Genomic DNA, 144,179 nt, shown 5'->3' with positions numbered 1-144,179 from the left:
ATTTGTATCTCCTTTAGGTCTCAACGTCGTGAGATCAATGCATTACACAATAGTCGATATATCTGACTATTATCCAACACAGAGCATTAAATTCTGACAGTTATAAAGCATTAAGTCTCCACACCGATCCATACTACAGATGTATAAATATTGAACCTAATCATATCTCTAGACGCTAATATCCAATAGATGATTATCTTAGATCTAGTAATGACAGATAACTTTTGATGTGAGGTCACACCATGAAAACGAGTTTTATGTAACAAAAGCTAAAACAAACATTAAGATTAAACAGTCACAAATATTAAAACATGAATAGAATTACATAGAACGTCGTGACCTATTTATTACATGAATATAATGACTACATCTAACCCCCAACAAAGATATTTTAGCTACGCTTACTCATTATAGTGTAACTGCCAGTAATTCTGCAAAGCTGGTCTTGGAAGTTTAGTTGCCCTGTCACTTGAGTAGCACTTCCTCCTTCAAGCTTGCAGACCAAAGTGAGCCTACTCTAATTATGTACTACCTCCCTCCACCAAAATTCTCTTTGCAATAAACTCGATGCCTTTGTTTATATACAACATTTTGGACCTTTTGTTAGACGCACCGTCCTTGTGCCTAGCACACCTACTGGACTCCGTCCCGCCTATTATTTTCCTTAGTAAAAAGTGCTTGCATGTCTGCCACGCGGTCCTAGCCATCTAGCGCACCTACCATTTGACTAACGAGTTAACCCTTACTTCACCATGGATTACTTACATCTAATTGTGCCACATGACATTCTTCCTACACTTAGCGCGTCTATGATGGGCATGGCTAGTCTAGTATTACATGGTTTTATTTGCCTTGACTTGATTTTTGCATGCTGAGTCGTAGTTTTTCAGTCATTTTCACATGTTCTCTTAATTAATTCATATTAGAAAAGTCCAAACATACATTTTCTTTTTCCAGTCCATACCTCTGTATTTCACGTACTCTTATATTATAGTCACCCAACCGATAAGACTTCCATATTTATATTCGAGAAACGTTACCATAGAGGCTCTTCTTCATCAATAAATTTTCATTTCCACCCGCTAATTAGAGATAAGTTAAAAAGCTCCATACCCTTAATGCCTAACCCTATATTATTTTTATAGTGAAAATGTACTTCCACCTAGCCAGAAAAACTTTTTATTTATCACTTAAACTTCCCTAATTTTTTTATTGCTTTCAACATCCTTACAACCTTCTTTAGGTCTTTGTAAAAAAAATAATAAAGGTAGGCTTGACAAAAAAAATTAACATAACTCTACAACATAGAAATGAGTATTTGTATTTTCAAATTGTCAATCCATTGTGCATTGAGTCAATAACATGATTTTAAGTAGAGATCGTTCTCACATTGTCACTTACAAGGATATCAAGAAATTTAAATGGTATATAAGTGACACTGCAAGAGAGAATAACAAGTGTGAATTGGAAACTTTGTGAAACAAAGTGTGAGGAAGTCTCACATTGATACGAAAAGTGGAGACTTAAGAATTTATAAGTGAGAGAACCACACAACTATCACCTTATGATTTGGGTGAGTATGTGAGCAATTGATTTGAGTGAAGGACCGACTCGCTTGTATTGAAAATACTCCCCACATGTTGGTGGATAGAAGGGGTCCGATTGAAGAATGTCAACAATGATACAATGGGGAGCATTGTTGATAGACTCACACTTAGGGAGGAGTGTTGAGAATAACAAGTGTGAGTTGAAAACTTTGAGAAACAAAGTGTGGGGAAGTCCCACATTGATTAAAAAAATGGGGCTTGAGAATCCACACATCTACCACCTTAAGGTTTTGAGTGAGTAGTGTGTCTCTCACAAAGGTGTGTTGCTCATAAAGAAATGTCCCAATGCTCGCTCATGTTGACCCCAAAATCGTTGACCCAACAAAATAAACACCAAAACATTAATTTTTATTCCAACCAACTATTTTAAATAGCCTTTACAAATTAAGATGGCATTGTGCGCAAATTGGAACATCAAGAAAACAACATCATTTCTACTTTTCAAGCCACACTTCAAGAAAAAATTATTTTAGCGTCGGTCAAAAGCCATCGTTAAAAGGGAAAAAAATGACGCTAAAGGGTGTTAGCATCAGCCTAGTTGAGGCGAAGATTACAAAGCCGAACGCAAAGCGTAGCATTCAGTCGACGATATCGTTAGTGTCAATTTAATGAAACGCTAACTAAACGTTAATACACAAAAGTCGACGCTAGAGTACAAACATGCACTACTAAAAAATTGTAATTTAGAGAGGGAAATTAGTGAAGGATGTAAATCCCTCCCCAATTGCGATGAATTTTGTGAGGGAAAATTGCGTACAAGATAAAATGGGAATAAGAAAAATTAGCGAAGAAAGTTGTGAGGTAATTAATACGTCACAAAAATTCCCTCACAGATTTGATAAAAGTAAATTTAGTGAAGGAATTTGAGAAGAATTTTTTTTCTCACAAATTCCCTCATAAACATGTTAAATGTTTTTGTGAGGGAAATATTCCCTCTCTAATATTTTTTTATATAACTAAATTGAACTTAAATTTTTTATTAATGACATTGCAATTTAAATTTTAAATATAAAATAATTTTTATTATATATATATATATATATATATATATATATATATATATATATATATATATATATATATATATATAATTTTTTAAGTTTCCCACTCTTTCTTTTGTGAAAATAAAAGTTTCTCACTCTTTCATAAGCCATTTTCAGTTTCCCTCTTTCATAATAAAATTTTATTTTAATAATCAGTTTTCTTTTTCCCCAATTAAACTTCACGTTTAGCCTTCTCACTTTAGTTTTCTCTTGCAACCCAACCCTAATCATTTACCCTTGTTTCCAACAAGCTACCATGAACACTCTAACAACGTAATTCTTTCTTTTTGATTTCTTTTTCTCTCTCGCTCACTCAAAAATCTACCACCACCCGTGCAATAATTTTGGAGGGGTAAATGTTAGATTACCCAATTTCTTTTGGATATAATCACTCTTTAGAAATTTCCCCTCTTTCTTCTAACTTCTTTCAAGGTAGCAATTTGTAATCTAATTTCTTCTCAATTTCAATTTCATGATTTCTTTAACTTGATGGTTTTAATGTGCTTTGTCAGATTGAATATACAAAAAGAACTAGAAGAAAAAACAAGAAGAGCCAATTTTTAGGAGTAATAACATTAGAGGTATGAATTTCTCGGTTTCATTTTTTTAGGTTGTGTTTAGGTGAAAATATATTTTAAGTTTGTATATCCCTTGAATATATTTTTTTTCTCCTTTCTGTCTCATCCATGTGTTGTTGTAGTGCATGTTTTTCTTTGTGCAAATTGAAATTGATTTCCTTTTATACTCTAGATTTCTAGATTTAATGTGTTAGATTTTAAATGTGAGTTTTGATTTGTTTGGATAAGTATTCCACCTCTTTTACACTGTGTGCATCTGAATGAGAATGAATAGTTTGCAATTTTGCATCTTAATTATTTTCCAGGCCATTCTGCCATATAATAACCTGCTCATGTTAATGGATTGTTTATATTGTGTTTTTTGTGTTTATTTATTCATAGCTAACTAGTAATGAGCATCTTATGATATCAAATAACAAGTTAAAGCAACACAGTAGTCATCTGATTTTTATTTTTCAATGCCTTTAGTCCATTTATGTCAGCTGAATTCAATTGAAATAAAGCTTAGCTGAAAATTTTGTAGTCAGTAGCGTTTGACTATCTATGTATCGTAATGCAGAATTGTATGTTTAACCTTACTCTTCATGGAATATGGGAGGAATTTCATTGTGTAATAGGCCACTTAGCAGGATCTTGTGTATTTTGAATAAATAAATATTTACCAAAATGCAGGGATCATATTTATTTACTATTGGACTTTTGTTTCTCTTTATAATAATTATTTGTTGTTGTTAAGTTATATGTTGTGTTGTTCCAATAGTTTATCGGTTATATCGCGTTTAAGAAGTAATTCCATTTGTTTAAGTTGAAATATTTATATAGATAGCAGTTTCCACATGATGATGGTGATAACAGAGCTCCTAAAGCTATAATTAAAGGAATCTCTACCTGTTCCAACTATTCATCAGATATTTATGTACTTCGACCAATATCATCAGTTTTCTTAAAAGCCATTTCAACTTTATTGAAAATTACATCTCAACTGGTGATACTCCTACTGTGACATGGCTTTAGGCACCATAATCTATAAGCTTTGACTCCTTCAGGGTATCCCATGAACATGCATTTCAGAGCTTTAGGTTCAACCTTGTCTTGCCTAATGTGAGCATAGGCTACGCAGCCAAATACTCTTAATTTATCGAGATCTGGTGGCTGTCCCGACCAAACTTATTAAGGTGTTTTCATATCTAACGCAATCGAAGGACATATGTTTATTAGATATGTTGCTGTCGAAACAGCCTCAGTCCAAAACACCTTCTTTAATCAAGCACTAGTCAACATGCATCTAACTCTCTCCAAAAAAGTTTGATTAAACCCTTCAGTCAAACCATTTTGTTGTAGAGTACCTGCAGTAGTTATATTCCTTGCAATACAGGGGCTGCACAAAAGCTGTCGAACGCCTGTTGAAAGTATTTTGGGTAAATATTTTCTAATATATCGTATCCACGGAGACTGAGTAATATTGCTGCCGTTCTATAGTTGAATTATAATGAGTTAGGGAAAAGTATTGGTTTTGATTGTTTGTTCTTAAATTTCATATAACCGAATAATAATTGAAGGATAAAAAGCTTAAAACGAATAACAATGGTGATCGAATATGTTGAGTTCTAGGGTTCATCAACCTATTCACATACAATAATCAATTAATCCACGAGTGAACATTATTTAAGTTATTATCTTCATTCATCCTCAAAACTGATATTATGTCTAATGATCAATCTAGAACCACCTCTACCGGTATGATATTCGATCTTTCAGAATAACTATAAAGATAAAAGGAATTAACCACGATGATTTATGAAAATATCTTCAAAATCTCATCGCTGAGTATTAATCAACAAGTCAATGTAAAAACCTAGGGCAAAAGTATAAACCCTATCTCTCGATTGATAGTTCAACAATGATATAAAATAAAAGCAAGGTTTTTCATTGATAATAAAGCTTAAACAATTGTTCATAGGAATTAATCAAAGTAATTGCATCTTCATAGGTTAACTACTACCTTAAACTCAACACAATGGGGTTTAGCTCTCCATAGCCATGAATAACACACAAGATTTCATGGAAGGATTCATCTTCATCAAGGGAATGTCTTCAATTGATGTTGAATTCTCCGTCGGAAGTTGTTTTCTGTTCTAGAATAGGATTGCTCTCTGAAATTCGTTCACCAAGGACCTCTCTCTTATGAGGATTAGGGCTTCTATTTATAACACTTTATCCTTGTAACGCAGCCATCGCGCCTCGGCATGTATTGGCGCGGCGCGAACCCAAGTCAGAAGGGATGGCGCGTCTCGCTCCTTATTGGAGCGGCTCGGCCTTTGTTTCACCTTCCTTATTTGTGATTCTTCCTCTCTATAAGCTCTACACGTGTGTGTTTCTTCGTCTTTACTTCTAAACTTCAATATCTGCACAAATAACATCCAAAGTGACGCAAGTTGTTCTACAATTAGCATCGAACCTCTAAAATTCAATTCTAACCATAAAATCCTTAAAAGGCACAAGATATGTTCACTTTCAGCTCAAAAGGTAGTTAATTTGACAAATGAAAACACTACTAATTCACTCCTAACAAACTCTCCCCAACTTAGAGTTTTGTTTGTCCCAAAACAAAATTACTTACCTCAGTAAGTACCACCAAACATACCAACAATCATGCAACATGTTTTTCAAAATGTTTTTCAAATGGTTCAATTCAGTGACCAACTCAGACACTCTTTATCTTCCTGCAAACTCAGAATATACACATGAAACAAATTTTGAAAGGAAATTACCTCCAGAAGTTCAAAACACTACACAACCACAGTTGAATCAGCACTAATCACTCTCATAAAAAATTATGATGAATAACAAAGGGGTTAAACACTCATCCAAACCATTAAATCAACAAATATCCATATCATACGTTCACCATATTGTTAGCATCAAGTCCTGTGGAATCAGAGAATCGAAAGGTCTTCATAGGGTTGTAATGTGGTTTAGATTCAAAGAAAAGAAGATGTTCGAGGGTTGTTCCTATTCTAGGGAAGCATCTGAATCACATAACTCATTCCTTTTTCTCTATACCATTCGCTCTTTCACCCGTTCATCTTTTCATTCGTAGCTCGATGTTTTTTTCCAACAACTTTCTAGGTTCAGACGTTGTCTTTCTTTTGGTTTTTCTTTATTCTCAAGCTACGAATTTCTTTTATTCTTTGCAAAACACACCTGTACTTACTCTTCCTTTGAGTATGAATCTCCCCAACTTGGAGATCAACCTGTATTCGGATTCTATGAATGCTCCCCTACTTTCTAAACAGGTAAAAGAGAAAACACATCACCAAAGTTTATGGTTGATGGTTCAAAACAAAACTTTTCATTGAGATCAAAACTCACCAGGTGTTTTTCTTGGTGCATATTATGAAATTTATCTTGACCTCAGGCTCAAAGAATGGTTAGCAAAGGATCACACTCTCACAGAAAAAATTAAGTTTTAAGATGGAGTAGGCTCAAAGAAACTCTCAGATTCAAACAAATGCCTAAGTCCTTTTCACAGATTTCCACAAAACGACGCGACAAACGGTTTAGCATAATACAAACAAGTCAAAGTAATCGATGGTCTCCTGCATATAGTAAACAATGGAATGCTTTCCTCACAATGGTAAAGGCTAAGCCGATCCAACAAAAATAATTGTGTACCACAAAGAACTTCTGCCAGTATTTACTAACAACCTACGTTTCATGCACATACTAAGAGTTTGAGTTCAAAAATTCATACCTGCCTTGTCACTTTTATTGAAAAAAAAAAGAAAGGGAAAAATTAATTTTTCGAAAATTTCCACTCACTACCACTTTCATGCATGTTGCTCCATTGTTGGTATTCTCATTGTCTTGCCTGAGCTTTTCATTATGCTGTGGAACTACTCATTCTAAACTGGGGACAAATAACAAAAATAAAAGCATAAAATTTGAAAAATGCAAAAGAATAAATCCACCCCCAAACTTGAACTAAACATTGACCTTAATGTTTCAGAACAAGCCCGAGAGGGTTGACTCACAAGGGGTATTGCCATATCAATTGATTCTTCCTAGCTTTCACCAGAAAGATCCCCTTATTATTTCCTGAAATAAAAATAAACAAAACAAAATAATAAAAAAATAAAACATTAGAAGTGTGGGTTACCTCCCACGAGGCGCCTCGTTTAACGTCACATGGTTTGACGGTTCATGGTTGAATCATCAACCATTGTCTCTTTTTCTAGGTACTTTTTTTACCAATGTGAAGCCCCAAAAGTATTTAAAGTTTGCTCGTTTGGTTTCTTCATCCTTAATTCTTACCACTTCAACTCGCGATCTCTCTTCCTTCATTTGTTTTGTCCTCTCCTCAAGACAGATAGCCTCCTTATCCGTTAATTTCTTCTTCTGTGAGAAACTATCCTTGGTGAATTTGACACATTTTGGCTTTAACTCTAAACCTTCTAAAAATGGGATGGTGATTTGCAAACGGCCAAACGTTTCCATTGGCCGAAAGTAATGACTCTCATTCCCTTTGTTATTAGGAACTTGTAGAGGAAGTAATTCCAATGAGAGTTTATGCTCCTTTACATTACTACTCTTCTTCAACTCTAAGTCCACCATATTCTCTTTTGAAAAAGTTTCAACTTTTGAAGTTTCTAACTCATTCACGACTTCTTTGATTATATCCTCCTTTTTTGTTCCTTCGACGAACACATCATCTACTTTTTTAGGAGGTCTTGGATAAGGTAGCTTCATTGAAAGCTCATACTCAACTTCTATATTTTTCTTGATGTTTACATACTCTATATTATCCTTTTCAACAACATCTTCCTTGTCATCAACTTCCTCCTCCACTCTCTTCTTTCCAACATCCTCACCAATCACTTTTACACTCCTTATAGAAATAGTATTGCAAGTTTCTACACAAGTCGTAGGATTTTGAAAAGTTGAGATTTGACTTACGTTTTGCTCGGTTAAGAATTTGGTAAGTTGAACATCTTGAGTTTCCCGGTTTTGTTGAATGGCTAAAGAGAATTGCAGGAATTGGTTCATGGTTTCCTCTAACTCAGAGGGTCCTCTTTGATAACCTTGATTATAGTATGAAAGCCTTTGTTGTTGATATTCATGGTTATCCATATGATACTCCATCGCATCTTCCGGTGTGCACCATCTGAGATCATGAAACTTGTAACACCCGTATAATTTTAATTTTTAATTTAATTTGAATATTAGATTAATAATTATTATTATTATGGATTTTATGAAAATAAGAGGAAAATGATGGTTAATGGCATTTGGGCCATGTGTGAAATTAGTAAGAAGAGGGGGGTGTGGTGCAGTAAAGCCCTTACTAATTTAATATTATTTTTCATAAAATAATCAGAATTGGGAATTGGGAAAGAAAGAACGTGAAAGAACAGAATTGGGAACAAGGAACGTGAAGGAGAACTGTAGAGGGAGAGACCAAGAACCAAGAATTTTATCTGAGGTAAGGGGAGACTCTCCGTTTAATCTCTTTTATCGTATTATAGGTGATAGTATGGATTAGGAGTATGATTGGATCCATTGATTCTATATTCTGAATTTTCATCTGTGTTCATCATTGAAATTGAACTGTTAATCCCTAATAACTGATAGATTTAGGGTATGATGAATGAAATTGATTATGGGATCATATACTATGGTTATGGACGAATTCGTATACTGTTTAGATGCAATTTTTCTGGTTTTTAGACTCAAAATCGTGGACTAGTATGAGTAAAAACGAATGGGTTTTGGACTGTTACGAATTCTGCAGGTTCTGGGCATTTTCTGGTGTTTCGCGTATGAAACAGTGCCATACGCGTATGGGATGAGGTCATACGCGTATGGGGGACACTCCCAATGGGCTATACGCGTATGATACGCAGTTGCCCTGTCCCAAATACCACGTACTGGTGTTTTGTGTATGAGGAGCGTATGAGGATGCTCATACGTGTATGGAAATTTTGAAAGAGGAAAATTATTCTGGTGATACGCGTATGACAAGACTGATACGCGTATGAGGTTGCTTTTGGGCAAAACCTGGTTTGTTGAAATGCGTATGATACGCGTATGAGCCAAGGGGATACGCGTATGGGCGCGTATGGACCCTATGATACGCGTATGGTTTCCTGCATGTGAAATTTCTGTTTTGTGATTTTTCTGGAAAGTTCGATGATGTGTAACTTTCGATTTGTAGGCCTGTTTGTATGCTGTTTTAGACTGTGTAAACCTTGTGATGTGATTCTGCGGTTTACTGTTGATTGATTGTATTGAATGATGTAATGTATATATGAACATGCTTAGTATTGTTGATGATGATGATGATGATGAAATGAGTATAGATGATGCTACTCATAGAATGGTAATGATGAAAGTATGTTATATATATGTTGCATGCATTCATAAACATGGGCTGAATCCTAGATGATGAGAGGATTCAGTGAGGGGCAGAATTCCCATTGTGTGGAATTGGTGCTGGCAGGGCCGTATCTGGATGATGATAGATCGGTCGGTGGATGATTTCCACTGGTGATGATTGGTACCACATGCATAGTGTCAGTTTCATACATGTGCATGATTTGTTTATGGCATGATGATATATGTTACATGTTGACTGTTTGTTTATCTGTGGATGTATAAATGATTGATTTGTCTGAATATGAAACAATTGGGTGAATGATATAACTATGATATGTTATTATTTATGATGCAATAACATTGGTTAACTGTGATGAGACTCACCCTTACTTGTTGTCATTTTCAGATTAAGGATAGCGGCGCGACTTGGTGAGGATTAGCTCATAAGTCGGTTTCTAGTTATAGTGTCGGTGTCATGCTCTGGTAGATGTAACACGGGGAACACGTTTGTTTTGAGTTGATTATAACTCTAATTGGTTTTGTTGATTAAGTCGGATACATTAATGATGAATGTTGACTCTATATTTTTGATTCCGCTGTGTAAAACATGATTTTATTTAATGAGTTATAATTTTAGTTGTTTCAGTGAATGCATGATATGTACCGACGTGTGTTTTCTTCATTTTATGAATTGTGATGCCTCTCTACATGTTTACTCTGATTAATAATTATTTAATTGCCGCGGATTATTAGAGGGGTGTTACAATAGTGGTATCAGAGCATAGTTGATCGTTGTGATCAGAGTCTTAGTGTCAGTCTTTCCGTGTATGCGACTAATACGAGTTATTTGTCGATACTTTTATTCTGACTGGATTGTTTGTGTTAAGCAGAACGATGGCTGGAAGAGGAGGAAGAAACGACGATGCTATCGCTGAGGCTCTGGGCATGATTGCTGGTGTGCTGGGAGGGAATGCCAATGGAGCTGCGATTGGTGCCGACAGACAACTGAACAGTTTCCAGAGGAACAATCCTCCATTGTTCAAGGGCACGCATGATCCTGAGGGTGCTCAGAAATGGCTTAAGGAGATCGAGAGGATTTTCAGAGTCATTGACTGTGCTGAGGATCTCAAAGTGAGATATGGCGCTCACATGTTATCAGAGGAAGCTGATGACTGGTGGATGTCAACCAGAACTGAGCTGGATGCTAGCGGTACAACAATCACCTGGACTGTATTCAGGAGGGAATTTCTGAGGAGGTATTTTCCTGAAGATGTCAGGGGAAGAAAGGAAGTTGAATTTCTGGCGCTGGTTCAAGGTAATATGTCAGTACCGGAGTATGCTGCCAAGTTTGTGGAACTTGCAAGGTACTATGTGCATTACAATGATGACGAAGCCAGTGAGTTCTCGAAATGTGTCAAATTTGAGAATGGTCTTCGTGATGAGATCAAGCAGGGTATCAGGTACCAGAGAATCCGGAGGTTTGTTGATCTGGTAGATTGTAGTAGGATTTTTGAGGAAGATAACATCAAGCTGAGGTCATCTCACTCTCGCGAGTTGGTTGACAGAAAAGGAAAGAAACATATGGATCGAGGTAAGCCATATGGTAGAGGTAAAGCTGTTGATTGGAAGAAACCCAGTGGGGGAGATTCCAGTGCTCGTATCAGATGTTACAATTGTGGTGAGATGGGACATCGTAGGAGTGAATGCAAGGTTGATCAGAAGAAGTGTTACAAGTGTGACCAAGTGGGTCATATTGCTGCTGACTGCAAGAAGAGGGTTATGACTTGCTACAACTGTGGCGAAGAGGGTCACATCAGTCCTAACTGTCCTAAGCCGAAGAAGAACCAATCGGGAGGAAAGGTTTTTGCTTTGACTGGATCTGAGACTACTCCGGAAGACAGGTTGATTAAAGGTACGTGTTTCATTCATGGCACACCTTTAGTTGCAATTATTGATACTGGAGCAACTCACTCTTTTATTTCTTTGGATTGTGCTGAGAGGTTAAATCTTGAGATATCTGATATAAATGGAAGTATGGTTATTGACACTCCTGCGTCGGGTTCAGTAACTACTTCGTCTGCATGCTTGAATTGTCCGGTTGACATTTTTGGTAGAGAATTCGGGATGGACTTAGTGTGCCTTCCGTTGAAACAACTTGATGTAATCCTAGGAATGAAATGGTTGGAATTCAACCGTGTTCATATCAACTGTTTTGCGAAGGCGGTGATTTTTCCTGAAGAGGTTAGTTCTGATAGTCTGGAAATGACGGCTAGACAGGTGAATGAAGCTATCGGAGATGGTGCAACAGTGTTTATGTTGTTCGCATTGATGAATATAAAAGAGAAAGTGGCGAGTGGCGAATTGCCTGTGGTGTGTGAATTTCCAGAAGTTTTTCCAGAAGATGTGAATGAATTACCACCGGAAAGAGAAGTAGAGTTTTCTATTGATTTGGTTCCAGAAACTAGTCCAGTGTCAATGACGCCGTATCGTATGTCGCCGTCTGAATTGGCTGAACTGAAGAAGCAGTTAGAGGAATTGCTTGAGAAGAAGTTTATTCGTCCTAGTGTTTCGCCGTGGGGTGCGCCTGTGTTGCTGGTAAAGAAGAAAGAGGGTTCAATGAGGCTGTGTGTAGATTACAGACAATTGAACAAGGTCACTATCAAGAATCGGTATCCATTGCCGAGGATTGATGATTTGATGGACCAGTTGGTTGGAGCACGTGTGTTTAGTAAGATTGATCTGAGGTCTGGGTATCATCAGATACGTGTGAAAGATGACGATATTCAGAAGACTGCTTTTAGAACGAGGTATGGACATTACGAGTATTCTGTGATGTCGTTTGGAGTTACTAATGCACCTGGTGTTTTTATGGAATATATGAACAGGATCTTTCATCCTTATCTCGATAAGTTCGTGGTGGTGTTTATAGATGATATCCTGATATATTCTAAGAATGAGGAGGAACATGCAGAGCATCTCAGAACTGTGTTAGAATTGTTGAAAGAGAAGCGACTTTTTGCCAAACTGTCGAAGTGTGAATTTTGGTTAGAAGAAGTCAGTTTTCTTGGACATGTGATTTCTAAGGATGGTATTGCTGTTGATCCTACAAAGATAGAAGCTGTGTCTCAGTGGGAAGCTCCGAAGTCAGTATCTGAGATTCGTAGTTTTCTTGGCCTTGCAGGTTACTACAGAAAGTTCATTGAGGGATTTTCGAAGTTAGCATTGCCGTTAACTAAACTAACCAGGAAGGGACAAGCCTTTATTTGGGATGCAAAGTGTGAAGAAGGATTCCAAGAGCTAAGAGGAGATTGACTAGTGCTCCTATTTTGATTTTGCCGAATCCGACAGAATCATTTGTGGTTTATTGTGACGCATCACTGATGGGTTTAGGTGGTGTATTGATGCAGAATCAACAGGTGGTCGCTTATGCGTCGAGACAACTCAAAGTGCATGAGAGGAATTATCCGACTCATGATTTGGAGTTGGCAGCTGTGGTTTTTGTTTTGAAGTTGTGGCGACACTATTTGTATGGTTCGAGATTTGAGGTGTTCAGTGATCACAAAAGCCTGAAGTATCTCTTTGATCAGAAAGAGCTGAATATGAGGCAGAGAAGGTGGTTAGAATTCCTGAAGGATTATGATTTTGGTCTGAATTACCATCCGGGTAAGGCAAACGTCGTGGCTGATGCATTGAGTAGGAAGACTTTGCATATGTCTATGTTAATGGTGAAGGAATTGGATTTGATTGAACAATTCAGAGACTTGAGTTTAGTGTGTGAAGGTACTCCTACTAGTGTTAAATTGGGTATGCTGAAACTGACTAGTGGTATTCTCGAAGAAATAACAGAAGGTCAGAAAGCCGATGTTGAATTGATTGATAAGTTGACTTTGATTAATCAAGGCAAGAGTAGTGAGTTCAGAGTCGACGAGAATGGTATACTGAGGTTTGGTGACCGAGTTTGTGTTCCTGATGTTGATGAACTTCGAAAGTGTATTTTGGAGGAAGGACACCGTAGTGGATTGAGTATTCATCCTGGTGCTACCAAGATGTATCATGATTTGAAAAAGTTGTTTTGGTGGCCTGGAATGAAGAAGGAAATTGCTGAGTTTGTGTATTCTTGTTTGACTTGCCAGAAGTCAAAGATCGAGCATCAGAAACCGTCTGGGTTGATGCAACCGATGTTTATTCCTGAGTGGAAGTGGGACAGCATCTCAATGGATTTTGTATCGGGTTTGCCGAGAACTATCAGAAATTGTGAAGCTATCTGGGTCGTGGTAGACAGGTTGACGAAGTCTGCACATTTTATACCGGTGAGAATGGATTATCCGATGGAGAAGCTGGCTCAACTGTATATTGAGAAGATAGTGAGTCTGCATGGTATTCCTTCAAGTATCGTGTCAGACAGAGATCCGAGGTTTACGTCTAAGTTCTAGGAAGGTTTGTAGAAAGCTTTAGGTACTAAGCTAAGATTGAGTTCTGCTTATCATCCGCAGACTGATGGACAGACTGAGAGGACGATTCAGTCATTAGAGGATTTGTTGCGGGCTTGTGTGTTGGAAAAAGGAGGTACTTGGGATAGTTATCTGCCTTTGATTGAGTTTACCTACAACAACAGTTATCATTCGAGTATCGGTATGGCTCCGTTTGAGGCTTTGTATGGTAGGAGATGTAGGACGCCGTTGTGTTGGTACGAATCTGGTGAGAGTGCTGTGATTGGTCCAGAAATTGTACAACAGACTACAGAGAAGATTAAAATGATTCAGGAGAAGATGAAGGCTTCTCAGAGTCGTCAGAAGAGTTATCACGACAAGAGGAGGAAAACACTTGAGTTTCAAGAGGGAGATCATGTGTTTATGAGAGTTACTCCTATGACAGGGATTGGTCGGGCATTGAAGTCGAAGAAGTTGACTCCGCGTTTTATCGGACCATTCCAAATTTCTGAAAGGGTGGGAGAAGTGGCTTATCGTATCGCTTTACCGCCGATGCTTGCAAATTTGCATGATGTATTTCATGTGTCTCAGTTGAGGAAATACATTTCAGATCCGTCCCATGTGATCCAAGTAGATGATATACAGGTGAAAGATAACTTGACGGTTGAGACTTTACCTGTGAGGATTGAGGATCGAAGGCTGAAGCAATTGCGTGGCAAGGAAATAGCTTTGGTCAGAGTAGCTTGGGGAGGACCTGCTGAGGGGAATGTTACCTGGGAGCTAGAGAGTCAGATGAAGGATTCTTATCTAGAACTTTTTACCTGAGGTATGTTTTCGAGGACGAAAACTCTTTTAGTGGGGGAGAGTTGTAACACCCGTATAATTTTAATTTTTAATTTAATTTGAATATTAGATTAATAATTATTATTATTATGGATTTTATGAAAATAAGAGGAAAATGATGGTTAATGGCATTTGGGCCATGTGTGAAATTAGTAAGAAGAGGGGGGTGTGGTGCAGTAAAGCCCTTACTAATTTAATATTATTTTTCATAAAATAATCAGAATTGGGAATTGGGAAAGAAAGAACGTGAAAGAACAGAATTGGGAACAAGGAACGTGAAGGAGAACTGTAGAGGGAGAGACCAAGAACCAAGACTTTTATCTGAGGTAAGGGGAGACTCTCCGTTTAATCTCTTTTATCGTATTATAGGTGATAGTATGGATTAGGAGTATGATTGGATCCATTGATTCTATATTCTGAATTTTCATCTGTGTTCATCATTGAAATTGAACTGTTAATCCCTAATAACTGATAGATTTAGGGTATGATGAATGAAATTGATTATGGGATCATATACTATGGTTATGTACAAATTCGTATACTGTTTAGATGCAATTTTTCTGGTTTTTAGACTCAAAATCGTGGACTGGTATGAGTAAAAACGAATGGGTTTTGGACTGTTACGAATTCTGCAGGTTCTGGGCATTTTCTGGTGTTTCGCGTATGAAACAGTGCCATACGCGTATGGGATGAGGTCATACGCGTATGGGGGACACTCCCAATGGGCTATACGCGTATGATACGTAGTTGCCCTGTCCCAAATACCACGTACTGGTGTTTTGCGTATGAGGAGCGTATGAGGATGCTCATACGCGTATGGAAATTTTGAAAGAGGAAAATTATTCTGGTGATACGCGTATGACAAGACTGATACGCGTATGAGGTTGCTTTTGGGCAAAACCTGGTCTGTTGAAATGCGTATGATACGCGTATGAGGCAAGGGGATACGCGTATGGGCGCGTATGGACCCTATGATACGCGTATGGTTTCCTGCATGTGAAATTTCTGTTTTGTGATTTTTCTGGAAAGTTCGATGATGTGTAACTTTCGATTTGTAGGCCTATTTGTATGCTGTTTTAGACTGTGTAAACCTTGTGATGTGATTCTGCGGTTTACTGTTGATTGATTGTATTGAATGATGTAATGTATATATGAACATGCTTAGTATTGTTGATGATGATGATGATGATGAAATGAGTATAGATGATGCTACTCATAGAATGGTAACGATGAAAGTATGTTATATATATGTTGCATGCATTCATAAACATGGGCTGAATCCTAGATGATGTGAGGATTCAGTGAGGGGCAGAATTCCCATTGTGTGGAATTGGTGCTGGCAGGGCCGTATCTGGATGATGATAGATCGGTCGGTGGATGATTTCCACTGGTGATGATTGGTACCACATGCATAGTGTCAGTTTCATACATGTGCATGATTTGTTTATGGCATGATGATATATGTTACATGTTGACTGTCTGTTTATCTGTGAATGTATAAATGATTGATTTGTCTGAATATGAAACAATTGGGTGAATGATATAACTATGATATGTTATTATTTATGATGCAATAACATTGGTTAACTGTGATGAGATTCACCCTTACTTGTTTTCATTTTCAGATTGAGGATAGCGGCGCGACTTGGTGAGGATTAGCTCATAAGTCGGTTTCTAGTTATAGTGTCGGTGTCATGCTCTGGTAGATGTAACACGGGGAACACGTTTGTTTTGAGTTGATTATAACTCTAATTGGTTTTGTTGATTGAGTCGGATACATTAATGATGAATGTTGACTCTATATTTTTGATTCCGCTGTGTAAAACATGATTTTATTTAATGAGTTATAATTTCAGTTGTTTCAGTGAATGCATGATATGTACCGACGTGTGTTTTCTTCATTTTATGAATTGTGATGCCTCTCTACATGTTTACTCTGATTAATAATTATTTAATTGCCGCGGGTTATTAGAGGGGTGTTACAAAACTCATTAACTTGAGGTGTGAACTGTGACACACTTTGAAGGAGATACTCCATTTGTTGAAATAGGATCTCGTTTTGAGCATGAATCGTAGCATTTATATTTGGGTTAAACATTCCGACAAACAAAAATCTACAAAACTAGCAAACAAGTGAAATAGCAAGAAAAAAAATAATAGTAATAAAAAAAATTCAAAATTAAAAGACTATTGCAATGCGTGCAATATTGACACAGTCCCCGGCAACGGCGCCAATTTGATGAAAGTATTTTGGGTAAATATTTTCTAATATATCATATCCACAGAGACTGAGTAATATTGCTGCCGTTCTATAGTCAAATTATAATGAGTTAGGGAAAAGTATTGGTTTTGATTGTTTGTTCTTAAATTTCATATAACCGAATAATAATTGAATGATAAAAAGCTTAAAACGAATAACAATGGTGATCGAATATGTTGAGTTCTAGGGTTCATCAACCTATTCACATACAATAATCAATTAATCCACGAGTGAACATTATTTAAGTTATTATCTTCATTCATCCTCAAAACTGATATTATGTCTAATGATCAATCTAGAACCACCTCTACCGGTATGATATTCGATCTCTCAGAATAACTATAAAGATAAAGGGAATTAACCACGATGATTTATGAAAACTTCTTCAAAATCTCATCTCTGAGTATTAATCAACAAGTCAATGTAAAAACCTAGGGCAAAAGTATAAACCCTATCTCTCGATTGATAGTTCAACAATGATATAAAATAAAAGCAAGTTTTTTCATTCATAATAAAGCTTAAACAATTGTTCACAGGAATTAATCAAAGTAATTGCATCTTCATAGGTTAACTACTACCTTAAACTCAACACAATGGGGTTTAGCTCTCCATAGACATGAAGAACACACAAGATTTCATGGAAGGATTCATCTTCATCAAGGGAATGTCTTCAATTGATGTTGAATTCTCCGTCGGAAGTTGTTTTCTTCTCTAGAATAGGATTGCTCTCTGAAATTCGTTCACCAAGGACCTCTCTCTTATGAGGATTAGGGCTTCTATTTATAACACTTTATCCTTGTAACGCAGCCATCGCGCCTCGACACGTATTGGCGCGGCGCGAACCCAAGTCAGAAGGGATGGCGCGTCTCGCTCCTTATTGGCGTGGCTCGGCCTTTGTTTCACCTTCCTTCTTTGTGATTCTTCCTCTCTAAAAGCTCTACACCTATGTGTTTCTTCGTCTTTACTTCTAAACTTCAATATCTGCACAAATAACACCCGAAGTGACGCAAGTTGTTCTACGATTAGCATCGAACCTCTAAAATTCAATTCTAACCATAAAATCCTTAAAAAGCACAAGATATGTTCACTTTCAGCTCAAAAGGTAGTTAATTTGACAAATGAAAACACTACTAATTCACTCCTAACAACGCCTTATTGCAAAATTCAAGTCCATTATCAGTTCCCAACCTCTTGACCTTTCTACCAGTCTAATTTTCGACCAAAGTAATTATACTTTTGAAATTCTCAAAAGTTTCATCCTTAGTCTTCTGGATGAATACCCATAATTTTCTGTAATAATCATCTACTATGGATAGAAAAATACCTTGCTCCTGAATGTGATGGACACCTTGCAGGCCCCCAAAGATAATCATTTATGTAATCAATGGATCCATGTGTTCTTTGTTTGCCTTTGTTGAACTTCACTCTACAAGATTTTCCAAGTACACATGGTTCAAAAAACTTCAGCTTTTCCGACTTTTCTCCACCCAGCAAATTTTGTTTCCCTAATTCGACCATACCCCTTTCATTGACATGGCCCAATCTCATGTGTCAAATCTCTATCTTCGACAAAGGTTTCGTGGATGCAACATTTGTCGACCACTTACAACTCCAGCCTCAAGGGTATACAAGTCTTGTTTCTTCATGTCTCTTAAGAATTCTTCGACCCCTTCATGACTTTTAGGATACTTTTCTCTCCTTGAAAAACATATCGTTTCTTGTCGAATTCACCAAGAGAAATCAAATTCTCTTCAAATCAGGTACATGCCTAACTTCAGTGAACAACTTTATTGACTCATCACGGAGCTTGAATCTCATAGATGCAACACCTGCAATCTTTCAAGCTATGTTGTTTCCCAGCAATACATACCCACCATCTTGATAACATAATTCCTCGAACAAGTCTTTGTTTGGAGTCATGTGCCAAGATACAACCTGAATCCATAATCCGCTCCTTACAAGAGTCACTTCTCGAAACCACAAGAACATGAGATGAGCTGAAATCATCTTGAACATTGGTTGCATTGCCATTATCCTTACCTCCATGATCTTTCATGCGTTCAGGGCACAAATTTCTTGTGTGACCCTCCTACTTACAATGATAACATCGAATACCAAATGCTTCGCCACTGTAAGACTTCTACTGACTTTTACCTTTCTTCTTGTCGAACTTACCATCCTTTCCCCAAGAATTTTCCATTAACGGCCTAACCTTCACCAACCGTCACGGGTTTATGCTCCTTTCGCTCGTTCAAGTACTTATAATACAAGGATGATTGAACTTCTTGGAAGGTCAGGGACTCCCTTACATACTATAGAGTTTCTTTGAAGTGAGCATGTGTTCTAGGGAAAACGCACAATAGCAACAACACTTGATCTTCATCATCGATCTTTACATCAATATTTTCAAGATCAAGAATCAGCTTTTTGAACATATCCAACTGCTCAGCCAACACTTTATCTTCAATCATCTTGAATGAATACAAAGCTTGCTTCAGGTAGAGTCGATTTACCAGTGATTTGATCATGCACAAACTTTTAAGTTTCACCCACTACCCTGATGTCGTCGTCTTCTTTGATACCTATCAAAGAACCTTATCACCAAGGCTCAACAAGATTGCGCTGTGGGCTTTCTCTATCATGGTGCCTTTTCTTTTTCCGTTAATGTAACATCCATAGTTGCCTCTCCTTTCAACGCTTCCAAACAACTCTGTCGGACTAGTAGGGTTTTCATCTTCAAGTGCCATAGATCGAAATCGTTCACTCCGATGAACTTTTCAATCTCATACTTTGTTGAAGGCATCTTCTCTGCACTTACTGCACCAATTTGTTGTGGAAACGTCGCCTTGATAAATAAAGTATAAATTGTTTCTTTGTGATCAGGTAACACAAGGGTAGAAAAGATGATAAAATAAGAAGAACAACAATGATTGGTTATAACTGCTATTCTTTACTTTCTCTTTGAAACAAGATTACAAGTGTTACAAGAATAACAAATAACCCTCTCACCCTAAATTAGGATTTACAGTATGCAATGATGAGATACTAATATGCTATTTATAATAAACCTAACATACTAAACTAATGGGCTTTTTCACAAATACCCATAACAAGCTAACTTAGGGTACAAACTAACTTAAACAATTGGACATAACAAACAGACTCAGTTCGAAATACTAACAACCCTAACATTTCGACACCCACATACTAGAATACACTTCGACTACAGTATGTAGGGCTTTGACATCATCATGTGAACATACTTCGACAACATACATAAATCCTGTCGAACAAAAAATTACTCTTCAACTCGATAGAGTTCGATCCAATATCTCACATACACTTTCTCAAATTCTACTTTCAATTAGAAGCATTTACCTTCTTATATCCTATCCCATTCCACACTTTCATTTACCACTAATACAAAATGAACAATATAATTTTAACATTTACACCTAATATACTAAAAACGGGTGTAATTAAGAAATGCAATGGCAATTTTGTAAATAAAATATCATTTTAAGTATTAGTACGAGATAATTTACACCTTTTTTTTAAAAATGGGTGTAAACTAAAAATATTATTATAATCAGATCTCAATTACTCCTGTTAAATTTAAAACGGGTGTAAATTTAAATGGACTAAAACACTATTTAATTTTATAACTCAAAAAATTAATCTATTTCATTGAAACCTTATTGGATAACATGTATTATGATATATAAAATATACTATGAAATATATGGAAAAGAAACTGAGAATAATAAGTTTACACCAATGCGCAGTTACAACGAACGTGAAAACGGAAAAGTGATTCTTGCTCCTCTTAAAAGTGCTTATCTAACATGTTTTTCAATCTCTTCCTCGACCAAATCCAATTCGTGGCAGAGCATGGTGATTAATGGAACAAGCGAATGAGAACGAAATTAAGAGAAACGAAAGATACATGAAGATGATGCCGACGCAGATTCATGATGTAAGTTTAAAAGTGCGCCTAAGAGGGGGGGTGAATTAGGTTTTCAAAGATTTATCCTGTTTTTAGGATACTTGTACTTATTTTTCTGGTTAAGTGTTTGAAGGTTTTTGAATGGTTCTTTTCTTTTCTTGATAATGGTGATAAAGCGGTAAATTGCGGAAAAGTAAAGAACACAACGATATATACTGGTTCCCCTCACAATCCGAGAGTACTCCAGTCCCCTTTCAAACACGAAAGAGATTTTACTATTGTTAGATCTTTGTACAAGCCTATACCAAGACTCCTCCTACAATCTTCTAACAAAACCACCAAGAACAACCCTCTTGGATTTCAATAAGTCCTTAAGAGAACACCCTCCCTAAGGATACCTCTTGTTTTCAAAACTATGGACAACAAGGTTACACCTACCAAGAACAATCCTCTTGGATTTATAAACTTGATTATGAGAACAATCCTCTCACTAATCAACAACCCTTACTTCCAACAATCTTGGATAGCAAGTCAATAATAACAAAGAATATTTGAATAATAAATTTGATGAACATATATCAATCTATAAGATTGATCTTCTCTTTCAAGCAAAACAATTTACAATGATCTAATAGTGCTCAAGTGTTTATATATGAATGAGAAACTTTTCTAACAATGTGTAGAAAAAGTTTCAATGAAAGTTTATGAATGATGAACACTTTGTTTGAAAATATTTGTGAGAATAAGGTTTGTAAATTGTAATGAAAGAGGTGTATTGTAAATCTGAAATGTATAGTATTTATATGTGACTATATGCCTTTTAGAATGGTTGCATATTGATAGAACAATGCAATGGTTCAAGGTTTGAAAGATGAATTCGTTTGGGACAGATTTAACATGAAAAGTTGTGATCCTTCAGCAGTAATCGGTTACCAGAAGTAGGGTAATCGGTTACCCAAATGCAACGTTCATATTTTTCAAATTTTCAACACAGTAACCGGTTACTGAAACCTGGGTAACCGGTTACCCATACAAAAACCAGTGGGAATATTCTCAGTAACCGGTTACTGAAACCAGGGTAACCGGTTACCTCAGCATAATATGTGAAAATGCATGTTTTTCAAGGTTGGAAACTTATGCCATGCATATATAAGATTGGACATGCATATGTATGAAATTTTATATGATTTTTGAGCACTAAGGAACATCAATGTAAAAGGAATTAGCTTGTACCATTATGATATGAAGATCAATCAAACAAAGCTAATCTCCATGAAAGTTGCAATCTTGATCCATTTGTAATTTGATCTTTTTGCTCATCCTTTATTGATGTATACTCATGAAAGTTGTCTTCATCAAAACATAGTATTGTAGAAGCTTGCCTTCACATTCTCCCCCTTTTTGATGATGACAACCTTTGAAATATGAAGTGTAATGCTCTTATGTGAATGCTCCCCCTAAATTTGATAACTCCCCCTTGATCAAAGCTCTCCCTTGATTTTTAGAGAATTTTACTTCTTTGTGGCTGCAAATATTAGAGACAAGCAAGCATACACATACACACAAATATCTTCTCCCCCTTTGTCATTATCAAAAAGGATGGGAAAAAGATTATTGAAAATAAAATATGAACATAATTAATTCTTTACCTATGAGTTTTAACTCATGAGTGACTTCATCAAACATTCATCTTTGGTGAATATTATTTTGAAGCTTTTGTTACAAAGTTGACTTTTGCTTAGAAGATTTTGCTTTAGTCTTTCAACATAAATTACATCTTCAATTGGTTGTGAAATTTAGTGCTCCAACTTTGCCAATGCCAAGAATTATTCCTTTAAGGTATTTTCCATATGTGAAATCACCCTTGGACTTTTAGAACTAGATTTGAAAGTTAGTTTATGTCTCCCATCAAATGCTTAGAACCACCACTTGACAAAAACACCATAGATTTTAAGTGGTCCTCAAGCAAACCTACAAAACAAATTAAGTTTGATTTGGTACCCAATGTGCTTTGGGTCCATCATAGTTAGTTCCTTTCTTCACCCATACATAATGTCCACTAGGAACACTAAAGTTCCTTACATAACAAGCATTGGGTGTGTGACCAATAATACCACAATAAAAACAAGTAGGTTCAAAGTTGCTTTTATATCTAGGAACATATGGTTTCTTTTTAGGAAACCTTTTAGGATGATGATAAACCTTTTGTGCTTTACCCAATTTGTTGAATTGTTCACCTGCCTTCACAAAGATAGTTTTACTAGTACTTGGTTTAGACTTTGCATATCCAAGACCACTTTTATCATTAGGGAATCTTTGTTGCCTAAGGACACCTTCCAACCCATTTTGTCCTTTTTCATACCTTTCAAGGACTCTCTTTATTTGAATAATTTGAAAAGAAAGTGATTCACAATTCTTGCATGCAACACTATCTTCTTGAACACTAATCATTTTTTCTTTGTCATCTTTTTCTTCTATTATCTTAACCTTTTCTTCTAAAGATGATATTATTTTCTTTTGAGATGAGATAGTTTTATAGAGAATTTTGCACTCATTTAACAATTCATTTATAGCCTCTTGAACATCATTATCAAAAAGAGAAAATTCATTACTAACCTCATTGTCTTCATCATCAGAATGGTGTGTTGCTACCAATGCAAGATTCGCATGTTCTTCATCTGAAGATGAACTTATTTCATTGTCATCCCATGCTACATATGCTTTCTTTGATTTTTTATCCTTATTTTTCTTGAAGTATTTGTTCTTCTTTTCAAGTTTAGGGCATTCACTTTTGACATGTCCTCTTTCTCCACATTCAAAGCATTTAATCTTCCTTGTTGGTACTTCATCTTTAATGATCTCCTTTTTCTTTTCTTTTCTTAGAAATTTTTCAAACTTTTTGATAAACTCATTATCTTCTTCACTAGTGGATTCATCCTCTTGATTGCTATCATGATGCTTGACTCTTGTCTTCAAGGCAATATCTTTTGAATCTTTCATTTGAATTTCATGCGTTTCAAGTCTTCCGAGTTCTGTTTCATATTCTTGAAGTTTACCGAACAAGGTTGCGGAAGTCATCTTTGATAGATTCTTTTTCTCGGATATCGCCGTTACTTTCGGTTGCCATTCTCTTGTTAAAGATCTGAGCACCTTTAAATTTAGTTCTTCGGTAGGGAGAGTCTTACCGAGTGCCTTCAAGTGATTTGTCAAATGAACGAATCGTTTTTGCAATTCGAGAATAGTTTCTCTGGGCTTCATTCTAAATAGTTCGTATTCTTGGCTTAAGGTATTCAATCTTGATCTTTTAACTTCAGCGGTACCTTCATGAGTTTCTACAAGAGTATCCCAAATTTCCTTTGATGTTGTACATGTTGATATTCGGAAGAATTCATCCATACTAAGAGCACCATGAAGAAGACTGATCGCCTTTTTGTCAGCAAGAACTTTCCTTCTATCATCATCGTTCCATGAAACTTTAAGCTTTGTTGATTCAACACCATCGACGATAGTTGTAGGAACAAAGGGACCATTTTGGACTGCTTCCCATACTTCTTCTCCTTTTGCTTCTAAATGAGCCTTCATTTGGATTTTCCAAAAGTCAAAGTATTCACCACAAAATAATGGAGGCTTGTTGTTACTACCACCATCTCTAAAAACTGGATTCTGATTTGCGGAAGCCATTCTGGATCTTTAGGAACAAGTTACCTATAACTTGCTCTGATGCCAATTGTAAGTTTAAAAGTGCGCCTAAGAGGGGGGGTGAATTAGGTTTTCAAAGATTTATCCTGTTTTTAGGATACTTGTACTTATTTTTCTGGTTAAGTGTTTGAAGGTTTTTGAATGGTTCTTTTCTTTTCTTGATAATGGTGATAAAGCGGTAAATTGCGGAAAAGTAAAGAACACAACGATATATACTGGTTCCCCTCACAATCCGAGAGTACTCCAGTCCCCTTTCAAACACGAAAGAGATTTTACTATTGTTAGATCTTTGTACAAGCCTATACCAAGACTCCTCCTACAATCTTCTAACAAAACCACCAAGAACAACCCTCTTGGATTTCAATAAGTCCTTAAGAGAACACCCTCCCTAAGGATACCTCTTGTTTTCAAAACTATGGACAACAAGGTTACACCTACCAAGAACAATCCTCTTGGATTTATAAACTTGATTATGAGAACAATCCTCTCACTAATCAACAACCCTTACTTCCAACAATCTTGGATAGCAAGTCAATAATAACAAAGAATATTTGAATAATAAATTTGATGAACATATATCAATCTATAAGATTGATCTTCTCTTTCAAGCAAAACAATTTACAATGATCTAATAGTGCTCAAGTGTTTATATATGAATGAGAAACTTTTCTAACAATGTGTAGAAAAAGTTTCAATGAAAGTTTATGAATGATGAACACTTTGTTTGAAAATATTTGTGAGAATAAGGTTTGTAAATTGTAATGAAAGAGGTGTATTGTAAATCTGAAATGTATAGTATTTATATGTGACTATATGCCTTTTAGAATGGTTGCATATTGATAGAACAATGCAATGGTTCAAGGTTTGAAAGATGAATTCGTTTGGGACAGATTTAACATGAAAAGTTGTGATCCTTCAGCAGTAATCGGTTACCAGAAGTAGGGTAATCGGTTACCCAAATGCAACGTTCATATTTTTCAAATTTTCAACACAGTAACCGGTTACTGAAACCTGGGTAACCGGTTACCCATACAAAAACCAGTGGGAATATTCTCAGTAACCGGTTACTGAAACCAGGGTAACCGGTTACCTCAGCATAATATGTGAAAATGCATGTTTTTCAAGGTTGGAAACTTATGCCATGCATATATAAGATTGGACATGCATATGTATGAAATTTTATATGATTTTTGAGCACTAAGGAACATCAATGTAAAAGGAATTAGCTTGTACCATTATGATATGAAGATCAATCAAACAAAGCTAATCTCCATGAAAGTTGCAATCTTGATCCATTTGTAATTTGATCTTTTTGCTCATCCTTTATTGATGTATACTCATGATAGTTGTCTTCATCAAAACATAGTATTGTAGAAGCTTGCCTTCACACATGATGGAATTCGGTACGTGCGTTTTTTTCAAGTGAACTTCAGTTTCAATCTTCTTCATCTCTCTTCTTCTATTGTGTTGTGTGATTGTTGTTCAATTATGATTTATTAAGGAATTCGTCATTTCGTAACATGCACACCAAATGTTCGGTGAAATGCCTGAACTGAGTTCTTTCTCTTTTTTGTTTGATTACTGCGGAATTGTTGTTGTGTTGATATTCATTGTTGTAACAGGTTGTGGTTGGCGAATTGATGGAGAATTGTTGTCCTGATATTCATTGTTGTATACATGATTTTTTATTTAACAGGACTTCAGTATCATCGGAGGATTCGCTTCCCGACACTTCGTGTTTGACCCAACATTCTATGGCCTCGTAGTTAACTATTTAACTATTGTGGGAGCTACTCGAGCATAATTTTCTTAATTCCTCATACTAGCTTGTGATATTAAGATTCACATGATTATTTGTTTCTACAGAACAATGAAATTTGTGAATATATTTTATCCGGAGTTTATCTGAATTCCACGAACATTTCCATTTTCCATAATTCATCATTATAGGAAAAAAATAAAAGTTTGATTTTTTTCCATGTTCAACTTTTAAAATCAATTTTGTAAAATAAAAAATAATTATATTCTATATTTTCGAATTCATTCATTTTCATTTTCATTCATCTGCGAGATTCGTCCTCAGTATAAAATGTGACTGTTGATACTCTCATTTCTCAACCAAAAGGTACCTTCTCTTTCAACCTCAACCTGAACCGGTGTATTGTATATTATTTAAGTTTTTCAGTTTTTTCTATAAAGTCATTATTCTAACTACATTCATTCATCTCTTTCTTTTGAGTACAAATTCTAAGCACATTCATCATAATACATTAAATTCCAATCTACATTAAATTTACTAATCAATTTCATTTGACAGTTTCTACATGTGTGTTTTGTATATGCATTAATATATATACTTGTCGTAGATTAGAGCTCTTCACCACCCAACACAATATACTAAATTACAATGTATATGTTTGTTCCATTTTCACAATCTTCGGTTGGTTGGAATTTTTAACTTTTCTGCATTTATTTGCAGTTTTTTCTGTTTGAATTAATGCTTTTGAGAAAAGGGTACCTTTCAAAACTTATTATACTTGTTTGTTTCTCATTGCAGTTATTGTCTTTGGGTGCATGAATTTCTGAACCCATTTGACACAGTTACTGATTCAACATTGCTAACGTAAGCATACTTTAACTCTTTTGGAGTTACTTGTGTAGAAGTAATGTATTCAGTTTGATATTTTATTCCGTAATTGCAATTTTCTGGAAGGAATTACTGTAACTGTTGTAATTATTTTGGTTATGTTGTTGTGCAAATTTTACTTTTACAATTGTTGTTATGTGTAATTGTTTTATGCATTGGTTTGAAATTGTTGAATGTTTCCAAGATCCTTCAGTTTATGTTTATTGTCTTTTTGTGCTATAAATCTGACAAGTTTCAAGAGACATGTTTAGGTGTGTGCCATGTTGATTGATATTCAGTTGCCAAATGTTCGAAACTTAATGTATATGTTTTTCTCTTTCATGGCTTGAATGGAATTTTCACTTGCATTCATAGTTCTTGTTTTTTTTATGTAAATAGATAGTTTAGGGCTCCCTATATCTGAATCGTATCAGTGAGGATAGATTAGATTAGGTTCATTAATTGGCAATTGGGATTTTGCTTCTGATTGAAAAAGAAAATTCACTTCTTTGTTTCTGTATAGGTGTGGACTGGATTGATTCCCCCTTGGATCCCGGGCATTGGTGTGTGCTGACTTCATTAAGCTTATTTGATTTTTTTTCATAGATGGGGCATTCTACAGCTGTGTGGGACTTTAGAGCAGCAACTGAAGTTACAAAGGACTAGAATGGAATTGATCAAGTGGTACTTCGAACGCCATAAGGGGCTTCAGCACGGGTGAGAACTTGTAGATTGATTTAAATGTTAAAATTATATTGTTCATTTTGTACTAGTGGAAAGATCATTTTCCACTCCTGTTTATTGATTAGATGTTAGAGTGTTTGGCAAAGCATTCACAGGCGAATTGATGGAGAATTGTTGTCTTGATATTCATTGTTGTATACATGATTTGTTATTTAACAGGACTTCTGTATCATCGGACGATTCGCTTCCCGACACTTCGTGTTTGACCCAACATTCTATGGCCTCGTAGTTAACTATTGTGGGAGCTACTCGAGCATAATTTTCTTAATTCCTCATACTAGCTTGTGATATTAAGATTCACATGATTATTTGTTTCTACAGAACAATGAAATTTGTGAATATATGGTAAGAAACTTTATTTTCTTAATTCCTCATACTAGCTTGTGATATTAAGATTCACATGATTATTTTTTTCCCAAACCACAGGAGAGTCCAGTTCCACCACAAACTCTGGATAAAATATATGGTAAGAATTTCTTTCCTCTTATCTTACTTTTTCATAATTGCTTTAATGGAAACATAGAGTTTAAAACATGGACTTAAGCCATCTAATAGCACTTACTAAAGAATTTCTCATTGAGGTTTTATATCTCATTATTTAAGTTTATTGTTACTGTCAACTAATATGAAAAACTCAAGTGAGGATTTATCCAAGCAAAAATAGCTTCTTCTTAGTTGCCTTTTTGAAATTTGTAACTCTTAGTGGATTTCAAATAGTTGAAGAGAGCTATAACCCTTTAGTGCATATATATATATATATATATATATATATATATATATATATATATATATATATATATATATATATATATATATATATATATATATATATATATAAAGATTCGATAATATATGTAGTGGAGGATTTGCAAATGACATTTAGAAGCATATGAGCAATGATTCAGTGATTCACTTGCCAAGTTGCCTAGTAAACATCTCATTTCTCACACTATCAAAATTATGGTTCCATTTCACACGTAAGCAAAATGTTTCATTTTCCATCATTAAATAAAAGGTTTAATCTCATCGTTAGATGTTGAACTTGAGCGTCTGGGTTGAGCTTCAAGTTGCGCGGCTGATATTGAACCTCTAGGTTGAGCAGTTGAAGTTGAGCATTCAGGCTGAGCATCAGGTTATGCAGTTGCTTTTAAGCATCCAGGCTGAGCATAGTGTCGTGTTGTTGATGTTGAGCATTCAGGCTGAGCTTCAGATTGTGCTGCTGATGTAGACCATCCAGGTTGAGCAGTTGAAGTTGAGCATCCAGGCTGAGCATAGTGTCGTGCTGTTGATGTTGAGCATTCAGACTGAGCTTCAGATTGTGCTGCTGATGTAGACCATCCAGGTTGAGCAGTTGAAGTAGAGCATTCAGGTTGAGCAGCAGGTTGTGCGGTTGAAGTTGAGCATTCAGGATGCGCGGTTGAACTCGAGGCTCCATAATTCTTTTGTTAGCTACAAAAAACTACTCTTCACTTTTCTTCTCTTGCTGCTGGCTAGTTTTTAGTTAGCTACGTACGTGTTCTCAACTACTTAATAATATATTTGACTCTTCATCTTCTGTCACCTTCTAATATATAGTATATATATGACATGATATCTTCTCTAATACTTGATCACTCATATATATGTATGTATAATAATTATTACAGGATCTGAGAAAGAAGCTAGCTAGGATGGAATACGGTGGTGGGATAGTGGATGACGGCGGTCGGTGTATTTGGGACTATGGTTGGAGGAGATCAAGGAGATAAAAATTGAGGAGCTCTTAGGAGAAGGTTGTTGGATTGAAGCTAGTGAGAATAATATGTGATTGATGGATCTATCTATCTTTGGTGCAGGCTGTTGATTTTAGAAGTAGCCACAACATGAATATTCCACCAGCAGTGAAGGTAAGGATGCATTCATCAAATCAATACTAGATTCAATTCTTGACTTAATTGTTTTAATATGATAATGAATAATTAGATTTTTGAGGAGTTGTACAAAGCAGCGGTGAATGAGATCGTAGAGGTGTTGGCGTCTGTATGCAAGACTCACAATTTGCCACTAGCGTTAACATGGAGGAGGAAAAGGTACTAACGGTGGTGGTGGATGCGCAGTGTTTCGGTTACAGTTCCAACGGATCAGATGAACAATAATAATCATATGATGATGAGTTGCATATCGACTGTTGATTCAGATTGTTATGTTGGTGACATGGAGATGTTAGGATTTCAAGAAGCCTGCAGTGAGAAGAAGATATGTATTGTTTATGGTAACATTCTTCTTGCATTGTGCATCTTTATATATGTGAAAAATTAAATTAAATTAACCAAATTTTAAATTTGTATATCATTTACTTCGAAATAACCTATGCATAACAAATTATTTGTTTTGTTAACAGATTTCAGAGAACTTGAAACATAAATAAAATAAATGATATCTATTGTTGTGTAGATACTCATACTGTAGCTCACTCAAGGAATAGGTCTTCTAAGACAACTAGTGATTTTGATAGTCCTCGTTATGTGTTTCTTGAACGGGCATTTTCGTCATATTCTCGGAGGGGCACTATCAACGGCTCGGTATGGTTACCATTGATACATGTGGCTCTTTCTTGTAATAACTTCTTGTGTCTGTTTTTTTTGCATACAGAAAACAATTGCTTCTCCAGGACGTGGTATTTTGGCCATGGATGAATCCAATGCTACATGTGGAAAGCGGTTGGATTCAATTGGACTAGAGAACACCGAAGCTAACCGTCAAGCATGGCGTAAAATTATATGAAGAAAGTGTTATGACTTAGTTAAAATATAATTTTTATGTGTATGATTTTATAATACTTGAAATATTATGACTGTACATGATTTTGTATACTTTTTGGTTGATATTAAAAATATTTTGACTTAGTTAAAATATGATTTTTATGTGTATGATTTTATAGTATTTACAATATTATGACTGAAAATAAAATATAACTAAATGGTGTTTATGAAATAGGGTGTAAATAGATATAATTGTCCATTCATAAATGGCGTATTTACACCCGATTTTTACTAAAATAGGGGGTAATTAAGAGCATATTTACACCCAATTTTTATTAAAATAGGGTGTAATTAAAACATAATTAAGCCCAATTACACCCGATTTTTATTAAAATACGGTGTAATTAAAACGTAATTAAGCCCATTTACACCTGATTTTTATTAAAACAGAGTGTAATTAAAACGTAATTACGCTCAATTACACCCGATTTTTATTAAAACAGGGTGTAATTAAAAACGTAATTACGTCCAATTACACCCGATTTTTATTAAAATAGGGTGTAATTAAAAACGTAATTACGCCCAATTACACCCGATTTTTGTTAAAACAAGGTGTAATTAAAAACGTAATTACGCCCAATTACCCCCGATTTTTGTTAAAAATAACGGGTGTAAATTTGTTAGACATTTCTCACCCTGTGGATATACACCCGATTTTTATTAAAAATAATGGGTGTAAATTTAATAAAAAACGGGTGTAAATTAACATTTTTGTACTAGTGTACAATGAGCATGTCATCTATCATTTGGCTAACTTGAATAAAAGTGATTTGTTTTTTTGATATGAATGCAAGGCTCTTTTCAACCGACTGGCCAACAACTTTGACAGAATTTTGTACAAGCTTCCCAGAAGAGAATCAAGTCTATAATTTGTAAGTGCATGTAAACATATAATTTGTAAGTACATGTAAACATATTCTCTTTGGAACAATAAATGCAATAATAACAGGCTTAGGTAATTTAACATTATGATGAAACTCATTTAAAAATGCCAAGACATCATCTCTTACCACATCCCAACAAGCCTTATAGAATTTAAGACTAAACACGTTTAGACCCCAATAAGCTCATGTATTATGAAGGATTCTATCAATATATACTTCATCCAAAGTTGGCCGAGAAAAATCTCTTTCTTTAAAAGTCTCATAAAATGACTTTTAGCCTTGTCTTCTATCTTATTTACATTCATCCACTCATTTCTTATGACTAAAGCATCAATTTAAGACCTTTTCCTATTGGATTTAATGCAATCAAGGTAAGATCTAATGTTGGAGTCCCCTCTGCCAACCCATTTTGCTCTCAACTTTTGGCCAAAAAAGACTTTATTTAATTCAAATTTGATCCCAAAAGTGTTAGTGCACCACTTTTTTCGTATTGCCATATGATCACATAATATTGACATCTCATCCAGTTGTTAAAGACCTATATTTATATCCATAATTCCAAAGACTTCATTGTTCCATGCTTGAAGCTTATACTTTAACAATTTGAGTTTTACTTTCGGCATACGCGTTTTGCATTCATTAATCACGACCAATTTTCCTTAACTAAACTTTAAGAGTATTTAGTTTCAGTCCAAAAATTGTTAAAGCAAAACAAATTAGGCCATGAGGGTTGTCTAAGTGACTTCAAACACAAGCGGGGATGAATTTTGATATAAAGGTTTTTCATAACTTCAAAGAAAATAATTGATTTTACTTGGTCAATTTTAAGAAAAGAGATGAAGCAGAGATTTAAGAAAGGAATATTAAATAACAGAAAAATAAAGAAATAAGGGAAAGAAAAGTGCACAATAGATTTTAGGGTTAATTAACTTTTTCGTCCCTTTAAATATTTCAAATTTCGTTTTTAGTCCCTCCAAAATTTTCCTTCAAGAAATCGTCCCTTCAAAAATTTTCTTCCGAACTATTGGTCCCTAACGTCAAATTTCGTAGCTAATCGGTGGCTAAAGTTGTAGCTAATCTCTAGCAAATTTGACGTTAGGGACCAATAGTTTAGACGAAAAATTTTGAAGGGACGATTTCTTAAAGGAAAATTTTTGAAGGACTAAAAACGAAATCAGCAATATTTAGAGGGACTAAAAAGTTCATTAACCCTAGATTTTATACAGGTTCTACCTTAAATTGGAGATCCATATCTTTATCATTTTCACTTTGACAGTTTTCATCTTCTAATTTCATGTCATTGACATTTGTGGCTTTCAATGCAGAACTATCTCTTTTCTTATCGCCTTCTCCACTTACAACAGGATGTTTTAGCTCAATTTCATGTTCCTAAAATTTACCAAACAATGTAGTCAAATTCATAGAAGACAAGTCTTTAGATTCATTAATCGTAGTGACTTTAAGTTGCCAGCTACAACTTAAGCAACTAAGTACTTTTTAATTAAACTAACATTTTGAAAAAAAATTACCCAGAGTTTTTAAATGATTAACAATAATAATATACTATTTTTCCATGTCCTGAATATTTTCTTCATGCTTCATTCAAAACATTTCATACTCATGGATTGATGTGTTTATTATAAGTACAGGGTGCAACCTAAGAGGAGGATGAATTGAGTTTTAAGAAAATGTCTCATTATTTTGCAGATGTTTTGATTATATTATTTTTATGAAAGAATTATGATGAACGAATTAGTAAACGTGCAGAAAAATAAAAGTGCAGAAACAATAAAAAAAACACAAAGATATATCCTGGCCCCCCTTTCTAAACTAGGGTAGTCCAGTTCCTCTGTACTCAGTGAAGTATTTCACGGTATTATATCTTTGTACAGTCTCACACTAAGACTCTCCTACAATCTTCTACGACAGACACACCAAACCTACGGTGAACTTTGAATCTCCCCAATGCAAAAAACCTTTTTACAAACAATAGAAAGAACATCTCTTCCTATTTGCAAACACCTGTAGAAGTACACACACTTTCCTTACAGACAATATCACCCATATACTTGGTGAATAATTTACAATAGATAGATAAATTAAATATAAACAGTTTGTATGCTTTCCAATATCTTTAAAATTTAATCTTCTCTTTCAATGAATAATTTAAGAATATATAAACATTAAATACTCAATGGTTTATGAATCTTTTTCTTAATGAATGAAATTTAAGTAGTAAAAGTATCTATGACATTGTGTATGAACACTTGAAAAAATAGTAAGAGTTGTTTGAGAAATATGAGTGAAAGAGGTGATTTGAATTATGAAATCACTAGATGCCTCTTAAAGAGGTATGCAATGTTTCAGAATTTTCAAAAAGTTTTAGGATGTTCATCGATTGACATATAATGTCAATCGATTGACTCAATTCCAACATTTAAAAAATATCAAAAAAAAATCACTATGTTAACTGATTGACATAATGAGTCAATCGATTGACTCTTCAACATTTTTGAAATTTCCCAAACAGAAATATAATCAATTGATTGAGTGTTAGGAGAAATCGATTGACTCTTAATCAAACATGAAATCCTGGAAATCATAGGAATAAAAAGTCAATTTCCATGGGTGGCGCCTCTACTCTATTACGAAACCACAAATGACGATGATTGCGGAAACTAATGTGGAATGGAGCTTCTATTACACTTCACAGATACAACACAGTGGATTCAAGGTTAGAATCACAGTGCTTCTTGAACCAGAGGTATCAGTGTTGATATGACGCTAATAACCAATGTTGATATCTCCAATACAGTGGACTTAAATGGGGAGAGGGGTACTTGCATGGTTATCACTCCAACACCTAAGTTAGTTTAGGGTTCAAGATAGACGATAGTCAATGTGGAGATTAGATATTTTGTACCTTAGAACCCTTTACGAAGGTATTTGTATCTTGGGTCTTGTGGAGTAGGCTAGATAATCGGCCTCATATTATTGGGCATTTGGCTGGCGCATAGCAATGGAGCAGTGGGTCTCGGGTCTCTAGACGGCACATAACACATATGAATTTCCATTCTAACTTAATTTTCATGATTAAACCTTTTGATTTTCAAAACTTATCCAATCTTGATACTTTATTTCAATCTTTTTCTTTTTTGATCTTACTTCTATGAGCTTTCGTCTTTAGAAAAACTAAGCTAAGATAGATGAAAAACATCTTCTTCAAAGTCTCACCATTTTGATGATGACAAAATATATTGATGGGAAGTTTTTTCTTGACACTTGATTGCTCCCCAATCTTGTATATCTCCTCCTATCCTGCATATCTCCCCCTTTATATTGCAAGTTAGGCCTTTATCTTTGGTATCCTGAAAAAAAAAAAACCATCTATCTCCCCCCCCCCCCCCCTTTTGACATTATAAAAAAAAAAAAGAGTAAAATCCAAAGAAACATAATATGTAAGGGAAAATATACATTAGATATAAAAATACTTATCTTCTTCACACTAATTTGATGTTCTTCAAATCATCTTTAATCAAAAGAAAGTTTAATTCTACCATATCATGTGGTCTTGTATCTTGAGAAATCAATTTTTATTTGACAATATTAGCATATGGTCTTCAAGTACATACACAAACAGTTAATAGTAATTTCTAGGTACCCAATATTCTTTGGGTCTTATTGGGTTAGTTCTCTTCCTTACCCTTAAATACTCAATATAAGGAACACCATAATTTCTTTTGTAGCAAGCACTAGAAGTATATCCTTTTGTATTACAATAAAAGCATGTAGGTCTAAAAACATGATTCCTTTTATAGACATAAGAATTATTTCTATTATAAGACATTTTAGGATGAATTACACCATGCAATTTCTTTGGTTCTACATTGTTGAATTTTATGCTAGTTTTAACAAAGATTGTTTTACTTGGGCTTGATTTATCAAGTTTAGAAAAGCCTAACCCACATTTATCTCTTGAATATCTTTGTCTAGCACATCTTCCAAACCAATTTGACCTTTTTCATATTTCTTTGTAACTTAGTTTAGTACAACAATTTAGGATTCTTGCTATTAACATTTATTACATGCAAATTTTTTGAGCTTATTCAATTTCACATTAGTGTCATTAGCCTTGCTTTCTAGAGATAAAATTAATTTCTTTTGTTTTGCAACAGTTCTAGAAAGTGTCAAACATTTCTCATGTAATTCATGAAATGCATTTTATAATTCCTCATATGAAGGTTTATCATTTAATCCATAATCACAAACCTCGTGTTCATCATCAGAATGGTGTGACATCATTAATACAAAGTTTGCACATTCTTCATTTTTTTAGTATGAAGATAAGTACAAAGTGCAACCTAAGAGGAAGTGAATTAGGTTTTAAGAATATTTCTTGTTATTTTGCAGATGTTTTGATTCTTTTATTTTTCTAGAAGAATTATGATGAGCAAATGAATAAACGTGCAGAAAAATAAAAGTGCAGAAACAATAAAGAACATAAATATATATATATATCTTAGTTTACCTTTCTAATCAAGGTTAGTCTAGTCCCTCCACACCCCGTGAAAGATTTCACTATGTTAGATCTTTGTACAACCTCACACCAAGACTCTCCTACGACCTTCTAACACAGACACGCACAAACTATGGTGGACTTTGAGTCTTCCTGATTCAAAGGACCTTTTTACAACAAACAAAATGAACACCACTTCCTATATACAAACACCTGTAGAAAGTATACACACTTTCTTTACGGATAATATCACCACATACTTGGAACATCAAACTTATGGCTAATGTCCCACAAATAACTAGGGGCGCTTTTGTGTTATTTACAAATTGTTCAGGTTGGTAGGAGTCCCGATGCACCCAGAGGATATGATGATCAACCCTATGCTTCCAATCAAAGCAAGTTCCATCTGCAAGACCCTCCACCATCAACATCCAATCAGAGGCCAAGAGGACCAAGGAGAAGAAGATGTCTACCATCATGAAATGCAACAACCATTTAAAGGAGTCCATCATCAACAACAACAACCTGAACAAATTCAACTGTGGGAAGAATTTGCCTCAGTCATAACCACTTAGGCACATGAAGCGTTGCCAAATCTATACATAAACAACACCAAGATGATCTTAACCGGTTTCACGACTTCTATCACCCAAATGATAGTTTCTAATTCAACAGTTCTACTTTTAGTTCCTTTTGTTTTGTTTTATTTCCATTATGCACCAATCAAAGGAAGATGGGGAGCTACTAAAATTGTTCTACTCCAAATTTTGTAATGCTTAGTTTTCTTTAATTAATGAATTTTGTAATGCTTAACTCTTTTCCATTGAATAGAAAAGCAGTCACAATGAAAAATAAATAAAGTGATCTAAATTGAAGTGTCCAAGCCAAGTGATGGCTGATGAAGAGAAGAGACACAATTGCTGGTATTCAACTGTTAGATATTTAAACATGAGCCAAAATATTTCCAAAGTTTACTTATTTCTTTTTTGAGTGTATCCATGCGATTGCAATATCTAGAATTTGCATTTCGTCTATTTAATTAGTTGATTTGATAAAAACACATATAGGCAGTTGTTTGTGAAAATTTTATGGCCTTGTAAACAACTCGTGCATTATGATTAGATCCCTTGTTAACCATTTTGAGTCTTTCCCATTCTTTTGGTGACTTAGCCTATTATATTATAAGCCTTTGGCTTGAAATATAAAAACATTTGCACCCTCCTTACAGTTAGATGGATAAATTTTATTTTTAGTATAAGCTAATCACTAAGTTTGTGGATGCTCTTTGACGTTAGCAACCTTTAAGTTTGAGGTTGAGGGTACTAGACAAGGGGTCAAATAAAAAGATAGAAAAAAATATGTCAAAATCATGGCATTTTCAAAAAAAATAATGAGAAAAAGAAAAGAAAAGGACCACATATTTGAAAAATATCTAGTACCCAAATTGAAAGAAAGAGTGATATGACCGGAATAAAATAACGAAAGGACAAAGAGGTACCTAACTCCAAGATTTAAGGTGATTATCCAAAAATTTATCCTACTCTAGCATAAGCCAAGATACAACCTCAAATTTCCACAAATGTGTGTTTAAATATGATATGATTGAGTTTGCATATAGCTTACAAATTCATTGATTTTTACTCTTGTATGTGATTGAGTGAACACCCTTGCAATTGAGTGCATCATGGTGAGTAGATAGACATGTTGAGTATTGATGCTGGAAGAACTAATCTGAATTAGTTAAAGCAAAGCAGGGAAGAAACGTCTCAATCAGCAAAAGCAAGTGACATTCATGTGGTAAGGTTTGTAATTTATTTTTGACAAAGTTTGAGTGTGCAGATAGGTTACTTGAAGACAAGAAACAGTTCAAGTTTGGGGTTATGATGACGGGCTATCAGTGCACGTCATTTAGCAAGAAAAATTGACGAATTTTGACAAGAATTGAGCAAGTTAGAAGCATTTAAGTGAAAAAAGACGGAAAAAATATTTTTGGGTGAAAAAGGACTTAGTGAGAAAGTTGGTGAAAAAAGGAACAAAAACACTTAGTGCAGTGAGCTACACGCCAAGGGATTGAGTGTAGTCTTAGTGTTAATTCGTTGTGTTACTCTATATTCAGTGCATGTCTGTTAATGCACGTTTCATCAATCAAGTAGAAATAGGGAATTCTGACAATAAAACCTGACCGCTTTTTTCATCATCGTTATACAACTCTTTTCTTGTGTTTTTGACCAAAACAATATGAAAAAACCATGTTATTGTTTTTAAATTGTATCGCACAATGTATCTTATTTTAAGTTCGCAATTCTTGTGGAGACAAATTTATTTTTATCACTTCGATAACAACACCAAGTACACTTGCTATTAAATTGTCCATCACCATGTCAATAAGAGAGTGAAAAGTGAAATTTGAATGAAAAAATTTAAATACCTCTAAAGTGGCATATTTTCCTCGCTAAATAGGAAAGATAGTTGATAATTGCATGCATGTGGAACGACATGACTTGTAAATAAATATTGAATTAGTTTATGCGATTGGCATAATATTTTTGTAAGAAATTATCTACGACATGGAGAAAAAGTGGTCTACCTGCTCCGCATTTAGTAATTTGGTGCATCGTAGATTGGTTTTTGTATTTTGAATCTTCTAAACATATTTTATTTTGTTATTTTTGCTAAAATATAATCAATGCCAACATTCAAATTGTTTGGTGTCTTAATTATATAATATATTGTATTTTAGATAAATGTCAAATAAATAATAAAAAAATGTAACAACAATAAATTAATAAAAATATTATGTAAAAAATATAAAACAAAATTTTAAATATAAAAGACTAGTTGCAAAAGAAAATTGTGAACACTTGAATTATATTTATGTGATATAGTGGTGAAAGAAGAAACGTAAATAAATAGACAAGACTCACAATTAATTATTTTAAAAAATTTGTAATGAAAAAAAAAAAAGTAAGCAAAGCCTGAGATAATCAAATATTTAAAATCGCCGTTCACATGAGAGGAAAAGAGTATTTGGTCACATTTAACATCGTCAGCCGCTTAAAGGCTGCAATTGAATTCAACTTTATTCTTACCGACGAAACTACTTTGGTTGGTTCGACGTTGATTCCGTCCAAATTCCAAAATAATTACTACTAATAATTAATCCAATTTCAAACTTGTTTTTTTCTTCTTCTACCAAACCAAAGAAACCCCGTCATCTTCGGAGATTTTATATAAAAACCAAACCCATCTTTTTCTCTGATTCTCATTCTAATTATACACTTTTCCTAAATTCACCCTTCGCTTTTCATCAAACATTTCTTCTACAATATCCGCAAACCATATTTCCAATGATGCAAAAGCATCGTATGGCGCTATATGATGATAAATTGAGTCAAACTAAGGAGCGTATGAGAGAATTGGAAGAAGAGAAAGGTAGAGCGATTAAAGAGCTTAGAGAGATTAAAATGGTGGCTGAGAAAACCAATGCAATGGTTGAAGAAGTAGTGGCAACAAAGAGGACGGTTTCCGAGACGCGAAATGATAATACTGGAATGTTGGTTAAAGAACATGAAAGGAAATTGTCTGATAAAGATGATTTGTTGGCTGAGTATAGAAGGAAGATTCAGGAAGCGGAGGCGGAGGCGGAGAAACGGAGAGAGGCGGAGACGAATTTGTTTGATACGTTGGTGATGCAGACGAAGCAGCTTGAGCAGAATAAAGGTCTGCTCGAAGAGGCGAGGCATGAGATTTCTTCACTTGAAGAGAAACTGAAGACCTTTCAATTAGGTGCGAACAAAAACAATGATTCCGAGGGAAAAAAGGCGAACGAACAAGAGTTGGCGAAGAGGAAGTTGAATGAAAGTCGCGAGGACGAGAGCGTGGAAGAGGAGGGACTATTCGCGTTGGAGGCGAGTAGTTTGGTTGAAGAATTGAATTTGCTTAAGAGCGAGCTGAAAGCAGCGACGAAAGCGGAGGAGAATAGCAAGAAAGCTATGGATGATTTGGCGTTCGCGTTGAAAGAGGTAGCGACGGAAGCTAACCAAGTGAAAGCGAAACTGACGTTGAGTCAAGTTGAACTTGAGCACACGAAAAGTGAGGCGGAGCGTTGGAAAGCGATGTTGGAAACCACGGAAGAGAAGTACAAAGAGCTTCTGGATGTGACGAGGAAAGAAGCGGATAGGTTTAAGAACACCGCGGAGAGGTTGAGATTAGAGGCTGAAGAATCGCTTTTGGCGTGGAATGGGAAAGAAACTGAGTTTGTGACTTGTATTAAAAGAGCGGAAGAGGAAAGGTTGCTTACACAGGAAGAAACATCAAGAGTGGTTGAATTGCTTAAAGAGGCTGAGGGTAAAACAAAAATTTCGAAAGAAGAGAATCAAAAACTGCGCGATATATTAAAACAGGCATTGAATGAAGCTAATGTTGCAAAAGAAGCTGCTGAAATCGCAAAAGCTGAGAATGCTAGACTAAAAGATAGTCTCAATTTGCTTGTTCATGAGAATGAGATGTTGAAGATTCATGAAGCTGCGTCGTTCGAGAATATCAAAGAGTTGAAAAGATTGCTATCGGAAACATCATCAAAAGAGTTCCGAAACGAAGATATCGAGAAATATTCTGCGGCAAAGGAAGGTGTAAAAGCAAAGGAGCATCATAAGGAGCATAAAGAATCAAAAAGTTTAAGCAAAACTTTTAGTCTTAATTTGAAAGACATGATAACAATTAAGCAACCACCTAAAGTGGTGAATAATGAAGAGGTTACTAATAACAAAGAAAGTAAAGAAGATGATACATTAAAGGGTTCAATATTTGATGAAGTGGATGATACATCTGATGAATCACCAAATCATGATGTTGATATGGGAGTTCCAGAAGATTTTGATAATTTAGATGAGTCTCATTTTGATGATTATGAAGGTGATAAGAACAATAGAAAAAGAAGAGCATTGCTGAGAAGATTTGGTGATCTTATAAGGAGAAAAAGTACAATAGAAAAAGTACAAACGTAATGCAGATTCTACAAGGATTAAAAGTAAAATTAGATTGTAATAATAATGTTGATATTGTTTTAGTTTGTGCATTTGTTTAATGTGTATATTATTTCAAAGATTGTACAGTTTGTAGTAGTACACCTATTTTGAGACCTAGTGTTTTCCCTATTCAGTTTCTTTGTTTTTGTTTCTCTTTATTCTTTTGGCTTGAAGACTGGTGTATTTTTTATTTATCAATAGTTGATAAAGTTTTTTTTGTTTTGTGTTTGTTTGAAGGGCGGCGTATAACTTCTCTCAAATTTACCTAATTTGATGAATGGACACCATTCTAATATTGTTGAGTTGAAATACAGTTTGTATTTTTTTAATAAATATTCTTTTCCTAGATTTACACATATTAAGTCTACTTGTATTTTAACTAAAACATCCAACTCTCTTTAAATATATGAGGATTAATTGTCTATGTTGGGTGAAAGAGAGAGAGAAAAACTGGAGTATCAATTTTAATAGGAGTTAATTTGAGTTTTTTTTCATCATAACAACTATAGTCTTGAAGTATTGTTGAAATTTCTATCTTCATTGTGGTCCGTTCTTTGTCACCCAAATTGTGACATTTGTCTTGTCTTCATCGTAATCTCATCTAAATTACTTTTTCTATGTTGGATTTGAAGAGGTGGATTTAGTTTCACATTGATTAAAAATATGACTTGTGTTGTGTTCATAAATGAGGACAATCCTAGCCTTATAAGTCAGTTTTGTAAGGATAAGTTTGATCAAATTATAATATGGAATCAGAGTCTATTAATACGACCATGGGCCACCCATCGTTTATATCCACGCGTTAAACTCAAAAGAGTGTAGGCATAAGGAAGTGTATTGGGAAAATCTCAAGTCTCACATTGGTTAGACATATATGAAAATAGTTTATATATAGTTACGTCTGTCACCTTAAAAGCCAGTTATGTAGGAATGATTTTAAGGGTGGCAAAGAGGCATGTCCACACCGTTTAGGCCCGCCTCGCAAAAATCCATTAAAAAAATAGGGCGGGTGAGGCATGCATAGTGGAGAGTGCGGGCCTAAAACCTTGTCCCGTCCCACCAAAGATGAGGGTTGGGTGGCCCGTGGGCACTACACATTTTAAACCTAAAAATATTAAAATTTTATGTTAATACCCGTGGGCGCAAAAACCCGCCAAAAAACTGAGTGGGGAGGAGTAAACACATTAAAGTGTGCGAGCCTAAAATCTTGATCCATCCTACAAAAAAGTGTGGGAAAACGGACATGCGCTAATCTTCTAAATTGAAGAATTTTTTGTTACTCACAGGATCAACTAGATTGACCATAGGACATGTGCTTTAAATTTCAAATCTCATTCTTGATTATGAAGAACTTCGACTACATTCATGTTCTTATTGAAAAGTTTGTTTGATCTATGTGATTCTTTAAAGTAATGTTATAAACTTGTAAGGAAAAATAAAGTAAAAGCAATTGAATATAAATTGCAAAAATGTAAATTTTGGAAATGACAAGTTGCATAAAACTGTAAAAAGAATATAAAATGGTGTTTACACGTACATTCTCAAATGACTTGTTTCTCAACACGCATATACTTTGAGTTTTTTGGTGAGATTATGTACACAAATGAACACACGAATCTGCAATATTAAGTAGGTCTCATACAATATTTGTTGCATACAATGTATTTTTAATATTTCGGCTAAACAATGTAATCATTTTTATAAAAAAAATTATTTTATACTAACCCCTCGGTTTTAAAAAAACAAGGGGTTATTGTTTACTCTGAATATCAAAGATACGTTGTATGCAACAAGTCTTCGCAGAATATCAAGATTGTTTACCTAAAATATTAAAAATATAACATTTTCAGGTCTCATACAAGATGCTAGAGGTCTGCACTTGAATGTCAGACCTGCCTTTGAATGCATCCAACTTCTAATTAAGTGTTTGTTTCAAAAATTGAAAAATAATTTTTCTGCACTTGCAATCCATTAGTAAAGACTGTTAGGAATAAATCATAGTTGTTTAAAACCTTCAACAACATCAACACCATTGTTTGAGATGAATTGCAAAATCTGAAGAAAAAAAATATTTTTCAAGGTAGAAGAACTTTTTATTCCAATTTTGCAATTCATCCTAAAAAAAATGATGCATTCGACGGTGGGGAGGCTACAAATAAGATAGCATTAGGGTGAATTTTTTCCGCGAGTATCTTATAGTAAAATTTGATTATTTTATTCCTCGGGTTATCAAAGAAACCGAAGGGTTAAATAATTTCTTTTACAGTTGTTAACAAATAAAAACATAAAGTCCATTAGTTGAGACTCAAAGCATATCCTAAATGGGTATGTCACATCGGTTTTTAAAACAACCGAGGCATATATATATATATATATATATATATATATATATATATATATATATATATATATAGGAGTGGAATGAAGGGTATGAAAACACTTAGAAATGGGGGGGTTGAATAAGGGGTTTTCTTTGGGAAATAAAATTCACACGATATTTATATCCTGGTTCGTTTGAACTCAAACTACTCTAGTCCACCCGTCAAGGTGATTTTGCCTCTCTCCATCGAGGACTTAATCCATTAATCAAAACTTGATTACAATTGATTCACGAAGGCAACTGCCAACGTCTTCTTGAGAATCTTAACCACAACTTGGTTACTCAAGGAACAATATACAACGTCTTCTTGAGAATCTCAACCACAACTTGGTTACTCAAGAAACAATATACAATGTATTCTTGAGAATCTTAACCACAACTTGGTTACTCAAGGAACAATATACAACGTCTTCTTGAGAATCTTAACCACAACTTGGTTACTCAAGAAACAATATACAATGTCTTCTTGAGAATCTTAACCACAACTTGGTTACTCAAGAAACAATACAACAATAACTTCTAAAAATTGAACTTAATGCTTCTTAATCTAAGCTATATCACAACTATGATTTTTCACTATGTTTAAGTACAATGGATATGACTTTAGTATGATAACATAAACAAAGTATTTGTTAGAACAAGATTGGGATCTTTGTTCAGAATCTGGTTTTGATGATAACAAGCATATATTTTGTGAGTAACAATTTTATTACTAATGATTTCATTGAGTGTGTAGATGTTATGCTCAAGGCCTTATACGACATTCATCTCTTCTACAAGCTTAATAACTGTATCAGAAACTGGCTTAAAGACTAAGGAATGAAACAGATCAATAATAGTATCAGACAAGCTCAAAGGAATAAACCAGAAATATCATATGCATGAAGTCTCAAAACAACAAGAAGATCACAGAAATGAAACATTGTTAAATGATCAGATGTTCTGACTGAAAGCAAGTTCAACAATCAGAGTCAGAAGATCAGAAGTCATCAAAGAAATAAAATCTCGATATTACAAAGAAAAATAAGCTTCATCAGAAGAACAAGCAACATCAATGTTCACAAGCAATGTTCTGACCTAGTGATCAGAAACTTCTAAGAACATCGTAAGTTGCTCCAATTAAAGTCACATGCAAAACAATCACGGCAATCAAAGTAAAGACAAAATTATGACATCTATTTTGGTCTACATATTGGAAGAGTGAAAGAAGATACACCACCAATAGTAACCATCTTGGAAGAAGAAAATTGAAGAATACACGCCGCCAACACCAAAGATAAGATTCGCCTCGGAAATAGGTTTTTCCTGATTCAGTCTATACCAAGCATTAAATGCTATGTTCAAATATTGTTCAACGGTTATGCTCCAACGGTAATATACCAGAATTCTATATAAATAGCAGAACCTTGAAAGTGAAAAATATAGTGCAAGCATAAGATTGTAAGAAAAATAAGCTGCACCATTACAGGCAACATGCACGAAGTGTGTGATGAGAAAACAAGAATGTTGAAATACACAACATAAGGCTATGAAAAGAAAATCTTAGGAGAGAAATAGAAAAGTATGCATGTTATGCAGTATGCTCCAATGAAGTAATGAGAGATCTACAAATACCTGATCGGTCCAAATAATCTTCATATTGAATGACTAAAAAAATTGAATACACTGAGTTGTTTCTCTATAGCGTTTCATGTTTACTTAAGATCATTAATGTGTCACTAGTTGTCACAAGCTCCGTGATCAATATTGAAGAAGAAGAAGATGAAGATCAATGCACAAGAAGCAATCAACATAAGAGCTGTTACTCCACATTTGCTTATGAAGAAGGAAAGAAGATGGTCTTACAAGAAGGAATTACATTCAAGAGTTGAAGCTCTAATCTCCTTACTCGAGAAAGAGAAGAACAAGTTAAAGAAGCAATTTGAAACAAGAGTTGTTGCTCTTAATTTGCTTTTTGAAGAAGATCTCATCCAGAAGTTGAAGACAAGAAAACTACAAGATATTTTAATCTTGTAATAACATGTAAAACACAAGAGTTGTTGCTCGTATTGTGTTATTTCTTAAGAAACTTCTGGTAGATTGTTTAGGCACCAGAAGTGACTTCTAGTCAGTGTGTCATAAACAATATGCACTTAGAATAGGAGAAAATCTGCTTGATTAGAAGCACATTTGTAATCTCCAGAAGAACAATTCTAGTTTGAATTGGTGTTCCTTGAGTATCTTTCTGATTTGGATACTTGAGATGTCCAAGAGGTCTTCAGATCATTGGAGGTTTCTAGGTCAATGAACGTTATATCTTGCTAAGATCACTGAACGGTTCATTGTCTAGGGTTAGTCACTTGCGGGTAGCTTGTGCGGGAGTTTCTAAGTTGATGAACGTTATATCTTGCTGATATCACTGAACGATTCATCATCTAGGGTTAGTCACTTGCGGGTAGCTTGTACAGGAGTTTCTAGGTTGATGAACGTTATATCTTGCTGAGATCACTGAACGATTCATCATCTAGGGTTAGTCACTTGTGAGTAGCTTGTGCGGATGGTTAGTCACAAGTAGGTTGCTTGTGCAGTTATAATCAAGACTGATTATAGTGGATTAAGTCCTCGATGAGAGAGGAAAATCACCTGAGGAGGGTGGACTGGAGGTAGCCTTATTGAGAAGGTGAACCAGGATAAAAATGAATGTGTCTTTTACTCTCTAAACCGTTCATTTAACTCAGAACTTCCACGCAGTCTTTCTTCAGAATTGTACGTAACAAAGTCAGAAGTTCTGACGAAGAAAATAAGCTAAATGAATGTATATCTCATTGGTTATGCATTATTATTTCAAACATGCTTCCGCAATATTATCCAAAGCATATCCAAGAAAATGAGATACTAGAAGAAAAGAAAAGACAAAGAGAAAGGAAAATAAATATTGAAGAACACAATTCAAACCCCCCTTTCTTGTGTTTTTCTCCAACTTCAATTGGTATCAGAGCATGGCTCTGTTATTGATTCCAGAATAAAATACTTAACCGTGTAGAGAGATCCAGAAGGAAAAAAACCACACTGAGCAGAAAGTAAATCAATACTCCTACTCTCAGTGTCATCAGAAACTACAAAGAACAAAGACATTTCATGATCCAAAAATACAGCTGAAGAATTCTTGCTCAAAACTCTAAGGACAATATCAAATTATCTCAAGACAAGCACGTGAATCAGAAGGAAAGCTTAAGGATGCTCAAGGCATCAGAAAGAAGAACACATGGGCTGAAAGAAACATTCAAAATCAAACAAGTGTAGCTGACTCAAGCCAGTCGGTCCAGCTCAACTCATGAGATCAGATTAAAAGGAAAAGGCACGATAGAACAAATATTCTCAAGCAGTAAGGAAAGAACAGAAAGCATTACAACATACAAAGATGTTCCCTCACAGAAAATACTAGAAGAAAGATGCATCTTCAAGACGGTCAGATCTTTCTAAACCCTTTTCTTTTACGATTCTGCTAATTAAAGTAATTTTTGTCATAAAGGTATTAAGAATATATATATAGATCACTCTTGCATGCCTAGATAAACAGTTTGCATTGCCGCCCACTCTACTATTTCACCCATGCATAGCTCATTCTCTCTTACTCTTAAAAATTGGTCTAAATCATCTCATTAACTCTCTTATCTTTTTTTAGGTTCAATAGTTTGTGTCTGTGTGTCATTACTTCTCACTAACTCCTGTTTCACCATGCCTTCACTAACCTTTCTAGGAAATGAATACGTTATTAAACTAAGGGTAATATGTTTAGAGTTTAAAAGTGTAACAAACTAATGTGTATCAATCCCGCATGCATGTGTTGTGATAAGTGTCAAATTGTAGTTATTTATGTATATAGTTTTACCGCACTTATCGTCTCTTTTTCCACAACTTTTGCGAGAACGCGTGCATTTTCGTTATATTTGTAGATATTAAATATTATTTGTGTTTTTTATTCATTTATGTATCGTTTGATAGTTTTCTATTCATTTTGTAGGTATTGATGCGTATTTGGAGCATGATCAATAAAGTGTCGAAGACACCACTTCAAACGCGCGATTTTGAGCAATTCATCGGCGGATAAATCTCAAAATAAGGATGATAAAAATCATCAATTTGGTTTCCATTTATTCGTTTTTAGATATATCATGGAATAAGCTTTCCAAAACTTCGAACCGGGCGCAAATCGGAGTTACGGTTCTCAAGTTATGCCCAAAACAAGATTTCATCTTTCTGTTGAGGGTGCTAAGCGGGATTAGCGTGCTAAGCGCGGTCTAGGCGTTTTGGAATGTCATTAAATAGAGAAAAATCACATTTTTAGGTTATGTTTTAGGGGTTTTTTTGTTCCCAATCTATCAACCATCATTTTTTGGATAGATTAGCTTAGAAAACAACTATGGAGCTTGCATTTGGTTGATCGGAGGTGGATTGATCATCGATCGGAGCTGACAAACCTGGAGATATTTGGTTCATTTCTCTTCTTCTTTGTGTATTCTCTATTTGTTGGGTTTTGTATATGTATTTACTTTGAAGTCATGTATATTTGTCCCCCATGGCATTATATAAAGCTTGCTTTACAAATCTTGGTTGATTGTTGTCTTAGATTTTTGCTATGTGCTAGGGATTTGGGTTGTTGTAGAGATAAACTTGTTGAATCCTTATCTAGGATGATTATCTGTTAGTTTATGAACTCTAGACATAGATTTAGAGCTAACAATCTATATGAGTGTCGAGGCTTAATGCTTTCGTGTTGGTTGTGTCGGTTGAGAGATCGTCGATACGATTGATATGGATGTCTGCTGTGTTGTTGAGGTTGGATGAGAGATCGTCGCCGAGATGATATAGTAGTTCTCTCTACTTTGGGTTAGAAATTTCTTAGGGTGTGAGCGATGCTGAGTGACATTGACGAGTATTGTAGGTTGAGTATAACTGGTCGATGAGTTTAAGTTTGTGAGAAGTAGATTGTATGTAATACTTGATAAATCTTTTCTTTCCGAAGAATGAATTCCTTTTGTGTTAATATTTACTTTTCCGTTTTCATATTTCAACCCATTCTAACCAAATCTCGAAACCGTAGAAACCGTTGAACAACATTCTAACGACCATCTCTGTGGACACGATAATTCTCTGATATATACTTCCAAAACTTTTGTTGCTTGCCCTCTACCGCTTCAACATGTTGTAACTCTGAGTTAGCTTTAACTTCTGTTTTCATTTTTAGTTGTCTATTTTTGTTTAAACAACCATATCTTGAATAAATCTAATTCAAACAAAAATATGACTCTAACACTTAAACGTATGTCAGTGTCTTTTGCCTGCTCCTGTATGCTCACTAAAGTTAATAAGAAAAGACTAGACTCTTAGGCGTGTGTCAGTATCCTTTCATATCTTAACTAACATCTCTTTGTCATCTACTACATATACTATCATAAGATCTAAAACAACTATTCATCAAAACACTTTCATTTGCCAAACAACACCAAAATACTTCTCATCCTCCATCCAAATCTTCTTCATCTTTATCAAAAGCATGTCTGCCATGACCTTCCGTGGAGATGTGAACCATCTGAGAATCATCTCTGAGAAGTTTCCAAACCGTGCATTTCTTAAGGATGATGTAGGGGAATTAATATGGAGCTCTCAAATCCAGTACTGGTCAAACTACTTCACAATGCTTTGAGGTCCGATTCTTCCTGAGTTGGTAAAAGAATTCTGGAAATTTTCCAGAATCAGTGATGATGGAAACACCATCCTCTCCGAAATCTTCAAACTCCCCATTGTTATTACCATCTCGTCAATTGTCAAAGCTACAGGCTGTGTCTCATTTGGAGTCACCATTGATGATTTTCAATCTGACTTAAGGTTAGTAAAATCTTTCAAAAAATCCTGTTTGATGACTTTGTTCCTTATGAACCAAACAATCTTGATCACCTCCTCCCATATCCTAAAATTTGGTTCAAATTCTCCCTAACAAGTCTTTGTCCTAGGATGCCAATAAGGAATGTCATGACCCACAATGACAAAGTGTTTGTGTTTCTTCTAACACACCACTATAGGATCGACCTTCCTAAAACTATTTTCAACCATCTGAAGGACACCATTAAGATATCCAGAAATCAGACACATTTTCACATTCCATATGGAAGAGCACTGTCTGAACTAATCATGAACGATGGTATCTGGAGATTAGTTGGACAAGTAGGGCCTGAGCGTGCACTTACTACAGAAAAGTGTAATCGGGTAAACAAGATTGAAGAACTCGGGGACTAATTTCTCTTACGGAGGAACTCCTTCAGAAGTTATGATCAAGGCAATCAGTGCAAGTCATTTGAAAAACTGGTGGGAGAAGTGTTATTGATAATCTGTCATACTATATGTCTGTCTAAGTCTAGGATTGTAGTGATGTGATGATCAATGATGTTTGTACCCTATGCCTAAACTCAGTAAAATTACTAGCTGAATAATGTTTTTTGTATTTTCTTAATCTTTTTTAGAATGATTAACTCACTCACAAAAACATAATGTTCATCTTCATCCTCCTTGATATAACAATGATCAAGTCCACGTAAAATACAACCAAGTGATAATAACTGTCCCAATTGCGTAAAAGTCTTCAGAATCAAGTTCCAGAGAACATGCTATCCAAAATTCGAACCTGTCTAGGTTCTAACAATGAAGAGAGCCATTAGTAACTCAGTAGCCTTAAGTGCTTTTCCCATTAGTGCATCACGCATGGGGACTGTGTACATCCTGGGAAGGTTATCTAGGGTATCGGCGACCAACAATTCAATGGTCTTAAGTGTTTCGCTACTTAGAGCCTCGCGCTTGATGGATTGTGTACATCTTATCGTCTCAGTGAATAGACTGGATAAGATGAAAGTAGAAGACTGACCATGTAAAAACCGACTTCCATATCCCGATTATTTGACAAGATATGATAAGAGTGAAGTACTAGGGTTAAACAGAAGACCAAGAAGAGTCATACACATTGACCCAAGTCGGAATATCACAAACAACTTGTATGAGTATTTATCGTTGTGAAGTCATTATGTCTAAAAATATCTACTCAATCCCATAATGAACAATTATATGTTTTTATGACAATTCATTGGCATTGAAGTACCGTTGTCTTCCTTACCTCCTATTTAGATATGTGAATCAATATATAAGGGAGGGACTTAAAACAAGAAAGGACACGAACAATTCTAAGACTAAAATTAAAACTCACAATCCTAACAAACTCACCACTTAAATCTCTCTCTTGTTATATCTGTCATGAGAGGGAGAGTGAGAGAGTGTGACGGATGGACCTACGTTTGTCCAAGAAGGAAGAGATCTCATAGACCGGATCGTGTGCGTAAAGACAAAACCGAAGAGAACATGGACGACATAGTAACCTGTTACGTCAATAATCTTCCTGACGACATATCTGAAAGAGAAATGAAGAGAACTTTTGAACGATGGGGCAAAGTTAATGATGTCTACATAGCAAGGAAAAGGAACAAGATGGGAAGGGTGTTTGGCTTCATTAGATACTCTGACATAAAGGATTCAAGATGGTTGGAGGATCAATTGAAGGACATATGGTTCGGTTCCTACAAGATATGGGCTAACATTTCCAGGTTTTCTAGGCCAGGAAGGACTCCGAAATGCGATAATCTTAGCAGGAAGAATGAACAGAGGAATACAAACGAACAACACCACCGTAGAAAGATCAACTCATCGAGGAACGTTTTTAGAGAAGGCCAGAACTTTAGGAGAGAAGGCAAATCCTATGCAGAAGCAACAATGAACAAAAAAGAGGACCAAAGTAAAACTAAGTCAAGGACCTGGAGGCCAAAGCTAAAAGAAGACAATCTAACTGGAGAAGTAAAGCATGGCGGTGGGATAATGATTACAGTGAACGAAGAAGAGATGAAATGGGCACAAAATGGATATACTGGCTTCATGCGCAATGCTAATCAGACTTACATGCTGCAGAATCTTATGGTCAATGAAGGAATCACATCAATTCAGGTGATACCTTTGGGTGGAGACAAAGTGTTTTTAAAGGTTGACGATGAAGAAGATATGAATATGCTGGTGAAGGAAGCTGAAAGTGCATTTCAACAATGGTTCAGAGTCTTGAGGAAATGGGAACCAAGAGACTCAGGGGGATGGCGGTGTGTATGGATTAGAGCTAGTGGGGTCCCGGTGCATGCATGGAGAAGGAAGGTGTTCTCAACATTGGTAACATCATTTGGAACCCTATTAGAGTTAGATCCAGCGACAGAGAATATGCAAAGATTGGACGTGGCGCGATTATTTGTAAGAACATCCATGATGGAATTCATTAACATGATAATAAGAGTAAAGGTTAACAATCAAGAGTTTCTCATAAGATTGACAGAGGAGATATGTGATTGCTCACATCACGTAGAGGTTCCAGAAAGCGATGGAGACGATGGAACAACTAGCTCCGACGAGTCTTTCATCCCGCCGTCAATGGCGTCGCTGGAAGAAGAAGAGAATCTGGAGAAGTTAGAAGATAATTATGAGAAATTAATGACTGCTTTGGAAATGCCTAAGACACTTAATGCAGAAAGACAACATCATATTGGTAATGAGGAAGAGGTTAATAATACGGTGCTCGAGAAGTTGAGAGAAGGAATAAACTTAGAAAGGACAAAGTCAACAGGGAATGAAGGTGATAAGGCGGCGGAACCTGCGTGTGAAGGCAATGAGGCTTTAATAGGTAGTGGGGCCCAACAGAGTAGTGACAAAAACCTCATAAAGTACTCTGAGAAGGTGAGTGGGTCGGTTGACCAAAAGAAAATGGGCCAGGAAGATATAACCCATTTTGTTTCGCAAAGCCCAATAACAGATGGCCATACACAAGTGCTGAATGTCGAGGAAAGTAATTCTATAACGACGCAAACCGAAATAAACACTGAAGTACCCAGGCAAAAGGAAAAACACACTTCTGTAGGAGAGAAGGTAGTGCATACCATATCTTATAAAGAAAGAAGAAGACGCAGGAAGGAAATATTGAAGGAAAAAAGAAAAGTGTGGAGGAAAGGAAAGAAAGCGACTGACAAATGCACATGCATACTACGAAATCGACCTAATTCCCAGGTAAATGACTTCCCTAGCCTTTTGCTACCTGACAATGGTCTTGAAAAAAGTAGCTGGACCTTTCTTCATGGAGATGCAAAATAAATAGCAAAGGGTGTGTGGGATCTAGGGAAAGAATATGGAATCATACATAAGGGTGAAGAAGCAGAAATCTTACAGGAATTAGCAATAGGAGTAGGCAACGAAAGAGGAATTTCAGGAGATGGGAGAGGCAGTGACTGCTAATAATAATGGCGGTCCATGATTAGGCGCTACTAATAGCATTTTCACCATGAAATTGATTAGTTACAACATAAGAGGTTTAGGGGGTTTAGCAAAGAAAAAAGAGGCTAAGAGATTAATTCAGAAGCAGAAGCCAGATTTAATTTGCATTCAAGAAACAAAAATGGAAGTGGTGGACACGAACCATAGTGTAATGATGTGGGGGTCATCTGATTGCGATTTCGCTTTCTCGGCATCCGTCGGAAGGTCAGGGGGTCTGCTGACAATTTGGGATAACAGCGTTTTCTCGCTTCAAAGAAAATATATGAAGGATCATTATCTTATATTGGAGGGAGAATGGGGAGAAGGAAAGCATCCAGTTATCATAGTGAATGTGTATGCTCCCTGTGAGGCTAGAAGAAAACAAGCATTATGGGCAGAACTCTCGACACTGATATCAGCAAAGAGTGATGCTAGATGGTGCCTGATGGGAGATTTCAATGCAATTCGAGATGAATTAGAAAGGAAAGGATCGACAAACTATATTAGGAGAGAAGAAATGGAGGCTTTTGATGACTTTATCACAGAGGCGGAATTAATAGATTTACCGCTCCATGGAAGTAGGTTTACGTGGTCCAGAGCGAATGGAACAGCAATGAGCCGGCTCGATAGATTCCTTATCTCGGAATCTTGGTACCGTACATGGTCTGAGTGTAGCCAGTGGAGTTTAGACAAAGAATTATCAGATCACCGTCCAATAATTCTGCGTGAAAAGCATTTGAACTGGGGACCTAAACCATTTCGTATGCTAAATTGCTGGAGAGAAATAAAGGGTTACCATAAGCATGTGAAAGAACAATGGAGAAACATAAAGGTGGAAGGCTGGTTGATGTTTGTACTAAAAGAAAAACTAAAACTGATAAGAGAAAGTCTTAAAGCTTGGCACAAAAACAGTACTCAGAATTTGGAAGAACAAATCAATAAGACAAAGGCGGAAATTAACGAGCTCGAAGCAAGAGGAGAGGAACGGGGTTTGTCAGAAGAGGAGACCGTAGCTAAGAGAGAGCTAATTGCACAAATGTTTAAATTATCAAGACTTAATTGCAGTATCCAATGGCAAAAGTCGAGAACAAAGTGGCTGAAGGAAGGGGATGCAAATACCAAATATTTTCATGGGTGTATCAACAAAAGAAGAAGGGGAAATGAAATTCTAAGTCTCGATGTGGAGGGAAGACAATTGACAGAGCCAGAAGACATCAAAAACGCAATAGTAGAACACTTTCGCAGTAGCTTCTCGGCTAACGGAGTGAGGCCTGTTCCAGCAAATATGACCTTTAAAAACCTTGAAGAAGGAGATAAACGCACTTTGATTCAAGAGTTTTCAGAAGAAGAAATCCGCACTGCAGTGTGGGATTGCGACAGCGACAAAAGCCCGGGCCCGGATGGGGTAAATTTCAAATTTGTGAAGGAATTTTGGAATGAAATGAAGGCTGATTTTTTTAGAGTCATGGCAGAATTCCATCAAAATGGCAAGATAGTCAAAGGGGCCAATAGCTCCTTTGTGGTTCTGATCCCAAAGAAGACGAGTCCGATGAAAATCTCAGAGTTCAGGCCCATTTCGTTAATTGGTTGTATATACAAGGTACTATCGAAGGTGCTGGCGAACAGAATAAAAAAGTGATTGGTTCAGTTATCTCAGAAACTCAATCTGCATTCATCTCTGGAAGACAAATCGTAGATGGAATCCTTATCGCAAATGAGATAGTAGATGAAGCGAGGAAGAAGAGAAAGGAAGTTATGATGTTTAAGGTAGATTTCCAAAAGGCCTACGATTCAGTAAACTGGAGCTTTCTAGACTTTGTGATGGATAAAATGGGGTTTCCCGAAAGATGGAGAAAGTGGATAGCAGAGTGTTTATCTTCAGCATCAGCCTCGGTTTTGGTTAACGGAAGTCCTACGATGGAATTTAAGATGGGACGTGGACTTAGACAAGGCGACCCTATCGCGCCGTTCCTTTTTCTTATAGTTGCTGAAGGCTTTAACGCTTTGATGAATAAGGCGATGGAGTTAGAGAGGTTTTATGGATACAAATTCGCAGAAGGGGCAGAACCGTTCTCATTATTACAATACGCCGATGATACGCTAATTATTGGAGAAAAAAGGTGGTCTAATGTCAGCACTATCAAGAGCAACCTCAAGCTGTTTGAAATTATGACGGGTCTCAAGGTGAATTTCCACAAGAGTCTTTTATTTGGAATTAACATTCCTCAGTACTGGCTGGAAGAAGCGGCAAAAGTACTAAATTGCAAATTAGGATCCTCAACATTCGATTATCTTGGCTTACCGATCGGCGCTAAGGCATGTAGAAAAGCAACGTGGCAGCCTATCATAGATACAGTGAGGTCCAGATTATCGAGGTGGAAGAATAGACAATTGTCTATAGGCGGTCGTGTGGTAATTTTAAAATCGGTTTTGTCGGCACTTCCGGTGTATTATTTCTCTTTCTTCAAGGCTCCGTCAGGTATTATCCTTAAACTCGAATCATTATTTAAACAGTTTTTGTGGGGAGGGAGTGAGGAAGAGCGAAAAATCTGTTGGGTGAAATGGGAACAAGTGTGCAAACCTTTAAATGAGGGGGGTTTGGGGATAAAAAATTTGAGGGCTTTTAACCTTGCACTGCTAGGTAAATGGAGTTGGAAAGTAAAAAACTTAAGAAGTGGATTGTGGTATAGATCACTAGTAAATAGATATGGTTTAAGTAATGGTGAGATTAGAAGGAGCGGAAACGATTCCTCTGAATGGTGGAAGGATATCTGCCAAATTGATATGGACAGATTAAGTACACCAAACGAGTATTCAGTGAAAGAGGTTTATAGAAACTTATCTTCGATCGGTCGGATTGTGCCTATTCACTCTTGGGCGAAGGTGTGGAATAAGGCTATTCCATCTAATGTGTCGTGTATGGTGTGGAGGATGCTACAAAATAGAATCCCCACAAAAGACAACTTAGTTAGGAGGGGAGTTCTATCTCAGGACCAGAATGGGTGCATCGGTGGGTGTGGATGCGAGGAGTCCGTCTTTCATGTATTCTTTGAGTGTCCTTTATTTGCAGGTACCTGGAATTCCATTTGCAGATGGCTGGGAGTGCAATCTGCTCTGTTAAATGAAGGCTGGCAGCATTGGGATCAGTTTGCAAACCTGTTGGATAACGGTAATTCGCGGACTGTGAAGATGTCGGTCATTTGGTGCGCTTGCATATGGAACATTTGGAAACACAGAAACGGAAAAGTATTCCAAAATAAGGAAATACAGACCGAAAACATCGCTGAAGCGACAAAGATCTCGGCGTGGAAGTGGCTTAGACTTAAAGCTAATTTGATCTCGGACGACATATCTGCATGGTGGTCGAACCCTACAGCCTGCCTAGGTTTTAAGGGCGCAATTTGACAGTTTCTAAGGCGCTGTCAGTTACCTCTGAGTGCGGCTATTTTGGTTCTATTCAAAGGCCCCTGGCTGATGCCGGATTGCCGTTTCAGACGTCCATCATCGAGCTTCAAAGGTTTTGGTGCGGAAACGCTTTGCATCCTGTTTTAGGTGTTTGGTAGGTCAAGGCAAACATGTATGGGATACGCTAGTTGCTTACGTGCAATTTGGATTTGCATGTCTTTTGTTGTTTAGGTGTCCAGACTTTTATGTTTGTTTTAAGGCCTACTGCATTGTCATAGCAGTATGTAACATGCTCTGGTTTTCTGCATATTTTATGTAGCTTATATGTACCAGTATCATGCACATCTTGTGCTATTAATATATTTTGGCTTTTTCAAAAAAAAAAAAACAATTCTAAGACTAAACCTTAAGTTAAGAGACAGAAAAAGTCACCAACTTATGTTATCCTATCTAACTAGAGCCTGTTTGGTTTGGCTTTTCAGCCACCAAACGTACGTCCATGAGCCTCTCCAACGTGAATTTTAAAAGCTACAAAAGGTAGCTTCATAGCAAACGTGAAAATGTACCGTGATTTTGAAAGAAGCCACCGCTAAACCAAACACATTACTAGTAATTAATGTGTTTTTTATCGGAACAATTGCCTTATCTCCTTTCTTAAGCACGTTTATCTCCTTTCAACCAACAACAATAAAATAATCATACAATTATTGCCTTATCTCCTTTCTTAAGCACGTTTATATTAACAATCAATTCAAATTGTTTACCATCAACAACAATAAACATAAAAATATTCTCTTAACTCCTTTTTAAGCAATTGGAATTTAAATCATATATTTTTATGACTGAAAATTTCCCATGAATGAAACAAGTCCCACACATTAAATTAAAGAGAAAAGGGATGATGCACTGACAGTGTAAAAATATTTTACACTGTCAACCAATCACCACCCATGTATCCAATTAAACCATTTTTTTATTAAAAAAAAACTTAATGACATGGCACATTTATGATTTTCTATTGGATGACAGTGTAAAATTAATTTACACTTTCAGTGCACTACCTTTTAGCTCTAAATTAAATACCATAGTCTTTCACACGAAAAATCAAACAAATCCTTCCATATTTTCCTTTGGTTTACCTTAACAATTGAACTGAAATAGCTAAACAATTCTCATAACAGCGACCACATGTATATCTGATCATGTACACTCCAACAACCGAATTTTGAGGCAAAATATCTTACCCTTATAACACACGTGATTCGCGTGATACTGAGTTTGTTACCAATATTGCTTACGTGGCACGCAAGCGTATTATCTTACCATACACCGCCACTACACACAACCACAGCTCAACACGTTGCTTCTTCTCTCACAGTCCTATAAAGTTCTAAATCAAGTAACCGAATATATTCACTTGGATTGGCTCAGTCCCTTATCGATCATTCTCTTTCTTCTGCTTCCAGTTTTTTCTAACCATAGAGACAATGACATCTTCAGTAATTGAAAATGGACACGATGAGGCCAAACACGAACCATCCGATTTGATCGCGGAGAAAATGAATCCTACGGTTGTGAATCTTTTGCTTCCGAATGAAACGTTCTTGAAAGCTGCGATTTCTCTGAAAGACGAGGTATGTGTTGATGGATTGTACTAGTAGTTCATAATGGAATTGATTTTGAAGAGTGTTGGTTAACTTGTGGTGGAATTGTTGTGGATGCAGGTGGTGGAGGTGAATTGGAATCGGCGGGAAGTGGTTGATCCGACGGTGTATACCGGTTTGCTTGGTACGGCTTTTACTTGCCTGAGGTCGTTTGAGGTTACCGGTTGCCGTGAAGATTTATTGCTATGCTCGGAGATTATTGACACGTGTGTCACTGTCGCACGTGCCTCCCTCAGGTACTTTTTTAGTTGTAGTATCATTGTCACTTTAATGCTTGTGTTAATTGTGTGTGAATTGATTAATTATATTTTAATAATTCATTACAAAATTGATTGTTCATACTTAGCTTTTTGCTTAAACTATGAATTTCTTTAATATAATAAATTTCTATTTCTTTTCATTTTCCTTTTTATCATTAATTAATCTTTATAAATGGTAATAGTGTGAATGAAGTAGACACTATTATTGTCTTTTACTCTTAAACCTGTAATCTAATGAAAAGATATTAAAATTGGTGTGATTGTTGCAGACACGTGACATTTTTGTGTGGTAGAGGAGGAGTATATGCCCTTGGAGCTGTCGTTGCTAATTACATGGGGGACCTTCCAAAACGTGACCTGTTTGTGGGTCTATTCATTGAGGTAAAATCAATATTCATTAATAGAAAACCCGGCCAGTTGGTAGGCTCTGGTTCGAATTTTGCTAGATGCTAACAATTTTTCTGTTGGATGAATTCATACCGAGCAAAGTTCTGGTGGTTAATGGCCCGTTTTTCTGTTGGATGAATTCATACTTCTGGTGGTTAATGGCCCTCTCCTAGTGGACGGTGGAATTCATCATTTTAAATTAGTTGGTTTTGGGCTCATGACCATGGTACTAAATTTTCAAAATAAAAAATAAAAAATAAAAAAATCCAGTTAACTAAGAGCTGTAATGATAGCAACATTCATTCATTATGAGTTTAATTTTAATTATGAGAGTTTAATTAAGAGTTTAATTTTGATACACTATGGTAAATATTTAATCATTTTTAATGATCTGCAGGTGGCAAAAGAAAGAGCTCTGCCTGTTGGACCAGAGGAAGGCGGATTTGGAATGTCATATGATCTTCTCTACGGACGAGCTGGATTCTTATGGGCTGCATTATTTGTAAACAAGCATCTAGGAGAAGATGTGGTGCCCAAAGATATTCTAACGGCTATTATTGATGCAGTATTGGCTGGCGGTAGAGCCGGAGCGTCTGATATCAAAGACTGTCCATTAATGTATAGGTGGCATGGGACTAGATACTTAGGTGCAGCAAATGGTCTTGCTGGTATTCTTCATGTGCTCCTTCATTTTCCACTTCCAAGTGAAGATGCTGAGGATGTTAAGGGAACTTTGAGATACTTGATAAGTAAACGTTTTCCTCATAGTGGAAATTATCCATCAAGTGAAGGGAATCCAAGAGATAAGTTAGTGCAGTGGAGTCATGGTGCAACTGGGATGGCCATTACACTGTCTAAAGCAGCACAGGTAATAATAAACCCTATATGTTTCGGTCCTGGCCAGCCCATAACAGTTGTCCTAGTTGATGCGATGGAGTAGGGTGCGACGTGATCCTTTCCGCTAGCACCAATGTTCTGGTCGATCTCAAATCCGTGCCTCTCTGGCTACTACGCCAAGAAATGTAGAACTAGTTTGGCCGGTCCGGACCAATATGACAATGATAATGACTTTTGAAAATGTGTGTTGCAGGTTTTTCCAAATGATAGAGAACTACGAGATGCAGCAATAGAAGCAGGAGAAGTTGTGTGGAAAAGTGGATTAGTGAAGAAATTGGGACTGGCTGATGGCGTATCTGGAAATGCCTATGCCTTTCTTTCACTCTACAAACTAACTAAAGATAGTATATATGAAGAGAGGGCAAAATCATTCTCTTGTTTTTTGTATGATAATGCTAGAGCTTTAGCAGCTGAGGGGCAAGCTCTTACTGGTGGCAATGACTACTCTCTCTTCCATGGACTTGCTGGGACAGCATGTCTTTGGTTTGATTTGATTGCACCTGATAACTCTAGGTTTCCTGGATATGAATTATAGATGGTTTCATGGAAGTAATTGTTATGTTGTAATAATATTGTGTGAAACTTGCAGGCATGATAATATGTACTAAAAGCCTGGATTGTAACACTTGTTTACATACAAAAATGCCTTTAACCCTAGTTTGAAAAAAAATTCTTAATTTGAACATGTCATTACATTCTATTTCTGTCACTGTCTCTTGACACTAATCGATTAGTGCATAATACTAATCTACCAAATTTTGGTATCTGCCAAACTAATTGATTAAGTATTTAGACCTTGTTATCTGGCAAATTAATAGGTTAGGTAAGGCAGTCAGTGTTTTAAAAACCGGACCGAACATCAAACCGGTGAGGGTACTAAGTCACTGGTTTATTGGTCGAACAACTGGGTCATTAGTCGAACTACATGACTAAACCGGATTAAACTGGATAACTCGGTTGAACAGACCGGTCGTTATAACAAAATTATATAGGTATAAAACATGTCGAACATGATGATTCAGTCTCTACAAAATATAATCGGCACTTAAATTTTTTAAAAATATCATATCCTAAATAAATAATTCACAAGTTCATAATTTAAATTCAAATTTTAAACATAAATATCACACATAATAAAATTGTACAAAATTACAAAATATATATTTGCAAAGAAAATTTAATCGCAAAATAATCTAATTGAATAAATTATAATAAATTAAATTTAATTTCAAAGAAGAAAAGGTTATTTTAATGTTAGTATATCCTTCTTCAATATCAAAATCACCTGTAACAAAATTAACCGCATCCGAAAATCTTTATTTTTATTTTTTTTTATTTTCTATTTTTTATTTTTTATTTTAATTTTAATTTTAATTTTAATTTTTCATTAAAATAATTAAAATGATGTTGTTTTAAGTTTTTAAAATAAAAAAAAATAAAAATGCATTTAAATCACCGATTCTAGAAAATCGTCGATTTTTCCGATTTTACCGGTTTTGACCGGTTCATACCAATTCAATGACATATCTGATCCAACAATCGAACCAGACCGATTACCTGGTCGGTTCCCGATTCAACCGATCTACTAGCCGGTCTGGTCCGGTTTTTAAAACATTGGGTAAGACTTGCTTTTCTGATTTACTAATCGCCTAATAAACTCTTAGCTATGAGATTAACAAAGCACACAGCCACCTAATCTAATCCTGAAAAAAGACATCATCAAAATCTAAGACAAGACAAGACTACAACATTTAGAAAAACAAATACTCGAACTCATAAAGTGTAAGTGTGATATTTGAGCAATTTAAAATATAATAATTTGATCTGATGATTTTAATAATAAAATTAATATTATTTATTAGAAGAGATAAATCGATATGTATGATAAGTGTAAAAAACTTTATAAAGTTTTATACGGTATACATCATAACTATTCATAATTATTATTTTAAATATAATGAAAATAAAAGTTAAATATAATTTAAAATCTGACAGCTACCATTTTTTTTACACTATTAATGTATTTTAATTAAATTTTTATTAAAATATTTTTATTAATTAATTATAAAATCTGACAACTACCATTGACAGTTACGATTAATTGACAGGATAAAATTTCTTTACATTATTAATATATTTTAATTAAATTTTTATTAAAATATCTTTATTAATTATAGTTAATAAAATAGTTGAATATAATAGAGAAAAATAATAATAAATTGCAATGGTATGGTAAATAATAATTTATGAAAAGGAGGGAGAAGACCCATGCATTCATAATTTCTACGACATTTAGAAAACATATGCACTCATAATTTCTTTTGGAGAATAACAAAATTTCTTAACACTACATTTTGTCGCCAAGTGAAGATATGAGATATCTAGGGATGTCAAAGGGGCGGGGCGGGGACGGGGAATACATTCCCATCACAATCCCCGCCCTCGAATGTATTCCCCATCCCCGCTTCGGGTCCCTGCTACGGGGGAATTTTCTCCCCCATCCCCGTCCCCGCGGATCCCCGCGGGTCCCCACGGATCCCCGCTGTTCATGCGGAGATCCATAAATATGATTTTTTATTTATTATTTTAAATCAAATTAATAGTAAAAGCTTCAAAAACTAACCACAAAAAATTTAGAAATTATTCCTTTATGATAAATATATTGTTTTAACAATATTTAATCTATAATATTGAGTGTCATGGCCACCAAAATTTCAAACAAAAAAAATTGAAATATTCTTTTAGATCCCACTCTTTTACAAACAATACATATATATTTTTAATTTTTGTATAAGATTAATCATATGAAATGAAAAATAAACTTACATAATAATTTAAAATTATACATAAATTCGGGACTTTATGCTATTTTAGGCGGGGCGGGGACTCCACGGGGCGGGGGATATTTACGCCACCCCCATCCCCGAAGTGTCTTCGGGGAGACTTTGTTCCCCATCCCCGTCCCCGTGGGAAGAAAATTCCCCGTCTTTGGGGCCCCAAACGGGGAATCCCCACGGGGATCCCCGCTAACGGAGGCAAGTTGATATCCATGAATTTTGTAAATTTTTAAAACCTTATCCTTCTTTTTATATGCTCAGGCTGAATCTTTTACTATCTTATAATGTAATAAAATATATATATAAATGGTCAGAACCTCCTAATCAACTATACTAGAAGATGAACAAAGAAAGGAATGATTAAATACAATAATATTTTAATAGATGCTAATGATAAAAGTAATATTCCAACTCTCCCCTTCAAAGTGGTGTATATATATCATGTGTTGTTTTTGTTGCATATTTAAGTAAATTGAGGTTTTAAATATTCATTCTGACAACATTCATATATGACCCACAAATAAACCACCGTAAAAATGGAGGTTCAAAAGTCAAAGCCAACTCGCTGTTAGGCAAAGGGGGAAAATTGGAGAGGATGAAAGTCAAAGCAAATTTATATTTGTCCTCTATATTATGGAGAATCTTCAAAAAGTTTTGCTAATAATTTTTCCCTTAAAACAGCTGCTGCCTCACGAATAGTTCGACTAAGATCATTTGGATCATACACAGTTTTAAAGTAGCGTTGAAAAGCCTATATCTCTTTTACATGTTTGTCTCTACCTTTTTAAAACTTCGTCTTCAAGAGAGTGAAAATATCTGTTAGATATTGCGACAATTTTGCGACTTTAATAAATTCTGTGGCATGGTAGACTCTCCACCAAGCATCAAATTCTATGATACAATAAAAGGATGGTCGAAAGGACAGTGGCGTGAGTTGAACACCGTCAGTAGCATGTCGATCCAGGCGCTCAGTATATTGGGCCTCAGAGAAATTGACAATGCAGATGTAGAGTTCATTATTTTGATTAATAAAGGACTGACAAAATTTTGTTCATCCTAAATTATCGAGACACCAAGTTAGACTGATAGCACAATATTTTCACACTATTCTTAGATGGCCTAAGCCTAGTCGAAAGGAGTTTGGGATTGAGAAAAGCTTTCCATATCTCAATGGATTAAGCTTCATGGTCAGCATTAGGAGCAGAAAATTCACGGGTGAACCACTCAGGTCCATGACTCCATTTTACGAAAGGAGTCATTGCAAGAGTAAAGTTGTGGCGTTTCACAAACATCAGGAAGTACCTTGTAAAAGCTTCTTGCAAAGTATGACCACTATCAGTATGAGTTATTTGGCTAGTCGAGCACCTTTGACCCTATGATGTTTGATCTCCTCGTCATAATCATTTGGTGTGTCAATTTGCAAAGATGGTTCAAACATGAAATTTAGCCATAATTGGAGTTGCCACTAAGGGTCATCTAATAGAATTTTGGTTCCAGATTTGAGAGTTTTTAGGGTCTCGAGAGCTAGTCCTAAGGTCTCATACAAAGAACCTAGTATCATTTGACTCAGACAAATTTTTTCGACTGTCAGGTAATTGGTTAGCTAAAGTCAAAAATCTTTTCGCCACCTTCAAAGACTTATAAAAGAAGATACAACGTGACAGCCACGACGCTAAGAAAGTAATATGTTCCTAGTCAGATACTTCGACAATGGTGGTGTCATGTGGTCACTGGTCAGCAATGTATTTTCCAAAACTAGCATTGTCAGTGTCGAAATTAATGGTATCCTTATCTTTGGTGTTTGGGTCAAAAAAATTCCCAATTGGACGAAGGCTAGTAATGGTTTCTATGTCGAAAAGGGTAGGTGTAACCATACCACAAGAAAGATGTAATGTATTGGTGGTGCTCTCCTAAAAATACAAGGAGGTAACAAACATATTTTGGCAGTAAGGGGGTCATGCTTTTGACAACTAGATTAAATCTTAAATACCCTTATCTTTCCAGGTTTATGCTTTCTTGATTTTGACTTTGTCGAACCAAGAAATATAGCCCTCAACTTTCTTTACTGAAGGGGCGGAACAAAAATTTCGAAAAGTATGACTCATGTAGTCTAACGTTATGGGATTCTTTGAATCAGCAGTGGGTTTATCATTGGGATTCTTTGTATCAACAGTGGGTTACTCATTGAGATTCTTTACATCAACAATGGGTTTGTCACTAGGGTTCGTTGTACTGACAGTAGATTTTTTCATGCTAACGATGGGTTTAGTATGGTGGTAAAAAGGGAAAAATCCCTTCAGTTCATCAACATTAGCTTTAGGCTAAGGTAGTGAACCCATAAACGCGTGAATCTCACCAAAAATAGAAAAGCAATTAATATGTGAGACTTGTAGATAAAATATTTCTCATCCTGGATTGGTGGTTCAGGGACATACTCGTGGTTGCCGACGATGATTGGAGCTTTGAGTCTGGTGGAAAGAGGTAGAGAATCTTTAGTCCTTTGAACTCTTTGATTTTGAAGGAGCAGCCATTATTGCAGATGATGAACGATTGAAGAAGAAGAGTATAAGGTTTTTTGTGTTTGAGAAGAATAGAGAGTCAAAAGGAATTTGCTGGATGAAGTATCAGTAGATGAAAGGAAAAAGAAGAAATGAGGAGAAATGATATTTATAGGAAGAAAGAGAGAAACTTATTCAGTTTTGTTTTTGACAAATGGCACCAAACGTGGGACACATGTTCTTTGCCTATAAGTGGAATCAAACCGTTGATCTGCATGGCCTATGTTCTCCTTGAAAATTAGAAACATGATAAGCTTTTTGTGTCAGCACGTCTCGAAGTGACGTTTTGGTAAAGTGGTCATGATGACCATGATGTCAGCACATTACTGGGCATAGTATGGGAAGATTAAAAAACAACATTATCTCCAGTTAGTCGAAAGTAGTGTTTTAGGGGGACAATTTTCTACCCTGGATGTTCGTCCACAGTGACCTCGGTGTTTGAAAGAGAGGTTCAGGAAAAAACTAAGCAACACTTGGAGAGTCAAATGAGCATTTTTACACAATCTCTTCAGCTCAAAAAGTCAAAGCTTCAAGCAGAAGGTAGAAGTTGGGACTTAACGTATTTCTTTGGAATAATTGTCCAAAGATTTCGACGATAAATGATGCAGTCAAGAAATCGACGGAAAGGTTAGCATAAGTCTTCGAGTGCAATGGATTGGTGCGGAGAAGAGCAATATAACAGTTTTTTGGACTTATTCAAAAGTACACGTTGAGACAAAATCCAAGGGCAAAATGCATGCGGCTAAAACGTGTCAACTTCTAAGGAACAAGTTGTTGGAGGTGTCAAAATCATTACGAAAATTCACAAACTCAAAATATCCAAGTGTCAAGCGAGAAACGAATCCGTTGAGCGAAATGTATGATCCTGAACACCATGTTATTTACACTTTAAGAAAAATTCATTTACTTTAACTTGCTTTTCTGCATTTTATCTTTACCTTTTCACCCTACTTTTTACAAAGATATCGACCAAGTCGAAATCCTTCATTTTCTGCAAAACTTTACATTTCAAACTTAGTAGAAATCAAAATATATTTCACTTCACACCATACACTCAAACAAAGTCACAATAATTCATGAACATATGTCCTAGGATCAACTTGTCGATCTTGCAAGTAACCATTTTTGGAAGACTGACGCTTGTTTACTAAATTTCACGGTAAACAAACCGTCACTTTATTTCTGATTCCAACCTCCCTAATCCAATTTGTTGTCACTTCTCGTGTAGCAAATTTTTGTGTAGTTGAAAATATATCAGTGGTATCTACACATGTCTGGTTTTTATCGCATATTATCAAAGGAATATCCATACATGTTAAATATAATTAAAAAAATCAATAAAACATAAAAAATCAAAATAATATGTACCCGAATAACTTATAATAAAGAAGTCCAGTTGGTAAAAAAATATCACCAGAAGACTTGGATGGATGTTATCTGGATAATAAATAAAGTGAATTGGTAAACATAGAGAAAAGTTATTTGGTTTGGCTTTTGTGAACCGGGTGACTACATAGCATGTTATTCGGAGTGTGCGAAAATTGAACTGAATTTCATTTAGCAAGGTTATCCGATTTAGAAACATAACATATCGGATGTCTTCAATGCAAGTTATTCGGTTCGCATGAGTGGAGTACACAATTGCCAATTTCTGATGAATGGTAAAAATTTAAAGATTAAAGTGAAATTTAAAAAAGGGTAAATTTGAAATATTTACGAAATTGTTGGGGTGGGGGGGACAAGTGTAGGGGTATAGGGTAAAATTTCTCTTCAAAGAAAAACAATTTTAAAATTAGAGGGAGAAGTCTTAAAACTCAAAGGCACTCCAGAGATTGTGACAGAGGACCACGCATCTCTTATCTCTTGTGAACGACCAATTTAGTATTCCTTATACTTTAGAAGAAAAGTTGGAATCAATTTAGTATGATACTTGTCCAAATTTAAAAATTGAAATTAGAAACTTAAAGGGGCAAATAACACAGCTCTCCAAAACTCCAATTATTGTTTCACCGAATCTAAATGATGAAAGATAAAATTTTAGAAAATAATATAAGAGAAATGTTTATATCATTATGAAAAATAGAAAGTATCTCATCTAAAGTAATTTGTCATATCATTCTAACGACATGGTTACTTAAAAATCTTGGATCTAACCCCAAGGGCCTAACACAAGGTAGGCACCTAAATTAGCTTGTTGATCTTTAATGCAAGAGTGTCTTACAACCCCCAGTATGATTTGGTTCTAAGATAATAATTGTTCAAGACACATGAAGAAAAATGAGTCTAGGTTTATTGACTTTATCAAAAAACAGGGTCGGCCATTTACCGACGCAGTAGGCTATAGCGCCGGGCCTCATAATTTAACGGGGCCCATTTTATTCTTTTAATTCCTAAGCGGTGTTCTCTTCATGTGTGTTTTATTACCATGTGTGTGGTTTATTGTGTTATAATAATAGTGGTATCCGCGTTGCACCATTTGACATTATTAATTCATTTTACGTATAAAAATAATTAAGTCAATTTCATTCCATATTATTACTGTTATTAATACATTTCATTCCATATAGTTAAGTCTATCCCTTTTTTTTATAAGAGTTCTATCCCATATAATATTGTTACTACGTTAGTAGTTAGTAAATAGATATAATATAATTATAGGATATTGTTACTACAATTTTTATATTAAAAAATATATGAAATTTTAATTATCAGATACTAATTTTTCTTTTATTAATTTAATAATTTATTTTAAATATATATATATATATATATATATATATATATATATATATATATATATATATATATATAATTGTATTTTTATGCCTCATTTAGTTAATATATTAGTTAAAAAGTAATGCACTGACTCATCCAATAGAAAATCATCAATCTATCATGTCATTAAATTTTTTTAAAAATAAAAGAATGGTTTAATTGAATACATGGTAGTGATTGATTGACAGTGTAAACATATTTTACATTGTCGGTGCATCACCTCTTTTCTCAATATATAATAATATTTTTGGTATATAATTTTTAACCATTAAGATTATACATTTTTAATTTAGGCCTATTTTTTAAATTTTGAACCGGGTCTCGGGATTCATTGGGTCGGCCTTGTCAAAAAAGAGCGCGACTATGTAATTTATGGAGATAATAATCTAGATAAAATACTAGGTGAATGTATTATAAGAAATCCTTCCAAAACTACCATAAGTGGTTTGTTATTTGTAAAAGGGATTAAATATAATGTCCTTAGCATTAGTCAATTATGCGACAAAGGATATACTATTATTTTTCGATACCCTAGATTGGCTATTAGAACATGAAGTTGATAGGGAGAAAATGTTTAAGGCTTGGAAAGTTTAGAATGTATGTACATTTAATCTAGATGATGTATCAACCAATGGTACCAGTGGCGGTTCTATAGCACGGTGAGCCTGGGCACGCGCCCGGGCTCAACCCCTATTTTCTTTGTATTTTCCTTAATTTAATAGTCGAAATTTAGACGAAATTAGGGGCAAAATTAATAAAAATAAGGGTGTAAAAATTAAAATAAATGAGTACCCAAAAGTCCAGACAGGCCCAACCCCATTAATTATATATGAATTATAACAAAAAAATTTAAAAAATTAATTATGCTACAACGTTATAGACCGGCCGGTGTTTCATCTTTCCCCTCTTTGTCTTTAACGGTTGGTGTTTCATCTTTCTCCTATTTGTCTTTGACGGTTGGTGCTTCAAGATATACATATTTAATCATTATTATTAAATATTATAATAATAAGAGTTTTATATTGTTGATAAAACTCCAATCAGCTAATTATCTTCTTGGTCTTTTTTTTTTTGAATGATACCATTTTCATTTTTTTAGTCTTCTTGCAATTTATGCTTTCAAAAATTTATAATTGATTCAACCTTCCCTAATTTTATAATTTTTTTTTACTACTTTTTGATTATAATTTTATAGCGACATTATAATTTTCCATATATTATAAAATCAAACAAGAAATCACGGGCGTTTAAATTTAATTGAAAGGTAAGAGTAATACAAATTGAAATGTATGAAAATGTTGAGTTTTACTATGTGGTCAAATTAGAGAGTTCAAGCAAAATTAATTTGTCAATAGGAAAAATTATCTAAGTTTTCCACATAATAAATAACATTAAAATTTTTGAGGTTTCTTTTAAGAAATAAGTTGAAAATGTCCAACTATTATTTTGTTAGCTTTTGAGGGATTATATTTTATGTCCCTCATTTTTTATTGAATAAATTATCTTTAATAAAAATAATATTAAAATTAATGTATAAGTAAATTTATAGTTATAAAATAAAATTATAATAATTTGAAATTTCAACTCAATTATAGATATTATAATAAACCAATATAAAAACTAAAGTGAAAAAAAAAACTACTTGAATTTTTAGAGTTTTTTAGTTTCCTCAAGGGCACACACGTTTACAATTGAACATTTACTATTGCTCACTATAAATTGATCTAACAAAAACTAAAGACAATTGGAATACTCTTTATTTCCTTATCATCTTTTTTTAGAGTACAAGTTAGAAAAGGCAAGGTACTCGAAATCATGGGCGGGGCTATAGGCCAGGAACCCGGACACGCATCCGCGCTCAACCCCTCCTTTCGTTGTGTACTTCCCACTTAATAGTTGATTTTTTAGACAATACCAGAGGCAAAATTAGTAATTTTTAGACAAAATTAAGGACAAAATCAGTAAAAGTATGGTGTGAAATTTTTTCAAGGAGTTTCGGATATTTAATATAAATAATTTGTTCTATCGAACCGAATCTTTGTTAGATCATCCAATCTTTCTCTATGCTTTTCATTTTTCTTTCCTCTTTTTTAATAGATAAATTTTCTATTGGTTGGAAAAAAAGACGAAATCCAGCCTAAGTGTAAGTTGAGGAAGTAGTGTACACACAAGAAAAATGAAGGACAAAAAATATGTCGGAGTTCCTAACCTCTCAATAAATAAGAGAAGGTTGCAACAAGTTGCAAGTTCTTTTGATGTAATCAAGTTCACAACCTTTTGTGCGCACGCGTCTATTTCATTTCATTTTCACTCTCTTCATGGAATGGAATCAACAACAAACTAAGCTTGCTTAACGTAAATCAACTTGCATAACGGCCCCACACCCGGCTAGCTTGCTTCTCAGTCTATTCAATTCCCTGTCTTCATGTCATTCTCTTATTACTAGTACTATCTATTCAAAATAAAAAATCACAGAAAAAAAGTAGTATCTATTCATATATATTAAAATTCAAATTATAAGCCAATAAAAAAAATTTCATAAAATTTAGGTGTACCTATTTTATATACTTAACAAAATTAGTATTTCTATTTTAGTCTTTTAATCTACCTATTTTATATACTTAACAAAATTAGTATTTCTATTTTAGTCTATCAAAATGAAATAGGAAGATTAAAATTATTTGAATATAAAATAAAATGACTTGTTTCGTGAATTAGTTAAATTTTTCTGACCAAAACAATTATTAAACTTAAAGTTTAACACTATTGGATGTGTTTGTATTTTTTCATGCATTTACATTAATATAATATAATACATTAATCTTGTTTGAGTTGACCCAAGATGAAAGTTTCAGTCGTAAAGCGAAGGTAGTAAGTGTAGAGAACATGTAGTCATTTATCATCTATGAAGTAGTTAATTTTGTCTTCAAGAATACTGCCAGCCGTTTAGATTAATCAGGCGGCAGATCGCGATCCATGATGTATTATTTGATAGGAAATTAAGATACAATAACAGACCAATACGCAGCAGATATAAAATTCTCCAAACTTGTAAGAACCTATTAGGATCAACAACAAATATATGACAGCAAATCGAACAAATAAAATCACAAAAGAACACTGATATTTTAACGTGAAAAGCCCTTCGATATGAGAGTAAAAACCACAAGTCGTCCAGACCATAGAAATAGCTTCACTATAATCAAATAAAGGTAAAAGAGAGTCTTAAAGTGTTTCACAAACTATTGCTAACAACTGCAAATCATAAAACAAACTAACTTACAAATAAGAATCAAGAAAGCTGAAAAATTGTCCAAATCTGCCACTTCAATGCGAAGCAAATATCTCTCAGCTCAGACATTGTTTTGAAATTCTGAACGGTCAAAAGTTAGATATAGGTGCTGCAAATCTGCCCTCTAAATTTGAGCTTGATCCAATGCTTAATGAATCCAGGATCGTCGACTTAGTGAAATTGGTTGCAGAGATACGAGAATAGGTTTCTCTTCTCTTTTCTCTCTTTTGAATCCTTATTTTCTCTCTACCTTTCTCAACCCTAAATTAACCCTCTCCGCTTAAATAAGTGAGACAAATGAGTTATTCATATTTTGGTCTTTCTCCACATAGGAAGAGAGCCCAAACCCAACAAATCTCCCCCCCCCCCCCCACAACTATGTGGAGGAAATCGCCAAACCGACGATATCACAACAATATTTAAATTTCCCTCTTGGTAATGCTTTATTCATTATACCATAATCATTATCATTTGTATGAACTTTACCTAACTCCAACAACTTAGCATCCAAAATATCATGTATCCAATGATATCTCACATTAATGTGCTTGGACCTATTATGAAAAGTTGAATTCTTATTAAGATGAATAGTGCTTTGACTAGCAACAAATAACACATATTTGTCTTGACAAAATCAAGCTCCTGTAAAAATTTCTTCAACCATAGTAACTCGTTGCATGCTTCGGTAATGGCAATGAACTCAGTCTCTCTAGTAGACAATGCTACACACTTTTGCAATTTTGACAGCCAAGTCACAGCTCCCCATACAAATTTAATCATGTAGCTCTAAATAGACTTTATGGAATCGATGTCTCAAGTCATTTTAGATTCAGAGTACCCCCCACTAGAGTAGACTTATCTCCTCTAAAGCAAAGCCTCATATAAGTAGTATTGCGAAGATACCTTAAAATACATTTTACACCATTCCAATGCTCTCTACATGGATTTGACAAAAATATATTGACTGTACCAACAACATATGTTATATCAATTGTCTTACATAAGGAACACATTTCATATCAATTGTCTCACCTTTACTTGAAGGACTTTGATTAGAACTCAACTTGAAATGAGTTGCAAGAGGAGTGCTTACTGCCTTAGGACTTTTCATTTGGAATATTTGTAGAACTCTTTCGATATAATTTTCTTGTGACATCCAAAGCTTCTTCTCCTTTCAATGCCAAGAATCTGTTTAGAAGCTCACATGTCTTTCATGGCAAATGACTTTCCCAACTGCTTCTTTAACATATTAATGTTAGAAATACCTTTCCCTACAAGAAGCATATCATTAACATATAACAACAGGATAATGAAGTCATCGTTAGAATTTTTTTAACAAAGACACAATTATCTGAAGTAGTCTTCTGGTATCCTTGATCAAACACAACAAACTCAAACTTCTTGTACCATTGTATTGAAGCTTGATTTAAACCATATAAACTCTTTCTCAATCTACACACATGACCTTCTTTGCCTTTAACTTGAAAACCATTGAGTTATTTCATGTATATCTCTTCCTTTAAATCACCATAAAGGAAAGTCGTTTTCACATCCATTTGCTCAACCTCTAAATCAAGAGTAGCAACCAAACTCAACATGCTTCTGATTTATGACATCTTTACAACAGGTGAAAAAATCTCATTAAAATTAACACTCTTTCTTTGAAGAAAAACCTTTCATCATTAATCTGGATTTATACCTTGGAGACTTAGAGTTACTCTCATGTTTAATTATATAAATCCACCTATTTTCCAAAGCACTTTTTCCTTTAGGAAACTTCACTAAACCATAAGTGTGATTAACATGCAATTATTTCATCTCATCATGCATTACATCCAACCACTTTTAATTTTCATCATTTTCTATGGCCTTTTGAAAAACAATCAGGTTCACTCACCTGAGTCAAGGTTACATACTCATCATAATTACACCTTGTAGAAGGTTGTCTCTATCTGTTAGACCTCCTAGGTTGAACTTGAGATGATTCTAAAGCTTCGCCAAGATTCTCATCATGTGACATATTGTTATCTACTTCATCATCATTAGTTGGAATATTTGCCTCATCTCCAAGTTGTTGATCATCAATATTATCATATGGCTCACCATTCTAATCATCACCACTAATAGCATCTAGATTATGACTAAGTAACTGAACTGGATCAATATTAGACAAGTTGATATCTTTCTTGGGTATAGCCTTCTTTACCTTATCAATGTATTCAATAGTTTTGTCTTCCATGAACACCACATTGCGGTTTCATAATAAGCTTCTTCCCTACAAGATCATACAACCTGTAATCAAACTCATCTTCCTATAGCTAATGAAGATAAGTTGTTTTGACTTTGCATCTAACTTAGACCTTTCATCCTTTAAATATGTATAAAAGCCTTACAACCAAAGACTCTTAAATGATCATACTTGACATTCTTTCAAAAACAAATTTTATTTGGAACTTCACTGTTCAAAGCAACAGTAGGAGTGAGATTTAGAACACGCACTTCCGTGTAAAGTGCCTCACCCCAATAATGATTGGGCAACTTAGCTTTAGAGAGAATACACCTAACTCTATCAATCAGTGTTTGATTCATCCTCTCTGCCAAACCATTCAATTGAGGAGTTTTAGGAGGAGTCTTTTCATGTGCAATACCGTGCTACTTGTAATAGCATCAAATGGTCCACAATAGTCACCATCATTATCAGAACGAACACATTTCAGCTTCTCGTATGTCTTCCTCTCTACTAAAGCATGGAATTCTGTGAACTTCTCTAACACTTGGCTTTTTGTCTTCAAGGCATAAACCCATAGTTTCCCAGAACAATAATCAATAAAGGTAACAAAATAAAGTACACCGATAAAGGATTTTATCTTTAATGGACCACAAACTCCAGAATGTACCGATTTAAGTAAATTTGTATAGATTTTACCTTTAATTCATGAGCAGTAGAGTAATTTTGTTCTAGTCGCTTCATATACTCTTTGGACAAGACAAGGTTATCAAGATGCATCTCACGAAGAACGTCCTCAGCCTTTTCTGACCTTCTTGAGACTCATTCAAAGATATTTCAATCTCTTGTATTCTTTTTCGAATCAACCTTCACCCTATATAACGAAGCCTGAGCATAAATTAAGGCCTCCTTCTTTTTTGTTATTTCCTAAACAAGTAGCTTCACCTTCTCAACCAGAGTGTCAGAATACCCGAAAGGCTCCATGACAAGGGTAAGGGAGTAACAAATGAGATGGGAGCTTCCTAAATCTCTTATAAAGACAAACTTTGCTCAATGGTAAGGGAGTAAACATGTAGTTTGATCACCTCAGTCCCCTTCTCAAGATGATCATATATGAAGATCTCCCCTAACATGACAACTCCAAAAGCTAAGAAGGTTGATGTCCGACGGGTGTGATACGTCAAATCCAATAACTCCTCCTAGCAAGCTTCTTCAAACTTTTTAAAATAATAATAATAATCTTCGTTGAATATGGAAGATTGGAACTCCATATCCGTTCTTGGACCAGGGAGAGCTAGTTGTTGATCAGTGGTTTTTACTCATTTATTTGTCGTTGATTTTAGTTGTCTTTGATTTATATAAAGTTTTATTACATTCTTCTTCATTTTATGTGTTAGTTGTGTGTTTTACTATTTTTAGGATCAGATGAATAAATCGGGACAAATCAGTGCGGAAAAGTGCAAAACTTGGAGTTTTGGAAGAAGTGCAAAAATCACGCTTCAAGAGGCCTGAAACGGGTGGCAGTGTCACCTGACACGGGCCGTGTCAGGAAGAAGGCTTGGACGAGTGCAAAATTGTGAGAAGTCAACGGTGCAACACAGGCGGTCGTGTCAGCCGACACAGGCCATGTTGCACATCCTAGGACTTGAGAAAAGAGAATAATTTGGCAAAGACCCAACACGGGTGCCCGTGTTACCAGACACAGCCCGTGGTGGGTTACGAAACTGATTTCAGTAAATTATGGTATTTTGCTCTGTAGTTGGCCGGTAAGGGTGATTTTGGTATTTCCAACAAACCTAAGTGAATGTCTGCTATTTAAATGAGTTTTGAAGAAGAATTAGTGATTTTTTTGGAGGGGAGAATACACGATTGAAGATTGGAGAAAACAAGGGTTTGGGAGAGAATGGGGTTTTCATGAACGGAAGCGATTGAAGATTAACTTTCATCTCGATTCTTGTAATGTCTCTATTTTATATTTTATTTTCTTTAAACAATATGAGTAGCTAAACCCCCCAATGCTAGAGGGTGTCCCTGATTTGATTATGTAAATGACTTTGAAGCATTTGTGCTGTGGTGAACCTTGAAGAGATGGAAAAAAATTTAAGGTTGGCACACTCCCATTGTATTCGCGCAAGTATTAAATACTTTAATGTAAGCCTAGCTCACCTGATGCAGTTACGAAGGGGAGATCAACAAGTGATTGAAAATGTTAATGTCAAACATGTTGAAGGGGAGACGAAGACCTATCAAAGAGAACAAACACTTATGAAGATGGATGACATACCTATCATACTTGTTACATACCCTTTTATCTTTCTCAAGGATAAGCACTCCATAATCAGACTGGGGTTCCACCTCAGTAAAGGTTGGATCAAAACAGTCCTCTTAGACGAACGTAGAAGTTGTGTCCAACGTCTCTAGAACTACCCACACACTCAAGAAATACCCCATTTTCCTTGCAATACACGAGGGACTCTCTTCAACGTGAAGATTGGAGGTGAATGAACTAAATCAATTTGTCCTTTACAAGCCATCGTGCTTGAGGGACTGAGTACTAGTATAATTGTAATGGAACCTACACAGAGATATGTTTACCAAGATTGAAAGAAAAGGGCCCAAAGAAAGCAATACAAAGCTCGCTGAGGGTAGGCGAATACCACATGTCGTCTAAAGTTGGATTTCTAGTTGGCCATTAATCGCAACACTTGCCCCCTATTGGACTTGGGTTAGAGCATCCCCCGCCCACTTATAAAACGTGGGAAATGACATATCCTTAGACACTAACGGTATGAAAAGCTCAATCAAAAGTTGAAAACCACGTTCTCTAAAATGATATGGGGTCCCTCTCTTTTGAAAGAGGAGGAGAATAACCGCTCTTTGAATCTAAAAATTAGTTTCAGACCCAATAGACCTCCCTAAATATCTCAGGCGCATAGTAGAGAAGGATGCTATTCACCCTAAAATTCATATATACATAATTTCATTGCATGGTGAAAACATACAATCAGGATACTTTTTACAATCCGCAAGAACAATTTTCACATAAAAAATCAAAACATGGTTATTATCGCATTCAACTTAGATTCTAAATTTGGACACGTTTGTCAATTAACTATGAATATGATAGATTACATCTCCATCAAATATTAATATATGAGACAAATTAATAATTTTAGACGTTGTTAGGGACGGTCATATAAAACTATAGTTCCTCCAATAAAATCAAATAATTGCCACGTAGGACCAACTTGTTTTAAGTTCGCAAGAATTTCAACCACTACATTATGGCCACGTGTCATTTATACCATTTCTGTTTGAGCCCTCTTTTTGAAGGCATATTTAAATTCCACTTGTGACAAGTTGTTGACAACAACATTGATATAAACCGCAGCAAAACCAAACATCTTTAATTTATTTCCCAATTGAAAATCTGAGGTCATAAAAAAGAAGAAGAGAATAATTTTCAATATTGCTAGTTGCAAGTTCATATATTCTTCAAAAATATATAACACTTGGTTCTTGTAATATTAATTGTGTATACTATACGTCATAAGAATGGAAGAAAGGTATGAAACTATTAAAGATATTGGGTCAGGAAATTTTGGAGTAGCAAAACTTGTGAGGGAGAGACAAAGTGGTAAACTATATGCTATCAAAATCATTGAGAGAGGACTCAAGGTTTGTTTTTGTTTTTCACTTCATTTCTCAACCTATGCATGTTGTCTTTGTCTATAGGTTGTCTTAGATTGTCTTAGGACTAAGGTTATATATAACCATGTATGCTACCTCGTACCTTGGTTTGTCTTAGGTTAATTGTTTGGTTGTTGCAGATTGATGAACATGTGCAAAGAGAGATTATCAATCATAGGTCCTTGAAGCATCCCAATATCGTTCGATTTAAAGAGGTAAAAACTTTTTGTGTTTTCTTGGTTTATTTAAATTTATCTACTTACATAAGTTTATTGAAACTGTTTAGTAAGACTTATGAAAACAACTTGTAACACGCTCTTAAGAAATTTTCAATATAATTTATGAAAATAATTTATAACATATGAATTATTCGACAGGTTCTATGTACTCCGCTTCATCTAGTTATAGTAATGGAGTATGCTGCGGGAGGGGAATTATTCGAAAAAATATGCAGTGCCGGTAGATTTGATGAAGACGAGGTTAGCTAAAATTGTTTCTAAATTTCTCATTTTTAATTGTTGATAATAGAAAGATTAGTTGACTATATTATAGTGCTCTTTGTCCATGAGGCCATTATATTAGTTATGTAATTTCTTAAGCAGTAATTCAACAAAAACAATTGTATTAAAGATTGCATCCACGTTACAATTTGTATTAAACAAGTTAGAGTGTCACTTCATTTCTAACTTTATGTAATATTATTATTAGTGTTGAATTTTTCAATTGCAAGTTGTTATAGCTATTTTGTTCTTAAACTGTTCATTAGATGTTAGCTTCTACAACTATCATATTCTAATAATAAATGTTCATTTTTGCAACAATGTTTTCTACTTTTATTTTCTTAAAAAAATAATTATACAGTATTTCACAATTTTATTTTATTCATCTGTTTTGTCCATAGGCAAGATATTTTTTTCAGCAGTTGATTTCTGGAGTCAGCTATTGTCATGCAATGGTACTATTCTTTTCACATATGAACTAAATTAATTTTTCTTTAATTAAATATTTTTTTTATGAATCATATTATTATACTTGGTTTGAAAATTATAATTTTGATTATGTAGGAAATTTGCCATAGAGATCTTAAGCTGGAAAATACACTTCTAGATGGAAGCTCTTCACCTCAACTCAAAATATGTGACTTTGGTTATTCTAAGGCAATAGTTTCTCAGTTATCAAATTTTAATTTTGATACATTGTTGGTATAATTAAGTTAACAATTGTTGTCTTTTTTCTTCAGTCTTCTGTTCTACATTCTCAGCCTAAATCAACGGTGGGAACTCCGGCATATATTGCACCAGAGGTTTTGTCAAGAAGAGAATATGATGGAAAGGTGATTTTGCTACTAATGTTGTTTTATAGTTACATAATAATTTATGAGTTTTTTTTTTATTTTTTATAATAAATATTGAAGCTAACATTGGCCACACAAATATTCTTGTGTTGGAGAATGAATAGGTTGCTGATGTTTGGTCTTGTGGGGTTACATTGTATGTGATGCTTGTTGGTGGTTATCCTTTTGAAGATCCAGATGATCCAAGAAATTTTAGAAAAACAATCGAGGTTAGTTGATTAAGCAAAATAAGTACTTCGCGCGTGTCAATGTTAAAAAGAATTACGATGTCAACAAATTAGATATTGGACTAATATTCTAAACTTGTCACGTTGAAATGTTTTTACAGCGAATTCTTAGGGTTCATTATTCTATTCCTGATTATGTTCGCGTCTCAAAAGATTGTAGAAATCTTCTATCTCGAATATTCGTGGCATATCCTGAAAAGGTATATATTAATTTATTCTTAAATAATTTTGTCTAATGAAATATTTATGTGATTTTATATCCATTAGTTTCTATGTTGTTGATGCAGAGAATCACTATCCCGGAAATTAAAATGCATCCATGGTTCCTTAAGAAATTGCCAAATGAATTAGTGGAGGATGAAAAACAAAAGTTAGAAAATGATGGAAATTGTGTGGATGATTCATCATCTCAGAGTATTGAAGAAATATCATCGATAATTCAAGAGGCAAGAAAGCCAGGTGAAGGACCAAAACTTGATGGACAATTTGTTGGAGGAGAAATGGATTTTGATGAAATGGATGAAGATGATGATTTTGATAATGATATAGAAACAAGTGATGATTTTGAGTATGTTTGTGATATGTGAGTGAAAAAGAGTGTTAGATTTTTTTTTTTTTGTGTTTTGAAGAATTGTGTTTAAGCATTAATTAATAGGCTTAAGATAAGAATTTGTCTTAATCTCTTTGCCTAAAGTTTGAATAAAGGGATGTCACAGTTTTTGCTTTCTTCTGCACATATGATATATGCTTGTTTTATTATTTGGATTATGTGTAACAAAATAATGACAAATATGAAATGTGACTAGTTTTTGATGTGAATGGGGGCATTAGAATTGGTTTAAATATTGGTGTTGAATTGGATAAGGTTTGAAGCTTATATGAAAGTTAGTTTTTTTGTTATCTTAATTCTCTAAGGTTGCAAATTTGGAAAGCTTGAAATATTCAATCTAAGCATTTTTTTTATTACATGCCTATCTTTTACGGCTCAAATATTGATCATAGTCATCACCATCACAATCATTTTGATCATATCAACAAGTCATGATTTACATTTATTTATTGAGTGAAAATGCTAATTATTCCTCTAAACTATGAGTATAAGTGAAAATGGCAAATCATATCAACAAGTCATGATTTATATTTATTTATTTATTGAGTGAAGATGCTAATTATTCCTCTAAACAATGAGTATAAGTGAAAATGACAATAAGTTTTGCAAATTGACAATTGTATCCATGAAGTTTTAATGGATTAGTCAAAATGAACGATTTTATAACACATATCATTATAATTTATTAGTTGATAAAGAGTTGACTCGTATGAATGATTATGGATTCAATTTATACGATCGATCTCATAACTTTTATAAGTTTACTCCCTCCATTCTTTTTTATAAGTAAATTTTGACGTTTATTACAACAGCCGGCGGGAAGAGCTTGCTGCTCGACTGAGGGCGAATTTGTGGGAGGTAGCTTATAACGAGCGAATCCTCGACTCCTTCGTCCGTAGTCACCTGTCAATCGAAAGACACGTAGAGGCCGCACTTGTGGCGGATGGATATTCCCCTCAAGTTGTCTTTGAAAGAGGTTCACTGAATAATTGATGTATTTGGTCTAATATATAGTCTAAATACATTATTTAATGAGTGAACTTAAAAGTCAAAATTTGCTTATAAAAGAGAATGGATGGAGTATTTTTTTACCACCATACTTTATTTCCATTACCATCAAGAGGATGCTTTTGGAGCCATGGATCCATGGCTTCCGAAACGATAGTAAACACAATTTTTTCATGTTTGGAATTTGTTTATGATTTCAAATATTTCATTAAAATTACACTAAAATTAGGGATGAATATGAATATCTACGGTGCGCAGTAGGATTGTTTAACATGTCAATATTCGTATAGAGAGGTCTCTTTTGTCTCAGGTTGAACTAGACTAGTCATCTCAGGCTCAGGTGTCTTAATATGATCCAAATCAGATGTTAGTCTAGGTATAATGCATGGTCTCATTTTTAGTCTCAAGCCAGATCTTGTTCTCGTGCTCAACCTGAGCCTTAGATTCAGAATCAAGTAAATACATAAGCTCATGCTCAAGCTCAGCCTCCCGTACCGATAGATTTTTTGGGGGGGGTATCAAACATATGATTGTTGCATCTATATGAAGACCACATTTCTCTTCATATATGGAACATAGAGATAAATATTTAATTAAATTTTGATGTATCAAATACATAATTAAACATATTATGTGTATTGATTACATACACAACTTTTTTTTTTGTAGTTTCATGACACATTAAAGTGTGTGAGCCATGGCCAGAATATATTTTCATCAGTGTAGCCTGATGAGGCATGTTTTTAGGATATACAAATGACATCTAATCTAAAAGATGTTAGACTAATTGGATATAAAAATAATTTCAGTGTTTACTAAGAGATGGCACTTGAGGCATCGTCTTTACATCTACCTATTGATGATACGAGCCCTACTTTGAATGATGTGTCATGTCTACTCCACTTTTCTATCATTGGCCGATCAATAGTTAGATCATACTCGATTCATACGGCTGAGGCATTTGACCTATTGGTTGATGAGTTGAGAGCTGACATCATGGATGCTAAAAAGAAGATTTAACATATTCAATCATGTCATTCAAGATTTAAATGGATGGAAGAATTGTATAGCCATCATTTGACATCATTTTTTTCTTATCGCAGTGATAACATGTGCATATATCATCACCAACTTTGTGCTATCAGGAGTGCCTTATATAACGATGTCGTGTACCTGATATACTACACAAATATAGACAATATCCATGAGTTCTCTTGGGGAACTACATCTCTTGTTAAATTATACGCCCAGATGGGCGATGCAAGGAAGTTAAAGACAAGACAATTGTCTTAAAACACTTGTCTTCTTAGATAATATTCAAAAACTAAGCATCATTTATATTAATTTCTTCATATATTTTTTGTAAATTTCCTAGTATTTTTATTTTTAGGCATGGATAATACAACACTTTCTAGCTATTGCTTCAAGGGAAATTTGCAATGACTACGACGAAGAGTTGCATCGGGCGTGTATGATTTCTCCATCGAGGAGGAGTACCATCATTTGCGTTGACTCGTATATGCATTTTATAGACCTAATTTTAGTGGATGGTATATCAAGGGATGCCAAATAAGCAAGCTCACTCCGTTTATGTCTGCCTCGTAAAAGCCTGCAAAAAATGGGGCGTGCAGAGTGTAACACCTCAGTTTCAATTCTAATATTTGTAGTATTATTTTAATATATTTAATATTATTTTAAATAATTATTTGAGTTTTTATTTAATTAAATAAATATTATTTAATTATTGGGTGGTTGAGTTTTTATTAAGAATTAGTTTAACATTTAAATTAATTGAGAATAATAGAAATTAATAAAAAAATATGGGGTATTTAGTTTTGGGGAAGAAAATAAAATATAATAAAAATTGAGGGTAAAGGTAGAAATTGTGAGAAAATAAGGGGATTAAAGAGAATTAATAAAATAGGACTAGGGTTTGATTTAAAAGGAGGAGTTGGGAGAGAATTTCAGTCAGTATATATTTTTGGTTGAAAAAGAGGCAGAAGAGAGAAAACCTAGAAAGAGTGTTTGGAAGAAGTAGTGAGAAAATCCCTAAAGCCAAAAACTTCATCATTTTACAAATTCGAGGTAGGAGAATTATTCATGTATAAGTGTTTTAAGCAGGTGGATAGCGAGGTTTCCTTACCTTCCTTCCTTCTTCCCTTTTCTTTTTCTCTATGATAATGCTTGTGGCTAAAGAAGTTTTGGGCAAAACCTTTTTAAGGGGGTTGATATGATTTGATTTTTTGCATGCCTTGTTGATTGAGATTTGAATTATATGATGATGCGTTAGAATAAGACGACAATATGAATCTGTGATATTTGATTGCTATTACCCATGGTTAATTTTCTGTGCTTTTTGGGGCGGTTGGACTCAAAAAATCTTAAAATTTATAAAAGTTAGAAAATCCCAAAAAGGAGAAAAAACAGAAAAGTTGAAAAGTTACGTCAGTGGGGTGACGCGCCAGAAAGCGATGGTGGCGGCACGCAGGCCGAAGCTGCGTAGGAATCGACGGCGGTGGCGCACAGATCAGGGGTTGTGACGTAGCGGCGGTGCGCGCGGGGGAGCCGTAGCAGCATGTATTGGGAGCCGCGACTCAGCGTGCATATTGAATTTGGCGGCAGGCGAGGCGGTGGGCGCCGTGGTAGGCGGAGGTGTGCGGCAGCGTATTTCCGTAGTGTAATTCAGCGAGTTTCAAGTAGTTTTCGATTGCGATAGTTGTTCGCCGCTGTTTCAATGAGTTTTGAGTCAAATTGAATTAAAATAGTTAAGTCTGTTATATTTTAGAGCTTCCTGTTCCTTTTGCATATCTTTGATGGTTGTTAGAGTTAAGGCGAGGGTTTTGGGAAAACCTTGCCAAAAGGCAAGGAGAATATTTTTTGTTGAGTTTTGAGTTATTTGATATACTAGAGTTATGTTTGATAATCAAATGAGTTAAATGTGAGATATTTATGTGTTTGGAGTTAAGTTGATTTTGTTTAGAATTTTTATGAGTAAAGGTTAGAGTACGCCCTATGACTCTTTAATTTCTTAAATAAAAAGCGAAAGAGTTTTGTTGAGTTATGAATTTGACTCTGTTGAATGTTGATGGTTGTGTAATGCTATATTTATCCCGTTGGTGAGCATTGTTGAGTAATTTTATAACTATATGTATTATGTTGAGTGTAACACTCCCAATAAACGAAAACAAACATTCCCATCCCCAATGTTAAATAAATAGAGCATAACCACTAAGACAATAACGAACCAAAAAGGAAATAAGATTTAATAGCTATTTTCCATTCACAACAATGATTCTAATCTTGATTATCTGCAAGATGTCCATGATGAACAACATCAAAGAAAAAGGGGTGAGAATATATTCAAATAATAAACTGTGCATAAACATCAGGATAGATTCACCCACTACACACATACACAGCTCACCCACATCACTAACAAACTCACTCAATCACACAAGAGTGTCCATTAATACAAAAATCCATTCTCACACCCAGCTCAACATCATATACATTACAAATACATAATAATAATTAAATATATGCAAACAGACTCAGAATATCAACTGGGACCATCTCAACAAAAGGTTCTTCATACGAACTATGTCCACCCTTCTAGACCTCGAACCCACCCTTCTAGGTTTGGGACAAGTTACCAGTCCACCCTTCTAAACTTATAACATGTCTCTTTCAACAACGACGACACAATGATGCATGGCTTACGATTGATGCAACAACAACAACAACAACGTATTTATAATCCCCCTTCGAACTATAAACAACAACGATTATATACTTACACATTATTATCCATAAAGCATCAATAATATGCATTTCATGCAACCATTAAACAACTCAAGTAATCACACACAATATAATTAACTCATTGTGCAAACATATTGATCACTACAATTAATCACACAATATTCCATAAACAACATCAAAACATAAACAACGTAGTTCCCCCTTTCAAACTACTACCACCATAACAACAATTATGCCTATTCACATAATCATCCACAAGGCATCAATATATGCATTTATACAATCGATAAAAAAATACAATAATCATATTTAGATTAAACGAAAAAATATCAAATACAACCACATAGTAGCATAATCATTAGGATTAGCATTCAACATTATAGAACAACACAACTATTTCATGATTAGTTCACCTTTATGATAACATGACAACACATCACATGTATTCATACGATTTCATCTACATTCATCATACATACATAATTAAACTCCCAAATCATCACCATGGGATAGTGCTTTGCGTTAGATTTCTAACATTTTAAACAACACGTCATTTGGACCTACAGAACTAAAGTTACGCCATAAATCATCGGGAAATAACACATAATTCAGGTTCAGGATTTTTCAAATATTTAAGGTAACAATCGATTAAGATCTGATGACAATTGATTGCATCACATGTTCCTCTCCTCTATTTCATATTTTTCAAGAATTAATCGATTGAAAGGATTGGACAATTGATTGACAACAAAAAAAATTCCAAATATACACACATTCAATCGATTGCAGTCCCATGTCAATCGATTATTATAGGCAATTTTCCAAAAATAAAGTCATGCAATTGATTGTAATTTGATGTCAATCAATTGACATCAAGGACTTTTCCATAGAATTATATTTTTGCAGATTGATTGTATTCCTCCATCACCTACCTCTCATCCCTCAAACCAGTCTCAATTGTAGTCATTCAAACTCCCAAAAATCATATACTAAGATGACTATAACATCGTTTAATCTCAGAACATCACAAATATATGTTTCTATCATGAATTGATCCATTATAATTAAAGCCTAAACTCTCAAATTTCAACACAACTTTATCATATAATCATTTAATTCATGAGAAACACAACAACGCATCAGCACAACAAATCATCCCATCAAATCATGGCAAGATATAATCATAATCATTCATTCATCATATAATTCATCAGATAATAGAGAAACACCAACCCTATTAGAGTTTAAGGGAAACCTCTCTACCCTTTCATGATATAAACACCCTTAGATGAACAATCCCCCTTACCTTGTAAATCCAACAAAAACCAACGACAACAAGTTGTCAAGAAATCTCTAAGGTCTTCTCCTCAAAGTCGTAGCTCTCCACTCTTATTTCTATATTCTCTTCTATTTTACATACTAACAAAAAGACTCTAAAAACCAAATTCTCTAATTTCCTGAATATATAATATTCTAATAATTTCCTTTTAATTAATCTTTAGTCCAACTAACCAAATGCTCTTCATTACTAACGATATATTTCCATTTTTCTCAATTTTTATCGAACTCCTAATATTCTCTCAATTTATATTAATAAAATTGATTAATTGCACCCAAACTAATTAAATCAGCACAACTCACTACAAATGCCGCCACCGGCAAAACACGTCATAGATAAAATAATTATTTAATTAATTTAATAACTAAATTATATAAACCTTGAATGAAAACAGGGTTGCAAGCGCAAACCCCTATAGATAAGTTCTGGAGTCCATCGAGAATATAGAAAACTTTTGATTCTATTATAATAAAATAGATAATCCTTATGGCCATGCCAAAGGTCTTTAAATACAAAAAACAACAAAACCCTATTGGGCCTTTAATCCAAAACAGAATTAAATAAAACAAATAAAATAGAAATTGCTTAAATATTAAAACTAAAATTGCTATAATATTAAAATTCTTTTCGACGCGCGATTTCTTCTTCGATACGCACAAGCCTCCTACATCAGGGTGTTACATTAAGCTGTAATTATATATAATATTGAGATGAGTAGTTCAAAGAGGAACAACTATGGTGTCTTATATTAGCAATATTGTGGGTTCAGAGAGGAACCAATGATGATTATTATATTGATATGTTTTGTTGCATTTCACGCATCATGTATATCAGAGATAGGTAGGACTTTGGTTTAGTGAGGGTCACAGGTTCATAGAGGAATTAGTGACGAGTTTCAGGTTCAAAGATGGACCGAATTAAGAGAAGAACCATATACGTATCTCCAGACGCACCAAACATGTACTGAAACATCAGTTATTTTAGGTAAAAAAATTGCACGTATATTTCCAAAATGTTGCGAAGTGGAAACAAAAAAACAAAATGGAAAAACAATAACTTGAGAAAATGAAAATACCATTGATATCATAAAATCAACAATACATAAGGAATTTTAACATAGATCAAACATTACACTTCAATATCCAGGTGGACGTTATAACACCTTGATAATATCATCGACTGATCTTGAAACAGTCGCATCTAGCTCGATCGAAACTTTTAATTCTAAACATAAAAAGGTTCTCCACGTAGCCCTTAAGTCAGCGGCGGTCTTCAGCTCATAGTTGCTTAACTCAAGCTTCTATTGTTTGTCAACGGATGACGAGCGGTACTCGATCTTCATAATTTTGGGATTGTTGCCACATGGTAGAAGCTCATGCAATTTGTATTGCAGATCTTCAAGAGGGGTGTACTCAATGATCTTAAATTCTCGTGATGGTGTATCGCCGGTAAAGTGAACATTTCCAACATGCCAAATGATGTTCATTCATGGGCATTGTGTTTTGGTATGAAATAAAATGACAAGTGATCTATATTTATAGTAGTGGAAGACTAATATGGACCTCGCAAACCCTATCTTGTGTCATGGCACATTCCAAAATTGTATTTTCGGAACCACCCATTATTCTAGAAATGTATTTTCGTAACTTTTCCTAGCATAACAGATCATAAACAAAATAGAGCAGAAACATGTAATCAATGCAGATTTTTGTTGGCAAACTTCAAAATGTCTATATTGGACATTATAACACATTAATACAATGTCACTTACAAAAAATTAATAAATAACTACTAAAATGAACCGAAACACTTGCTGCCGACCAAATCTACAACTATTGATGGTACTCCCTTTGACTTTTGTTTATTTATTTCTCTTTCAGTCTTGCTCAATTTGGTGAACTCTTGCATCTTTTCAACAAATAGGTTCGGCCAAGTCTCGACTTTGGTTGTATAATGAGTTGTCCACTCCGGTGATGTAAGTGGTATAGGACATCCCAGTTTCAAATAAACTTGAACAAAATGTCGTGGATTAGAAAACCACCCAACACAGATAATGCGATCATTTAGATTAGGAAGTGGAGCAGTGCGCAGTGGAAAAAAGTTTCAGAGAAACCATATCTTGTAAAAGCAATACACACTCTCTCATACACACTTGCTATGAGATGACCCATTTCAGGGAAGCACATCCATTTATCCTCCGGTGCAGGTCCACTAATGCAAGGAACAAGATAGTGATAAATTGCTTCAAATTTTTTTAAATCCCGAATAACCATGTGTATAATTTTTTATTGCTCCTCAACTCTTGGAAAAGGGTATCATCTTCTTCTTTACCGAGTAAAGCAGAAATAGCTCGAAAACCGCAGTTACCGTCACCTTTGACATTAATGATTTATTCAATGTAATTGTGCATAAATATCGGCATCTCCTCAATGAATGAATTTTTTAGTCCAAGCGCTAAAGGAGGTAGTTTGCTAATGTGAGATCCTTTGAAAACACTTTTATGAGATTTCGGAGTTGGTGAATCGAGAAAAAATTTGTCAATGTTTTCAAAATATAATGGACTCCACATTGTTGAATTGTCACTTAGGTTTGACCTTCTTAGGTGCTCCTTTTATTTTTACCCATTGAGAAGGTGGTTTCAAGTCTGTGGGCTCTGGAAATGCAATCTTCTCGACTTACTCTTTGATGTGGAGTTTTGTGTTGTCATCTGCTTTCAAAAATCTTTCTTGTACCACTTCCCATTCAGTCAAGATAAACATATCCAATTTATTGTCTTTATGACACCATCATCATCAAAATTGAGCATTTTCCAATGACTATAAACTTTGTCAATTCATATCGGGCTATCAAGTTTCACCTTCTTAGATATAACTCAAGCACATGAACACTCACATTTTTTTGAACCGGTATTTTCTCGTTTGAAATTCCAGAGAGGAGGTTTATATTTCCCACTTCTTTTGCATGTCAATGTCACAAATGCACTTCTCTTATCCGAACCATTATCAAACCTTCTGATTACAACACCTAACCCTTATTTGGCTGCCTTTGTACATCCATTGCAGGATGTGATCACAAAATTCAAACTGTTGTTAATTTTTAAAATGGTTGTCAATATATACCGCCTTCACTACTACCGGTGAAGGTTCTTGAGACATAATAGGTTTGGGAATAACATCGGGATATACCATACTTAATGAAAACAAAACATAAAATAATAAAAAACCAGTACAGATAATTTCCAGAAATGCATTTCCGGATGATTTCATATAGAATCCGGAGATACACTTCCGGTTACAGCGTAAGCTTTTTTCAGCTTCAAAACAAGATTAATGTAATCAATGAGGGTTGAAATGAATGAACTTTACCTTAAATTTCAACTCATTTTGCTCCTTTTGGTTTGATGAATCACAAGAATGAGGATTTGGAGTGAAAATTTTGATTGAGAATGGATGGGATTTTTGAGAGGGTTTATGAAAAAAATGAAAACGAGCTCTTATCATACTGGTGGTTGTTTTTAGCAATTTCACATTTTATTTTATTTTTTTTAGATGCATCTCCGGAATAATCAGACATGTAAAGGTGACAAATTTCTAAACTTCCGCTTTAATTTTCCGGAGGTACATCTCTGGATAACTCCCTAACCCTGTAATGGATAACTCCCTGGAAGTTCTTTGAAAAAACTAAGTAGAATACCAAAAATTTCAGAATTTCTAGAAGAATTTCACGGAAATTTTAGAAATTCTGGTAGTTCAATTTTTTTTTCAAAAAATCCAGGAATTTCAAAATTTCTAGTACCTTCTTCTTTCACTAATTTTTTTCGTTCATTTTTTAGAGAGGGCCAGAGGGAAGAAAAACACCATTGTTGGCAAGACAACTGATAGAGCGGCAGCAGCCGCTAGGGATGTTGAAGCAGAGGCTTCCCAGCTATGAGCTAGACACATGCTTTGACCGGTTCTCACCGAAAGTGGATGGCTGAGCAAGCACAAGGCCAGTTTCGTGCACCCCGATGCCGAGCTGCTAGAGTTTCTACTATTGAGGAGATACATTCTCCTGTGGAGGTATGTGCTTCTATGGTGGTACGTGTGCTGGCTGAGCAAGTTCCTATTATTGTTATGGAGATACTTGAGACGGTTGAGCAGGTTTGTGTTGCTGTTGAGGAGGTACCTATGCCAGCTGAGCAGGTTCTTGTTGCTGATGAGGTGGTTTTTGTGCCGACTAAGTAGGTTTTGTTGCCGATGATGATGTTACTCCTACTGATACAAAGGCCATGACTCATGCTTCTACAGAGGCATCTATTCACACAGATTGAGCCTTCTAGGGAGGACCTAGTGACTGAATGGCAAGGAGAGGTAATATGTTATATTTTTTATTTACAAGATATTAATTATGGTTCAGTGATGTTTTGAAAGTTTACTGATAATTTTTTTTGACTTTATTTTCAACAGGAGCGTCTGACGCTAAAGGTCACATCCCACTATTTGAAGTTGAAGAACTTCCTGAATTCGATGCATGTGCAGGTCAGACGTATTATTTCTAATTTCAGTCTCATGGAGTTCGCCAACTACTCACTGACCATGCTCGATGCCTCCCTTCTGTGTGCTTTTGTTGAGCGGTGACACTCGGATACAACTTCCTTTCATTTTCCATTTGGGGAGATGAATTTCACTTTGGAAGACGTCTCCTCGTTGTTTCATCTCCCTATTACCGGTAGATTCTTTATTGTCTAATCATTAACCAGATGACATCATTACTCCATGTTGTAGAGGATCTGCAAGTCAATATGGATGTCGTGCTAGAAGAGTTTGATTTTAAAAAGGGACTTCACCTTCGAATTTCTTGGCTGCAGGACAGGTACCACGAGGTTGTGGAGGCACAGAGGTATAAGGTTGCCGCTAAGGTGTACATGCTACATCTAATGGCACGTACTCTCTTTAGAGATAAGTCAGGTGTTAATATTGATATTCGATACTTGTGGTTGTTCAATATCTTAGAGACTCTATGTTGGGCTTGGGGAGTAGCCGTGTTGACCATGCTTTATAAGACACTTGGAGTTGCGATTATGTCTGAGACCAGATAGCTTATTGGTAATTTGAGTCTATTCCAGGTATACGAGGATTTCTTAATTATTTTTATTTAATTGTTTCTTGTGACATTAATTAGTTTTTATTTCTCCAGTGTTGGATATACGAGCATTTCCCCAACATCTGTGATAGGAGAGCGCAACATGCCACAACAGACGCACAAGTCTGGAGATGGAAGTCCAAGCAAGTTGTTCAAGGTGGTGTTGCGGAGTACATGGGAGGGCCGATGCTCTGATAGTAGATGATAACGTCTGAACACCATACACAACTCACTGGGCCTATCGTGCATTCGATGACACTTCCTTATATTAAGGACGTATGAGGTGGAAGACCTCGTTGGCTAGACATTTTCCTGAGAGGTGTCTGTGACAATTTGGTTATGTCCAGGGTATCCCCTGACCACTTCCAGAGGCTCTAGAAAGGGGCATTAATAGATGGTTTCAGTGCCATATTTTTAGCTCTTCCTGTGACATTAGCTTTTCTAACGAGTCGAGTTTGAGCTGAAAAAAGTTTGAGACGAACTCAAACCGATATTTGAGCTGAACAAATTCTTAACGAGTCGAGCCGAACTGAGGCGAGTTTGACTTGACTTGACTCATTTCCAGCCCTATCTACAACACATGCCCCTTTTTATTCAACTTTGTGTAACACCCCGTACATATACGTCTAGAATAATATGTAGTGATGCTAAAAATTGGTACAAGAAACATATACAAGTGGGAAAAGACAAAGAATTAAAAAAATCATATACAATTTCATTCTTCAACAAAATGTATACAATACACTTTTCCATAACACTGCACAACGGAAAAACATCGTCTGATGAGGTCATCCGGCCATTTGCTCGTCCACCGTCTTCAATATAAATCGTCTAGCAATTCTTCTACTTATAACTGTTCCTGAAAAATAATAAGAGGATTGGGTGAGATTACTAAATCTCAGTGAGTCTCCCTATCTTACAGGTTCACTCGGTTCTACAAGGTGCATGCCAACAAACAGATCCGCCGTGGATCCGAGGTTTTTTTCCTCACGGCCAGGTACAAACACACAACAAGGATACAATACACATTGGAAGTCCCTTGACTAACCAATGAGATCAACAAACAACCATGCGTACCAGTTTCCTCCAGAATAGGTCTTACGGGTTTACCTGTTTCCTCTTGTCGGGCACGACCCTCGAGGTCAGGTCTTCCGGGGTTACCTTCCATTCTGCTATCGGAAACTATCTTTAAGTCACATGCAACACACAAGTATGCATACCCGTACCCGTGTACAAGGAATCCAGAAGTAAGTTCTACCTTTCTACTTAGGCTGCGCAATACCACACCCTCGATGAGTTACCTCTTGTGCCTACGCGTCAAAAAACTTGCACATGCACACCGCTAGATGAAACGAATCATTCCTACATGGAATCCCATCCGCGATGAGTTTTCCTATTGTGACCTTGCCTGAGTGGCGTCACAACCCCATCGATCGTCTATACGCAAATGTGTAACCGCTAGTGCAAATACGCCATAATGACTACACAAGCCCACCGGGTGAAAGCGTAGTGATTATCTACGTGACATCACTAGAGGTGAGTTTTCCTGACATGATATTGCCTACGTGGCATCATAACCCCACCATACCAAGCACGCAGATGTTTACCTGCTAGAGGAAACGCCATAAAGACCCTCTGAGCGCATCGCAATGGTAGCTCAGGTGTGTATGACTTACCAAGATGCCGATGTTTTCCTACTGAAGGTAACTCCCTCAGCCACCGCAATGTTAATATCTGTCATGTGCGCTTTACCACCTAGTAGCCTAGGTCTACTTCGATTCAAGCATACATCAATCACATCATACAGCCACACAAGCAAACAACTTTCAAATATTCAACCGGAACAACGGGAAGCACAATATGATCATCACATAGCATATCAAAATAATGCATCAAACAGTTATTCACATACTTGGAATTAACACATCCATGATCATTTCAGCATATCATGTTCAAATACAATTTAAACAAGTCTCACACGACTAAGGAGGCATTCGGTTCTCTTATTCGGAACAGAACTGCTCTCGGGGTATTAGTTTCACAAAACTCCATTCACAACACTTAACTGAATGTGCATTAGGTATTTCGAAAAACAATATTCTAACATCGGGGATAATTTTCCTAGATAGTATGTCTTATAAGCTTTCCAACGGTACGAAGTTCGCATCAATCAGACTTACGATGCAAAAGTTATGAATTTCTGAAGTTTTGAAAAATCTGCCCAACAGTGATGTAACCGGTTACATGATTCATGTAACGGGTTACATGACCCAAAAATTGCGTTTTTCACCCTTTTTCACACATGTAACCGGTTACATCAACCATGTAACCGGTTACATCACTGACAGACCCAAAAATTTTGCATTTTAAAGTTCCAAACTCCAATCCAACTTCACCCAAATCAATCCCAATATACCACAACATTCTAAATCATGTTTATGCACTACTAAAGAAGAATTCTAATAGAAAAGAGCATATATGATCAACATGTAAACATCAATTTCTCATCAAAACCCGATCTTCCCCGAATTCATGCAAACCCTATAAAACCCCAAGTCTCTAACTAGAGACTCACCTTGTTTGACATAAAATTCCGAGTTTGATGATGAGATTAAAGATGATGATGATGTCCCACACTCTTAATCCTTGTTCTTCCTCCAAGATTTTTGAAACTATGCACATGCATGTTAATGAAAAAGCTTGAGTTTGGACCAAAGTGAATTTTCTTCTTCTTCCTCCATCTCTCACGTTTTCTTCTCTTCCTCTCAAAATTCTGATTTTGTTTCCATCTCCACATGCAAAGTCAAACAAGTCTTAGGGGTGATATAAGAGGTGAAAGGTCTATAATACCCCTCCTTCACTTATTTAGTCAAATACTCCCCAAATCCAAATAAGTGACTTAGTACTAACTATCCTCTAATGACTTTATCAATTAAATTATGAATAGTCATTAGGTGATTATAATACCGGGTATTACACTTTGGATTCATTCTAAACCATACAAAATCATCGGTGAAATCACAACCCTACAAAACTGTCAGCAAAATTCTGATTGTTAAAAAATTTGAGTCAATACACTACTGGAAATTTCACCTTTGAACTAAATTTTTGGTACAGAATGGTAGATTTTGAGATTTCCAGAAAAAATTGTAACTTATTAAAAATTTCAATGAAATACCAGAAATTTGTACATACTAAAAATTTTCAACATACCAGAAATCTTGTTCGAAAAAGTTGTTCATTTTTTGACAAGGAGTATTTTTGGTATTAAGAAAATATAGAGGGATATCATATATAATTTCGAGGGTGGCAAGTTAAATGCTTGATTACTTCTCACGCGAAAAAGGCCCAAGTCAAAAACATTGAAAGAAAGGCCCAAACAAACTATCACACCGGTACTGCAAATGCAAACATCAAGTTCATTCACTCTGAAACTCAAACTGAAACTGAAACTGAAATGGGGCGAGGCAAAGGAGGGAAGAGCCGTACTCAGAGGAAGCATTTCCAGCAAAACAGAGAGAATGTTTGGAACCAACACCGTCCAGAATCACTTCCTTCCACCACTAACCCTTACGATATTCAAAACCCTGATTTCGATAACTATTACAAGGCACGCTTTTCATCAGCTATAACTATCACCATCACCACCAATTTTCCTGTATTTTTTTTTGTTGCTAATTTCAATCACTTTTCATTTTTTCAGGAGCAGAACATCGTTCCCTTAGAAGAATGGGATTCATTCATGCAAGTTCTCAGAACTCCATTGCCTGCAGCTTTTAGAATCAATTCCAGGTTTGGACTTAGATCTTGTATCTATCAACTAGTATAACAGTTCAACTTTTCAGTTTCTACTAATTTAAGCCAATTATCAAACTGTAACAAAAGCTATAGCAAAAGCTGTTTCACAAGTGCTTGTTCAATAAAGGACTTACTGTGTAAGTTCTTTTGTATAAGTTGTTTTTTACAATAGAAGAGGAAATGAAGGAAAGTTTCAAGTAAGTTTATGTGCTCGACTAAGTTGAAAATAGTTCATGTGCTCGAGCTCGACTAAGTTATTTTCATAAGCTTTTTTCAAGTTGTTTGTCATAAGGTAAGCTTAAGTAAGCTCTTCCTACATTCTGTTGCCTCAATTTAGTTCATCATAAATTTTTGGACTATTAATGATTCAATGTCAAACCTTTTATAACTCGGAATTTGAATTTCATAAATAAATGATCAAACTAACGCAAATGATGGAGGTCTTGATTTACATCTATAATTTACTAATGTCTATTGGTTCAAGTGATGAGAAGTTTTGTATCCTTAAGTAAGGTCTTATATTCAAGCTTTGTTCCCTTAGAGTAGTCTATCCAACTTGATTCAATTTATTCGAGATCTAATTTGATTTAATTTTTCTTTGATTTTTCTTCATAGTTTTAAAAGTCCCATGTCTTTAATTTATTTATTTATATTTATACTGTAAATATTTTTTTAATAAGTTTGTTTTAAAATTTTAAAAAATACCCTGCAATGTATGAATACTAGCTAGTAATATTCATATCCATTTGAAAATAGATTAGTTCATCCAAGTTGTTTTGACATGTGGCTCACTTTAATTTTTTGTTTTGTTTTGATATGTGATTTCAGTAGCCTTTTTCATGCTGATATTCGGTCCCAGCTGGAAAATGATTTTGCACGTGCTCTTCAGGCCATTGTAAGTCATCAATATGAATGATGTATCAGTACTCACAATGCATTTTTTTGTTTAAAGTCTCTGTTTGGGTCCTGAATTGATGCATGTAGGTTCTTGAAGGGGATGAGGAGGATGCTATTAGACCCTTGCCATGGTATCCTGAAAATCTTGCTTGGCATTCTAATTTTTCCCGTATGCAGCTCAGGAAGAATCAATCACTTAAGAGGTAAATAAGTTATTATCTGTGATTGTTTGAGTGCATGACATGAATTGATTCAACCGAGTTTTGTGTTGGATATCTATGTAGTCAATGATGGCTAGCAGCTAACCCTAAAAAAAGCTATAGCAGCATAGGGTAGCATTATGGCCGCTATATCAAAGTTTAGGGAAACAATACCGGAAAGTTTATGCCATACACATCAAAGCTAAAATTTAGAAGAATACACAACAATGCAATATTAAAGTCAAGTTGATAACTACTCCCTCCGTTTTTTATTATAAGTCGTTTTAGACTTTTCACACGGTTTAAGAAAAATAATAATTGTTGTATGAAAATGAGAAATTATGAAGGTTTTTACAAAATTATCCTTCATTAATGACATGTGGAAGATAAATTTATATAATTGAAAGGAGAGAGAATAATAAATATTTAAGGATATAATAGAAAAAATAGCATTAATTATTCATTTGAATTGTAAAGCGACTTATATTTAAATACAATTTTTTTTCCAAAACGACTTATAATAAAAAACGGAGGGAGTAATAATCAAAGCTCATTCTTACTGATATTAAAGCCTCCAAGGCTAAAAACTACTCTCCTAAGCATTTAAAACAATTGGTATTGGGCCACAATTGGTGGCGCTACAACAGCTATTGAGTACAGAGTTGGATATGTAGTTCTTAACATTTCATTATTACCTTAAGTCCTTATGAATCTTGCAGGACATGAGGATCACACTTAGTTATATTATTAAAAAAAAGCAGAATGCATGATTCTGTTCATTGAAATATTTTTTACACATAAATTTTCTCTTCTATCTAATAGGCCAATCTTTGCTTCTTAACATGTTAACATCTCAGGTTTCATGAATTCTTAAAGCTAGAAAATGAAATTGGAAATATCACTAGACAGGAAGCTGTCAGCATGGTAAGCCTGTTTAACAACTATCGCATGTCATGACCATATAGATTAAAGTACACACTTAGTTTTCAAGAATTTAACTTGTACACACAAATGTTTTGTTTGCTATGCAGGTGCCTCCTCTGTTCTTAGATGTACATTCAAATCACATTGTACTTGATAGTAAGCAACTTATGCTGAACCAGTACTTTTGTCATTTTTACCACCTCTTTCTCTTTTTTATTTATTTGGAATGTTAATTTCAGTGTTTCTAACTATTTTGCTTTTACTTTTCTTCTGTTCAGTGTGTGCTGCACCAGGTTCAAAAACATTCCAATTGCTTGAAATTTTACACCGATCAACTAAAGCAGGATCGTTGCCTGATGGAATGGTTTGTTTCTGAACAAGTGCTTCATGTTATTCTCTATTACATTTGATTTTCCAGAACAAGTAGCTTTCTTCCTATGACCTGTCCTCATCAAAGCTTTTTTGCATAATTTATTGATTAGTCATTGTTTAATAATAAGGTTATAGCAAATGATCTAGATGTACAAAGATGTAATCTTCTCATCCACCAAATAAAACGAATGTGCACAGCAAACCTAGTTGTCACCAACCATGAAGCTCAGCACTTCCCTGGATGTCATTTGAGCTTGGATTGTGATATAATGGATGCAAGTCAGCAGACTTCCCAACTGCTATTTGATCGTGTCCTGTGTGACGTACCCTGCAGTGGAGATGGTACCCTCCGCAAAGCACCTGATCTCTGGAGGAGATGGTACTTTTTTCCCTTCCATCGCCATATCCTTTTTAGACTCCCCTTTTTTTTTTCCTGATTTTTTCTCTTCAGCCACCATAGTCATTTTATTGCTAAGAATAAGATTAATTTTTCTTGTTGTATGCAGGAACACAGGGACTGGAAATGGACTTCACACCCTACAAATTTTAGTTGCCATGCAAGGTATGTTTTGATTGATGCAAGACAAATTGGGTGGGTGTGGGTTAATCATTATTATGTTTTGGCTTATTGGACAAGGGAACTGTATTATGCTTTTAAGAACGCCATCTGCGGATAATGCAAAAATACGCTTATTTTCCATTAGGATCTCTATGGATATAATAGAAATACAATTATTATTGGGAAGGGAAGTCATATTGTAGAGAAAAAGCACTCCTTACACCAAGATTTTTTTTTTTTTTTTGCGTAAATTTACTGCCTCTTTTGGCCTTAGTTCTAAAATTTTCAAAGATAGTACTGACCTACTTAAATATAAATATGCATTTATGAACTAAGGTTAATAAGGCTTGTCTTGTTAGACGATTTTAACAAACTCAAAAGCTATTTTGATTTTATCAGGCCTATCTTTACTTAAAGTTGGTGGAAGAATGGTTTATTCAACCTGCTCTATGAATCCTATTGAAAATGAAGCTGTCATTGCAGAGGTAATCAGCCTTACAAGCTCTGTAGTTATATTTGGTTCCAGCCAAACTAAGTTGTCTTTGGCAGCTTTGTGAATAAAGTGTTTTGTTTTCTCTTTCAAGTAAATAACTTGTGCGTTGTTAGTTGAATCTGTTGCTTCCATTCAAGCACTGCAGTCCCCCCTTCTGCACAAAATTCTTAGTTTAGCCCATTCATGGTTTTTGATCGATAACATGTTTTTATTAGTGAAACTTAGACTTATATTTGAATGAGTATTTGATAGAAATGTGTAATTTAATTAATGGAAGCTAACTGATGGTATAGTTCTGGAGCTTGTCATCAACATTACAATTCATTACTTGCATTTACCTTATCCTGCCCTGTGCCTCATTCTTACTTTTGTTATTTCTAGCTCAATGTCAATTCATCATTCTTAATGCAGCTAAAATAAAGCATTCTGTGGTTGTTTGTGATCTTGTGATTATAAAGGACAAACTCCACCTGAGATGTTACCACTTTTTAATTTATAAAGAAGTTGCATTTTTTGTTTATTATACTTGGCTTTTCATAATTTAAAAATTGCATGTAAGTTTTTCTCACAAAAAGAAGAAACATTTATTTTAGGTGCTTTGGTCTTGATATCTATTAGAGAAAACTTTGAATACTGCTTGTGGCCATTTAGTATGTTATACAGTGAGGGGCTAGGCTTAATTGGTTCCCTCTTGCCTACTTTTACATCAATTCCAGGTTTTACGGAGGTGCAAAGGATCTATTGAGCTTGTTGATGTCTCCAGTGAGCTTCCCCAACTTATACGTCGGCCAGGTCTGAAGAGATGGAAGGTTTGTGTTTTACGTGACTATTTATTGCTTTCAGCTGTGGTGTTTTGAAGGTGCTACATGTAATTACAATAAAGGAATATCTTGATTGGCTTACACGCGCAAAAATTGAGCATGTGTCAACTGAAATTGTTTACAAAAGTTGTCTAATTGAGGCTGTCCATGTTTCCTCTGCTTTCTCTCTCTGGATATAGTTGATTTTTGAATATAATATACTCCTCAATTCTCATATAGTAGCTTTTGGCAGAAAACCTCGCTCAGTCTGGCAGTTATCTCTTGCAACTCTTGCCACTGCTTTGTTGATATGTTGTTTTATCAGTAAAAGATGTTATTCATTTCTGACTATAGGCTTTAACCGTTAGGTATTAGAAATGTGTCTTAGTTGTTGATTTTTTTTTTCCATTTGTATCATTTGGATGTCCATCTAGTTATTCCTATGTTCATGTTCATAGGAAAACATTGAGTTTCAAACTTCCTCAATAGAAAATTAGCATGTTTTTATCCAACTTGAACTTGCTTTTCCAGCCACACATGTTGGATTATGTATGTAAAAATGCTCATATTCTTCAGATTTTGAAGACAAAAAAAGGTTGAATTTGTCATGCAGCTATATGCATTTAAACATGTTTGATAGTGTGGCTTTGTCTTTGGCAATGCAGGTGCGTGACAAAGGCAAGTCCTTGGTTTCCTGCAAAGAGGTTGCCAAGGTACGTAGAAGTGCAGTTCTTCCCAGCATGTTTCCAAATGGGGGAAGCTATCGAGATATTGACTGTAACAGTAATTGTGATGCTAACGGACATCCTGAAGATGGTGTTCAAATAGAGGAGAATCCTGCAATGCATGAGTTTACTGAGATAGTTTCTGATTTCCCACTAGAGCTATGCATGCGTTTAGTGCCCCATGATCAGAACTCTGGAGCCTTCTTTATAGCTGTATTGCAAAAAGTTTCTCCTCTGCCAGGTTATTTCTTATGTGATTTCTGTCGTTTTTCTATCTCTCTCAAATCTAGATAAAGCTGGCCAAGAAATTTGGATAAATTTTGAAAAAACTCAAGCTGTCGTTTTTAACATTTTGTATATGTTTATTTCCTGTTTTGCAGCAATTGAAGTAAAACGTAGAAAAGAAGTTAATAATCAACATGTAGAATCAGTAAACCAGGGCAATGAGGATGCAAAAGAAGAAGTTTGCGAACAAGTTTCTGAGGATAATAAAAATGAACCAAATGAACCCAACACTGCAGATTTTAAATTTAGTCCTGTTATAGATGAAGAAGGGGATTCCGAAGAAGCCCAGGAGCTTCATAATGAAGAAAACATAGCAAAGATCACTCCAAGCAAAAGAAAGCTTCAGGTACAAGGCAAATGGAGAGGTGTTGACCCTGTCGTCTTCTTCAAAGATGAATCAATTATAAAAAGCATAGAGGCATTTTATGGCATTGATAAGCAGTTCCCATTAGACGGTCACCTTGTAACAAGAAACAGCGATACAAGCAATGTAAAAAGAATTTACTACATCTCCAAGTCAGTCAAGAATGTTCTTGAGTTGAACTTATCAGTTGGGCAGCAACTTAAAATAACTTCTGTTGGCCTAAAAATATTTGTAAGTTTAAGTTTTCTCCATGAACTCTCTATGCGTTTGTTCTCATTGTAATGTTACTTAATGCACAGGCTACTTATTCTATTATTTCTTGTGAATAACCAAGTGAAATCTATTTGCTCTAATCATATAGGAAAGACAAAAGTCACGTGAAGGTAGATCTGTAGAATGTGCTTTCAGAATCACTTCTGAAGGATTGCCCCTTATCCTTCCTCATCTCACCAAACAGATCCTAAGTGCATCTGCTATAGATTTCAAACACCTTCTCCAGTATAAAAATGTAAAATTTGCAGAATTTGTCGACGCCAAATTTGGTGAAAAGGTGGCAAACCTAAAGCCAGGCTGTTGCGTGATCGTTCTGGGTGAAGGTATTTATTTACTGCCTTGACGCAGAGGACACATGCCCGTTGACTTGACTGTTTATGTGACACCACACTTTTTTTTTTTTGCAGGAAACAAAGTCTCTGCAGAGACTCTCCGAGTGGATGAATCATCGATAGCCATTGGATGCTGGAAGGGTCGGGCGAGTTTGACTGTGATGGTTACTTCAATAGAATGTGAAGAATTGCTTGAAAGGCTTTTATTGCGTTTAGACAGTATAACAGAAAAAGGGTCCTCCATGCATGAGGACAAACCATCTAATAATGTGAGAGATGTAGAACAGGAATCAAATGGCAACAGTCATGATGTGGAAGCTATTTGATGATAAAAGCCAGAGCACTTATTTATTCAATGTGGGTCATCAAAATACATTTTGAAATTATTTTAATATTATTTACATTTTTTATTAGTTGTGCTTAATAGTTGCATAAACATGCAAATTTCTAGCAAATAGTTAAATCTTGAGTAGGCATCCCACCCATGTTCGCGCATACATGTATGCGCTTTTTTGTCTAATACGCTAATGGTCAGAATTTCACCCTTTAAAGGTGAATAAATGAGATCTTGTATTTTTAAACTTGTGCTCCTAAAGTCGAGTGTAGATGTACAACTATTATTTGAGCTGAGCTGGTTTAACAAGACTATTTCTTTTAGTCATGACTCTTAATTTTTGTTTTTCATACTCATTGATCTTCTTAGCAAAGCCAACAACACTGCCTCAATTTTGTTTTATTATATCAATAACAATATTGCATGGTTTTTGTATGGACATGGGTCAAAATAAAGTCAATGATTCGACTTGTTGTTTAGAAAGATGAAGGGTCTTTTTTTTTATATCTATAAATAAATAAATAAATAACATGTTTTAAGCTTTAAATTAAGTTTAAGTACTTGTGATACAAAACTCAGTTGGGGATTGTTCATTCAACCTTTATCTGAATTTTCAAATTTAGTCATTTTGGCTCGTCCAGATAAATACAATGTGGACGCACCCTAATCCATCAATAGTGGGAATGATTTTTTTGAAAAAGAAATTTGTACGTTCGATGATAGCATCAGGATAGCAAATTGTATAGTTTGAATGTTACTAATTGAGGTGTCATGTTTATTGCTAAACACTTTCATACCCTCTCATTTAAGACCTCATTATGCATTTCCTCAAACCCTCTAAAATATTCTTCTCTTCTTATTCAATAATTACATTTGGTAACACGATTCAATTATATTTCAACATCATTGAATAATAATTTGGTTTTTTAATTCATTGTTGAAGTTGTTCGGATAGTATCATCCAAAACCTAATAAAAGCCTCATAATTTTTTAAAATGGTTGTCTTAATTTTATTGATTTTCAATGGTTGTAGGTATGGTGCATTCCGATGTTGTCAACCAAGCTAAATGCATTAGATGACTGCGTATCGGGAGATCTTCAATCTAGTATTGTACATGTTGATATTGAAAAAGAATTTACCATTGAACATGAATTGACATTATGTGGTCATATGCTTAAATGAGTTTGGGCAAAGCTGGCAATTAGATTTTGAGATATTAATAGGGAAATATGATTATGGTTCTGATAGAAGACGTGCATTTGCTACAATGAGATGTGAAAGAAGTTGTAAGTATAAAAAACCTATTTGAAAGTCAAAACTTGATGACACCTGAACAATGCAATGTGGGTGTACTTTTAAGTTGTGTGAGCGCCACATGATTTGCGATATACATAATAACCATGGATTTGATCACAAGTTAATTGGTCATTTGATTGTCTGTCGTTTTGATTATGGAGACAAAAAATTATTGTTGAGATGACAATGAACATGATTCAACCAAAAATGATACTCGCAACTTTGAAATAGAAAAGAACCGAAAGTGTCTCAAATATTAAACAAGTTTATAATGTTCGCCACAAAAATAACAAAGCGGTAAGGGGTTTAAGATTTGAAATGCAACAACTGTTGAAACTATTTGATGAATATCAATATGTTTCTATGTATAGAGTGCATGATGATGAAAAATTTGTTCGAGATATATTTTGGACGCATCTCAAATACATCAAGTTATGTAACACATTTCTTAATGTATTGATAAATGATTCAACGTGTAAGACCAACAAATACATATTACCTCTACTTGAAATTGTTGGTATTACTTCTATGGAGATGACATATTCAATTGACTTTGTGTTTTTTAAATCTGAAGAAGAGGGTAATGTTACCCGGGGCTATAGAAATATGTAACAATATGTTGAAAGATTAAGAAAACATGCCACATATGATTGTCATTGGTCACAATACTTCATTGATGAATTCAAGAGTGAAAGCAGCCGAATCAATTGGATTTCCTTCTTCGTATACTTTATAATGCCAGTTTCACATAACCCCCAAAAAAAAGAGTGATCTAAAAATAAGAGAATATTGAGAAACAAACAAATCAAGGGTGAAACGGTAAAATGTACAAACCTGTCCAAAAATTGAAATTTATAATGGATGCATAAAATGTTATAATAAATTCTTCTACAGAAGATTCATATGTTTATTATGTCACGCAGTTCATAAGTGTGTGCACAGAATATCTAAATTTTTTGAAATACGGTGAAACTACAATATTAGACTAGGTGAAGGAGAAAATAGTTTGTGTGTGAATTGTTCAGGTTAGAAACCTTAGAAATACCACAATAAATATGGTTGAATCTTCTCATGGTAGATTAAAGAAATGGCTGGGACTTGGGAGAAAGAAATAATGATTTATGCAAGGGTGGGTAGTAGTGAATAACATGATTGTAATGCAACATAACGAGATACACATCGAAATTTGGTCAAAGAATCATAGTATTATAACATAAATTCAAGGATAAAAATATGTATTCATAATTGAGTAGTAATATATCTCGAGAGGGATTGAATTTCATGTACCGCGAAGATGTGCGAGTAAAGAAAACATGTCCAAATATCTCCAAGTGTGGTTATACACTTAGATGAAGATACAATCTTCCTTATGCTTGTTTAATATCCAATAAGATGAAATTAGATAGACCAATATGTATGGATGAGATAAACACCCGCTAGAAAATGTTTCAGTTTGATGATGATGGTATAACTAAGGATGATAATTCAAATATTTTCATTATGTCATAATGGGAGATATTTCCATATCCGCACAATATTTATTTTTATATTTTAATTTATATCATATAAAAATTGTATGTTTAATGTTTATCTCTTAAAAAAATACATCATAATTAAACTATTAATACAAGTTGGTATAAAGGTGCCATACAATATCTTTTTGAGTCTTCTTTGTCTTTTTTCACAACTAAAATATTAGTTGATTTTATAATTCAATAGTAATATCTTTGAATTTTTTGTTAATAATTTAAAATGATATGATGTTTTTCAATTGATAGATTTATTTTTTTACTAGAACTACAGGTAACAAGTACGAGTGTTTAGATACCCATACGGTACGAGTACAAGTATAAAGATTGATACCCACGCGAGTATGGACTCGGTACAAGGATTTTTTAACTATGGGTATGAAAATAGGTACTATAGTATCCTATCCAAACCCTACCCATTATCATCCCTACGAATGACAATATCCAGACACACCGTTGACAGAACTCTAAACCATGTTTAGACATTATATTTAACGTGTAACATTTATCTGAATAAAACTATCTGGACAAACTTCTGACTCAAATGATAGCCATGTTTATACATCAAACTTTTAATTTATTATGTATCCGGATAACACTATTCGGGCAAACCCCTTACTCAATTGATAACCATGTTTATACATTAGATTTTGCAGGCAGGGTTTATCCAGATAATACTAGTCGGACAAACCTCTAACTCAAATGATAATCATGCTTAGACATCATATTTTGAACACATGGTAGATTCAGATAAAGCTATCTAGACAAACCCCTGATTCCATTGATAGCCATATTAAGATATCAACTTTTAACTCAAGGTGTATCCATATAGCACTATTCGAACAAACCCCTGACTCAGTTGATAATAGTGTTTATACAACATATTTTCATGCATGGTGGATCCAGATAACATTATCTGGATACATCCTGAAATCAACTATAAACATTTTGTTTGAATAACAGTGCATTGTGTTAACATACATAACATCTCATTGTGTTTAAAGATGTTTTATTTACACAAATAAAGTCAAATTTTAGAATACATAAGTCGCATAATTTTAACACACAAAATAAGATATCATACATAAAACCAGTTATATATATAAGTCGATTGGTAAAACAAGATATACATATGTAATTCATAAGATAAATGTCATAAATTAAAACTCAAAATATTTACATAAATGTAAATGGTCTATAAAAGAGTCTAACTAGTGCTCTAGAGCATAACACCCATGTGTAAGATAATGTGTCTGTACAAATCAACTGGTTTATTCCCCTTGTTTGGATTAATCAAGAAAGCGTACTGAAACTCTTTGTTGTAGTTGGTGACAATGTGTCACTTTGTGATTCTTGAAAAATGTTGAAGGATCCATGCCTAAAAATGATTCAGATAAAAATCATTAATATCTACATACAAAATTTTCAAAAATTCTATAAAATCAATAAGCTACAAGTATGTATATTACTTGAAATAGAAATTTGCTTCATGACATCTGTCTTGTCCTCTAATGAACTGTTTCATCTATTTTGGTGTACAGGTTAACCAAAAAGATATTCCCCCAATTATACTTATGAATCTTCTAAAGGTCAATGAAGTAAGTAATATAGATGCACTGAAATAAGTCGCACTTTTATCCATAAATATGGATGTGTAAACCAAATACAAGAAATATGTCTTCAATGAACAATTTATGTGATAAGAAATTAATACATCATCGGCACGAGTAGCAACAAAAGTTAAATGGGCTATGTAATTATCCCTCATAAATGAAATTTATGCATGTGTTCCTCGTGTACTATCAATCTCGTATAGGGCCTCGCTCAGATCAACTCCTAAGTGTGTAATCACTAGTTCTAGGACATCGGGTCTTTGAATGGGGTGTGATCCAACATTGTTTGTGATAGGAAGATGCATGCTACACAATACATCATTAAGAGTGATACTCGTCTCATTGATGGGAATATGAAATGATGAAGTCAGTGTCTGACATAACCCAAAGAAGGCTTAAAGAAGTCCATGATCAATGTAACCAAATTCAGTCCTACAAATTTCCTTCAGTTAGGATGGTACTAATACTTGTTGAATTTGAGTAGAGTCCACTTATGTTGATGTCATATATATACGGTACTTTGAGGACTTTGAGCAGATCCATGAGTACAATTAGAGGGATGCTTGTTTGGTATACTTGTATTCTAAGTTATCTGAAGGATGTATGTGGAAGACGAAGCATATGGAAGGAAGTATCACACTTTTGACGGTAACATTTCTTGGTCTTCTATTGCTTGTGTGTCATTTTCTTAATTATTGCAACACCTTACTAACTAATGATGTGTGTTTCCAGGGATGGATCCTGCAGCATTTTCCACACATCTCTGGTTGGCCACTTGAGCCAACTTATACCGAGGATACGCCGCGTGCTTTTGCTTTCGCCCTGCTCAAAGGGAACCAGGCGATAGAGTCGTTCAGGGTATATATTGATTGCTTGGTCTTTAAGGATATACATTTCCACTGTTACATCGATCACTATGAGACGATTCCTTTTAATGACATTGACTTATACTTGGGGTGGTTGGCTTGAAGGTCGCGTTTGACGTCTCCTCATCTTCCTGAGCGCGTCATGCGTCAGTTCGGCTACATGCAGTTCATTCCTTAAGACCCTTCTGTGTTTGCTCCTCTCACTGTGAAACGTAAGGATATGAATGTTATGTTTGATTATTATGTTAATCATCTGGTACCAGATGAGACACGAAATACCATAGCACTGAACAACTAGAGCTACGTAGATGGTTATATCTAATTTTTCTTCCGGGTGTCACATCCTTATATGGTACACGATGCTCCAAGAGATCCACTTAGGCCAGCTCATCAGGAGATATTAGAGAAGGAACTGGCTAGGGAAGACCATGTTGTTAATGTCTTGTCTAAGTGTCATCGTATTATGAAGATTGGGCAGGCGAATATTGATGGAAGACTCTTTCCGGATGGCTCTAAGGCGGTGGGTGTTGCAGATGCCATGCTTGGGAGGCTTTGCAGTACAGGAGACAACGCAGAAACGTGGGGAGACGAGGGCGAGGCCGACTCATAGTCCGTCATACGCAGTAGATTATTGTATTTGCACTCTAGATATATTTTGGATTGTATTTTGTTTATCAACTTCGGTGTAACTTTTGAATGTGACTTGTGTAATCTTGACTTATAACTTTATATATGTCATTATATTCATATCGTTATTATAGTCGAATCTTAGAATATGTTCTAACATTATTTGATTGGAGAATCGTTCGTAAATTAATGTGTCTTCGGAACAATCTGACATTAAACAATAAAAGAGCGTTCGGAGATACATGTTCAAAAACTCAGAGACTTTTTAAAAATTATATAAAGTGTTTTTTAGGTATATAGGATGCTTTAAAAAAATCCTCCATAATAATAGGCTTAATTTGAAAAAGGCCAATAATGTTATAACTAAGGCTATGCTGACCATTTTCAAGTAATCAAGATATCTTTTAATTCAACAAAAAGTCTAATACAATAATAAAACATGAGTGAATAACTAATTTAAGAATCCACATGTTTGAAGAGATGTATCACACTACTCTTCTAAAAAGTGACGATGTTGCTCCTAAGGTGCTAGTTGCTCCTTTTGTCGTGCATCCCTCATTCCCTCATTCACTTAGCTAACTAAATCACCTCGTTTCAACACAAAATAGTCCTACCGTTGCACCCTCTACTTCGCACCATTAAATTTTTTTAAGAAAGCATAAATTAAAAATATTAATAAAAAGCACATCCAAAAACTCAAAGGGAAGTAATCCAATAAAACAACAAATTAATGAACTAGATCACTAGTAAAGGTGTAATCCGATGAAGATCAAAATAACAAACCGAATCAACTAAAAATATGCAATCTGATAAAGAAAAAACTGACAACATAGTGAATTATTAAATTTGAAGTAATCCACTGAATGCCAAAATAAAATAAATAAAAGTGAAGAGAAAATACCAAATCAAGTCAATGTTTTCCAAGCGCTCCGATATGTATCTAGAAGTGATTTTTTCTTTTCTTTTACTTCTCACCAAATCAATTGAAAAAAAAAAAAAATTGCCTATCATTGTTCTAGTAAGCAAATTGGTCAACTCATGTTCCGTTAAACAAATTGGTCAACTTGAATAAATGTTGGTCAACTTTAATTACGCTAAGCAAATTGGTCAATTTGAGTAAAATGAAGGGGTGAAGAGATAAATGTTACCGTATGTGGGATATGTTTTTTCATCACATGTAACAAAGGAAAATGATTTTTAATTTTTAAGAAATCTATAACTAACTTCAATTCGGGCTTGAGCATTAGCTAAACGAGGCGAATATCATTTCAAAATTTAAAATCTTAGAAACACAATGTTTAATCTTATCCCGAGGTCAAGTATAATTTCCATTTTCCACACTTTCCACAATGTTAGTATTCTTCTTCAGGTTGATACAGGGTTTATCAATTTATTACTATATAACGTACAAACACACATGTATTACTAACAAAACATGATGGAAGAATAGCTGATTAACATTATTGCAGCTGTCAGGTTTTACATTGTGCAATACCCGTACCAAGTTTTCATAACATTGCTGATGATTTGAATCTGGAACTTCAATGAACTATATCTGCGTGTTCAAGCATGCAATATAGATAGGGGAACTGCCACAGCAGTAACTAACCTATATATTAGGCAAATTGATTCTCTAGCTTTCTATATTAGGCTATTTGGTATAACAATATTTTACAATCCAGCCAGGCCATCTACTAAACTACTAGGGATTGTAACAAGCAGTTTGTAATTTACTTCCAAACTGCAGGTCTTAAATCAACAACTCAGGCAAAATAAATTTTGAATGATGTAAATTTACACGGGAAATGCGCCAAAACATTAAAAATTGGAGTTAGGAACATAGAGCCAGGAAAATCTAGTTAATCAAAACAAATTATAAATGAACTCAGAATTACTGACAACACATGCTACTCTTAGAAGGGATTACTTGTGCAGGACCAGGAATAATAATCTTCTTGCCAGACAGAGTTGCTGAGTTGCCATTTCCCTGATTCTCATCAGCAGCCAGGTTCTTCTTATTGACAATGTTAAATATTTCTGTCAAAACAGTCATAAAGGCTGTCTCAACGTTAATTGCTTCCAGTGCAGAGGTCTCTAAGAAAAATAAACCTTCTTTCTCAGCGAACTCTTTTGCATCCTCTGTTGGTACTGCGCGCTGGTCCTCAAGATCACTTTTGTTTCCTATAAGAATGATGACTATATTCTTATCAGCATGGTTGCGGAGCTCTTCTAACCATCTAGGTATGTGATCAAAGCTCGGACGTTTGGTAATGTCATAGACCAACATTGCCCCAACAGCACCCCTGTAGTATGCACTTGTTACTGCTCTATACCTGTAGAACATGCCATTTATACATATCAGGAAAATTGTTATCAATATTCAATGTACTTGAAATTTAACTATTGATTGAGTTGAGATGAAGTTTTAAATAAGTCCTAGAAAAAATATTATCAAACTCTGCAGATTAAAAGAACATGGGCAATGACTTTGATTAACAACAGAACAAAATGAGTCAAAATTTGAGTTTTGGAAATATAGAGGGATAGGTTTTCATTTCAAAGAGAGTAGTAATTTTCAAATTAAACGTGCAGCAATATACAAAGCCTTCCTGCAAGGGCAGACTAGATAGAACTCCTACAGAATTGGCAGATGTAGATTATAAAGATGTGGGAAGAGAATAGTAGGGAATTCAGTTTTGTGGATAGTTGGGTTTTTGAAGGAAAGGCAAGACTCTCTTAGAGACATTCATTTTACAAACTGTTTTCTTCCTCCAATCTCACTGACTCAGAGTTGCTGAGATGAGTTATATTAATGAAGCACTCTGTTTTCTCTTCTCCTATTCTTCTTTTTAAGCAACGTGCCTTTTTGGTTCCCTCTTCTCCCAACACCCAGATCCAGTTCCTATGAATATCTTCCTAGCAACACCGCACTTTACAACACAGTTTTTTACAATTTGTCTATTTTTAAAAGTCAACACACTTTAAAGCTAAATAATTTATGAGACAAATGTGTTGCCTAATAAAAAATAGACCAATTATAAAGCAAGTGTGTTGGTGGCACTTTTCATGCAATGGATGTATCTTATTAGATTTGGGATGCAGCACAGACATCAGTAATTATTTCATTTTACAATTTAGGACATTTGAAATCAGTCAGCACATGTCATTTGTTAAGTCAATCTATGTCAACAGTGTTAAAAGTCAGGATATATGTGTCTGACATGGACCCGTATTAATGATAGACGACGAAGAGTAAGTCGTGTTTTGACTTAAAATTTGATGATTTTATCATAAGTCTATAGGATGCATTACTAAGGATGCTATTAATCTATTAAGTTATTGTAGATGACTTACAGTAATTATGATAATATCAAACCCTTATTAGCTTTCTAATATTAAAGTTCAAAAAGATTATTTAGTCACTACTGAAATTCTAATATGCTGATAAAAGGGCATGCAAACTGCAATAAGGCACAACATATATCAAAAACCTACTTGTGATAATTCCATTGTAAGTTCCATATATCTGCTAAGTAGATTTCTAATTCACGTGCTACACTAATTTTAGTAACCTCTAATTCATTTTCTTACTTAGTCACACTCACACCTGCTCAAACTTATCCTGAAGAAAACATACGTAAAAACAAGAAGCACAGAGACTAGTAATAGACATGATACTTAAGATTTAGCTCTGACCTTGTGTAGCTGACATCAGTCAAACTTATTCAAGGATGCCTCAAATGCATTCATATTAAAGCATATATTTTTAAACATTTGAAACAATATACTCAAATTCAAAACAATAGAGTTGAACTTAATTTGACTATTTAAAACTGATAACTCAAATTTACAGAGGACAGAAAACTGAATCTATACAGCATTAAACAGACTTCACCGACGCATGCCATTATCAGCACACAGTAGATCAAACTCGGCAAGTAAATCTAAGATCCAACTCAAAGCTAAAATGACAAAAAAATCCTTCGCCGCTATAAGATCGCAGACAAAGAAAGATAAACAGTAAACTACTGCAATGAACAGAAACGAAAGCAAATCCAATTCAAAAACATAAACCAACATCAAAGCGTGCAAATATGATAAGCAGTGAAAACTGAAGAAGAAATAAGATCTATAAACAATAATTATAAAGCTAAGTTTATAGTGCTGAAACTCTTTGTTTTATCCCTCTAAACAATATGTGTGTTGACTAATAAAAAACTGACTCGTGTGGTGGACAGCAGTCAAACTAATTCAAACTTCAAAGATGCATCAAATGCATTCACATTAAAACAAAAAAAGTTTTACATCGGTCAAACTATGCATAAACAATAAGCGCCCGGAAATGTGACTTGTGTAGTTGACATCAGTCAAACTAATTCAAAGATATTCACATTAAACCCTAAAAATAGTTGTTGCATCAGTCAAACAACGGAAACAAGAAGCGCCGGCAATGTGACTCGTGTGGTTGACATCGGTCAAACGCGTTCACATTAAACCCTAAAAAAAGTTTCTACATGCAAAAATCAAACTCAAAAGTTCGGAACAATAAAATTGAACATCATTTAAACATTCATAACTGATAAATAAAGTTACACAGAACACAAACTGGATCTCAACAACACTGAACCATGAAAATCACACACTATAAATCATCTCAACAACAAAAAAATCCAAGATCCAACTCAAATAACAAAAAAAAAAATACCGCAACGAACAGAAACGAAAGCAAGTTCAAATCAAACTAACAGCAAAGCATGCAAATAAGATAAACAACGCAAATCAAAGAATAAACAAGATCCACAAACAAGTATTCATTTCAAGAAACAAAAACGAAAAACCGAATCAAAACGAATAGAAAGAAGAGCTCGGTGGAAGAAGATAACCGTTCTTGACCAGCAGTATCCCAGATCTGAGCCTTAATACTCTTATGCTGAATAACCAAAGTGCGAGTCTGAAATTCAACACCGATAGTCGCTTTAGAGTCCAAGCTGAAATCGTTTCTGGCAAACCGAGCTAGTATTTGAGATTTTCCGACGGCTGAATCGCCGATTAGAACGACCTTGAAGACGTAGTCTATCTTCTGGTTCGCGTCACCGTACCCTGTTGCACTCGCCATTTTTGAAAGACTGGTTCTTTGTTTTTCTTTCTCTCGCTTTTTGGATTTGAAATGTAGCACGCGATTGATTAATTGATTAGCTTTAATTAGCGGGTTTTAATTTAGTTTAAATATAGGGTGGTGTTAATGTCAAAAAAGTTTCTGACAGGTTGCGAGGGATTATTGGTCGGTGGGGTCCAGACGTTGAAAGGTGAAACTAGAAAGGTGTAGTAATAATTTAAATGTATGTTGTATTTGGTTTTGAAGAAATAGTAAAAGGAAAAAAAGATGAAAGAAAGGAAAATAGAAGGAAAGAAAGAAATGAAAGTGAAGTATTTTGTAGTTGTTTATTTTGAGCGAAATTGAATAGAAAATGAAAAGAAAGAAATATATGTAACTAAAATAACTAAAATAACTATTTTTAATTAAATAAAACACTTAAATAATTTTAACTTTTTTTACTTTTGTTATGTAATATTTATTTTAATACTTTATATAAATACATATTATATGCAAGTAAAACTAACTACTTAATAGCATTTTAAAAAATATATCTACAAAACATTGTATCTATTTAATAATTACATCAAATTATAAATGCTTACTTATTAAATAATTTTAGACCCAAATTACTAACAACTTATTTTCTATCTTTTAATTTAATATGATGTTTTTATAATTATTTAAAAGATCTCGGAATGTTATGTGATAGACTTAAAGCCTAATTACTAAGAAAATAATATATAATCTTTTTCTTAAAAACTACATTCAAAAGAATAAATATATCAATTTCTACGAAAATGCTTAATCGCTCCATTTTCTTTCCAAAATTGAGAAGAATGTTTTTGAAAGAGGACCTCACCATAAACTTGCTTTCCTTCTCTTTTGAAAGAGCACCAAAAGAGGGAAGACATAACTCCGTATAAATTTTCTCTAGTTTTTCTCCATCCTACCATCTTTTTATAAACTATTTCTCAATATACCATTCTTTCTCCACATTTTTCTAACCTACCATGTTTTCAAAAAAAAAAAATTATAAGGGAAGGTCAGCCCAATGCTTTGGCGGACCTATTTTATTTTTAATTTTTTTGTTTAATACCTGCGGAATTTCCTGCGGATTTTACCTGTAGATTTTCCTTCGAAATTTCATGCAAAAATGTATTCTTATAGAATTACCTGCGGATTTTGCAAAAAATATAATTTTTCTAATTGAGTTTTAAAAATATTCGTATGTAAATTTGCAGGAAATTCCACAGAAAATTTTTCTGTAGAAAAATCTGCAGAAAAATAAAGTGTAATAAAAAGATATAAAATAGGTGGGTCCACCTTTATAATATTATTTTTTTTATTTGAAAAGATGGTATTTTGGTATGAGAAAAGGGGTGATGCACTGACAGTGTAAAATATTTTTACACTGTCAACCAATCACCACCCATGTATCCAATTAAATCATTTTTTTATTTAAAAAAAACTTAATGACATGGCACATTTATGATTTTCTATTGGATGACAGTGTAAAACTATTTTACACTGTCAGTGCACTACCTTTTAACTCTTTTGGTATTTATGGGGAAATGAATGGTAGTTTGGTATTTAAATTTAAAAAAATGGTATATTTGAGAAAGCTCCAAATTTTCTCTCCCTCATCTATCTTTCTTCTCACTTATTTTATTGATACCAAACATAGTGTTAGTGTCACATTTTGTATAGTCCAAAATATAAATGTGTTTTGTGTTCTGAATAACACAATTGCCTTTGGAAATACAAGTTTTATTTTAAATAATGTTTTAATTTGACATTTCAGATTAAGACATTACAAACTCTAGAGCTTCTCATATTATTCTTCATATGTAAAATAAATATTTGAGCAACTAAAATTTATGTGAGTTTGTAATTCTTGTTGTTTAGGTTAATTACATATGTTGCATGCACGTTTATTCAAAATTATTTATCTCCTTTTTGAAATAAAGCATATTAATTTGTTGAGTCCTTCTCTTACTTTTTTTTAGTCGTAGATACTCTTACTATATAGTTTTAGTTTTAGTTGATGCTTTTAATAAATACATTTGGATTTATTTTTTAAAATAAAATTATGATGTTATATTTGTCTAAGTAGAAGGCCCCGCGTCATCCTACGATCAATCAATTTGGCGACCATTTATTTAGTTATAAAGTTTGTCGCCGCCACACTACCATAACTAATTTGGTTCCTTCGTAATTTCAATTTTGTTAGAAAGTGGTAGGCATTGAGATAAGCATGTAGGGTACGCAGGGGTCTTGTGATGAATTCGGGGTAAATTATTGTGACTGGTAAAAAAAGATTCGTGGTTGGGTGTTTGGTAGTTGTATTATTGTTGGGTAGCTTGTGTGAATGAGTGTTGGTTATAGTGGGTGGTGAATGGTGTTTGTAGTTGTGTGTATGATGTAGATGGGATAAATTTTGGATTTTGTTCTTGGATGTTGTAGGGGGTTGTGTTAAAGATGGGTTTTGTTGATGATATTGTTGGTTTGGGGTATAAGGGGGTGTGTTGGGATGAAAGGTTGTTGGGTGTTAAAGTCATGTTGTTAGGTGTTAAGGTTATGTTGTTAGGTGTTAAGAATATGTTGTTGAGTGTAAGTGCTTGTTGATGGTCGGGTGTGTTGGAAGTTTGAAGGTGTTAAGGTTATGTCGTTAAGTGTTAAGGTTATGTTGTTTAGCGGAAGCATACAAAATACAATGCCTCTTGTAAACAATGATCCTTCAACCAAGGTGAGCGTTTTGTATCAGTGAAATTCTTTCTGAATACAAATTCACTCTATCACACAAAAAACATGAATTGTAAGGAATAAAGTAATTGAACAAGTATACAGTAGTTGGGAGAATTCTTACAATGAACTTCCACATTACTTGTTAGCACTTAAGAAATTTGTTCTCGGTACAGTGGTAGAAATGCAAACACTACCCATATATACAGATGACGACACTATTATTGATGGGAAACAAATATTCCACCGGCTTTCGGCATCTAAACATGCATTAAAGGTTTTGCATACTACAAATATATACTTCAAATTGATGGAGTCTGGTTATACGGTAAGTAGAAGGGGGCTACTCATAGCGGTAACACAAGATGACAACAATAATATTTTCCCAGTTGTGTTTGCCCTTGTGGAAGGTGAGACGACTCATGTGTTAGGGAGTTTGGGAGAGTCGGAAGCACCAATGGGACTAAAGTCCCAGGACCACAAGAGAGGCAGACACGACATCTCAACCCAAAACCTTAAGGTGATAGGTAACTGGGTCATCTATCTTATAAATCCAATATTCCACCCATTCATAAGCAATGTGGAACTCTAATCACTGACTTTTGCACCCAACATTCCCCCCAAAGTGTGAGTTCCCCACATCCTATAACAAGACTATACATAGGATCCAAATCCCGCATCCTTATAAAGCCGAACCACGACTCTGATACCACTGTTGGAGAGTCCGGGTGAGTCAGAAGCACCAACGGTGTCTACCTCTCTTGTGGTCCTAGAGCATTAGTCCTATTGGTGCTTCCGACTCTCCCAGACTCCCGAACAATCGTATCAGAGCCTTGGTGTGGTGGGGTATAAATTTTAGTATGCTATGTGGTTGCAATTTTGTCTAATCTTCCACATTAAAAAAGAAATTTTATACTCTGTGTTGGTTGGGAAAATTTTGGTTTGCTGCAAGAAATGTTTTTGTTGCAATGTCAAGTTTTTCAAGTGTAGTGAAGATTGACTTAGAGAAATTTAAGGAAGAATTATTTTTGCCTTGTGGAAAGTTCAAGTCAAATATGTGTTAACACAATCAATATTACACAAGTTGCAAGATTATGTTGGTGGTCGAAGAGCTTCCTGCTAACAAGGAAGTTGTACCAAAAGATTTCAACCTAGTTTTTGACATGTGAAATTCTGGGAGTGGTTTAGCTTTAAGTGATATTTGTTCTTCATGATAAAGTATATGATTGTCTGTGATGACAATGTAAAATTATTGAAGTGGTTTATCTTCAAGTGAAATATATTCTTCATGAGAGAGTATGATAGTTTTTAAAACTATGATTGTCGGTGAAGACAATGTGAAAATTCTTGAAGTGATGTAGCTTCAAGTGACTATACTCTTTATAGTGGAGTATGATTGGTAGTGAAGACAATGAAATTTAATGTAATATTTCCAATCAAAGTAGAGATTGTTGCGTTGAAGAAGTCCCATATTGCTTAGTTTTGTGAAGGAAGAGGGAGTCTAAGTATATATATACTATTCAAGTTTTTTCTTATAAGATGTACCAGTCAAAAGCACTTTAAGATTATATTTGACTTTCTTTGTTATTTTATGCTCTTGTATTAGAGTGTTGTGAGATGTAGTTAAATATTTTTTGGAGGGTACGGGTGTATTGGGGCCTTGGGGTAGTTGAGGGTAGTCTATGTGTTGTAACAATTTTCACATAGGGTTATTCTCTGGTTGTCATTTGACAACGGTCGTGGTTTTTTCTCCAGTTTTGGAGTTTCCACGTTAATTTCTTGTGTTGTTATTTTATTTTACTCCCTATGTTTGTTATTTTCCCAACATGATGGTTAGGGGTTCTTTCTACAGAACTTGAAAAGGCACGTTGCTTCTCAACCTGACCTATGTTTGATTTCAAACAGGCTTACATCAATTAAAAGTGCATACAATAATCCATATAATGGTTGGCATAATCCACCATTTATGCATGTCTACTGTATCAGACACATTGCGCAAAAATTCATGAGAGAAATCAAGGGCAGAAACCTCTGAAGAAAAGTTATTGACATGGGTAAGTTTTTGTATGCTAACATTATATCTTAGTCAATAACATATTATTACATTAATCCATTTTTTTATTAAATATAGGATATGCTTTAAACCGACCAACATTTTACCATCACCAAAATGAAATTGGCTTGGCTAATGGTGATGCTTTAAAGTGGTTAGACAATATTCTAATACAAAAACAGACGAGGGCATTTGACGAGGTCGGCATTGGGGTCATATGACAACGAACCTCGTCGAGTCAATGAACCCAGTCTTAAAAGGCACTCATAATCCATCTATTTCAGCATTGGGAAGTGCAACATATAATATGATGTGATCACTATTTAAAGAAAAGAGTTCACAATGGAGTACAGTGTTGAAATCTGGGCAAACTTTTACAAAAAATTACATGAAGATGATGAAAGAAAAAACAACAAAATCCAACACACATGAGGTATCAATATTTGACTACGAGCATAACACTTTTAGTGTGAAGGAGACGATGGACCACAATGAGGGGACACCTATGGCACGTTACAAGGTCAACCTATTAAATGGTTGGTGCAACGGCGAATATTTTCAAGCATATTGTATTCCTTGTTCACATGTTATTGTTGCATGTTCCACGGTGCGCCAAGATGCCTATGCTCTTTTGTCAAACGTTTACAAGGTCGTAAATCTATTTGGGATTTACAACACAAGCTTTCCAGTGCTACCATACGATGAATATTTGCCATAATCCAATAATACGATGGAATAAGAAAGACCACCCAGTGAGCACACAAATTAGAACAGAAATGGGCGCGAGTGATAAGTTGAAGAGAAAATGTGGATTATGTCATCTTCCTGATCACAACTGACCCCGGTGTCCCATTGCTAGAAGTAGTAATAATGAAGTTTTTATTTTATTGTTAAGTATAAATGTCAGATTACCATCAAGCTTTTCATTTCTTTGAAACATTTCTAGTTAGTTATTTTTCTCGTCAATAAATGTCATTTTTATAAACACAAAGATCTTTTGCATTTGATATAAATAACAAGAATTTAGATAACACAAAATGAACAACAACAAGTCTAAAAAAATAACACATACAACATATAGCAAAACAAATAAAAAATACTTAACCACAACATTCTAATTGATTATAACAATCAAACTAATATCATTTGGTCCAAACATCATTTACCTAACATCCTTATCATTTCTAACTCGCACTCACCCACACTGGGCATCATATCTTTCAATACTTCTAATTTTTGTGCCATCGTGTATCTCTCCGTCTAAACAACGAATCAAGTTCATTTGTAGTTGCTCCAAACTTTGGATGTTCCAAAAAAACATCTCCATTAGAGGATCGTCTCTCAAATAAATCGCATTCCCTTTGCGGCGGTGAATCATGTTAGAACGAGTGAAGAAAAAATATTAGAAGAAATTGAGAAGAGATGTGAAAAAATGGATCACATTCATACCTCTATTTGTATCAGATTCATCACGTGAGAGTGAGTATATTATTATTCCAATGTTAATTACCACAACTAATATGTATATATGTTAATAATTTTTTTGTTTGTTTAAGCATTGTGAACAATAAAATAAATGGAAAAGAAATTAATCAAGTGAAGATCAATACTGACAAAAAGATTGGAATTGTCCCGTTGAAACAAAACAATTGGTATGGATATATAGATTAAAATTAATTTTTTCAAAATTAATAACTGCCTTAAAAAAAATTAATCACCGTTTATGATACGAATACAAATGATAAAAATAAAAAATATGCGTTCTTGTTTTTGCCCGTAATAACATTTTAATATTGATTTTTTTTACAATTGAAATTTAAAAGATGAGATTTAATAAAAAGGTAAGTATTTTTATATGATATAAATTATATATCCTAATATTATTTTTATTGATTGATTCTAAGATTATAATTTAGTAAAATCAAGTAAATAAAGAGATTATGAAACGCTATTTATCAATCTGACATATAAACAAATTCACATATCTTACTATAACTAACTGCAAGAAAGTAATATAAAATTGGTAGATAAATGAAATGAGGGTAGAAAATTAAGTTTGATATCAATTTCATTAAATGCTTGATATTTGACCACTTAAAACATGATGACACTCCATTGCACATTTCCTTGCATAAAGATTTCTTCACATTTATCCGTTTATGTTCTCAAAAAATTCAATGTAATTCAATGGTTGAAAAATACACTTTATTATTATATTCTTACACCAGACCAACGCATCTAAATAATTAACGACATATTTATATTCTTCCCAAAAAATATTAATAAACCCTATTTATATTTTAATGTATTTAGTTGATAATTTTTATTAATTAATTAATTAATTTGTGAAAATATATTTTTCATGTTTAATTTCTTCAAACCCAAGTTATATGGTTTCAGCTCCTATAGGTTCAGAGACTAGATTCATCCATCACATGAAGTATTGTGCATCAGTTCCATTAATTTCATTAGATAAGATGATTGATTTATTTATTTATGATGACAAAGGCACACACCTTACATTCGTCTTCCAAAAGCCATTCATGAGATATAAATGTTGCTGCATTTTGTTACTAATAACAAAAAGCCAGTTTCACACAACACAAACTGTATAACAAAAACTACAAAAAAATTAATATAAACTTAGAAACAGTCCTACATAAATATACTTTATACCACCTCTACAACATAATTAAGTCCTTCATATTCAAAAGCTTCTTGGCTTTTATTCAACAATACTCTCTTAAAAGTTATTTATTTGCCAACAAGTTCTTCATATGGGAATATGGGTAACTTTTTGTAAAGATCAAAACACAATTGCGCATACATAATGTTGGTTCAAGCACTACCTTTTTATATATGAGTGAAATAACTCCCTGCAATTGCAATGAAAAAACTTTATCAAATATTAGTGAAATAACTCCATGAAATTACAAATAAAAATAGTTTAGAACACAACTAATAGGTCATATTCCTGCAAGTATTCTTCCCTGAAGTCCAGCAGCTAAACCCATTTTGGGCATTAAGTGCAATCCTTTTGATGTGCCTATAGCTAAAAGGGTTCCATATTCTTTATCATGGAAATTTAATGTGCATACGCTGAATGCAACCTTATTATCCTGAAGTTCGAAAAGACAAGTTGTATTTCTTGTTCTTGGATCAAGAACACTAAATTCTTAAAATTCTACAAAACCAGTAATTATTTACTACCTTTCTAATATCACACCAAAAATATTCCAGCAGACTCATAAAACTTCAAATAGGCCCTATTAACTTCGTGAATTAAACTAAAATTGCAAGCCAAATTGAAAAACTTTCAAATATGCGACTTTTAGGTACACTTACAAAATCACTGCAGACACAAAATAAGTTGGTGTTATTGTTGTTGTTAACGTTGCCGAAATTGTCGCTGCCACTCGCTACTATATGCATCCATCAGACCAACTGTTAGCCAGCAGCCAGTGTTGTTATTGTCGCTGCCGAAGTTATCGCTTCCATCACTTGAACCTCCGGCGATTTCATTGAATAGAAAACTGGACACTACAGTGTGAAAAATTAAAATGCCACAGAAAATAATGGAGAGTATTAAGTCCTACATAATAAAAAAGATTAATCATAACAATAATGTGCTTTTGATGTTACTCCCAACTATATGAAGATTATTTCTCAACTTCTAGTTGGAATTCTCTCCAAATTTCGTAACAACAAATGACTCTTGAATAACCTAAAAATAAAACCATAAATCATTAAAATCAAACACATAGAGTCCAATCTAAAAGAAGCAAGAATGAAAAGTAGAGTTGCAGCAAACTTCATAAAAGAACATTATCGTTCATTAGTTTTACTACATTCACATTTAGAACAGAAAATCAATCTAAAAACATAAATTCTCACATAGGATAGCTTGATGAAGCAGATCCACTTGTTTCTTCTCTTAAACATCATTTCTTCTGCGTTATCACAAAACAAAACCAATAAATCAAAAATAAAACAGCATATTCCATCATATTCTCTAAAACCCTAACTATACGAAACTTCATACCAAATGTCCAAAACCCTTACGAAAAATGACTCAAACACCAACGTCTGAAGATGAAACCCTAAAATTGAAGTTAAAACCCAAAAACAACAAACATACCTCTTTGTCGTGCATAATCATCTTGAAGTGCTCTTTGGTCTTCGATAAAACTGTCTATGTGTGATGGATTTTGATAGCAATTTTCTAGAGTTTCTTGGTTTCATTGATGTCCTTCAATTTCTCAAAAGGTCTAGCCATAGTGAAGTTAAAAGCAGAATATTTTTGGAAGAGAAGTTTGTTGTGGGATGGAAAAGTCAAGCAGTTATGGAGAGAAACTGAGATCTATAAAACAAGTTGAGAGAGATGATAGGATTGTGTGGGAAGGAACAGAAAATTGGAAATGACAAGAGAGGGTGACGTGTAAAATCGTTCATGTCTGCAGAAAAGCAGACTTTTGGCAAAAAAAAAAATTAGGGTTTTAAAAAATATTGGGGAAGAGAAGAAAAATGGTAGCAGTAACAATACCTATTTGGATGCAATTTGTCTTGAAGAGATGAAAAGTGACATGCGAAAAAGAAAATAGTATTTTACAAGGGAATTGAATTTTATTTAATATTTGATTGGAAGAAATTAGTAAAAAACATTATTTATCTCTAAAATATTAATTTAGACTTAGATAAAGAAAATTATTACTAGTTAATCGGCATTGTTGAAAACAGGTCAACAAGGCATTGATTGAATATAAGTTCCTATTTAGTTTATTATTCATCCTATTTTTCATCGCCATTGCTTCTTCGAGCTACCTAACCCAACAAGCAACTAATCTATCCTTTTGTACCAAATCTACAAATAAACCTACCAAAATGCACTCTCACTTTCCACAACTAACTTAAACTCCAACACAATGACGCTTCTCCTCCCACAATCTCTCTTCTTCACCGCACCCACCATTGCTCCCGTCACATATTTTCAAACTCCGATCCGACTTCAGACCTTCGGCTCCTTCACGATCCGATGCACCAACCAGTTTCATCTCCAACTCCGCCAACCCGAATGCGACATCCAGAAACGCGTAGTCAGCAGTGATCTCAACTTCGACTCTATCCTTTCAGCGGTGGAGCTTTCCTGCCTGGTTTCGTCAGCGATTTTTTCTGCTGCTCTGACGGTAAATGGATCGAAGAATTGGTTGATGATGGTGAGTGGTAACAGAGTTAATGCTGTGTGGGGGGTTTTGATATTGGTAGGTGGTGTTGCGGCTGGGGTGTTGCTTCGGAGGCGGCAATGGAAGAGTATGGAAGGTGGATTGATGGAGAGGGTTGAGAAATTGGAGGATGATTTGAGGAAGACGGTGAGAGTTATTAGGATATTGTCGAGGCATGTTGAGAAATTGGGGAAAAGGCTTTGGGTTCCTAAGGAACCCATCACTCAGGTATTAATACTCTAAAATCTTTTTGGTAAATAAGTATTTGTATTAACATAATGGATTTCTTGAAGTCTGCAGATCTAGCACAGAAGAACTCTGAGGCCACAAGAGCTATAGCGGTAAAATATGAAATTTTGGAGAAAGAGATTCATGAAATTCAAAAAGTTTTACTAGCGTTACAGGTAGTTATTTATCCCTCCACAAAATGATATTTAGCCTCTGCATAGATGACAGTGTTTAAAACTGAATGGAATACAATCATATGTTATTGCTATTTAGACTTCAAAGCTATGCCTATACGTTCTTGCTGACTTGATCCTTACATTCATGTAGGAACAACAACAAAAACAATTTGATCTGATTCTCTCGCTTAAGCCGTGGGAAAGCAAACGCAAAACTCCCAAAGAGGAAGATATATTACAAACTACTAACTCAGCTGAGGATGAGGTGATAAAGCATGTGGAAGATCACCAAATCTGAATTAAGAGAAGATAGTTTAAGAAATTTTGAAGGGACAGGTCTTGGTATTCTTTATGTATACATTGAATTGTTGATTACTCGTTTATAGGTTAGGAGACAGTACACTATCGGAAACAATTAGCCAGGATAGTTTCAATTGGCTCTTTTTATTACTTGGGCATGTACTTTTTATTCATGTTTTGTATATTTCATCCTCAAAATTCATAATGCTCATGTTGTGGCTGACTCCGTTAATGTCACCCGCCATTGCACTATTTGTAATCCTGTTTATGTATGTATAACATCTTATTCAACTAACCTTCTACTTCATTCATTCTTGTTTTGAGGTACTTTAACCACATTTATTTTTCTTCACAAAACTTTACTTTAAAAAATGTTCAAGAAATTATTTTACATACATAATTTTATTCTGTTATTTTACTAAATTAATTTTTACTAAAAATATTGGCATCCAACCAAAACTCATGCCTAAAATATTTTTTGTGTGTTTGGCTTAGCGGTGGCTTTTTCTAAAATTACGGTGCATTTCCGCGTTTACCACGAAGCTACCTTTTGTAGCTTTTAAAAACCACGTTGAAAAGGCTCTGAGACGCACGTTTGGTGGCTGAAAAGTCGCTTTTTCTAAAATTACGGTGCATTTCTGCATTTGCCACGAAGCTACCTTTTGTAGCTTTTAAAAACCACGTTGAAAAGGCTCTGAGACACGTTTGGTGGCTGAAAAGCCAAACCAAACAGGCCATTTATGTTTTTCTTAATAGGATATATACGCCGAAAGTCGTGTTTTCTGTAATCATAATTTAAAATTTAATTGTCCATTTGGTTGATAGGATAAAAGACAATAAAAAATATATCTCATATTATGTTTTAATTCAATAGTTGATATAATATCTTCAAAAATTTAATTTATTATGTTTTTTTAGTTTTTTTTAATAAACATCATGTATTAAGAAAATACAAAAGAAAATTTACAAAATAGGAAATGAGACAAGATCAAAACCTCAACTAAGGGTTTGTTTGGAAGTTAGTTTTTGGAGAAAAAAGTTTTGGAGGGTTGCACTTATATCTTTAAAAGTATGTGATATTTTTAAAAAGTTTAAAAAATATTACTACCTCTGTCTCTTTTTATAAGAGACATGTTATTTTTTATATTCATTGAATAACCAAAGTATTTGGTTGGTTTATAGACTAGATACATTGATTATTCAATGAACTTAAAAAATGAGTTGTCTTTTATAAAAAGGAATGGAGGTAGTATACTACAATAACATATAAAATCATATTGTTTTTTAATTTTTAAAGAAATATCAACCACATTTTAAGATATAGATGTAACCCTCCAAAATATTCCCCTCCAAAACACTCCAAAAATCAACTTTCAAACAGCCCCTAAGAGAATCAAAAGAAACAACATCAACACAATTGAGAAAAAGAAAATTTAGGTAAGCTTAATTTATTTCTAGCTAAATGGTGCATAATGATGATGGGGTGACCCAACCAAGTGACATCATTGAGTCACAATCTAATGAAGGCAATATTGTTAACACAATGTTTTCCTTCTCTATGAATGTGTCTCATGATACATGTCATGTCCTTAACTAGAGCCTAACAATCATGTCATCTGTTGTGAATTCCCAAGAGATTATACTTTGTGTTTTGTTTGCTAAGGTAGCAATCATGAAATTCTTTTCAATTCAAATGAACCTTCAACGCCTTTGGGGTGCACGCTCTATTGCAAAAATGACCACAAGCTTAACATAGAGAAAGTTTTATTGTTCTTCTATTATAATTTTGACAAATATTATATAATTGTTTAGTACAATCACAATTCAAATGATGCTGAAAATATAAAATCTTTGATCCGTAACCTCGTTGACTTATATACAATATCTAACACTGAATCCTTCGCACAATATCTAACACTGAATCCTTGCGAAGTCTTTACTCGAAATGAACTTAAATTTTCAAACTCCAAGAATTTGACTCTAAGTCTTTGTTGTGCAACGATCATTACTCAATCCTATTGATATCTTAAGAAGGACTTCCACTTTGGCTGTAACCTACCACACAACTTCACCAAAGTAATTCTAGAGGGAATAACCTCCTTTTTTTCCAGCTGGATTTGTCAACCCCATCCACAATCACACACAATGTGTAAACCCTTGAAAATCTCAAGAAATCTTTAAAGATTACCTTAATCACAATAATAGTCCTTCTCACAAATCTCACACCCTACCATAAGAGCTAGATCCAAACAAAAATAGATGAAGAAAGAGGTTGAAGATGAAGAATTTTGTTTGCAAAATTTAAAACAAGATTCAAAACTCTTTTGAAAGTTGAAAGAATAAGTGTGTTATGAATTTCTAAGTCAATAGTGGATGTGTATGTTTTTCAACATTGTGAATGAGTTTTAAGAAAATGAGTTTTATATGTGTTTGAGATCTAACACAAAAATAAGAGAAAAAAGTTATTTGATTCGAGTTATAAGAAAGGAGTGTGAGACGAATCAACAAATCAAGTTATTTGTGTCAATACCAAGAAATAAGAAAAATTAACTTTGTGATTCGAGTTTTGCTTTCTGTGATTCAAGTTATGTGATTCGAGTCATGAAAGCCTCTGATTCAAATCACATTTACATAACCAAATTCCAAAAGAGACAAACTATGTCTGGTTCGAATTAGATAATATGTGATTCAAATCAAACCTCTATGATTCGAGTCATGGATGTCGTGATTCGAATCATGACAATATAATTTTTGAACATTTGGTAACTGTGATTCGAGTCATGCAAGTGTGTTATTCGAATCACACTTCTAGGTTTTAATTTTTTTGCAAAATGTGAAGTGTTTTGAGAGTCCGACCTTGTCATGACTTGAACCATTCTCAATTTATTTCTTGATTCACAATCTCTACAAATTGGTTAGAAACATATTGCTCGGATAATAACCAAACACTTTGATTTATGTATGCTTAAAAATGAATTAAAAATTCAATCCTAAAATACACATTCATGTGAAGAGACTCAATAGTAAAAGAAACAAAATCAAAAACAAAAAGACAAGCAATCAAAACATAAATTCATAGGAGACAGAAACAATGCAATATAAAACTCATTTATATAAAATCTTTAAAGAGAAAAGTTACTAGAATAAAAAATAGATTTTAGAAAAATTATTAAAATTAAAATTTCATTTTAAAATTAAAAATGTTTTTTAACAATTTTCTTTTAATCTTAAATAAACACTAATAAAAGTGATTTTTTTTAATCAATAAAAACTTGATTAATTAAAAAAAGGCAAAAAGAAACAATGCAATATAAAACTCATTTATATAAAATCTTTAAAGAGAAAAGTTACTAGAATAAAAAATAGATTTTAGAAAAATTATTAAAATTAAAATTTCATTTTAAAATTAAAAATGTTTTTTTAACAATTTTCTTTTAATCTTAAATAAACACTAATAAAAGTGATTTTTTTTAATCAATAAAAACTTGATTAATTAAAAAAAGGCAAAAAGCAATCCAAGAGATCCTGCCACAAATACAAATCAAAAACTCCATTGAGGCTTCAAGTTAGAATCCCATTTAAAATTGATCCCTTAAATTAATGTCACAATATCGAATACAGATACTAAGATATAAAAAAAAAACCACAAAACAAAACACTTATCTAGGTAGCATCATCCTTGTGTCATTTTTTTCATACAATTGGTTCAAGAAAAATCACTAAGGGTAAAAAACGAAAATGGAAGAGCTACGGAAACTGGAGAAAGTACAGAGGATGGTTGAATTCATGGACTCGCGTGGCGTTTCAGTATCAAACTCCGATCACCACTGTAATCGCTTCCTGGCTAATTTCATGCTCTTTTTGTTAGAACCATGCGGAGAACTCGCCATCGACGACAAGTGCTGCTTGATTTCTGAGCTTATACCTAGGGTTAGTAACTTCTCCACGCCCTCACTGTATTTTCATCCTGTTTTTGTTATAGCGTTTGAAAATCGATTAGAGGTTTTGTTTACAGCTTTCATCTCCGTTTGTGGAGGATGCGTATCAACTCATTGTCACACAACAAGAGAACAGTGGTAATTTCATCTGTACTTGTGAATGTCATTAATATTCTGTAACTACTCATTTCAAGATTTTCATTGTTTTGCTTGTGCTCAAAAGATGAAATTGAAAAATATGCAAGTAGGATTGTAGGGAAGGGACTAATAGTTATAAGCACTTAAGGTAACAATTAGAATGGTTTAAATATATATTTGGATGTTAAAATGGATGTGGTGTTTGGAAATCATAGAAACTGAAAGGAATGGAACGGAAGGAAGAGAACGATTAGCTATTGGTTTTCCTTCCCTACGGTAGTATGTATTCCTTCCACTCAATACCAACACCTGGCATGTATAGTTAGCTATTCCTGATTTAAAACTATTCCTAGTTTTCATTCTTATGTTTTGTTGCTTGTTTCAAATTTTAAGAATTTTCTTGAATTTTTCACTGTCCATAGGTTTTGAACCAATTCTTGTTGGAAGTTCACTGCGAAGTTGCAGTCAGATGAAAGAAAACAATTTGTTGCAAAATTGTAATAAAAACATAGCCATGATCGGGCTGGATTCCATGCAAAAGGCAAATTCTACCCTTGAAGATTTTGTAAGTATATATTCCAAGAGTAATTTTTTTGATATGCTCATGGTATACTGCTATGATACTCATTAGTATTTTTTTTATCTGAATACTTATATTTTTTTTTTAATCTTGCAACTCGTTAATCATTTAAAATGGTGGAAACTAGACTTAGGTAGTTTGAACATGTAGCAAGAAGACCTGTAGACTATGTCAGAGATAGAGAAAGACCTAGAAAATTATTAAAAGATCTTGAGATTAATGAGTTGGATAGAACCATGCTTTTTGATAGAACATTATGGCATAGTTTGGTTCATCTAACTGATCTCTACAAAGTGGGATAGTGCTGGGTTGTTATTGTTGCTCCTTAATCATTTTACTCGGTGATTAATTTGGAAAATATGCTAGTAGTAGTAGTAGTTGCACTGTGGCAGCCCAACAATGGTTGGTCGCAGTGGATGTTGGCTATGATCCCAATCAAATTTTACTTGCAAATGTAGAGGTTAGAATCCTAGAGTCGTCCCTATAGAGGAGGGGGACTTACTTGACCACTTTCAACCCAATAGTTACTACCGCAACTATGATTGTGAGGGTGATTGGTCAACGGTTAAAGAAAAATGCAAAAGAAAGAACGCAGCGTGGAAATCTTCAAACTCATAAACAAACTTGATTGGTATCCTAAGAAGCCTTATTTTTCATATTTATTAATGGATGAATACAGTGCGACTTGTTTGCTTCGTTCTACAGAAATTTACAACTAGAGTAGTTTGGTAGAAGGCTTGATACAATTGCCTAGTTACGCAAAACTTGCTTTGTGATTCCAATGTTGATGTGAACTTTTTCCAGTGCAGATCATATTTTATGTTTCATGGATTGGATGTAAGCAGGCCGCAATCAGTCTTCAAATACTTACCTATTCTTTCATTCACTGAGAGCTATATTTACCAGGTACATAGATTGGTGTTTTTATTCAGCAACCCTTTTACTCATTTAAGTCAAGTATTTATGTTAAAAGTGTTGGGCTCCTAAAATGATTCTACTGTATATGTGCCTAGAAGGAAAAGATTGATAGAGTATCTCAAGCTAGATGAAATGGAAGACAAGGCAAGCTTTGAAACTAATTGGCCTTTTTAAAGATGCACTTAATAAGTTAATATGACATCATTTATAAGGACTATCATTGTTTTAGCAATTGAAATGATGGATATGCAGTGCTAACATGCTAATAGTCAAGGCATATCTTTGAATAGAAAAGTAGTAACGGTAACTGTCTTAAGCTTTGCCAGTCTAAGGACTATCATTCTAACGGCTAAAATAACACTACTTGTCATCCCCAAATAGTTTTGTGCAATGTGCATGCATCATGCACCCCGTCTCAAATGTGTTTTCCGGGGCTTGATGTTTACCCTAGGTGGTGGTAGTGGTGATGGAGCACTGACCACACTTTACTCACACATTATTTTACCGTAAAACTCATTTCAGAGAAGTCGAAGGCTAAGTAACTCTCCATGGGACATTAGAACTAATAAACGCAAAGACTCTCACGCACTCACACACCTCATATTTTAAAGTGAAAGCCATTACAATTCCTAGACATCACTACTATTTACAGCCTTGCAATGACTGTCTTTCCTTCAAGACACTCAAATTTCTATGCACTTGCTTCAGTAATTCAGACTGTGATTACTTGGCCTTACAGTTTGTTGAGGCCAGATTCTTGACTAAATGATGCATCTAGGTGATAGAAGAGGGTGACGTGGGCCATTTTTCCGCTCAAAAGCATATCTTTTAAAATAAAAAATGGTTCATAGTTTTAGTGTTACTGCTCTACAATTCCTGAAATATGTTTTTACAGTAAGTTTAAAATATGCTTTTATAAAATATGCAAAAGCTCTTATTTCTGCTAAAATTTGTGGCTGTTATGATGCAGCTGGATAAAATGAATGAGAATTTGCTGCAAACACCAAAAAGGAAATATGAGGTGATTGATTGCATTTACAGTGGCAATTTAAATCTTCATTTTTCAAGTAATAAGTTTCAACATGATTTTTAATATGCATGTAGGAAGCATCTCAAGATTTGGTTTCTTGCTTCTCGACTGACCCATTTGGACCACTTGTGACTATTTTTGAGCAAAGGGGTCTTTTGACTGAAAGGTATTAATCTGAACTCATTGCCATACTTTTCTTTGGAGTAAGTAAGATTGAGCTTAATTTGGTTCTTTGTTCTTTTTTATTATTGAGCTTAGAATATCTGAAGAGCTCAAACAAGGGGAAGAGTACTGGGCTCTTGAAAGAAAGCTCTGTCATGCACTGATTAACGAAGAAGAGGTATATTCACGTACTTTTTTCGTTCTCTTCAGAGAATCTATATACAGACTACAGAGTGCTTTAAATCTAATAATTAGTTTGCTACTCAGATTCTTATTGATGATGTGATGAAGGCTATTCATTTAAAGTCGTTTGATTATCGAGTGCTTAATCTTCTTCTCTATCAACTGCAAGGAGCTAAGGTACAACAGATATTATGCAAAAAAATGCTGCCAACATAAATTTCTGCATAATGCGACATACAAAGTATCATCTAAATATTGTCATTAGGATAATTATTTTTTTGCAAATCTGTTTTGAAGGCTGAGGAGTTGCATATGGAGTTTCTTTCAATTTCAGAGTTCTTAGTGGAAGTTTCTGATGATCTGTAAGTACTATTTTGTTTCAGTTGGTGCTGAATACCATGGTATCTCAAACATTAATTCATACCCGGGTATGAATTAATGTTTGAGATCACCCTTTTTGTATGTAGTTGTTAGACATCATTTCTTTGTCTGGTAAAACAAAACTCTTACTTAATTTTTCTGTCGCTACTTCACTGTTCAGTGTTCACGTGTCATTTCTGTGATTAAACAAACACATACAGATTTCAGTATTACTGTAGCATGTTTCAATTTTGTAAATTTTATTCAACATAATTGTTTGGTTGTGAAAATTTTGCAGGTACGACTATGAGGTGAGTTCAATAATTGAAGTTTTGTAACCACCAGCAGTCAAAATGTTGTCTGAATCTTATTTGACTAAAAGCTGCCATGCAGGATGATGTTTTAGAAAATAATTTCAATGTTTTGCGCATGTTTATCAGAATATATGGAGCTTCAACTGCCCCTGCTATGTTGGTATGTCAAACTGGTTACAAGTGGTGCATCTAATTTACACGCGTGCTTATAGAATATCCCGCACTCTTTAAATCTGTTGGTTAGCTTGTATCTTTCTGGTAAAAATTTCAAATGTATCAAGTGAACCATGGTTATTTTTATTAGTGGGAGATCAATATCCACCTTTTGTTAAAATTGCCGAGTGAAAGTGATTTTATTATATTAGGCGATTTTCCAGCACTTTTACTATATCAGGTGATTTTCCATGGTAGTTCCCATTATTAAATGGGCCAAATTTTCAATTACAGGCGAGGTGCATTACTGAGGCTGAGAGCAAGTACACCAGTTTACTGGAATTACTGGATCCGAAGCTCTCTCTGAGCTATCAGAAAAGATGTGCAGAAGCCACTAAAGAAGGTAATTTGCTTGATCCAGTCAAGGCCTTCCAGTAGTATGATTAGACCCTAAACTTTACTCAACCAAATTCTGCAGGTGGGAAGGTATCAGGCAACCCTCTTGGTACGTGGTGTATTCCAACCGTGATTCAAGATGAGGAATTGTATAGATCAAACTTGAAATCAGATACTTCATAAGTATAAACTTGTTCCGTGTCAGAGACTCACAGGTAATCATACCAATTCTAGTGTTTTCATTTCAAGCGTCTTGGTCATGCCAATGATAGAGAGCTAGAGTTGAATTCGAAAAAAAAAAAGGGTCTTGCTTACTTGTGTCCTAAGGGCACAAGTTAAAAAATTCAAAAGTAGTGTTTTATAATTGAAAAAAAGAAAACAATATTTTGACTTTTAAAAGTTGAATGCGCAGTTTTTAAGACAATTTCTATATTGAGTTGATTAACATGTGCCTTTAGAAAACAAGTTAACATTCTCAAAAAATATATTAATCGTGAAATGGCCTATGAAAGCATGAAAGTCAAAATTTTTTGATTCAATTATGATTGTTCATGGCATATTTTTATACCAAGTATTTATTTTTGCTGGTACAATTTTCTACAAATCAAAGTACTAATCTGAATAATGTAGTCTGTATCAAGCTGAACCCTAAATATAAGCATGAATGCCCCTTGGAAACAGATCAGTTGGAACCTAATGGAGGAACGAGTTGCTTAGGAATTTCCTGTAGAGGAACAAGATGTATTGACATAGTATGTAGCTGAAGAACTCTTGCAAAATGGGCTGCAACGCTGTATAAATTTCAAGCACCATATCCGCTCAACTTCAAAACATACATTGCTGGCAGATTGCATTATTATTAGGCGTTGAGACGATGATTTTCCCAGAGCATTTGTGTTCTCTAGCTTTGTATTTTAATTATGAAATGAAAGTACTGATGGGGTTGGTTGTTTTATTTATCTTTGTAGGGGTATCTCTTTGTTAATCCAAGTTGTTTTAGCATAAAAATATTGGAAGAGTAAAGTAAGCAATAAGAATGATTTCCAATTTTGGTTCCAATCTTTCATAAGATAGCCCTAAACCAAAATCTGCCATTGCTCTGCTCCCATGTAACCATGATCAACGTGTGTTAAGAGTCCCACATCGGACAATATATGGCCTAAACATGTCCTTATAAGTGGGGACAATCCTCACCCTACAAGCCGGTTTTGCAGGGATGAGTTAGGCCCAACCACACTTCTTAACATGGTATCAAGAGCCTCGTTTAAGATCCGGTGGGCCACCTTCTATGGTTTCCGCTATCGGGCCACCCACCGTTCATTTCCACGCTCCAGTTGTCTAGTCCTGGGCGTGAGGGGGTGTGTTAAGAGTCCCACATCGGATAATATATGGCCTAAACATGTCCTTATAAGTGGGGGCAATCCTCACCCTACAAGCCGGTTTTGTAGGGTTGAGTTAGGCCCAACCACATTTCTTAACAACGTGTGAACTCATGTTTTAGCTGTTATGATTTGCTCGAGTAACCTTAAAATATGAATTTGAGAAGATTGATCATATCAAATTGTTTAAACTTATACATCATTCATTTGGTTTTTGTAAATATTAATAACATTATAAAATAAACAACCAATTAGTCAATTTTTTTGACAAGTCAATTAGTCTCAGTGACTCTCATATTCTGTAGCCAAACTATACCAAAAGAAGAAATGTTGATAAAGTATTCATCAATCTATCAAATTAGTCTTTGTCAGCTAACATGATTGAATGTTTTATCTAATTAAAATTAATTTTACACCTAACTCATTTCTTAATTTCTAGTCATTAATTTTTTTTAAATAGAATAAAAAAAGTAAAATTAGAAGAGATGTAGAGAAGAGTACTCATTTTCGTCCATGTGACAAAGTAAAAAATTCATAGTTAAAATTTGAGGTAAACTTAAGAAGCTGGATATGAATCAATATAAATCCAAAAAATAAATTAGAATGCATTTATTTAATTATGATTTTACAATATTCAATTTGCTTATTCTTTTGGGTGAAAAGGTATTCAATTTGGTTTTATATATATTGCATGTGATGAGAATGTGTGAGTGACCCCATAGTACTTTCATTTTTAGTTAGAAAGGAACGTGCACGATTGTCCTTGTCTTTGGCTCGAAATACCAATGGTAAATAATTAAACTTCCAATTTTAAAATAATAACAAAAAATTCCATGAAAGAAAAAAACATGTATACTCCTATTTTACTTTTGTTTTGATAAAGATTGACACTATTTTATTTTGGTGAGTGCAAGAACCTAGAAGAAAGGAGACACAATACAATAGGGTACAAACATGGAAATACAATACAATTTTGGCATATATATCTTTTTCCTCCTCTTGTGAAAAGAATTCTTACACGTCTGGTCACTGAGTGTCACAATCCCCTCTGATTAGCTTCTCACTGTAATGTCAATAATGCAATGCAATAGCAGCTTTGGCTGTAGTTGAAAGCTGTGGAATCTCAGCAAGGAATCCCCAAATTAACCTCTAAATGGAAGCTGAGAAACCAATATAGTTCCACATACTTTCAACCTTGTTTTGTGTAACTTCTCAACTACAATAAATATAAGGGCAATATCAGCTCTTCTGATTGAAAAATTCTATAATATATTCTTACTAAACAGACTTTTTTACTCAATAAATTATTCATACTAATCCATGCACACAACACTTATCATAATGTTGCTCTATGTTAATCATTACTTTGGTTAATGGAGATAAAAAAGGAAACATAAATAAAATACTAAATTGTCCAATCCTACTATGCTTTCACTGAGTCTAACAACTCTCTTCCCTATGTGGACTAGTTGATTTGACTAACTCATATTTGAATATATTTGTACTTGTTTATCTTTCGTTGGCTGAGGAGAAATTTGGTTTATCCTATATTTGACTCTTAGTCCGTTTAAATAAACATTTTATATATTTTCAAGTGTAACCAATTGTTATATTTTCATCTAGTCTTGAGTTGTAAGTTGATACGGTGTAAAACAACAATTGTTGAGTGTAAACAATGTCATCATTGCATTGCAAAGGAGAAAAATAATCAATTGTAAATCTTGTCTCGAATTACGAATAGACAAAACAATTATTATTATTTTATGCAAATTTGATCGCTCCAAGAATAACTTTGTTATTGAAATTCTTAAGGGGTATTCTTCTATAAATAACTCTAGTTAAATCTTCAGCTCTTTACACTTGCTATGTTTTTTTCTTGATTCTTTCGTTATCTTTCTTGCTAAGTACTTCTTTTGAATCTTCTTGTCCATTTTTGGATACTTTCTTCTTTTTTCTTCAAAAGCCTAATATTTGAAAATCATATTTGCTTTTAAATCGCATTGCATATTTTCTTTCTCATCTTTGGTCCAATCATCTTCATTGTTTTTGTTCACCACAACACCATTAACTTCATGTGTGGAAACAAATATGTTCTGGACTGGGCCGACGCCTGGCCCAACTGGACTAAGGCCTAAATCTTTCTCAACCCATGGGACATTCCTCCTCGGCACGTGGCCGTAAGCACATCAGTCAGACTAAAATGCCCGTCAGACGGCCGTAAGCACGCGGCCTTCAGCCAATCGACTCCACTGACCCTCGGTCGGGCAGGATAGAACCCGAGCAACTCCACCTGCCCGACCCCAGGCAGGCGCTCCCTACGAGCACCTCCATCCACTCCTTCAGCCGAGGACCCTCCTCCTCGTAGGGTTTCTTCACTCCCAATCCTCCGAATATAGCGGAGTCTACGCACTCCCTGAAAGACCGTGTCTTCCCCTTTAACTTCAGAGTGGACTAGTTGATTTGAGTAACTCATATTTGAATATATTTGTACTCGTTTATCTTTCGTTGGCTGAGGGGAAATTTGACTGACCCTAGATTTGACTCTTAGTCAGTTTTAAACACGCTATATATTTTCAAGTGTAAACAATTGTCCACGGGTTATATTTTCATCTAGTCTTGAGTTGCAAGTTGATGCAGCGTAAAACAATAATTGTTGTGTGGGAACAATGTCATCATTACATTGCAAAAGAGAAAAGTAACCATCGTAAACCTTGTCTCGAATTACGAATAGGAAAAAAATACATTTTATGCAAATTTGATCGCTCCAACAATAACCTTGTTATTTTAATTCTTAATGGGTGTTCTTTTATAAAAATTCTAGTTGAATCTCCGGTTCTTTACATTTGTTATATTTTTTTCTTAATTCTTTCGTTATCTTTCTTGCTAAGTAGTTCTTTCGAATCTTCGTGTCTGTTTTTGAATACTTTCTTTTTCTCTCTTCAAAAGTTTGATAATTGAGAATCACATTTGCTTTCAAACCGCGTTGCACATTTTCTTTCTCATCTTTGGTCCAATCATCTTCATTGTTTTTGTTCACCACATCACCATTAACTTCATGTGTGGGAACAAATGTATTTTCTTTCACAGCCTTCTAAATGTCACGATTCACCTCCTCAATGAAGATTCCCATCTCCTCTTTCCACAAACCATTTTCTTCTCCATTAAACATGAGTATTTATTTAATAAATCACCAGAAGTCATTTTCTTCTTCTTGAGACAATTAGTCTTTAACGAGTTAGGCTATGATGCTATTTGTTGAATAAGTGTCTCCAAGCACAAGAAATGGAGGTGAATTTTGGTATCTAAAATTCGCGATTACTTTAAGATTAATTACTAAAAACAACAATTTGTGTTAGTAAAGTTAAAGATAGAGATATCAACGAAAAATGGAATCAAAGGAAAACAAAGGAAAGTACAAAAAAAAGAAAATAAATAAAGATATTTAAGAGAGTTTACACTAGAATTTATAGAGGTTCGACCGATCTTTTGGCCTAATCCTTTACTCAAGAAAAACTTCTTGACAGTTTCACTAATAATATATGTTGACTTTTATCAGGTTACGCCCACGAACCTTATTACATTGGTCTGGGAGATTTTACAAGGTTGATCTTCAAACAAAAAGTGGAACTTTTCACAAGCTTAGCTCATAAACAAAGACCAATATTTTTATCGATTGATTTCAGAAACCAAACAGAGGTTTTATCAGGATAAACTCAACAACCAACCAAGAAAAACTTTAAGAGAATCACATTATTGATAAAATAGTTGAATACTAGTACAACTAAAACCTTAGAAATGTATTTCACTCAAAAAAACATAATAATAACTTTTAGTGAAATAAGGAATAAAAAAGAGAGAGATGTTAAAATGAGAGAGAAATAGTGAGGAGGCATTCTCCTTATATAGGAGAAATGTAGTTTAAAGGAAAAAAATAATCCATGAGCTTTTTAACGTTCATAATCTATTATGCCATAGGTATAATCGATTATGTAGTGTAAAATGGAAAAAAAAATTCAAATTGCTTTGTTACTCATTGATTATCAACCCTATCAATTGATTATGAGGCGTTACAATTGAGATAATTGACTAGGCCTATTGGATAATCGATTACTCATTGTAGTTTTCACTCATAATTGATTATTTGGACTTGAAATCAATTAGTTATATGCGAAAAATATTTTTTTGGTGATTTTATCAAAGAGCGAGGATCCTCGAAAACATTTTGTAAGTGTGTGAGAGTTTTCTTAGTAACTAATGAGCTCATATAATATTTTAACAATACTCAGGTCACTCAAACACCATGTTGAACGCACGACCGACCATACGAGCTTTCACACTTGTTCTCTTTCACAATTTTGAAGCTACAAGATTCTTTGACTTTAGCATTTTATTGGAGTATTAAAACTTCTACTTCATGAGGCTTGAGATATCTTCAATATAAGTAGGGGTGAGAATAGGCTGGGCCGACTAGGCTTTACCAAGCCTGAGTCTGACCTAAAAAAAATTTCAAAGCTTAAGTCTGGCATGTGGCCTATCAAAGGCTTATTTTTAGGCCTAAGCTTGGCCTTTTTGAAGGTCTGTTTGGACTCAGAGCCTACATAAAAGCCTATTTTATTTGAGCATTTATAAATAAGAAATTTAACTAGTGTTTAAATAGACTAATAAATTAAAAGATCAACAAGACTAAATGCTTATTTGCGTTGACTTATTCAAGTTTACTTATTAATATAAAAAATTTGATACTATTTATTTGAGAGAACTTAAGAAAACATCTTATACATTGTTCATAAAGTTTTTGCACTTTATTCTCATTCGTTCATCAAAATGACTAAGCTTGATTTTTGTATTTTAATTCAAAGTATGAATACAATATTATAATAATAATAATTAAATTATTAATATATATTTAAATAGGCTAGCCTACTAGGCTTAAAAGGATTTTTGTATGGCTTGTGGCCTAGCCTTTTTAGCTAAATAGGCTTTTAAAAAAGCCCAAGCCTTTTCTATTTGAAAAAAAAGCCTGGCCTGGGCTTGTGTAGGCTAGGCCGTAGGCCCCTGTTAGTCGGTCTGGCCTATTCCCACCCCTAAATATAAGAAACATTATCATAGACAACTAGAGAGATATCACCAAGGATCAACATGATCAAGCAAATAATCAACCAACATGATTCCAACGAATATCAAAGTCGTCATCAAAACCATTATGATCGCTCAAATGATCAAGACATCATTAGTTGTAGTACCTGCAAGCACATAGATCCACAACATCATGGGGGCTAAATGCAAATTAGACAGTTGTAATATCAAGTCTGATGATTCCAACATTCTTAGTATTTGGATCAAACATATCATAATATGTAATGTTTCATGCCCTATCATTGGCAATGCCAATGATGTCTTGATAAATCATGTCTCTTTCCTTGTCTTCCTTATGGGGGGAAATTATCGGTGGTTTTTGGTTCATCACCTTATAATTAACCACCCATTGTCCCACAAGAACTTTAGTCGGGGGTTTAATGAATTTTGTGTGTTATCAAGTCACAATTGTCTTTGACTAATATTTTTAAAGGTGACTTGTCTCCATATGGTAATATTTCTCACATGTTTCCCTCCTTTTAAAATATGTTCATTGTTAATCTTGGGCAAATTCAATTGTTCATTAGTCAAAATGCATGCTTGATTTTCCCCAATGACAAAGTGGGTTTTATTATGTATCTAGATACCTGGTTGCACTATAGTGACTGATACAAAACATATTGAAACTTTTTCTCTGATCAAAGACAAACTCAAATTATTTGATATTTTCTACTATGGAAGCTAATCTATTTAGTTTGTTGCATTATATCCTTACCAATTTGTCACGTAGATAAGGTTACATGTCATCAATGAACATTGAGGCTTACTTAGCGTCAAGAAATTAGATATAAATTTCCATGTCTTTTCCCTAAACCCTTATATAAAGTCCCCAACTGATTCATTTATTTGTGGTTTCAAATTCATGAAATTTACTACCTTAACATGGGGTTAAGTCCGGTATAACCTCTCTTGGAAACACTTTTTTGCATGCTCGTTTATTTATAGAGTTTGGTAGAATATGAGAATACCAGATAAACCGTGTTCTTGTAAAAGATAAGGGGAACTTGTTAAATTCGTTCTAGAGTTCCTCACCGACCCATGCAATGAATCTTCTTATATGCTCTATTGTCGACTCTATATGTTTCCAATAAAAGACAGAGAAGTCAACCCCAATCACTCAAGTTATGACTTCATATACATATACATGTCCATGGGTTTCAGTATTGATTATGTCAATTATGAGGTTGAGATCCAAGATATTATGCCTCAACTGAAGCTGGTTGTCCCCACATATTGTTCGGAGGATGGTGGAAACCTTTACTAAAAATAAGCCTTGGGGAGAGTATTACTCGATTGTTGATCTTCGTTCATCTTATATGTGTATGTCGAAAGAATTATGAGTATAATTGGTAGGTTATATTGTTAAAGTGTATTAGTAATCCACAGTTGTTCACAAACATAACCACCAATTTGTCTTGATTCTATTAAACCTACTAATGTAAATAATGGTACACAAGTCTTAGAAGATATGTTATATAATTATCCTATAAATCTTATAAATAACATCATAGATGTGTAAGTATGATAGACAATTTAAGAGAGGGTGAATTATATTTGTTGGATTTTTCTTTGTTTTTATACAAAGTTTCTTATCTCATAATTTTTCTAGAAATGAGTGATAGTGTTTATTTTGAATTTTGAATGTAAAGGATAAAAAATTAAAAGAAAGAATGTAAAAGATACACAAGATTTATACTAGTTCCCCTTATCAATCAAGTGTACATCTAGTCTCTCTTCTCTTTAAAGGATATTCCACTCTGTTTAGATATTTGTACAAGTCTTCAACAAGACCTCATTACAATATTTTAATACACAAACAAACACCAAATCCTATAGTGGAATTTGAGTCTCCCATTTTCAAAGAACCTTTTTCACAATCACCAAACACTATGATGAAACAAGTCACACTTGATTTCATAGAGAAATAAAGAACTTATGTCAACTATTTAATAGTTAGATTCATATTTTGATTGATGATTCTTATTAATATTACAATTCGAATGTATATTACATAATTTCTTAGATTATGTTCTAGTTTTAAAACTTTTATGATTTATGAAAGTTTACAAATATCAAACTATTTTGAAAAACAATGTTTCTTGAAAATGATCTTTGAATTGTTTAAATGGTGGTGTGAAAGTTGGTATTTTGTTTTCAATGTTAAACCACCATTTATACGCACTTTGAAACCTCTATGAATGGATGCATAAGTTTGAAAAAGTTCCATGAAGCATTGTCAATTAAAAATATAATTCTGGTTCATGTAAAAACACATTGGTTCAGATGGTAGTCGACCACCACTTTGCAAATTTCATATTTTTTGAAAAAATATCACTAGTAGTTGAATACCAACTTTTGGTAGTTGACTACCACTTTCTTGACAGCACTAAAAACAATTTTTTAAGGCTCAACTTCAATGGTTTTTATGCGATAACTTTAAAAAAAATTATGTTAAGTTTGAGTGATATTTTATGAGCTTTTAAGTAATATAAAAGATGAATGATGATATATAAAGATAAAGTAATCTTAACTTTGTTTAATGATGATTTTGGCCACTTTGTCATGATCGATTGTTCTCTTCATCTTTATCATTCATTGTGTTCATCTTTTTCTTCTTTCATGATCATTGTTGATTTTCTCTTTTACTTCTTTTGTTGATGTATTTGTCTTCATCAAAATCCTAACCAAGATAAAGGATAGGCTCTTCTTCACAGGATGTTGAGTAGAGTAATCTACAATTGATCTTTTCATTCATGTCAATGGGTTAAACATGTGCCTTCCAAGATATGATGTGTTGTTCTTCTATAGAGCATTGGTGAAAGGCGAAAGTAGCAACATGCCAAATATTATTTTTGTTTCATGTAGCCTTCTTATCCTATGTAATTGTCAAAATTGAATGTTAGATTGGTTAAATATATCATTTGCCGTTAGGTTTCTCACAAGGTTACTTGTGGCAAAAGTACTAGACTAAAATTTGAAAGGAATAAAAGGTACATGTTGTATAGGAGTCAGGTGATTTTGTGGAGGTCATGTGGTTGCAACGATCATTTAATTTTGAGTTAGAACATTGACGTAACTTTGATTCCCTTGAAACCATTTGATTTGGAAGTTGAGTTAGTTATCACCATAATTGAGTCGTTTGACCTCCAACTCCCCCAGACTTGTTGAAACTTATCGTGAACCTTGGATTTGATAAGGTCAACTAGTTATTTATGAGACAAATTTATTGTGGAGTTTGAAAGTTAGTCGATTTATTGGTTCATAACTCTTAAATGAGTTCCCTTGCCTATGAGTTCCTTAACTCTTCCAAAGAGTGTAAGTACAAATGAAATAGTATTTGGAGCTACTAAATTAATAAATGGATAAAATAAAACAAAAACAATAAAGAGTTAAAAAAGGTATTTTGCTGATTGTGTGTTGAAAAAATTTATAATTAGAGCATCTATAGGAAAACACTAATTTAACTAGTCAAAACGATGTGACCTACATAATTCAGTCTTGCTCGGCTAATTATACCGGTAGTGCGTGATTTTCCCCCTATTGAAGTTACGCATAACCTCATATTCAATTTGTCTAGTTTCCTTAAGCCAAATTGTCTAGTTTCCTTGAGCTCTGATTGAGTTTAACACATTCTCCCTTTTATAAATCTTAATAATTTTAAAATAAATAAAAATTGGCTAACTCCATTTGATATTTTCTTTACTCTGTCTAACATTCTTTCAAGTGAGAGGACACTCATCTAGTTTTAAATTCAAATGTTTGCCAATTTCAATTAACAAAGTTTTTCATTCTCATGCCTAAAAATACAAACTTCAAATTTCATCTTGCAAGATTCTGTAGACCCGAACAGTAAATAATGATTCTTAAAAACACTAAACCTCAAAAATCAGTTATTTGTCTCTATGCATAAAGAAAGGCAATAATCGTTATGACATGTACTAACAGATCACATGATATTAAGTACAATCTCACATGAGAGTATTAGATGATCTGCAGGAGTTCCATATATGAAGTAATAAATACTTGTCGGCATGTATCACTCTCTGCATAAAGTAGTTGTTAAACTTTTCCATAAATATAGCTTTGTTGGATGAATCTTGTTTTAGGCTAATAAACAAACAAGACAGCAATTCATAATTCATTTTCTACACCAGTTTTGTACTACCCTTTGCATCAGCTGCCATAATCACATACACAACTCTCATAATTGTTAAATGCACTTCTTTTTTGAGAGTCATTTTTGTCTCTTTTGTTTAAACCACATTCAAATGTTTGGTTATAAGGGTTATTTATTTATAAATATATATCTTATTTGACTGATTTTATAACTTACAATATATAGTATAATATATATAATTTAAAAAAAAACTAATTCTTTTTTTCTTAATAATAAACTTTACAAAAATATTACCAATTGTTTGACAAATATGATACTATCACCACATTATGATATACGTTCTCTTGGAACCCTTTGCAACTTTTGCAAATTTCTAGAGGTATTTAATTAGTATTTATTTATAAATATATTTTTCATAAATATGATGCACATGATAATTAATTAATAATGTCATATAAATTATATATATTTACAAATATTAATTACAATAACAAATTTTACACAATCAAAAGGACGCCTGAAGCCATGATATTATCATCTAAAAGAGATTTTTTAAAATGAATGTAAACAACTTAGTTTTGCTATATGTTGATTTGTTTATGATTTTTAATATTTTATTCAAATTTACAATAAAATGGGAATAGACAAAAATCTACATGACACGATTAAAATGTTCATTTCTTTTCGCCGAAACAAATCTCAAATGTCATAGAATTATCTAGGATAGACGTCATTCGTCTAGTATGACTTACCATAGACGTATCAAGCACAAGTTTATATGTAGTTTCCACTCCTACAAACTCATATCATATTTCAATCTCGCAGGATCTCAATTTCGATCCCATGTTAAATATCTCTCTCTCTCTCTCTCTCTCCCTTCCTCCCTCGAAGATATTAGTACTCAAAATGGCTAAGGATACACCCACTCAAAGGTATTTGTTATTCCTTCTGGTCATATTAATAAGAGAAAATTTATAACTTTTTAAATTAATTGAATAATAAATATATTTAGTCCATAATACAGTTCAAATTTATTTATTATTTAATAAATTTAAAAAAGAAATTTTTTCTTATAAATGAAACTAGAGGTAGTAATACTCAAAATGACTAGCCTGTGGCCGTGACTATATTTTTTTCCATTGTATTTATCATTGTGTGTATTAAGCACAAATTGGTTGTACGACAAAATACAATTTTTAAATAAAATATTAAGATTTGGAAGAATTTGAGAAAATTTTAAGAAAAAAAAATTCAAATAACCATGTTTAATAAATAAATTACACCAAAAACCATGTTTTCGGCAAAATTACGCATATGACCAGGTTTCAGAGGCGGACTCCACATAGGAGCCACCCCAGGTGGCGCCAATGCCCATTTCCTCATAACCTATGCGCCACCCAGGGTGGCATCAATGTATATTTTGGACTTTTTAGCCACCTAGGGTGGCGCCTATGTATATATATATATATATATTTTTTTTTTTTGTTTTTTTTTTTAATTGTTTATATACTATTTTTTTTTTAAAATTTTTTTTATTTATTAATAAAATTGTTTTTAATATAAATATACATGATTAAAAGTATGTTTTGTTTTTTTTATTTATTAATAAAATTGTTTTAACAATTAAATAAATAATGAAACACCACATGTCATTCATTCCAAACATTACAAATACAAGAAATGCAGAAACAACATTACAAATACGGTCATACAGTTCAAACATTACAAATACGGTAAAAAAAAGAAAATTTATAAAACATGGATATTATGCTATTCACCACCCCTCCGACCACGACCCCTCCGACCCGGAGCCGGACCATGACCCCTCTCACCGCCAGTTCCGCAATCTGGAACTGTTCGATTCCGGTTGGAAGGTTCTCGACGAGCCACTTCTCCACGACCCCCCCTATTCCTTGGTTGTTCTTGTTGTGTCTGGGTAGGTGGTCCTCGGATTAGCCCCTCCATGCGCTCATTGGACATGTATTCTTGTATGTTGCTGTCAAATAGTCGGGTCCCCATGCCCTCAAAGATTTGTCTTGGCGGTGGAGTTGCGTCACATGGTCGGTAAAACCCAGCGCTTGATTGACCTTGAAAAAATGGCATTGTTTGTTGGGGTGTGGTGTACCCATATTGTTGGTGTTGTGGAAATTGGGGTGTGGGGTATCCATGTTGTTGGTACTGTGACGATTGAGTGGTCATTTGCTCGTTTGGGTCGTAATTGTCATCTAGACCCATGTCGGGGCTGGGTTGCCTATTGTAGCTGGAGGGGCCGGCGTCGCCGTGTTGTTGGGTGAAGGCCCATGATTGTTGCTGGATGGGTTGCCTAGTGGAGGAGGAGGGGCCGGCGTCGTAGTGTTGTTGGGTGAAGCCCCACGATTGTTGTTGGACGGGTAGCCTAGTGGAGGGGTCAGCGTCACGGAGTTGTTGGGTGAAGCCCCATGATTGTTGTTGGATGGGTTGACTTTGGTAGGGCGTTGTTGGTGTTGTTTGATATTCCTCATGGTCAGGTTGTTCGGATGTTTGGCGTTGTCGGCGTTGTTGGCGTTGTTGGGGTGGTTGTTGGGGTGGTTGTTGTGCGTATTGTTGGGGTGGTTGTTGTGCGTGTTGTTGTTGGCGGGGGTCGTGTAGGTAGTAGGGGTCTGACACATACATATCGGGGGTTGTGACTGTTCTATACCAAGCAAGGTATCCCGCGGTTGGAAACATGGGGAGTTGGGCAACATGGAATTGTAGCAG

The 144,179-nt window shown here is 34.4% G+C and overlaps 7 protein-coding genes and 2 long non-coding RNA genes across 9 annotated transcripts; 7 read left to right on the top strand and 2 right to left on the bottom strand.

The window, feature by feature from the left end:
- Window positions 1-26,176: 26,176 nt before the first annotated feature.
- Window positions 26,177-28,886, top strand: LOC131655763 (uncharacterized). The gene is made up of 3 exons (XR_009299875.1): window positions 26,177-27,404; window positions 27,931-28,124; window positions 28,311-28,886. It is a non-coding gene; the product is annotated as an uncharacterized LOC131655763 (long non-coding RNA).
- Window positions 28,887-39,717: 10,831 nt separating this feature from the next.
- On the top strand, window positions 39,718-41,358 carry LOC131658069 (WEB family protein At3g02930, chloroplastic-like). The gene has a single exon (XM_058927404.1). The coding sequence runs from the start codon at window positions 39,718-39,720 to the stop codon at window positions 41,356-41,358; it is 1,641 nt and encodes a 546-aa protein (XP_058783387.1).
- Window positions 41,359-57,935: 16,577 nt separating this feature from the next.
- Window positions 57,936-60,439, top strand: LOC131655762 (lanC-like protein GCL1). The gene is made up of 5 exons (XM_058925569.1): window positions 57,936-58,161; window positions 58,252-58,427; window positions 58,721-58,832; window positions 59,236-59,706; window positions 59,929-60,439. The coding sequence occupies exons 1-5, from the start codon at window positions 58,015-58,017 to the stop codon at window positions 60,268-60,270; spliced, it is 1,248 nt and encodes a 415-aa protein (XP_058781552.1). The 5' UTR covers window positions 57,936-58,014; the 3' UTR covers window positions 60,271-60,439.
- A 16,370-nt stretch (window positions 60,440-76,809) lies between these two features.
- Window positions 76,810-79,438, top strand: LOC131655761 (serine/threonine-protein kinase SAPK2-like). The gene is made up of 9 exons (XM_058925568.1): window positions 76,810-77,102; window positions 77,255-77,329; window positions 77,492-77,593; window positions 78,016-78,069; window positions 78,179-78,271; window positions 78,355-78,447; window positions 78,573-78,677; window positions 78,797-78,895; window positions 78,983-79,438. Exons 1-9 carry the CDS (start codon window positions 76,980-76,982, stop codon window positions 79,280-79,282), a joined length of 1,044 nt encoding a protein of 347 aa, XP_058781551.1. The 5' UTR covers window positions 76,810-76,979; the 3' UTR covers window positions 79,283-79,438.
- Window positions 79,439-93,950: 14,512 nt separating this feature from the next.
- LOC131661472 (uncharacterized) lies at window positions 93,951-101,379 on the top strand. The gene is made up of 15 exons (XM_058931023.1): window positions 93,951-94,145; window positions 94,239-94,327; window positions 95,162-95,228; window positions 95,318-95,433; window positions 96,288-96,354; window positions 96,462-96,510; window positions 96,633-96,718; window positions 96,855-97,105; window positions 97,233-97,288; window positions 97,685-97,770; window positions 98,495-98,587; window positions 99,244-99,544; window positions 99,684-100,183; window positions 100,314-100,548; window positions 100,633-101,379. Exons 1-15 carry the CDS (start codon window positions 93,993-93,995, stop codon window positions 100,881-100,883), a joined length of 2,400 nt encoding a protein of 799 aa, XP_058787006.1. The 5' UTR covers window positions 93,951-93,992; the 3' UTR covers window positions 100,884-101,379.
- Window positions 101,380-108,629: 7,250 nt separating this feature from the next.
- LOC131661470 (ras-related protein Rab11A-like) lies at window positions 108,630-112,015 on the bottom strand. Its single transcript, XM_058931022.1, has 2 exons — window positions 111,707-112,015; window positions 108,630-109,156 (listed from the first exon to the last, which is right to left on the bottom strand). The coding sequence occupies exons 1-2, from the start codon at window positions 111,937-111,939 to the stop codon at window positions 108,715-108,717; spliced, it is 675 nt and encodes a 224-aa protein (XP_058787005.1). The 5' UTR covers window positions 111,940-112,015; the 3' UTR covers window positions 108,630-108,714.
- Window positions 112,016-118,800: 6,785 nt separating this feature from the next.
- On the bottom strand, window positions 118,801-121,270 carry LOC131661471 (uncharacterized). Its single transcript, XR_009301186.1, has 4 exons — window positions 120,855-121,270; window positions 120,611-120,666; window positions 120,062-120,440; window positions 118,801-119,592 (listed from the first exon to the last, which is right to left on the bottom strand). It is a non-coding gene; the product is annotated as an uncharacterized LOC131661471 (long non-coding RNA).
- Window positions 121,271-121,482: 212 nt separating this feature from the next.
- Window positions 121,483-122,950, top strand: LOC131655760 (uncharacterized). Its single transcript, XM_058925567.1, has 3 exons — window positions 121,483-122,163; window positions 122,229-122,339; window positions 122,491-122,950. Exons 1-3 carry the CDS (start codon window positions 121,639-121,641, stop codon window positions 122,635-122,637), a joined length of 783 nt encoding a protein of 260 aa, XP_058781550.1. The 5' UTR covers window positions 121,483-121,638; the 3' UTR covers window positions 122,638-122,950.
- Window positions 122,951-126,252: 3,302 nt separating this feature from the next.
- On the top strand, window positions 126,253-131,766 carry LOC131661469 (uncharacterized). Its single transcript, XM_058931021.1, has 14 exons — window positions 126,253-126,569; window positions 126,655-126,715; window positions 127,138-127,280; window positions 128,100-128,201; window positions 129,184-129,234; window positions 129,318-129,409; window positions 129,502-129,583; window positions 129,673-129,765; window positions 129,886-129,950; window positions 130,247-130,259; window positions 130,342-130,422; window positions 130,710-130,818; window positions 130,894-131,026; window positions 131,493-131,766. Exons 1-13 carry the CDS (start codon window positions 126,378-126,380, stop codon window positions 130,992-130,994), a joined length of 1,185 nt encoding a protein of 394 aa, XP_058787004.1. The 5' UTR covers window positions 126,253-126,377; the 3' UTR covers window positions 130,995-131,026; window positions 131,493-131,766.
- Window positions 131,767-144,179: the final 12,413 nt, after the last annotated feature.

The sequence above is a fragment of the Vicia villosa genome, linkage group LG3 (assembly GCF_029867415.1).
Source record: "Vicia villosa cultivar HV-30 ecotype Madison, WI linkage group LG3, Vvil1.0, whole genome shotgun sequence".
Lineage (NCBI taxonomy): Eukaryota > Viridiplantae > Streptophyta > Magnoliopsida > Fabales > Fabaceae > Vicia > Vicia villosa.
The sequence above is the reverse complement of the archived record's forward strand: the minus strand, read 5'-3'. Positions and strand labels throughout refer to the sequence as shown.

Excerpts from the sequence above, each read along its gene's own strand:
- LOC131655761 (XM_058925568.1), top strand. The coding sequence starts at position 76,980 with ATGGAAGAAAGGTATGAAACTATTAAAGATATTGGGTCAGGAAATTTT. Across the intron at positions 77,103-77,254 it reads TCATTGAGAGAGGACTCAAG|ATTGATGAACATGTGCAAAG; the intron begins GTTTGTTTTTGT and ends TGGTTGTTGCAG. Across the intron at positions 78,070-78,178 it reads TCAGCTATTGTCATGCAATG|GAAATTTGCCATAGAGATCT; the intron begins GTACTATTCTTT and ends TTGATTATGTAG.
- LOC131655762 (XM_058925569.1), top strand. The coding sequence starts at position 58,015 with ATGACATCTTCAGTAATTGAAAATGGACACGATGAGGCCAAACACGAA. Across the intron at positions 58,162-58,251 it reads CGATTTCTCTGAAAGACGAG|GTGGTGGAGGTGAATTGGAA; the intron begins GTATGTGTTGAT and ends TTGTGGATGCAG. Across the intron at positions 59,707-59,928 it reads CACTGTCTAAAGCAGCACAG|GTTTTTCCAAATGATAGAGA; the intron begins GTAATAATAAAC and ends TGTGTGTTGCAG.
- LOC131658069 (XM_058927404.1), top strand. The coding sequence starts at position 39,718 with ATGGCGCTATATGATGATAAATTGAGTCAAACTAAGGAGCGTATGAGA.
- LOC131661472 (XM_058931023.1), top strand. The coding sequence starts at position 93,993 with ATGGGGCGAGGCAAAGGAGGGAAGAGCCGTACTCAGAGGAAGCATTTC. Across the intron at positions 95,229-95,317 it reads CACGTGCTCTTCAGGCCATT|GTTCTTGAAGGGGATGAGGA; the intron begins GTAAGTCATCAA and ends TGATGCATGTAG. Across the intron at positions 99,545-99,683 it reads AAAAGTTTCTCCTCTGCCAG|CAATTGAAGTAAAACGTAGA; the intron begins GTTATTTCTTAT and ends CCTGTTTTGCAG.
- LOC131655760 (XM_058925567.1), top strand. The coding sequence starts at position 121,639 with ATGACGCTTCTCCTCCCACAATCTCTCTTCTTCACCGCACCCACCATT. Across the intron at positions 122,164-122,228 it reads CTAAGGAACCCATCACTCAG|TCTGCAGATCTAGCACAGAA; the intron begins GTATTAATACTC and ends GATTTCTTGAAG. Across the intron at positions 122,340-122,490 it reads AAGTTTTACTAGCGTTACAG|GAACAACAACAAAAACAATT; the intron begins GTAGTTATTTAT and ends ACATTCATGTAG.
- LOC131661469 (XM_058931021.1), top strand. The coding sequence starts at position 126,378 with ATGGAAGAGCTACGGAAACTGGAGAAAGTACAGAGGATGGTTGAATTC. Across the intron at positions 126,570-126,654 it reads TTTCTGAGCTTATACCTAGG|CTTTCATCTCCGTTTGTGGA; the intron begins GTTAGTAACTTC and ends TTTTGTTTACAG. Across the intron at positions 130,423-130,709 it reads CAACTGCCCCTGCTATGTTG|GCGAGGTGCATTACTGAGGC; the intron begins GTATGTCAAACT and ends TTTCAATTACAG.
- LOC131661470 (XM_058931022.1), bottom strand. The coding sequence starts at position 111,939 with ATGGCGAGTGCAACAGGGTACGGTGACGCGAACCAGAAGATAGACTAC. Across the intron at positions 109,157-111,706 it reads GATACTGCTGGTCAAGAACG|GTATAGAGCAGTAACAAGTG; the intron begins GTTATCTTCTTC and ends CATGTTCTACAG.